Below are 144,179 nucleotides of genomic sequence, written 5' to 3'. Positions count from 1 at the left end.
ACCTAATAACATTAAAAATAACTTCCTAGGGTCATAAAATACTTGGTTTGAATTAACCAAACACCTCAAGCTAAGGCAGCAACTTTCACAACTTTAAGAGGGACTCAATCGACGACCCAAGCTACGGGGCGTCCCCTAATCGACGACACGTCCTACTGGGCGTCCATGACTTCAGAGGATGCTAAATAGGAGGTCTTGACCTACCACAAAGTATGGAATGATTTCCATCGTCGGCGGGGCATAAATGGACCTACGCCCTTTAGACTGCTCCGTCGATTAAGCAGTGTTCGTGGCATCTTTGTCCAAATCTTGGTCCCTTCATCTAGGGCCCCTTGTGGGTCCTAGGTGGGGTCTTTTCCAGACGTTAAACCCCTAAATAAGCCTTCCATGTATTCGTAACATCCCACCTTAGTTTTAAGTGAAACGAACACGTAAAACTCACTCAAACACGACAAGACACAAGAACACTTTCTAAGGCACATCTTCCGAATGTCATGGACGTTTTTAGAAGTTTGACCTCCAAACATATCTTAACTTAACATCACTTCCTAAGGAAATTAAAGTAACTCATTTTAACTTCAAATTAACTCAAGAAACACTCACAAGGATCTAGTTCACCTTACAGTATTGATATCAAAGACAAGCCTAGGTTCAAGAAAAGGGTTTCTAAACAAGTTCATACCAAATAACCTAAGTCTAGTGATGTTAGGGTGTCTAACCTTAAACCTTAAAAGGGTAGAGGTGCTAGTTCCCCAAAAAAGAAGCTTACTTGTGGGAAGTGTGGCAAGAAGCGTTATGATGATTGCCTTAAGGGGACAGATAATTGTTTTGGTTATGGTAAAAGTGGGCACAAAGTTCAAGATTTCCCAAATGTTAAGGGAAAGACAAAAAGAGTTGGAAATCAAGTGGTTCTAATGATGCTCCTAAGAAGAATCACTTTTATGCTCTGCGCTCTAGTGTGAGAAAAAGACTTCTCCCGATGTGGTGACTGACATGTTAAAAGTTTTTTGTATTGATTTATATGCTTTACTTGATCAGGGAACTACATTATCTTTTGTTACTCCCTTTATAGCTAAGAGATTTTAAATTTTTCCCGATATTCTAAAGGAACCTTTCATAGTAACTACCCCTGGTAGGTGAGTCGGTGGTTGCAAAAATGGTGTATAGAAATTATCCTATAATGTTGCCCTACAGAGTTACACATGTTGAAATAGTAGAACTTATATATTTAATTTTTATTTCATATTGGATATGAATTGGTTGCATGTTTTTCCTCTATTGATTGTAGAACGAGGGTGGTGAAATTTAACTTTCAAATGAGACCGTTTTAGAGTGGAAGGGGGGAAATTATATTCCTAAAGATCGTATCATCTCTTGTTTGAAAGTTTGTAGGATGATCTCAAAAGGGTGTTTGTACCATATAGTAAGAGTCAAAGATTTAGACTGTGATATTCCTCCCATTGAGTTAGTCCCCGTAGTTAGGGAATTCCCAGAGGTCTTCCTGGTGATCTTCCCAGTATTCCTCCGAAATGGGAAATTAATTTTTGTATTGACTTCTTGCCGCATACAAATCCCATTTAAATTCCTCCTTATAGTATGGCTCCGGCCGAATTGAAAGAGTTGAAGACTGAACTCAAATATTTAATAGACAATGGTTTCATTCGACCAAGTATTTTTCCATGGGGTTCTCCAATTTTGTTTGTGAAGAAGAAGGATGGTTCCCTTAGAATCTGCATTGATTATCGCCAACTCAATAAAGTCACTATCAAGAACAAGTATCCTCTCCCTCGGATTGAAAACTTGTTTGATCAACTTCAAGGGGCAAGATACTTTTTTAAGATTGACTTGAGGTTGCGGTATCACCAACTTAGGGTGAGAGGTGAGGATATACCAAAAACGGCATTTTGGACTTGCTGTGATCACTATGAGGTTTTAGTAATTATCTTTGATGTCACTAATGCACCGACAACATTGATGGATCTAATGAATAGAGTATTTCGAAGTTACCTAGATTTATTTGTAATTGTCCTCATTGATTACATCTTGGTATATTTAATAAATGAGGGTGAGCATATGTCCCATTTGACGGTGGTGTTACAAGTGCTAAAGGAGAACCAATTATTTTCCAAGTATAGTTAATGTAAATTTTTTTTGAGGTCGGTAGCGTTTCTTAGTTATATCATCTCTAATGAGGGAGTTGAGGTTGATCCATGAAAAACAGAGGCGGTGAAAAATTGGCCTAGACCATTAAATCCAATCGACATTAGGAGTTTCTTGGGTCTAGCAGGTTATTATGGTAGGTTTGTGGATGGTTTTGTGTATGTTGCATCTCCCTTGAATACATTGACCCGAATGAGCAAGAAATCTGAGTGGTCGGAAGCATGTGAGAGAAGTTCCCAAATATTGAGGGATAGGCTTACTTCCGCTCATGTATTCACCCTAACGGAGGGTACAAAGGGTTTTGTGGTATTTTTTATGCATCCTGAGTCGGGTGGGGGTGTGTTCTTATGCAACATGGGAAGGTTATATCCTATGCCTCTAGGAAACATAAGGTACATAAGAGAAATTATCAAACTCATTACCTTAAATTAGCTGGATGGTATTTGTTCTAATGATTTTGAGGCATTACTTGCATGGGGTCCTTGTGGATGTGTATACGGGACATAAAAGTCTTCAACACGTATTTACCCAAAAGGAGTTGAATCTCCGGCAAAGGATATGGTTAGAGTTTTTGAAAGACTATGACATGAGTATTTTCTATCACCCAGGTATAGAAAATGTGGTAGAGGATTATGGTTCGTTCGTCCATGGTAAGTGTGTCGTATGTTGAGGAAGCCAAGAGGAACCTAGTGAAGAATGTTCATAGGTTGGCTTGTTTTGGGGTTCAGATTGAAGATTCTCTTATAAGTGGTGGTGGCACGTCATAACTCTAAGTTGTCTTTGATGGTCTACGTGAAATCCAAACAATAATTTGATCACAAATTGATGAAGTCGAAGGAATCAGTTCTTGGCAAACATATTGAGTCATTCCCTTTGATGGGGGACGGTTTATTGAGGTATCAAGGAAGGTTATGTGTTCCAAATATAGATGGTTTGAGGAGTTGGATTCTTGAGGAAGCTCATAGGTCCCATTAATCCATTCATCCGAGTTCTACAAAGATGTACCATGACCTTAGGAAAGTGTTTTAGTAGGAAAGTTTAAAAAATTACATAGCATAATTGGTTGCTATGTTTCCAAATTGTCAACAAGTAAAGGGCGAACACAAAAATCCGTGAGGTTTGCTTCTACGAAACCCAATTCCTACTTAGAAATGTGAAGACATCAATATGGATTTTGTGGTAGATTTTCCTCGGACACAAAAGGAATATGACTCTATATGGGTTATTAAGGATAGGTTTACCAAGTCTACTTATTTCATTCCCTTCAAGTCTACTTATTTGGTGGAAGATTATGCAAGGATATTCATAGTTGATATTTTACGTCGTCGTGGTATTCCATTATCCATCATATCAGATAGGGGTGCACAATTCACATATAGGTTTTGGAAGTCGTTCCAAGAAGGGTTTGGTACCAAGGTAAAGTTGAGCACCGCTTTTCATCCCCAAACGGATGGTCAAGCAGAGCGTACTATTCAAACCCTTGAGGATATATTTAGAGCTTGTATAATTGATTTCAAGGGAAATTGGAATAAGCATTTACCTTTGGTGGAGTTTGCTTATAACAACACCTACCATTCATCTATACCTATGGGTCCCTATGAAGCCTTGTATGGTAGGACATGTAGATCTCCAATTGGATGGTTTGAAGTGGGTGAGTCTTCACTTCTGGGTCCCAATTTGATTCATAAGACTTTGGAGAAGATTCATATCATAAGGAACCGGTTGCAAACAGCCTATTGTCGGCAAAAGTCATATGAAATTCATAGGAGAAGGGAATTAGAGTTTGAAGAAGGTGATAAAGTGTATTTGAAGATATCGCCAATGAAAGGGGTGGTTAGGTTTGGCAAGAAAGGGAAGTAGAGTGTTTATTATGTGGGTCCCTGTGAAATCTTTCAAAGGGTTGGTAAGGTTGCTGATGAGTTGAAACTCCACAGTGAATTGCCTTCGGTTTTTCCATTTTCCATGTCTCTATGCTAAAGAAGCGTATCAGTGATCCCAAGTGCATTATCCCTATTGAGGTTCTTCAGGTGAAGGATACCCTCTCCTATGATGAGGTTTCAGTTGAGATCCTATATGTTCAAGTAAATAGGTTGAGGAACAAAGAGGTGGCCTCCGTAACAGTATTATGGATAAACCACCTAGTTGAGGGAGCAACATGGGAGGTCGAGGCCGACATTAAGTCCCGTTATAATCATCTCTTTCATAATGAAGATTAGTTGTCATTTATAATAATGAAAATAATAACTAAATATGAAGTTTTTATTATTTTTAGTGAAGTTTTGCAAAAATGTGCATTTTTGGTGCCATTACAGTGAAGTTACAGTGAGATTGTGCATATTGACTTGAAAATTTGCGATTCTTCTTCTTTTGAGTTATGTTATGCATTTTGATATGGCGAGTCTTTATGAAATGATATTGAGCATCTTGGTAACTTATGTTTTTGCATAATTGACTATTATATGATATGTTGAGCTCTTGTTGTTGTGGGAAGAATATTCCGGATAATGTAATGTTCAGCCTTTGGTTTTTGGTAATTGATGTTTTGAGTTGCCTTGTGTAAATGTCATGATTGAAGTTGTAAATCATGTTGTCATGTATTGTTGATTGGTTGTGCTTCTAGTCTTGAGTCTATTCCTTCCTTTCAATGATTTTAGTGTCATTCGGGGACGAATGTTCCTAAGGGGGGACAATGTAACACTTCGAAAATCTAAGACGTGTTCTAGAGTATAACATAAGTTTCAAGAGGTTTATACACTTTTTTAAGGTCTATCTTAATTAATATAAGTCAATCAGGATGTTTAGAAGTCAAAACATCCAAGAACGTCCATTACGTCCGGAAACTATTTCAATGTGGTACTAGCGTGTCTTAGCCTATTTGACTATCTTTTAGGACTGGAAAAATGATGAAAAATTGGTGGAAGGGTGTCTAACATGTATTAGAGTTATTTCATAATCAAAACTTCCTGGCACGACTCCCCAAGGACAAACCAAGGGCCTTGCAAAAGTGACTAAAATTTGTCTATAAATGGTGTCACCAATGAATGCCACAATGAATCGTGGTCCAATCGACGTGGCGTAGATTGATTCCATCAATGGACATTTAGAACGTTTTGCAAAGGGCCTGTTTTTCATAGTCTCTTAACTCATCGACGGATGTGCAGCATGGAGGCGCACAGTGCCTGTCAATGGACACACAATCCTTCTCTCTTCTTTCTCTCTCTAGTTGAAGAACTCCACAGAAGAGAAGGTCAAGGTGGGTTTTAGGGATGAAATTACCAAGGTTTCCCCATCAATATTCATGAATTATAAGGTATAGGATTCCTTTCACCTTTGAGACCTCTTTCCTCAAAGATTTACATCAAATTGATTTCAAAAGTTGAGTTTCAATGTGGGTCTTTTCCAATATCGAAATTGATCTTGTTAATTGATTTGTTTATGACTTATTTTGGATAATATGAATATAGTAAAATGTATTTTAACTCAATTATTGAATTTCTTGGTGGATTGTTCTAGTTGTAGAAGATGACCTATTTCCCTTAACTCTAGATTATGATCTTTAGGTGGATTGTGTAATGTTGGTTCAATTGAATTTGTTATTGGTTGAATTACTTCTAGATGATGATATTGTATAAATTATGAATAAATTAGGGTGAATTATATTTGTATCATGCTTTTTCTTGATTAATTTATCAAGTCTATGACTTTTTCCTAAATTTCTATCTTAAGCTATGAACTAGTAATGAATTGTGATGTAGTGCTTCAAGTAGCCTTGCTATCATGTTGGATATATTGTGTGATGATATTACACACAAAGTGTGAGTTAAGGGCTGATGGTAATACATTGATGATGGATTATGAAGGAGACATAGTAAGTCTTGTGATCCCTATTCTTTACTTCAATTATGGTTAATTGTGATTAAGTGATTATTTTGTATTGAAGTATACCTTATGTTAAGATTTGTAGGGTTGATATGATGTTTATTTAAAATGTGTTGACTATGTGTTTTGAGGTATTGGCTAAGATGTAAATGTTATAAGGATGGTGATGAATTAAAAATATGTCTTATAATGATTTCAATTTATTAATGTGCTAACCTTAATTATATGGATTTGTAATGAACGGACAATACTCATGCAAATTCTTACTGAGATATGATGATGATGTTTATACAATGGATAAACCATATGACCTACATTACGCTATCATGATTAATTAAGGTATTAGATACATTTAAAAAGGAACTCTAGCTTAGCACTGAGTGAACTAGAGTGAGGAGTGTCCTTTCCCACATAGGGAAGGTAGGATCACTAAAGTACTCTTGAGATCTGGGACTATAATGCATGTAGCATAAATATGGTCCGAATTATATCTCCCAGTTCTTGATTTATGTTGCCCCCATAGGAATACTAGCCACTAGATCCACGGAGTTGCTCTGTTCATGTTTTGGTGCTACTTGGAAAGTAGTCTGCCTTCTTTTGGTGTATTGTTTTATGACACTGGATTCAACATTAGCCCATGTGGACTATGTCGTATAAGGCAAGATATTCCCAAAAGGTAAAATGAACTAAAGGATTGAACTCTAACTAAGACGACCTAAGGGGTTTAACTTAGTCTAGGTATGGGTATGGGACTCTACCTATACATTGCACTAGTAAGCATTAAGGGAAGTCTTAGAAGGATGTTCTTATGTATGCGTATGCTTATAAATGTAAATGATATGTATATGATGATCTTACATGTTAAGTACATTATGTAATATTGATTACTCTTATGAACATGTACTTGGTATCTATTGCTAAAGTATGATATTATATACTCTTAATGCTATGTTATGTGAAGTTCGATGTTGGTCATGATTCTTGTTGGGTTTACTTGATTGATTATGTTTATGGGGCTTTACTTGGTCATTGCACTACTTGACTTAATGAGGGTTCATGGATAATTGTCTTGCTTTGTTTATGTTGAAATGTGCTCTTATTCGTGCTTGTGCTATTAAGACTACATCATAGAGTTACTTTTACTATGTTTTCAATTATATGATATGCATGTTGACTTGACTAGACTTTTTATCGTTGGTCTTGTGATGTACATGCCTCTGGCTTAATGACTCTCTCAATTATTAGTATTGTCTTCTTCAATGTGCATAAGGTTTTTAGAAGTAAATTGCATACTTTTACGAATTGTCCCTTTTCTTAGCATTAATTCATGATATTTGTGCATATGGTCTCATGCTTAGTACAAGTGGTGTACTAACCCCATTTTCTCTCTATTACCCAACATTTTAGGTTCAGTTCATTTAAGAGCTTTTGAGTCGAATTTAAAGAAAGCTTGGAATTCTCAGTATTCCAACTGGGTAGGTCCTCACTTTCCGAGGGCAATGCCAATGTAAAGAATATGAAGTTGCGTTAGTTTTAACATTTTTATGTTCTTTCCTTTTTTTTTGAGAACTAAACATTGTCTGACCTATATGTGGTCTTGTTATTTTTTTGTATGGTCTAAGCCCAAATTATTACACTCTTGGTAGATGGTTATGAAATTACACATGCTTCTAAGACTATCTTATATTTTATATATATATGTGCAATAAAAGTAGAAGGCTATGTAATTTTCCTGTACGAACGGTCTATGTATACTCGATATAACTCGGTAAATGTATGCTCGATATAACTATTATATGTATGTAGAGGTCTATGTAAACCTCCATGTAGTTGTAATGAAAAGTTTTTAAAATTTCCGCATTTTTAACCTATGAATGTATGATATAAGATAAGAGCCTAGTCTTAGTCCTCAAAGAGGATGACAACGCCGGTTACATCTAGGGGGTACTTGAAGGATGTGACACTAAACTTTTTAGTACTTATCCAACACTAGGATGTATCCCACATGATGAAAATAGGCAATAATGGACATAGAGTATAATACTCTGAAAGTCTAAAGACTAATCAAGAGCTTAAGATGAGAGTCTAAGTGTTGTAAAACTGTTTTAAGGTCGAATACAATGTATATAATTAATTTAGTAAGTATTAGAGTATAACGTCAAGTAACATCCATGATGTCCCGAAAATAGTTCAAGAGGTTCTAGTGTCCCTTAGCCTATTTGAAAATGTTTTAGGAGTAAAAATTCGATGGAATTTGGATGTATGGTGTATAATACATATTAGAGTTGGTTTATAGTATAATCGTCTGGGTACGATACTTGAGGAGCACCCTTTCATTTTGGCTAAAAATTTTCTAAAACAGTAGCCATCGATGAGGGAAGGCTACGAGGCTTGGTCCAATCGATGGGGCATCGATGACCACCATCGATTGTCACATAGAAATTTTGGCAAAGGGTCCATATTAGACACTCTCTAACCAAAACAACAACTGTATAGGATTGTGGGGATCCTTGCTGTCGACTGACTACGACCCGTAGTTCAAGGTCTCGTAGGTCAGGTTCTCTGTTTATTGCGAAGTTTTAAGATAGTTCTATTTATTACTTAGTTTGTTAGTTAATTAGTTAATGGTTAATTAAGGTCTTATTATGTTAGTTAATGACTTATATAAATCCCCAAAAACTAATTAAACTAACCTAACTCTTATATTTCTCGAAACCTAATTGCTCTTCCTTCTCTCTACTTTCTCTCTCACAAAAAAAGTCCATAAAAGACCAAAATCAATGAAGGTTCTAGGGAAGCAATAAGACTACTTTTCTCCGTCAACATTCAACAATTTACATGGTATGTGATCCTTTCACCTTTGGGATTCCTTTTCCCAAAGGGTTCTTCCAACATTAATTTCAAAAAGATGAGTTTCACCTGGGTTTCTTTCTATTAAAAAATTGACTTTCTAAATTGTAGTGTCTATGGTTTATTTTTGTTATTATACTTATATTATGATGTAATGTGATTCAATTATTATAGTTCTTGATGGGTTAACCTAGTTTGTGGAATATATCACGAAATTGACCCAAGTCCCTAACCCTAGGTTGTGAATTAGTGTTTAATTGAGTTGTAGTGATGTAATAGAATTTATTATTGTGTTAATTATTTTAGATTGGTGTTATTAGACCTATTATTGGATTTAATTTACTTGGTTCATACTAAGACTATGATGATGTCTTGTGAAGGAGATTGGGGTAAGTCTTGTGCACTCAAACCTTTACTTCAATTATGATTACTTGTGTTTAGTGATGAAGTGATATTGAAGTATTCCTTAAGATGAGATTTATTAGGGTTGCAATGATTTTGAATTGAAATGTCTAGATTACGTGATTGTGAGAATATACTTAAGATATAATGATATAAGATTGGTTATGAAGTACCTACGTGCCTTACTATGATATAATGATCTTAATGTGCTAATCTCACATATGACTGTTGTAATGAAAGGTTTTCTCATACAATTCCTATTGATCTATGAATATTACTATATATGGGGTAGACCCTATGAGCTAAAGTAAGTTATGATAATTAATGAAAGACATTTCAAAAGGGACTATAGCTTAGCAACAAGTGAACTAGAAGTGAGGAGTGTCCTTTCCCACATAAGGAAGGTAGGCTCACTATTGTACTCATAAGATTTGGAGACTATAATCATGGAGAAAAAATGGTCCCAACTACGTCTCCTAGTTCTTAGACTATGTTACCCCCATAGGAATACTAGCTAGCGGATCCATATAGATACTATGTTCCTATTTTTGTACTACTTTTGCAAGTAGTTCACCTTCTTTTAGTGTAGGATTCCATGGCATCAGATTCCAAGTTAGTTCATGTGGTCTGTGTTGGTTAATGCAATATGTTCCCGAAAGTAAAACGAAGAAATAAAGTGGACTCTAACTAGGATGACTTGAGGGGTTTGACTTAGTCTATGTAGGGGTATGGGACTCCATCTATATATTGCAGTAGTTGGAGTTGAGAGAATTCTTAAGAGGATGTTCTTATGTTGTAAGCTCTCATAAATGTTTTAAATGTATGTGTAGACTTTATATCTTCATGATACTATGTGATGTGGGTTTCATCTATGAACATGCTATTGGTCTATATTGATAAATATTATGATGATTTCTATTGATGCTATTATGAGATTATTTACATGGTTTTGAAGGAAGGCTTGGATAATTTCTCCAAGTGTGGGTATATCCTCAAATTCCGAGGATGATGCCTTTAGATCACTCTACCTATGTTACATTGCTATAGTCTAAGGACGCTCATTTCACTCATGTTGTTTCAAGATATTGTTGTAAACCCTAAGTGGCACTTTTACATTTGTGTAAGGGGTATGCCCATATTATTCTATTCTGTTTCGATGGTTTAATATGACACATCCCTTTTTATGTCTATATTATGCATGTTGTCTATACTAGGAATAAAAGTATAAGATTATGCAATCTTCTTATACGAAGAGTATGTATACTGGCTATAAATATATTATGTGTAAGCAAGAGGTCTAAGTAAACCTTATGAAGTAAGTGTAGATAAAAAAAGTTTTAAATTTTTCGCACTTTTTAACATATGAAATGTAAGGACGAATGCTAAGAGGTTAGTTTTAGTCTTCTTCGAGGATGACTATACCAATTACTTCTCAAGGGTGCTCCTTCTATTTGAAAAACTTTGTATCAGAGCATGAAGTTTAATATCCCTAGAAACGATGTCTCATTAAACCACGTCTATGTAGATTCGTATTCATAATTGTCAACCGCGCTTCACTTATTAATGAGAGACTATGTTATTCGTAGAAACTCCCTTCTCCTTGTATTCCCATTTCGTGTTTCTAGAGTCTTATTATGTGCTTTCACCTAAACCTTGTACCGTGGTATAAGTATGAATTCTCGAAGAACAGTTTCTAGAAGGGCCGAGGAAAAAATGGCAAATATGGGAGCTCATGACAACCAAGAGTCTCCACAGGACAACCAAGTGACTCCACTTGAAGAAGTTGCTATAGGTGATCATGTTCCGGTTGTTCCTCCACCGATGACCGACAGAGAGATAAGGGCAGCCTTTGTCACTTTAACCCAAGTCATGAACTCTCAAGCTAATCCGTCACTTCATAAGTCCAAGCCATGATGGACCAAATGAATAGGGAGTTTGGACATCAAGAGCCTCAACAACTAACTATATGGCCTCTTGTTTCAGAGATTTTTCCAGAATTAATCCACCTATGTTCTTTGAGTCGAAGACGGATAAGTACCCACAAGATTTTAGTGATGAGGTATATAAGATTCTCTGTGCTATAGGTGTTACCTTAATTGAGAAAGCCGAGTTGACGTCTTATCAACTCTAACATGTGGAACAATCTTGGTACATGTAATGGAGGGATAATAGGGCAGTAAGAGGTGGTCCGGTGACTTGGGATATCTTCAAGAGGAATTTCCTTGATGGGTTCTTTTCTAGAGAGATGAGGAAAGATAAGGTGGAACAACTGTCATCAAGGAGTTACGAGTGTACTTGACTACTCTGTGAAGTTTACTAAGTTGTCTAAGTATGTTCCATCCTTGGTTTCAAACCAAATGGATGAGTTGAGTCGTTTTCCTACGGGGTATCCGATGACTTTATAGAGGAATGTCGTTCAGATATGCGTCATGACAATATGAGTATTTCTGGTCTCATGGTTCATGATCAACAAGTGGAAGAAACTAGGTTAAGGAGGAAGAATAGGGAGTCAAAGAAGGCAAGGCCTTATGAAAGTAGTTGTTACAATCAACACAAGCCTAGGTTAAAAAGAGGTTCTCTAATCAATTTCCTTCCAAATTTTAGAAGGCTCGTGATGCTAGGGTGTCTAACCCTAAATTTCAAAAAGTAAGAGGTACTAGTTCACCAACTAAGAAGCCAACTTGTGGAAATTGTGACATGAAACATAATGGTGATTGCCTTGTTGGGACGGACAATTGCTTTGGGTGTGGAAAGAGTGGAAACAAAGTTAAGGTTTTCCCTAATTTGAAAGGGAAAAACAAAGGAAGTGGGCAATCTCAATCTAGTGTTTCTAATATAGACGCTCCAAACAAGAATCACTTTTATAGTCTTCGCTCTAGGGGTGAACAATAGAGTTCTCTCGATTTGGAGACCGGTAAGTTACAAGTCTAATCTATTGATGTATATGATTTACTTTATTCGGGTACATTATCCTTTTTTACTCCCTTGATTGCTAGGAAGTTTGATGTTTTTCCCGATACCCTAAATGAACCTTTTAATGGTAACTACCCCGGTAGATGAGTTGGTGGTTGCAAAGAGGGTATATAGAAAATGTATTATAATGTTGCCCAATAGAGTTACCCATGTTGAATTTGTAGAACTTGATATGGTTGCATGATTGTTTTGCTTCCACTGGCTTTTGAAAAAGAATTGTCACGTTCAATTTTACAAATGAACCCGTATTACAGTGGCAGGGGGGAAATTCTATTCCTAGAGGTCGTATTATTTAGTTCCTAGAGGCTTGTATGATAATCTCAAAAGGGTGTTAATACCATATTGTAAGAGTAAAAGATTTAGACTCCGAAAATCCTCCCATTGAGTTAGTCCCTGTAGTGAGGAAATTTCTGGATGTCTTTCCTAATGATCTTCCCTGAATCCGTCCCAAACGGGAAATTGATTTTTGCATTGACTTGCTAACGGATACTAAACCCATTTCAATACCTCCATATCGGATGGCTCCAGTTGAATTCAAAGAGTTGAAGGCTAAACTAAAGGAATTACAAGACAAAAGCTTCATTAGACCTAGTATTTGTCCATGGGGTGCACCTCTATTATTTGTAAAGAAGAAGTATGGGTCCCTTAGAATGTTCATTGATAATCGCCAACTCAATAAAGTCACTTTTGAGAACAAGTATCCTCTCCCTCGGATTAACGGTTTTTTTGATCAACTCCAAGGGGTAAGCTACTTTTCTAAGATTGACATGATATCAAGCTATAACTATCTTATGGTGAGAGGAGAGGATATACAAAAAACATCGTATTGGACTAGATATGGCATGTACGAGTTCTTAGTAATATCTATTGGTATCACTAATGCCCCGACGGCATTTATGGATCTCCTGGATAAGGTATTTCAAAGTTACCTAGATTCATTTGTCATTGTCTTCATTGACGAAATATTTGTATATTCGAAAAATGAGAGTGAACACATGGACCATTTAAGTGTGGTATTTCAAATTTTTAAGACTAACTATTTGCCAAGTTTAGAAAATATGAGTTTTGGTTGAGGTAGGTGGGTGTTACCAAGAAATGCCAACGACCTCAACCAAAACTCATATTTTCTATAAATGGAAAATAATTGGTGTTCCTTAAATACTTGTAACACCACCCTTAAATGGTCCATGTGATCCCCCTCATTTTTCGAATATACAATGATATCGTCAATGAAGACTATGAAAAATGAATCTAAGTAACTTCGAAACACCCTATTCATCAGATCCATTAACGCCTACGGGGAATTAGTGAGACGAAGGACATTACTAGGAACTCATACTGACCTATCTAGTCCGAAATGCCATTTTTGGTATATCCTCTCACCTCTCAAGCTATGTTGGTGATACCCCGACCTCAATTCAATCTTAGAAATGTAGCTTGCCTCTTGGAGTTGATCAAACAAGTATTCAATCCGAGGGAGAGGATACTTGTTCTTAATAGTGACTTTATTGAGTTTGCGATAGTCAATACACATTCTAAGGAAACCATCCTTCTTCTTTATAAACAAAACCGGAGCACCCCATTGAGAAATACTAGGTCTAATGAAGCCTTTGTATAGTTAATCTTTGAGTAAGCCCTCAATTCTTTCATCTCGGACGGAGCCATGCGATAAGGAGGAATTGAAATGGGATTAGTATTCTGTTACAAGTCGATACCAAATTCAATTTCCCGTACGAGAGAAATACTGGGAAAATCATTAGGAAAGACCTTTATGAATTCACTCATTACGGGTACCGACTCAATGGGAGGAATTTAAGAATCTTAATCTTGGACTCTTACTATATGGTATAAATACCCTTTAGAAATTATCCTACAACCTTTCAAACAAGAAATGATACGATCTCTAGGAATAGAATTTCCCCCCTTCCACTCTAAAACGGGTTCATTCGCAAAGTTCAACTTCACCACCCTTGTTATACAATCTACAAAGGCAAAGCAAGCATGAAACCTATCCATACCAAATATGACATCAAAATCAAACATATCAAGTTCTACTAGTTCACCATGAGCAACTCTATTGGGAACATTATAGGACAATTTCTATATACCCTTTTTGCAATCACCGACTCACCTACTGGTATAGTAACAATGAAAGGTTCATTTAGAATGTTGAGAAAAATCTCAAACTTATTAGCTATCAAAGGAGTAACAAAAGATAATGTAGCGCCCGGATCAAGTAATGCATATGCATCAATAGAAAAACTTTCAACATACCAGTCACCACATTGGGAGAAGTCTCTTGCTCACCCCTTGAGCGAAGTGCATAAAAATGATTCTTCTTCTGAGCATCGTTAGAACCACTTGCTTGTACACTCTCCTTTCCTTGACCCTTCACATTTGGGAAATCTCGAACTTTGTTCCCACTTTTACCACAACTAAAACAATTATCCCTCCCCTTAAGACAATCACCATAATGCTTATTGCCACACTTTCCACAAGTTGGATTCTTGGTTGGTGAGCTAGTACCTCTACCCTTTTGAAGCTTAGGGTTAGACACCCTATTATCACGAGCCTTAAGAAATTTAGTAGGAACTTGATATGAAGACATCTTTCTAAACCTAGGCTTCTCATGGATATAGAGCTTACCAATTGAAGAACCACCTTCAAATGATCTTTTCCTTTTAGCATATCTAATATTCCTCTTAGCCCTTGTCTCTTCCACTTGGTGGTCATGAACCACAAGATGAGATATGATCATATTATCATGTAGCATTATAAATGACATTCCTCTTGAAGGATATCCGAAACGCCCGTCACAAAATGGTTTATTTCATCACTATGATCCGATATCAAAGAAGGAGCAAGACAAATTAATGAATTTCAAAGACTATTCAAGTACATTGATACCTCTTTGACGAAGGTTGATAAACTCCACCAACTTCGCTTCCCTATTCTCCATAGGAAAGAATCTATGAAGAAAAGCCTTCTTGAAAACCTCCAAAGTCACTGGTCCACCTCTTAAAGGCATATTGCTCTCCATTGGATGTACCATGTTTGGGCCACATCTTTGAGTTAGTATGTGGCTAACTCCGCCTTCTCACTAGTAGTCAACCCCATTGCATAGAGAATATTTTAGATTTGATCAATGAAATCTTGGGGTCTTCCTCAACCTTGGACCCATAGAAAGTAGGGGGATTAATTCTAGTGAAGTTCCTCAAACGGGAGGCCATGGTAGCAACTTGTTGGTATGCTCAGGGTACAATATCCCTATTAGCTTCGGACGTCATGGCTTGATATTGAGTAGTGGCGCTATGTGCCTGAGTAGTAATGACTTGGGACATGTTTAAAAGAGCAGACCTTATGTCACCATCCATGAAAGGAGGAGGATTGAATGGGTCTTTTTCATCATTAACATCTTCTTCTAGAGGACGAACTTGATTGCCTCAGGAGGATCTCCTGCGTTAGTAATGTATTCATCAAGTGTTTGTGCCGCGTTTCTTTGAATATTCATTTCCTATAATCACTATAAAAGGATTATATCCTAAAAGCACATAGAGCAAAAACTTTAGAGGCACGATATTAGACTTCCAAGAAAGTGAGAGTGTGCTAAGCATCACATAGGTTCCTATCCATATGTGTGGAGCTCTTCACAATTATGAATAAAAATCTATATCGACGTTGTTGAGAGAAACATCGACCTCGAGGATATTAAACCTAATGCTCTGATACCAAGATTGTCACAGCCGCGGAGCACCCCCTATACGTAACCGGGGTCGTCATCCTCTTTGAGAACTAATACTAACCTCTTAGCTTACATTATTACATTCATAGGTTAAAAAGACTGATTTTTTTTAAAACTTCTCATTACTTCTACATGGAGTTTTGCATAGACCTCTACATACGCATAATAATTATATCGAGTATGCATAGACCCTTGGTATAGGAAGACTACATAGTGTCTACTTTTATTGCACATAGATATACCGAATATAACATAGTCTTCATTGGAGGTGCCATCTCATAAACAATCCCATAAATAAAAATAATAAGGCCACATATAGGCTATACAATGTTTAGTATTCAAATGAAAAGGAAATAACATAAGAGCCTTAAAACTAAAACAACTTCACTACCTGGATATTGACATTACCCTCGGAAAGTGAGGACCTACCAAACTTGGATGAGTGAGAATTCCAAGTCTTCCTTCTAAGTCATCTCCAAAATCCCTTCAATGACCGGAACCTAAAATATTGTGGAGAAAAGGATAAAATGGGGTTAGTACACCTCTTCTACTAAGTATGAGACCATATGCACAGATATCATGAATCATGCTAAGAAAATTTACAATTCATAAAGTTATGTAATTTACTTTGAAAAGCCTTATGATCATTCAATAAGACCATACCAATCAATAAGACATATTCATTGAGTCCAAAGCATGTATATCACAAGACCAACAACACTAGTCTAGTAAAGTCAATATGCATATTACATAATGAAACACATAATCAAGGCAACTCTATCATCAAGTTATAATAGCAACAAGAATGGATAAGAGTTCATTACAACATAACCAAAGCTAGACAATTACCTATGAACACTCATTAAGTCAACTAGTTCAATGACCATGCAAAGCCCTATAACCTTGCTCAATCAAGTAAACCAACAAGGATCATGACAAACATCCAACTTCACATAGCATTGCATTTTAGAGTACATATCATCATACTTTATAATTAGAGACCAAACAAATATTCATAAGTGAAACCAACCATCATGCAGAGTCATCATTATGTAAGATCAGCATATTCATATCATGTACAATAATTATCATATGCATACATAAGAACATCCTACAAACACTTCCTTCAAGGCTAACTAGAGCAATGTATAGGCAGAGTCCCATACCCCTACCTAGACTAAGTTAAACCCCTTAGGCCATTTTAGTTAAAGTTCATACCTTTAGTTCATTTTTTTACCTTTCGGGGACATATTTCCTTCACCAACATAAATCACATGAGCTAATGTGGAATCGGGTGTCATGAAACCCTACACCGAAGGAAGGTGGACTAGTTGCAAAGGTAGTACCAAAATATGAACATAACAACAAGGTGGATCCACTAGCTAGTATTCCTATGGGGACAACATAGTACAAGATCTAGGAGATATAATTGGGACCCTCATTATGCTACATGGATTATAATCTCCGACCTCAATAGTACATTAGTGATCCTACCTTTCCTATGTGGGAAGGGACACTCCTCACTCTAGTTCACTCGGTGCTAAGCTATAGTTCATTTTAAATGTCTTTAATACCCTTATATATCATCATACTTAATGTAGATCATATGGTCAATCCCTTGTATAATCATCATCATTATAGATCAATAAGAATTGCATGAGTATTGTCCTTTCATTACAATTCATACATGTGAGGTTAGAACATTTACATAGTCACGTCAAACTAAGACACATTGGTAAATCATCACCATCCTTATAAAATTTACAACATAGACAACACCTCACAAAGCATAGTCAAAACATTTCAATTCAACATCACACAAACCATATCAATCTTAACATAAGGCATACTTCAATACAACATCATCACTTAATCACAATTTTTCTTAATTGAAGTAATGAATAGGGATGATAAGACTTACAAAGTCTACGTAATAATATATCATTAACGTCTTACCATAAAACCATAATTCAAACCAATATGGGTGTAATATCATCAAACATCAATAACAAACATAATAACAAGGCCAATTGAAGCACCACATTACAATTCATTACTAGTTCATATCTTAATATAAGAGACTTAGGTCAAGATCATAATCTAAGTAAATTATCCAAAAACTAGAATGATACAACTAAAATTCATCTCAATCTATTCATACATGATACAATAACATAATTTAGTAGTAATTCAATCAATAACAAAGTCAGTTGAACCAATATTACACAATTCATATGAAGATCATAACCTAGGGTTAAGTGGAATCGGACATCTTCTACAAACTAGATCAGTCAATTGAGAAATAACATAATTCAGTTATAATAAATGTTAATATATTCATAATAATACAAATAAATCATGAACAAAGTAATTCATAGAATCAACTTCGAGATTGGAAAAGACCCACTTGAATTCATGTTTTTGAAATCAATTTGATGGAATCCTTTGAGGAAAGAAGTCTCAATGGTGAAAGGAATCCCATACCTTATTGATTGAAGAATATTTATGGAAAAAAAATTACCCTTTACAGCACTTGAACCCACCTCTAGCTTAGTCTTCAATGGGGTTTCTTTGGGAGAGAGAAAGAAAAGAGAAGGAAGAGAATTTGGGTTTGTGAATTATGAGAGCTTAGGTGAATCTAATTAGGATAGGGTCTTTATATAGGTTGTTAATCAACTTAATTATACCTCCCCTAACCCCTAAATTAACCTCATAACTAAGACAACTAATTAAATGATTTAAATCAACATGTGCAACAAAAATAGTGGTCTCACAGAGGAGAGCAAGTCAACGCCTCGTTTGTCAATCTATGGGCCAAGGACCAAGAGTCCTTTTGGTCAGTCATTAAGTTCAGAGACTTTGCAAATATCAACCTTTGACAAATATTCTAAGTGTACATCGGAGGAGGAAATTGATTCCCCATCGATTGACACACGATTCGTTGATGGCAACCGTCTATGGACATTGCCTTTTGGCAGCCTCTTGCCAAATTGCAAAGGTCCTCCTCAAGGGACCTTGGTTAGTCCTTGAGAAGTTTTGCCCAGACGTTTCAAATAAAAATCAACTCTAATACCTGTTATACACCCTTCCACCAATATTCATCATTTTCTGACTCCTAAAACTTTGTCAAATAGGCTAAGGTACGCTAGCACCTTCTTTAACTAGTTTCCGGACGTCATGCACATTCTTTGATGTTTTGGTTCCCAAACGTCCTAAATGAACTATATTATTTAAAATCTAACATAAAACAATGTCTAGACCTTTTGACACATATGTTAGGCTCTAGAACACGTCTTAGACTTTATAAATGTTACGGATCAATCATTGATGGATTTTAAGAAATCGGTTCTTAGTAAGCTTAATAAGTCATTATCCTTTGTAGAGATGGTTTCTTTAGGTATCAATGAATTTTGTGTTTGCCCAAAGTTGATGAATTGTGAAACTGAATTCTTCACAATATCATGCTTCCCGTTATTCCATTCATCCGATTCTACTACGATGTATCATAACCTTAGAGAAGTGTTTGGTGGGAAGGACCAAAAGGGGAAATAGAGGAATGCAAAATGTCCAAACTTTCAATAAGTTAAATCCCAACAGCAAAAGTCGGATGATTTACTCCAAGAAATCGAAGTTCTCACATAACACTCTCAAAAAAACATAGATGAACTAGAGCTTCGTAATTTTTTCTTGAGTTAATTTTGTAATAAAATAAGTTATATTAGTGTCCTTAGGCATTATGTGACGTTTGGTTTAGTGTGGAGGTCAAATTTCCATGAACGCCCATGACGGTCAAAAGATATGTCTTAGAAAGTGTTCATGTGTCTTGATGTATTTTGATGAGTTTTACGTGTCCACTTTGTTTAAAATTGATGTGGTATGTTTCTAAGACCTAGAAGACTATGTTAAGAGGTTTAATGTCCAAGTAATACCCTACTTAGGACACACAAGGGGCCCGAGAGAAGGGCCCAAGACTTGGACCCAAAGCTAGCAAGGCAGTGTCCACCAACAAGACCAATCGACGACCAGTAGTCTAACCAACGGCCCGTCGACTTAACCCGTCGATTGGACCTGTAGGCCTGCACATTTGGAAAGTTCAGGATCAGCCAACAAACAAACATTAACGGACCGTCAATAGACAAACGGTTCGTTGGGTTGTCCCGTGAGTTACATTACCAAAAAGCTGTAGGAATGCTTCCTTGGCTTGGGGTGTTTTTGTAAATTCACCCCAAGTCTTGTAAGGTTTTTGGACTTTATTCTAGGATTTTATTAGTTATTTTAAAGTGTTGAAAACTCTAATACCTCATTTTAGACCTCATTTCCTAAAGCCCAAAACCCCTCTCTCTTCGAATTCTCTCTCAAACTCCATAGAAGCTAGAAGTCAAGAGGGAGCTAGGAGGGTTGTTGGTGGTCAAGTTCTTCATAAAAAACATTGGTTTTTATTATATTTGATATTTGGTATCCATCCTTGGACTCTCTTCCATTCAAGGAGTTCCTTTTAATGAATTTTCAAAAAGGGTTTTCAACCCTAACTTCTTCTATCTTTAACTCTGAATATAGGTCATGCATAAAAACGTTTCTAATGATTCAAAATGATGTTTTTAATGTTCGTTAAAGATTTTGATGCTAAAATTCAATGAAAATATGTCAAAGCTTTTTATCAATTTTTTTCTTAAAGAATGGCTTAAATGAGCATGAGTTGGTAGTCTTCTCGTTTTGGCTTCTTATGGTTGATATGGTTTTTTAGCTAATTCCGTAAGGGCTACATTATGATGAAATGTTGACTGAAATGTTATATGTGATGGAAGCATCGAAAAAGGGTAAGTTGGTTATGTTGTTTAACTTTAATTTAGAAATTCTCTTGAGTGGTATGGTCCACCTTCTTGGTGGCGGTGTTTATTTGAATTGTATGAATGTGAAGTTACTTGTATATTGTGAATGAGGCCATGAAGTCTTGTTATGTGAAGTAATATGATAATGATTTTATTCTTTTTAAATGTGCTTTATGAAGCTATTAGTGTGAAGTAGGCTAAATATTATGCTTAAATTAATTATATGATTATGTCACGCATGTGAAGTATATGATCTGATGAATAAAGGTCTAAGCATATGTGGAAGTTAAATGTAAATGAATTATGCTTACGTTCAAGGTGTGCTCACATGAACACACACACTCACACTTGAATGAATAAAGCTAAGTTAAGTAAAAAGGGGAGTTTTGGGGCGAACACTCTTCGTGAGTTCAGATGAAGTGTTTAGTAGCAGCCTCACACATCCTAAGAGATTTCTAAGCTAGGTTGGAGGATGAATTCCCTTCGTGAGTTGAGATGTGATGTTCACTAGTTATCCTTAACCTATAGTATATAATGTTTAAAATCCGTGGGGAGTTATGCCTAGAACTAAGAGGATAAGAAGAAGGGCTGGTTACACTTCGTGAGTTGAGATGTTGTATTCCAATGTACCTCTTGAGATGAGTACTCCTCGTTAATAGAGACTAAGTTACAAAGTAGAAATCTACTTATCCCTCAAGTATGCACCCACATAGGTGTTGCTGTAGAATGACCTTAGTCTAGGAAAGTAAGGATCGCTCTTCTGATATGGCTTAATGTCAGGATACCATGTCTAGCTCTCATAGTCTATGTCGGTTAAAATAACCCCCACAATAGTAATGAAACTGCTAAGTCTTCTAAAAGAGTGTTCTACTTAGGGTAGTCTTTGTGAGTCTTATATTAATTGAATGAACTAAGAATTCCAAAAGAACTTACTACTTAGGTTAGGTGGTGGTATGGGACACTATCTATCCATTGCACAAATTAGACCTTCAGAAAGGGGAGTCTTGGTGCTAAGCTTCTAAAAGAGTGTACCACTTAGGGTAGGTAATGGAATGGGACGCCATCTACTCATTGTACTAAGTAGACATTCTGAAAGGGAAGTCTTGGTGTCTTATTTACGTGTTTTTCTAATGTCTTGTTATTGAGTGCTGACTTGTTCTCCCGAATGGAGTAAGCTTATAATGGGTAGTCTTAAGGATATTCTTGGTGTGCGTGGAAGGAGGTGTATAGGCATTTCCCTCATGTCTTACCTTGGAGAGTCATAGGATAACCTTGTTTAGGGAAAATCTTAAGGAAATGAGATCACTTCCTCTTGGAAACACCTTGGGAGTTGTGTTTTTTAGAGTCAATTTGGTTCACTGTAATGATAAAATAGTTTACCGTAAATTTTGGGTAGTTCACTGTAAAAAGCCACTTTTTGTTAAAATTATGGAAATCCTTCTGTAAGTATTTAATGATGTTTCTTATCTTGTTTTATTTTTATATTCTTGAGTGATTTACTTAATTGGAATGAAAATGTATTTTTACTAAAATGTCCCTTTTTACGTGTTATTTTGTATGCTATACTTAGTAAATTATTTGTACTAACCCCAAACTTTACTATACTCAATGAGTATAAGTTTAGAAGAGAGAAGAAGTCTAGAAGCCGAAGCTTGGGAAATTTACTCTCTAAGGAATTGGTATGTCCGTGTATATTTGAGGACATAATCTATGTGTCTTAGTTTTGTTATTTTGACTTATTATGTATTTCTTTTAATGTAAAGGGTCGTGTCCCGAAGATATTTTGTCGTGTCTTTAGAATTGACTTGTGATGAAGAAATTCCTTAGTATTTTATGAAAAATATTTCCTTTATAAAGTTATTCATGAAAAGTGTTAATTCCGCACTACTTTTCATGCTTTATGTAATGAACGATAGTTAATGGTCTCTTACAAAACCCCAAATTGACAAGTACGCCCTGACATGACCCAAGTGTTCTCCCTAACTTCTAGGGGATTCTCTCGGGTTGCTACAGACTTGGTATCAGAGCATAATGTTAGGTTAAATAGTTTAGGGTCTAAAAGTCTCACAAGCCATGTCTAGTAGAGTCTTGGTCGTTGGTGTGAGTCACAACTTATCTATGGACATAAGCCTATAAGATGATAGATGTTTCACTTTCTTCTTTATTCTGATGTCATGCCTTAGAGTTGAGTTCTATAAGGTGTCGTATCTCAACCTCTTTGTAATGCTCCAAAATGAACTAAGGTGAACTAGAGCCTCATGGTTGTTTCTTGAGTTAATTGGAAGTTAAAATGAGTTTCTTTAGTGTTCTTAGACAGTGTGTGAATTTTGGTTAAGTTTGAAGGTAAAATGTCCAAGAATGTCCATGACATTTGGAAGGTGTCCTTAGATGGCGCTTGTGTGATTTGATGTGTTTTAAGGAGTTTTACGCGTTCGTTTTGCTTTAAATTTATGTGTGGTGTTCCTAAGACTGATACGACTTAGTTTATGGGTTAAAGTCTTGGAACGACCAAACCTATGACCTATAAAGGGCCCTAGATGAAGGGCCTAAGACATGGACAAACACTACAAAAACAGTGTCCAATCGACGGCCAATCGACAAGGCAGCAGCCCATCGATCTGGTCCGTCATTTGGACAAGAATCTCTGAAAGTTGAGGAGTTGTAGCCCCAAAAAAGGAGACCTCACCTACGGCCCATCCCTTGAAGGACGGACCATTGGTTTGTCCGTCGATGGTGGCTGTCCCAAAAGCTGCAGCGTTGTCTATTTAGTCTTGAGTCTTTTGTAAATTCACCCCAAGTCTTTTATGACCCTAGAACGTCAATTTTAGGGTTTATTAGGTATATTAATGTGTTCTAAACCGTATGACATAATTTTAATACCTCATTTCCTAAAACCCAAAACCCCTCTTGTCACATCCTTGTTTACTTCCAGACGTAATTGGCATCGTCGTCCTTTTGAAGGACTAAGACTACTCTCTTAGTTTCATATCATTGCATTCATAGGTTGAAAGGTGCGTAATATATAGTCATATCGAGTATACATAAACCCTTCATATAGGAGGGTTACATAGCCTTCTACTTTTATTGCATATACATATATGAGAATATGGAATAAAGTCTCAATGATTGTCTCATCTCATACGATCTAAACGAATATCACAATGTGGGCATAGCCCTTACATCAATTCAACAAGACCATACATAGGTCGTACAAAAGTACAATATTCAAATAACAAGGAAAGGAATGATAGAGTCAATAAGCTCATAACAAAATCCAAAGCTAAAGTATGGTATTGCCCTCGAGAGTTGAGGACCTACCCTACTTGGATGAAAGGAGAATCCAAGCCTTCACCAATGACGCCTCCCAAAATTCTTCAACGAGTGGAACCTAAAATGTTTGGGGGAAATGGAAGAAAAATGGGTTTAGTACTCAAGATGTACTAAGTATGAGATCTTATCCACATACATAAGAAAAACATACTAAAAGGGACTGTTAGTTAAATAATGTCATTTACACCTTTAAGAATTTATGCAGAACCAATAATTACGGAAGTGAAATGTATATCAAACGCTCTTGAACCCCATATATCATATACTCTATCACCAAGTAATATCATCACAAGCATGAATAAGAGTAATCACATAAATATAAAAGTAAGGTAACAAATCATAAATTCCAATAGAGTCAACAAGTGCAATGACCAAGTAAAGCCCCATAATCCTAATTAATCAAGTCACCGAACAAGAACTATAATTAGTACCATACTTCACACAACATAACTTTATACATTATAAATTCATATCTTTAGTAATTAAGATCATTAAGACAATTTTCATGTTCATAAGTATCATAATAATCATATAAAAACATTTACATTTCACACCATCCATCTACATAATATTAACTTCGCAAAGCTCCCATCAAGGAAAACTAGTGCAAGGCTTAGGTAGAGTCCCATACCCCTATCTAGGCTAAGTCAATCCCCTAAAGTCACATTAGTTAGTCTATACTTCATTCCTTCATTTTAGTTTTGGGAACACTCGCTTTAACCGATATAGAACACATGAGCTAAATGTGGAATCCGGTGTCATAAGACCTTACACCGTTGGAAGGTTTTGTACCGGCCAAGGTAAAACCAGACATAAACATAGCTTTCTAGGTGGATCCACTAGCTAGTATTCTATCGTGGCAACATAGTTTATGGAGTTTAGGGGACCATGGAAATATCAACTATACACCATATATTGGGTTATGAGGCAATCCACCCCGTGAAGACCGTAATGAACCCTACCTTCCCTACTTGGGAAAGTGACACTCCCTCAACTACAAGATCACTCGGTGCTAATCTAGGTCCCTTTATGTAAATGTCTTTCAGTGTTTATTAACAATAATAACTTAGTTTAAATCATAGGGTCTACCCCTTGTATAGTCCTCAGCATCAATAGCTCAATAGGAATTGTAAGAGTATAAGTCCTTTCATCACAATTCATATAAGTGAGGATAACACTTAAGCAGTTCATAACATATTAAGGCACATTGATAGTTTTCACCATCGTTATAGCACATGCACCTTAATAAACCTTAAAACATAGTCAAGACATTTCAATTCAACATTATACCACCCAATAATCCAAGTATTAGTCGTACTCCAAATAAAATATCATGACTTAACATCAAGTAATAACAATTGGAAGTAAAGATAGAGATTCTAACACATACTAAGTCTTCCTCATAGTCTATCCTCAAGGTCTTACCATCAACCAATTACACAACCCAACTTGGGGAGTAACATCATATCAGAATGATAACCAATAGAATAACAAGGCCAATTGCATCTCTAGAACACAATTCATCTTTATATCACAACTTGAGACAAGGTATATTGGCTAATTTCACATTATAATTCATAACCTAAATCACATCTCAAGAACTAGCATGATAGGCCTATAATTAATCTTAATTTAATCATAATAGCACCGTATGATAGTAATAAATTCAACAACCAACTCAATTGAATGATGACAATACAATATAGGTCAAGATCAGTAACTAGGGTTAGGGATAGAGGATCATATTCTTAAATTTATACCAAACCATCAACAATTACCATAAACAAGTTGAATTACATGTTAATCTACTCAATACAAAACCTAATAATTCATTAACAACTCAATCAATAACTTCAATTTTGTAATTCTATGAAACCCATAAGAAACTGAACTTCTTGAAATCTAGTTTGAAGGAAATCTTTGAGGAAAGGATCTCAAAGGTGAATACAACCCATACCTTAATGATTTTTTAATAACTTGATGGTGATTTTTTCCCTTTCCAGCCCCCCAAATCCTAGTTCTTGCTAGCCTTCAATGGTGAGTTCATGTAGAGAGAGAAACAAGAGAGAAGGAAGAGAGTTTATTTTGAGAGTTTTCGTTAGGTTAATGGGGGTTGAAGGTATTTATAGTGGGACTAAATCAACCTAATTTGTCTTCCTTTAATCCCCAATTAACCCTAAACCACTTAATTAATTAAGTGATTTAATTGAAAACGTGCAGGAATTTACAGACCCCATCGATGAGACTTCGATCGATGGACCGTTGGTCCACCGACGGTCTGTACTGCACATCCATAAGGTCTGTTAGAGACTTGTGCAGGCGGGGATATTCTTTATTTTTCTATGTGTGGGACAATGGTTGTATCGACGCCCTATCGATCCACACACGGACCGTAGCCTGCACCTCTGCACTCCGTCAATGAGTCCAGAGACTGTGCAGGTGAAGGGACCTTCTCCACCAGCCTATGTGTGGGATGATTGTGGCATCGTTTCCCTGTCCATCCACATACGGGCCGTCGTCTGTCCCGTCGATGCACACTGCCAAGCAGTTGGTCCTTGGGGAGTCGTACCCAGACGTTTCAACCATGGAACAAGTCAAACACCTATTAGCTACCTTTCCACCCATTTTCGTACATTTCTAACTCCTATAAGTTAGTCAAAAAGGCTAAGGCACACTAACCCTTTGAACTAACTTCCCGGATGTTTTGAACGTTTTCGTTTTTAAACCTTATAAATGACCTATATTCATTAAAAATGGACTTAAAAATAGTGTTTAGACTTTATGACACCTATGTTAGGCCTTAGAATTAAGCTTGGGTCTTCAATGTATTACATTATCCCCCCCCTTAGGAACATTCGTCCCCGAATTACACTAAAATTCTTTTGAAGGAAAGAATAGACCCAAGACTAGCAGCCCAACCAATCTACAATATCAACTCAACATAAAACGTGTCATATCAACACGAAAAATATCAAAACTCATATTACAACACATAAGGCTCAAAACACTTCATCATGAGGCATTTCCTTCTCACAACACTTATGAGCTCAACATATATTACATGAGTCAATTATCAGAAAATTCAACATAACAACATGATACCTATCATTTCTTGAAGACTCACCATATAAAAATAACAACACAATTCAAAACAAGCAAAAAGCAAAATTTCATGTTTTTAATAGCAACACTATAGTAACTTCACTGTATGTTCTTTCAAAAATGCATAATGTTCAAAGCTTTACCCTAAAATCAAGCAACGACATATCCTTGTCATAATTATATAATTTAAAAGTATGGCTGACCTTAATTCTCAAAAAAGATGAGGGTAACAGGACCCTAAACTAATTTCTCCATAACACTTTCACGAATACAACCTCATTATTCCTTAAATTCTTTACTTGCCTATCAAGAATTTGAACTGGAACTTCCTCATAAGAGAGGTTATCCTTGACACCAAGACCCACAATAAAAAGAATGAACTCGGATCACCGGTACACTTTTTCAACATAGAAACATGGAAAACCGGATGAACTGAAGCCAATTGCTTAGGAAGTTTCAATTCATAGGCAACCTTACCAACCCTTTGCAAGATTTCATAAGGAGACACATAAAGAAGACTCAATTTCCGTTTCTTGCCAAATCTAACCACCCCTTTCGTTGGGGAAATTATAAAATACACCTTATCACCTTTTTTAAACTCCAAGTCCCTTCTCCTACAATCGGCATAATACTTTTGCCGACTACACGCCATTTGCAACCGGTTCAGTATGATATGAACCTTTTCCAAAGTCTTATAAATCAAATTGGGACCATGAAGCGATGGCTCACCCACTTCAAACCATCCAATAGGAGACCTACACTTCATACCATACAAGACTTCATAGGAGCCATGTAAATGGATGTATGAAAACTATTGTTTTAGGCGAACTCCACTAAAGGTAAATGTCTATCCCAACTCCCTTTAAATAAATCATGCATGCTATAAGCATATCTTCAAGGGTTTGTATCGTACGCTCCGCTTGACCATCCATTTGGGGATGAAAAGCGGTGCTCAACTTCGCCGAAGTACCTAACCCTTTTTGGAATGACCTCCAAAATCAAGACGTGAATTGTGCGCCCTGATCCGATATGATAGATAACGGAATCCCATGGAGTCACACAATCTCATCTAGAAAGATTCTTGCATAATCCTCGCCGAATATGAAGACTTGACAGGAATAAAGCGAGCAAATTTAGTCAATCGATCCACAACCATCCATAAGGAATCATAGGACTTTTGGGTCCGAGGCAAACCTACTACAAAGTCCTTATTGATGTCTTACCACTTCCAAGTAGTAATTTCGATCTCTTGTAGTAATCCACCCAACTTCAGATGTTCGGCCTTAACTTGTTTGCAATTCGGACACTTATCGACAAATTCCGCTATGTCTCTTTTTAGACCTTCCCACCAATATATTTTCCTTAGGTGATGGTACATTTTTATCAACCCAATATGAATTGAGTAACGTGACTCATGTTCTTCTTCTAGGATTCGATACATAAACCCTACATCGGGAACACATAATCTCCCTTGGATCCTTAACACACAATCTCCCCCTTAGGAGAATGAGTCATTCAACTTGTCGAGAACTTTTTTCTTTCAACTCCATTTAGCCTAAAGCAAGATGTTGTTTGGACTTCACCTCAATCACTAAAGATGACTCAGAGTTATTATGATCTATGGAACCCCCATCTGGAGAACTCTCCAACCTAAACCCCAACCTAGCCATCCTATGTACTTCCGTTGCTAGGTCCTTTTTGGCTTCATCAAGATGGGATACATTACCCATAGTCATCCGACTTAGGGAATCAACAACTATATTATCCTTGTAGGGGTGATAAAGGACACTCATATCATAATCTTTCAGTAACTCAATCCACCTTCTTTGTATCAGATTAAACTCCTTTTGGGTAAACACATATTGTAGACTCTTCATGATCGATTAAAATATCAACATGAACCCCATACAAGTAATGGATCAAAATTTTCAAAGCAAACACCATGGCCACTAATTCAAGGTCATTAGTGGGGCAATTTCTCTCATGTACCTTTAGTTTCCTAGAAGCATAAGCTATAAATTTTCCATTTTGCATAAGCACACACCCCAAACCCACTCGCAATGCGTCACAATACACCACTAAACCATTTGTACCCTTTAATAAGGTCAACACAGGAGAGGAATTAAGCCTATCTTTATAAAATATAAAGCTCTTTTCACATGCCTATGACCACTCAAACTTTTTACTCTTTAGGGTCAAAGTAGTCAAAAGAGGTGCAATGGACGCGAAACCATCCAAAAACCTCCAATAGTAACTCGATAAACCCAAAAAACTCTTAATGTCAGTCAGAGTCAATGATCTAGACCAATTTTCAATGCTTACGTTTTTATTGGGTCTACCTGAACTCCCTCAATCAAAATCATGTACGCAAGTAAAGACAGCGACCTCAACAAGAACTCACACTTACTATATTTGGCAAACAATTGATGTTCTTTAAGGGTTTGCAATACTACCCTCAAATGACCCATATGATCATCCTCATTATTCGTATATACTAAGATATCGTCAATGAAGACAATGACAAACAAATCTAGGAAATTCGAAATACTCTATTCATTAGGTCCAAAAATTCAACCGGAGCATTAGTGAAACCAAAAGACATGACAAAGAACTCATAATGCCCATACTTAGTCTGAAAGTCCGTCTTTTGTATATCCTCCCCTCTCACCCTAACTTGATTATACCCCGACCTCAGGTCTATATTTGAAAAGTAACTCGCCCCTTGGAGTTTGTCAAATAAGTCATCAATCCGAGGGAGAGGGTAGTTATTATTAATGGTGACCTTGTAGAGTTACCGGTAAGCACTACAGATTCTCAAAGACCCATCCTTCTTTTTTCCTAATAACATTGAAGCACCCCATGGAGATATACTAGGCCTTGTAAAACCTTTTTCAAGTAAAATCTTTGATTTGAGCCTTTTACTACTTCAACTCGGCCGGAGCCATCCGACAAGGAGGGATTGAAATAGGATTTGTTTCCTATAGCAAATCGATACCAAAATCAATTTCATGTTTGGGAGGAATACCAAGAAGGTCATTAGAAAAAACCTTCGGAAATTCACTCACTCCGGGGACCGACTCAATAAGAGTAATTTCAGAATCCAAATCTTGGACTCTTACTATGTGATAGAGACAACCCTTTGAGATCATTTTACATGATTTTATACAAGATATGATGCGACCTCTAGGACTAGAATCTACCCCCTTCCACTCAACAACGGGTTCATTTGGGAAGTTAAACCTCACCACTCTTTTCCTACAATCAATGGATGTGAAACATGCATGAAACCAATCCATACACAATATAATAGAAATATCAAGCATATCGAGTTCTACTAGATCAACATAAGAAACTCTATTGGGCAATGAAATAGGACAATTTTAATAGACTCTTTTAGCAACAGCTGACTCTCCCACCAGAGTAGACACTAGAAAAGGTTCCTGCAAGATATCGGGTAAATTATCAAACATTTTAGCTACTAGAGGTGTAACAAAGGACAAAGTAGCACCGGGATCAAGTAAAGCATACACATCAAGAGTAAAGATTTTTAACATGTCGGTCACCACGTTGGGAGAGGTCTGTTGCTAACCCCTAGAAAAAAGAGCATAAAAGCAGTTCTTGTTTGGAGCCTCACTAGAACCACTTGGCTATCGAACCTTCTCTTGCCCCTTAGCATTAGGACAATCTCTCACCTTGTGCCCGACCTTTCTACAACCATAGCATTTGTCCGACCCAAAGAGGAAAGCACCAAAATGCTTCTTTCCACATTCATTACAAGATGTTTTCTCAATAGACGAACTCCCAATCTTCCCCTTTGGGACTTTCGGCCTAGGGGACTTTTCATCTCTAGCCTTAGGAAATTCGGATGGAACTTGATTTTAATATATCTTCTTGAATCTAGGCTTGTCATAAATATCAAGCCTATTCTTTGTATCTCTACCGTCAAAGAACCTTGCCCTCTTTGTATCCATATCCTTCCTCTTTTCACTAGTCTCCTCCACCCCCCTAGCATGCACCATAAGACAGGATATGTTCATATTGTCATGTAACATCGCCAAATGACATTCTTCTTGTAAGTCATCCTATACATCCGTCACAAATTGACTCATCTCATCTCTAGGATTGGAGACCAAGGAAGGAGCATATTTGGCCCATTGGATGAACTTCAAGGAGTAACCATGAACACTCATACCCCCTTGGCCTAGGTTAATGAATTCCACCACTTTGGCTTCTGTCATCTCTCTGGGGAAAAACCAGTCAAGAAATGCCTTCTTGAAGATCTCCCAAGTCACAGGCCCTCCTCCTAGGGGTCTATTGTATCTCCATTGCACATACCAAGTTTGGGCAACATCCTTGAGTTGGTATGTGGCCAACTCGGCCTTTTCACTTGTAGACACACGCATAGCATAAAGTATCTTCTATACTTGATCAATAAATTCTTGGGTGTCTTCATCAACCTTAGACTTGTAGAAGGTAGGAGGATTCATCCGAGTGAAGTCCCTAAGTCAGGAATCCGTAGTAGAAACTTATTGATGAACCCTAGTTGCAACGTCCCGATTGGCTTGGGAAGTCATAGCTCGGGCTTGAACCGTTAGGTCCTGTGCTTGAGTAGTATGGCTTGGGCCATATGAGCAATAATATCCCTCATATCCGCCTCCGTCATATGTGGAGGGTTAGCCGGGGCTTGATCAACATTATCATTGTCCTCAAGTGGAGGAACTTGCTCATCATAGGGAGAGCTCCCGCATTACTAACTTCCTCCACAAGTCTTTGAGCCGCATTCCTTTGAGCATTCATGCTTCCTATAAGCACAAAAATAGGATTAGATGCAAAAGCACACCATAAGTATCCTCTATTGGCACGATATAAGATTTTCAAAAAAGAGAGAGATTCCTAAGCATCATATAGGTTCCTACTCATAAGTGTGGAAAGCTTCATAATTACGAATACAAACCTACATATACATGGTAGAGAGAGAGGCATAACTCAACGATATTCAACCTCATGCTTCGATACCAATTTTGTCACATCCGAGTTTACCCAGCAGACGTAACTTGCGTTGTCGTACTCTTGAAGGACTAAGACTAGCCTCTTAGTTTCATGAATTCCATTTGTAGGTTGAAAAGTGCGAAAAAATTTATAACTTTTACTATCACTACTTGGAGGTTGACATAGACCTCTACATACATATAATATATATTCATATCGAGTACCCTTTATATATGAAGGAGACATGGCCTTCTATTTTTATTGGACATACATATATAAGTAGATGGAATAAAGTCTCAATAACTGTCTCATCTCATACCATCTAAACGAATATCACAATGTGGGCATAGCCCTTACATCAATTCAACAAGACCATGTATAGGTCGTACAGAAGTACAATATTCATATAACAAGGAATGATAGAGTTAATATGCTCATAACAAAATTCAAAGATAGAGGATGACATTGCCCATGAGAGTTTAGGACCTACCCTATTTGGATGAAAGGAAGAATACAAGCCTTCAACAAGGACGCCTCCCAAAACTCTTCAACGACTGGAACCTAAAATGTTTGGGGAAATGGGAAGAAAAAGGGGGTTTGTACTACACATGTACTAAGTATGAGATCTTATGCACATACACAAGCAAAACATAATAAAAGGGACTTTTAGTTACATCATGCCATTTTACTCCTTTAAGAACTTATGCACAACCAATAGTTAAGGAAGTCAAAATCAATATCAAAAACGCTTGAACCCATAATATCGTATACTCTATCACCAAGTAATATCATCACAAGCATGAATAAGTGTAATTACATAAATATAAAAGTAAGGTAACAAATCATAAATTTTCATAGAGTCAACAAGTGCAATGACCAAGTAAAGCCCCATAACCCTACTTAATCTAGTCACCCAACAAGAACAATAATTAGTATCACACATCACACAATATAACCTTATATATTCATAAATTCATATCTTTTGTAATTAAGACCATTAAGACCATTTTCATGTTCATAAGTATCATAATCATCATATAAAAACATTTGCATTTCACACCATCCATCGACATAATATAAAATTCTCAAAGCTCCCATCAAGGCAAACTAGTGCAAGGCATAGGTAGAGTCCCATACCCTTATCTAGTCTAAGTCAAACCCCTCAAGTCACTTTAGTTAGTCTATATTTCATTCCTTCATTTTAGTTTAGGGAAAACTCGCTTTAACTTACATAGACCACATGAGCTAAATGTGGAATATGGTGTCATAAGACCTTACACCGATGGATGGTGGTCTATCGGCAAAGGTAAAACCTGACATAAACATAGCTTTCTTGGTCGATCCACTAGATAGTATCCTATGGTGGCAACATAGTTAGTAGATCTTGGGGTACCATGGAAATATTAAGTGTACACTCTATATTGGGTCATGAGTATATCCTCCCCATGAAGAACGTAGTGAACCCTACCTTACCTACTTGGGAAAATGTCACTCCCTCACCTACAAGATCACTCGGTGCTTAGCTAGTTCCCTTTATTGAAATGTCTTTGAGTGTTCATTAACAATCGTAACTCAGTTTTAATCATAGCGTCTACCCCTTGTATAATAATCATCATCAATAACTCAATAACAATTGTATGAGTATAAGTCCTTTCATCACAGTTCATATAAGTGAGGTTAGCACTTTAGCATTTCATAACATATGAAGGCACACTGATAGTTTTCACAATCATTATAGAACATAAACCTCAATTAACCTTAAAACGTAGTCAATATATTTCAATTTTAACATCATACCACCTTATAATCCTTGTATAAGGCATACAATTATATAATGTCTTAACAAGAATGTATCAAAATAGAAAGTAAAGATAGATATTCTTAGACTTACCAAGTCTTCCTCATAGTGTATCATCAGGCTCTTACCATGATCCCATAACTTAACCCAACTTGGGGAGTAACATCATCTCACTATGATAACCAATAGAGTAACAAGGCCAATTGCATCTCTATAACACAATTCATCTTTAGATCACAACTTGAGACAAGCTACATAGGCTAATTTTACATTATAAATCATAACCTAAATCACATCTCAATAAATATCATGATAGGCCTATAATTTATCTTAATTTAATCATAATGGCACCATAGGATAGTAATCAAATAACCAACCAACTTAATAGAATGATCATAATACAATATAGGTCAAGATCACTACGTACGGTTAGGGATAGGGGAACATATCCTTCAATTTAGACCGAACCATTAACAATTACCATAAACAAGTTGAATTACAGGTTAATCTACTTAATATAGAACTAATAATTCATCAATAACTCAATCCATAACTTCAATTTTGTAATTGAATGAAACCTATAAGAAACTTAACTTTTTGAATTCTAGTTGAAGGAACGCTTTGAGGAAAGGATATCAAAGGTGAATAGAACCCATACTTTTATGATTTGTCAACAATTTTTATGGTGAATTTGTCCCTTTCAAGCCCCCCAAAACCTAGTTCTTGCTATCTTTCAATAGTGAGTTCATGTAGAGAGAGAAATAAGAGACAAGGAAGAGAGTTTATTTTGAGAGTTGTATTTAGGTTAATGAGGGTTGAGGGTATTTATAGTGGGACTAAATCAACTTAATTAGTCTTCCTTTTATCCCAAATTAGCCCTAAATGACTTAACTAATGAAATGAATTTAATGTAAAACGTGTAGAAATTTGCAGATCCCATTGACGAGACTTCGATCGACAGTCCGCGCTACAAATCTGTAAATTCGTTCAGAGACTGGTACAGGAGGGGCTTTTCTTCGTTTTTCTAAATATGGGATGATGGTGGCATCGACGCCCCGTCGATCCACACACATACCGTAGCCTGCACCTCTGCACTCCGTCAATGAGTCTAGAGACTATGGAGGTGAAGGGACATTCTCCACCAGCCTATGTGTAGGACGACGGTGGCATGGACGCCCCGTCATTCCACACATGGGATGTCATCAGTCCCATCGATGCACACTGCCAAGCAGAGTTGCCTCAAACTGTAGGGGTCCTCCTCAAGGGCCTTTGGTTGGTCCTTGGGGAGTCGTAACCAAACGTTTCAACCATGGATCAAATAAAACATCCATTAGCTACCTTTCTACCCATTTTCGTACATTTATGACTCCTAAAAGTTAGTCAAAAAGGCTAAGGCACACTAACATTCCTTTGAACAAACTTCCCGGACGTTTTGGATGTTTTGGTTCTTAGACCTTATAAATGACCTAGATTCATTAAAAATAGACTTAAAATCAGTGTTTAGACTTTATGACACCTACATTAGGCCTTACAATGAGTCTTGGATTTCAAGGTGTTACACCTCTCCCTTAGAATTCTCTCTCAAATCTCTTCGGAAGATAGAAGTCAAGAAGAACTTGGAGGGCTGGTTGGGACGTGTTCTTCATAAAAAATCAGCAGTTTGTATTTAATTTGAGGTATGGTATCCATCCTTGAACTCTCTTCCATTCAAGGATCCCCGTTCTAAAAGATTTCATTTTTAACCATAGTTTCTTCTATGTTAAAATCTAAGTATAGGTCTTGCATGAAAACGTTTCTAATGACTTAATAATGATGTTTCTAATTTTAATTGATGATTTTAAGGTTAGAACTTCAGGGAAATCATGGTAAAGCTTTTCATCTAATGTGGGCTTACGAAATGGGTTAAATGAGCTTAGTTGTGTAATCTTTGAACATTGGTTTACTTATGTTGTTAGCTACTGCCCTAAGGGCTAATTTCTGATGAATTATTTAATAAAATGATATGGGTGATGGAAGCTTGAATTAAAGGGTAAGTAGGTTATGTTGATTAAGCTCTATTTATAAAATGCTCTTGAGTGGTATGGTCCACCTTCTTGGTGGCGGTGTTTACTTGAATTGTATGAATGTGAAGTCACATGTTTTTTTTATGAGGCCATGAAGGCTTGTTACGTGAAGTAAGATGATAAATATGCCATTCTTTTTAAATGTGTCTTATGAAGTGATTATGCGAAGTATGGTAGGGTGTATGCTTGAATGAAGTTATTCTTGTTAATTGTTTTATGAAGTTTATTATGAGAAGTATGTTAATGATTATGTATAAATGATATATATGATTATGTGAAGTATGTAAGGGGTGTGATTTGATGAATGAAGGTCTAATAATGTATAGAAGTTAAATGTAAATAAAATGAAGAATATGTGCAAGGTGTGCTCACATGTAACAGAGTCACACTTGAATAAATGAATGAATCTAGGCTAAGACATATAGGGGAGTTTTACGGTGAACACTCTTTGTGAGTTGAGATTATGTGTATAGTAGCAACCCCACTACATTCCATGAGCTTTCTATGATAGGTTAGAGGATGAATGCCCTTCGTGAGTTTAGATGTGGTATTCACTACTTATCCCTAACTTATCTTTTAAAATTTTGAGAATCCGTGGGGAACTATGCCTAACACTGAGAGGATATGAAGGAGAGGTGGATAATACTTTGTGAGTTGAGATGTTGTATTCCAATGTACCTCTTGAGATGAATACTCCTTGTTAGTAGAGAATGAGTTACTTAGTAGCAATCTCTTTATCCCTTAACTATGCGCCCACATAGGTGTAGCTATTGGGCATGCCATGTATAAGCTAAGAGAATGACCTCATTCTACTCAAGAGATGATCCCTCATCCGATAGGGGTTAGTATCGAGATTCTATGTTTAGCTCTCATGGTCTATGTCTCATAAGCTAAATCCCACAAAGGTAATGAAAGTACTAAGTCTTATAAAAGAATGTGCTACCTATGTGAATTGAATGAACTAAGTCTTCTAGAACAACGTGCTACTTAGGGTAGATGGTGGTATGGGATGCTAACTATCCATTGCACTAGGTTGGACCTTCTCAAAGGGAAGACTTGGTGCCAAACCTTCTAAAAGAGTGAACTACTAAGGGTAGGTGGTGGTATGGGACACTATCTACTTATTGCACTAAGTAGGCATTCCGAAATTGAAGACTTTGGTGTTTTATTGGGTGTTCTTCTATTGTATTGCTAGTTAGTGAGTGCTTGTTATCCCGAGGTGAACGAAATGAGGATGTCTTGAGGGTCGCTTTGGTGTGTATTGAAGGAGGTATGTGAATACTTTCTTCATGTCTTACCTTAGTGAATTTTAGGATGACCTTCGAAGGGAAACTCCTACGGGAATGATGCTTATTCCTTATTGGCAATACTTTGGAAGTTCACTATCTTTGTAGTCTTTTTAGTTTAATGTAATGTTTGGTCTAGTTTGATATAAATTTTATTAAGTCATTGTAAACTGTTCAAATTCAAGGGAAGATATTAGGATCACAAAGTGGGAGTAGTAGTATGGGATGCTACTCTCACATTGAACTTAATGTTACCTATGAGTACTATTGGATGAGAAACTTATATGAATTTCGTAAGAATGTATGTTTGTTACTTATATAGATGAGAATATGGATTTGATTTCCCTTATGAAGTAAGCCTATGGTTTGTGGTCCTAACGACCCTTTTGGTGTGACTTGAAAAGGGTGTGTGGGCGGTCCCTTCCTGCCTCACTTTAGGGAATCCTAGGATAACTTGGGTTAGGGAAATTTCAAGGGAAAAAGGTTTCACATGACTTGCACTATGAATTCAATTTAATGTCAATTTGAGTTCACTCTGAAGTTTTGGGAACTTACTGTAAAGTGTTCATTTAGTTTAAAAATTATGGAAATACTTTTATAATGTTTAATGATGTTTCTTATGTTATTTTGATTCTAAATTCATGAATGTTTTACTTAGGTGGCATAAAATGTTATTTTACTAAAATGTCTCTTTTTGCATGTTTTTGCATATTCCATACTTAGTACAATATTTGTACTAACCCCATACTTTTCTATACTATAAGTATTTGTTGGAATCTTTTGAAGGTTTGAGCCTGAAGCTTGGGAAAGTTCCTCTCAAAAAAAATTGTGTCCTCAAAAATCTGAGGGCATAATTTCTATCTTATTAGTTTCTTTATGTTATGACTTATTATGTATTTTTCTTTTAATGGAAAGGACCGTTTCCCTAAGATATTATGTCTTGTCTTATGTTTGGCTTGTGACGATAATATTTCATAAGTATTTATGAAAGATTCCCTTTTTATTAATTTGTTCGTGAAAAGTTTTAATTCCGCATTACTTTTCATGACTTATGTAATGAACGATAGTTAAAGGGCTCTTACAAGACCCCAAAGGGACAAGTACGCCCGGTCACGAAACGAGGGTTCTCCCTAACTTCTAGGGGTACTTTTTTGTGACAAAATTGATATCTAAACATAAGGTTATGGGAAATAGTTTAGGCTCTAAAAGCCGTGACATATCCATGGACAAGAGGCTATAGAACGAAAGAGTTTCACTTTCTTCATTACTCTTGAATAATGCAAGAACTTAACTCCATAAGATCTCTCTCTCGTGTTCCCTTGTCTAGTAGTCTTCTAGGTGTGATAGCTTGAAAGTGGAGATGTTTCTATGTATGAGTGAGAGAAATGGTGAGTTTTCACGTTATGATAGTTTTGTGGCTAGATTAGTAGAGGTGAAGGTTATTATTTTTTAAAAAAATTGTTATGTCATTTATGGCTAGGTGTGAATTATGAGATTGGGAGTGTTGTGAAGAGAATGTTTGTGGTGATGTAGTTTTAAGCATGGTAAAAATGATAATGATTGAATAAGGTACCTTTGATATTAAATGAGCTATCTTGTGATTATGTTCAATGATGTTAGAAATGCTTTAAGGTGTAAATTTGAGGAATGTTTAGAGAACGTGGATATTTTATAGAAGTTGAACGCAACTCCCTTTTGTGACTAATGTTACATAGTGTTCTTGTGATTGGTTGATTTTGTGGTGTAGGCTTACACCAAGGAGGAAATGTAGTATGAATGCCTAGTAAGGGAGTTTTGTTACATTATATTGAGTTAATTGATGCTAAGTTAAATGAAGTGATGTTTAAGAGAGTTTGTTTAGGCTTGAATCCAAAAAGGGAAGAGTTATGCTTAACTTGTAAGATTGATACTTAATATTGATGTACATGAGTTTAGGGTAGTGAGAGTTCCTATATTGTGAGAGGCATAATGGTTCTTTGAAGTACAGGACCTTGGAGATGACTTTACCCTAAGTGGGGGAGAATGAATGTTGAGAAAAGTTGCATGTAAGGTACATAGTCAAAGAGAATCCTCAAGGGTCATTAAGTGGGAGTGGTTGTATGGGATTCTACTCTCACATTGCACTTAGTTAAACTTACCAAGTCTCTTTTGATTAAGTTAGTATAGTCTTGTCCATCATACTTTCATGTCGTCTTGTTAAAGATGCTTGAAAGGAGCATTATTGAAATTTTAAGCATGTGACACAGTGAAGTTTTGAGGTCATTGTAAAGGAGTCCGAAATTTTGAGAAAATTGCATTTTTCATGAATTATGGTTTTAATGTGTTATGATATGAGTTTCTATGGTATTATACTTCATATGATAATGTCATCTTGATGAATTGCTCAAAGAATGAAATCTTGAAAAAAAATTTGAACATGTTGGCAGTGAATATAGTAAATGCTCAATGTGAAATTTCTAATTTTTGAAGAAAATTGTTTTGTATTTGGTTGAAGTTTCATTGTGTGCAAAAGTTTTGTATATAAGCATGTTTAAGGTTGGAGAAGGTAGTTCCTCCATTAAAAAAAAAGTTAAAGGTGAGTTTTGAACTTGTGACGTTTTTACTAAAAGTGCTTGTGTTGCTAATTTTTTGAAAGTGTGAGATGATGCTCCTTGCTAGTTGATGCTTTGAGTTTGAGTGATCAGCCTTGATTTTTTTTGTGTTATGTGATTTAAAGTGAATCCTTGTTGCTATTAAGATGATAATGATGTTATTCTTGTTAAATGTGCTTTATGAAGCTATTATGTGATGTAGGCTAGAGAGTATGCTTAAATGAATTATATTATAATGTGAAGCATGTAAAATGTGTGATGTGATGCATGAAGGTCTAAGCATGTATAGAAATTAAATGTAAATTAAATGATGCTTATGTGCAAGGAGTGCTCACATGTACACACACACAAACACTTGAATAAAAAAATGAAGTTAAGTTAAGTCAAAAGCGGAGTTTTTGGTGAACATTCTTCGTGAGTTGAGATGAAGTGTTTAGGAGCAATCTCACTATATCCTTAGAGCTTTTTATGATAGGTTGCAGGATGAATTCCCTTCGTGAGTCGTGATATGGTGTTCATGAGTTATCCTTAACGTATGATATATAATGTTTAAAATCAGTGGGGAGTTATGGCTAGTACCGAGTGGATATGAAGAATGGGTTGTTACAATTCGTGAGTTGAGATTTTTTATTCCAATGTACCTCTGAGATGAGAACGCCTCATTAGTAGAAAATGAGTTATTTAGTAGTATTCTCTTTATCCCTTAACTATGCGCCCGCATAGGTGTAGGCATTGGGTAAGCCGTGTAAAATCTAAGAGAATGACATTACTCTAGGCAAGTGAGGATCCCTCATCAAATAGGTGTTAATGTTGGGATTCAATGTCTAGCTCTCATGGTCTATGCCAATTAAGCTAACCCCTACAAAAGTAATGAAAGTGATAAGTCTTCAAAAAAAGTGTACTCCTTAGGGTATGTAGTGGAATGTGACACTATTTATTCATTGCACTAGGTATGCATTCATAAAGGGGAGTATTGGTGAGTCTTATAAGAATTGAAAGAACTAAGACTTCTAAAAAGAACGTACAACTTAGGGTAGGTAGTGGTATGCGATGCTATCTATCCATAGCAGTAAGTAGACCTTTCGAAAGGGGAGTGTTGTTTCTAAGCCTTCTAAAAGAGTACTACTTAGGGTAGGTGGTGGAATGGGAAGCCATATACTCATTGAACTAAGTAGGAAATCCGAAAGAGAAGTCTTGGTGTGTTATTTGAGTGTGCTTCTGTGTCTTGCTATTGAGTGGTGACTTGTTCTCCTGAGTGGAATAAGCCTATAGTGGGTAGTTTTAAGGATCTCCTTTGTGTGCATTGAGGGAGACATATGGGATTTTCCCTCATGTGTTACCTTGGAGAGTCTTAGGATAACCTTGGTTAGGGAAACTTATATGGAAATGAGTTCACTTACTATTTGCAATACCATGGGAGTTCACTATTTTGGTGTCAATTTGGTTCACTGTAATCATAAAATAGTTTACTAAAAATTTTGGGTGGTTCACTGTAAAGTGCCTCTTCTTGTTAAAATTATGGAAATCCTTCTATAAGTGTTAAATGGTATTTCATATGTTGTTTTACTTCTATATTCTTTAGTCATTTAATTAGTTGGCATGAAAATGTGTTTTTACTAAAATGTCCCTTTTTGCGTGTTTTTGCATATGTCATACTTAGTACATTATTTGTACTAACCCCATACTTCTCTATACTCTATATGTATTTCATTGGAAGCAAGAAGAAGTCTAGAATGCAAAGCTTGGGAAATCTACTCTCTAAAGATTTAGTATGTCCTCATATATTCAAGGATATAGTCTATGTTTCTTAGTTTTGTAATTAAGACTTATTATGTATTTCTTTTAATGTAAAGGGCCGTGTCCTTAAGATATTACTTCGTGTCTTTAAAATTGACTTGAGACTATTAAAATTCCTTAGTATTTTATAAAAAATATTTCCTTTATTAAATTATTCGTGAAAAATTATAATTTCGCACTACTTTTCATGTCTTATGTAATGAACGATAGATAAAGGGCCTGTACAAGAACCCAAAGGGTCAAGTACGCCCTGTCATGAACCACGGATTCTCCTTAACTTCTAGGGGGTGCTTTCGGGCACAAACGTATCATGATTCTGTATACTTTGTTGTGGATAGGTTGAAAAAATCCACTCTTTTCATTCCCGTCGAGTCCACATACTCAGCAGAAGATTACGCAAGGATCTTCATAAATGAGATTGTCTGCCACCATGGAATTTCATTATGCATCATATCTGATAGGGGTACAAAATTCATATATAGGTTTTGGAGGTAACTCCAAAAAAGGTTGGGTACAAAGATGAAGATAAGCACCGCTTTTCATCCCAAACGGATGGTCAGGCGGACCATACTATTCAAAACCTTGAAGATATGCTTAGAGCTTATACAATCGACTTGAAGGGAAACAAAGATAGACATTTGCGTTTGGTTGAATTTTCATACAACAATAGTTACCAGTCATCAATATCTATGCCTCCTTTTGAGGCCTTGTATGGGAGGCGATGTAGGTCTCCAATTGGATGGTTTGAAGTGGGTGAGTCTTCACTCTTGGGTCCCGAATTCATATATAAGTCTTTGGAGAATGTTCAAATGATAAGCAACCGGTTGAAAATATCCTACAACCAACAAAAGTCTTAAGCCAACCATAGTAGAAGGGATTTAGAATTTGAAGAGTGGGATAAAGTGTATCTAAAAATTTCACCCATGAAGGGAGTGGTGAGATTTACCTAGAAAAGGATGTTGAGACATTGTTATGTGGGCCTTTATGAATTTTGGCAAAGGTTTTTCAAGGTTGCATATGAGTTGAGATTACCTAGTGTATTGACTTCGGTTCATATGGTGTTTCATGTCTCCATGCTTAAGAAGTTCATCGGTGATCCCTTATCCATTCTTCTTTGTAATACCTTGAAAATTACTTTGGTGAAGATAGAGCCTAATATTTTTTTCAGGAGTGTCTAAGGTCTTAAATTTTGTGTATAATATGGTATTGAGGCAGTGTGTAGAGTATTAGGTGATTTAGAAGTCAAATGTCAAAGGATGACCAAGACGTTCGACGACTAAGTGACCTATGTGCCTCATGTGTGAATATGTGCCGATATGTGTTTTTCAAGATTAAATTAGGTTCTTATATGAGTTATCATAGTGTTTATAGGTGGTGTGTCAAGTTTCATGAAGTTTGGAGGTCAAACATCCATGACGTTCGAAAGGATTGCCTTGAAACGACCTTGTGTGTCTATGCATGTTTCATCGAATTTTACGTGTTTATTTTGGATGATATTTATTTGAGAGGTGCTAAATTGTATAGTAATATATTTTGGGTGGAAGCATCCGGGTAAAAGTCCCCAAGTACCATCCAAGGGTCCTTGAGGAAGGACCTTCCCTTGAGCCAAAGGTTATCTTAGACCAGCCTAATCGACAGCCAATAGCCTGGTTGACGCCCCGTCGATTGAGGGCGTGGGTCAAGACTTAGGCGTGGTAGAGTAAGAATCCAATGACCAGCCTCAGTCAAAAAAACAGACCAACAAGATGTTTCGTTGGTTGGGAAACGGTTCATCGTTTGGAGTTGTCTGTGAAGATGTCTTCCTACGCAGCTTACTATAATTTCAAGGGGTGAATTGGTAAATTCACCCCACGTCCAAATAACAGAAGGAATGGTTACTAAGGGGTTTTTTAGGTATTTTAAGTGGGTTTGTATGTCCTGAATACATAGATGAATTCATTATTCCAAATAGAAACCCCAAAGCCTTATAGAATTCTTTAAAGTCAAAAATCAGGGAAGAGCTTGGATTGATGATTTTGGGTGATGTTTTAAATAAATCTTAATCAATTGCGTGGATTAATATCATTTTTGTATGGATTTTGATCATTGAAACTAAATTCATCAATGAGCCAATCTTCAAAGTGATTTTCAAAGACTTCACAAAAGATGATTTTTCTAAATTTAAATCTATCAATGGGTTCATGCATTAAAGTTTGTAAATCATTTATGTTGATTGAATTGATTTTATTTAGATTATTTTAATTCAATTAACCTATGAACCCATATATTTGAGGAACCCTTGTTTTTTGACTACTCTATGGGTTAGGTGATATTGACTAAACGCTTTTGAATCCTAGTGTAGATTTCTATGGGCTATTGATTGATGTATGAAATTTATTGAATTTATGTATAGGTTGTCTTATATTGATAAATCTAGATTGAATTTACCTAGATTCACTGAGTATTATGGTTTTTATATTGAATTGATTTTCATGGTATGGGTAAGGGCCTTATGGAATTTAAATGGAGGATTTAGCTATGGATTGAACTGTTGAGAATGGGTTGGTGGTACACTGCCTAATTCTTATTAGTTTATGTAATATAACTATTGAATTATGTTGTAATTTGTATGGTCTACTTATGCTGCTATGTGATTGATGTGGCCTCGTCCGCGTTACTCTATGTATTTTGATGATCATTTGCTTGTGGCAATTACTTGAAGTATTATGATTATTTGTGTAGTGATTTATGTGAAGTATCAGTATATCTATCTACATATGATTAAGTAAAAGTATGTGTTCTTCAATTGATGTTGTTAGGTGATCATGTTAGACTCTTACTATGTCCTTAGGTGTGTAGTCTTAGAGTTGATGAAGCATGATTATTCCTACTTGACTATATGATTCTATAATAATTATATTGATAATGTTATAGTATTGGATAGGGTGACCTAAAGATGATGTTGGTTATATCTGTGTGCTTCTAGAATTATATGCTAAATGTGCTGAAGTAAAGTATGTTGTGTCTTGTCTTAGTAGACTTGTGTCCCTTACTTCATACATGTATGAATGTGAATATGAGATGTCTTGACTTAGGATGCTAAAGCCTCTTAGTATTGTATGTATGAATGATATGAGACCTCGAATGATTCTAAGAAGGTCAGTTATGTGGAACCTTGAAACTAGTGGTAAGGTTATGAACTTTCAAGTCGAAAATCACACTGGTGTCCTTCATGTAATGAATGATGGAATTATGGTTGGTTGGCTGGAACAACATCATATCATCCTTAGGAAAGTCATTAAGAGCTATCTTTTCGCCATTGTAAGGCAGCCCAAGGGGACCTGTTCGGTAGGGTGAATGTTATTGGGTTCTGAACTTGATATGGAACCCCTTTGTATGACCATTTAATGTAAATAACTTTATTAAGAACAAAGGCTAGCATCGAGTGAGTATGGTGTTGGACGTCCCTCTAGCTAAGAACGATACTGAAGTACAAAGTGTGCCCTTCATATTCCTTAACAATGTTCCTATATGGGATTTGTCTATGTTCTACCATTAGCAAGAAGAACACCCTCCATCGGAGTACGTCACAACTCCATATTCCTTTTTTTACTTGTACGGTCTATGTCGGTTATTCCCTATTCTCATCATATGGTATACCAACTTGCATTAGAAGAGTTCTATGATGTTTAAGTGGTGATATGGGACGCTGTCTAGGCATTGTACAATAGGCTGTGAAGATGTTCGTGGGAGTCTCTAGGTCTTTTCCAAGACCATTACTTGAATGTCTTTTATGTAACAAATGAGTCTTAAGTGAACTAAGGAATGTAATGACATAAGTAAGAAAGCACATTAAATGAATAAATACTTACTAGAGTAGTTAAGGGTTGTCTAGTTAAGGTATGAATGGGGCATAGGAATGGTCACTTCATATCTTACCTAGATAAGTCTTAAGAATGACTCTGTCACGCCTCAAATCCCAATAAGACGGAAAGGAACCCGATGCCCTAAGGGCCCAAGAGAATTAACCTGTAACTTGTTCTTACTATGTATATACCTATAACAATCGTTGCAAGTTCATATAAGAAGCAGCGATACAGAAAAACATAAGTAGACCCAAAAAGTTATATACAAGACTTGGCTATTGAGGCCACAACTCTTTAAGAAACCACATAGCCATGTACGTACGTCTACAAAGCCTTTAAAAAGTTAGAAGACGTAGGGTAGGATGGGACAGAGCCCACCTTACCCTTAACTACAATACATTGCCAAAATGAATTTACCAAGGACTCAGTAAAGCTCCGAATCAACCCGGAGATCACCAAAAGTACCAGAGTGTACTGTGATCCAACTGAGAAGGTCTACTAGCTGGAGTACCTGTTCCTGCAACATAAAATGCACCGTCCTCCATGAGGGACGTCATTAAAAAGAATGTACTGAATATGTACGGTCAGCATATGTAATATGAGGGCTCAAATGAAATTAAGTACCAACATATTAGCGCATAGATCAGGAAAGAAGACCACCTTTATTTACACATCTAAGATCATGTAAGTTACATTCTTTTTTTTTACTTTTCTATACGTTATAATCTTTGTAGGGCATGTGATACAAGTGACTACCTGACCAGTGGTAGAAGAGGATGACCCATCCGAGGCATTTAACCCCTGCGATGCGGTCCTCATAATTACACAATTTTTGGGATCGACCCATTCTAAGATTTCGCCGCTGAGCTGCCACCCTTCTATACGAATAGGGATTGATCCATGCTAGGCTTTCGCCCATAAGATCAGCCCTGATGTATCTGTCACATCCCGAAACAACACACTAGAAGATATGGCATTCTCGGATTGCAACCGGCATGCTTGACCTCTTGGAGGTCTTTTACAAGACCATCCGTATCGTTCATCACATATACAAGTATGAAAAGTAGTGCGGAATTAAAACTCTAGACATGAATATCTTAAAACATATTTACATATAAAATCATAGAAGTTCTAAGTCTCAACATATGACATCTTTAGACTCAAGAATACTTGGGACACGGTCCATACAATACGAATATAAGAAGTACGTAGTCTATTCAATACTTTGAAATAAGAGACATATATACATATATATGCCCTCGAGTCGATTGAGGACATACTTCGCTTCATTTGAACAACTCTACAATCCAAGATTTCCACCTTTCACCTACACCTTTAGATATAAACAAATGTATGGAGTTAGTACAAACACTGGTACTAAGTACAACTTTATGCATAAAATAAAGTAAAACATACATTTTTATAACAAACATAATAGTTTAATTTAAACGTCATATCATATCATAATAATAACATTTAACAACTTAGAAATACATACGAAATCACTTAGCGAATTTATCACATTTTTAGGGGCCTCATTACAGTAATGTTTTCATAGCTTCACTTTAGACACCTTTTAGCATGCAATCCTCGCACTAAAAGTTATCCCAGAACTCGCTTAAGTATGACAAAGAGATAATGCCCATACATTCTCTTAGGAATACATAAATGATCCTCAAGAGAACCTATAACGAGATAAACACACACTTACAAGACACCAAACACATAAACATTACACTCTCCTTTTAAAGGCTATCAAAAGACTTAATTGTAAATCAAGAAGATAACATCCATGGTTGAACTCTTAAAGTTTACCTAAATAATCCTTATGACTACCTAAGGCTTAGATTATATCTACAAAATCAACCATCTTCCGTAACTAGAGTCATTCTTAAGACTTATCTATCTAAGATACGAAGTGACCATTCCTATGCCACATTTATACATTAACTAGAAAACCCTTAACTACTCTATATAAGTACTTATTCATCTAACATGCTTTCTTAACTTAAGCCATTACATTCATTAGTTCATCTAAGACTCATTCATCACATAAGAGACATTCGATTAATGGTTCTTGCAAAACCTAGACACTAACTAAAACCTTCAAATCCTATTTTGGAATGTCTAGATAGAGTCCCATACCACCACCTAAACTCGTAGAACTTCTCTAATTCTAGTACGTATCCCACATGATTAGAAAAGAAAATAACATACATAGACCATGATAGATATAAATGAAATGCGGAGTACTAACCTACTCCTATAATGGTGTTCTACTTGCCAAGGGTAGAACTAGGACACATCCCATGTAAGCACACAGTTAAGGAATATGAAGGGATTTTATGCACTCTAGTCTAATTCTCAAGTAGAGTTACATTGTACTCTAGTCTCCTTCTCAAGTATAGATACTTCCCATGACATAACCACTCGGTGCTTTCCTTTGTTCTCATAGAGGAATTGACACTAAACGATCACATGAAGAGGTTTACTTATCTAATTCATAACCCAATCACATTCACCCTACCAAAGAGGTCCACTAGGTCTACCTTTCAATGGCGATTAAGATAGATCATTATGACTATCCTAAGGATGATATGATGTCGTTCCAGCCAACCAACCCTTAAGTTCATCATCCTTCACATGAAGGATACCGTTACGACTCTTCGACTTCAAATTCATAACTAACCTTTTCCACGTACATGTCCTTCTTAACATCATCTAAGGTCTCGCATATCATTCATTCATACACGACAAGGGTGCACTATGCCAACCTAGTCAATACATCTCTTATTAAAATATCATTCATACGTGTATCAAGTAAGGGACCCAAGTGTACCAAAACAAGACACAACATTCTTGATTTTATCACATATAGCATATCATTCTTTTAAGCATTTATGAATGACCCTTATCATCTTTATGTCATTCTATACATTACTATATCATCATTAATATAACCATCACAAATCGTATAGTCAAGTAGGAACAGTGATGCATTACCCTCTAAGACTACACATATAAGCACATAGTCATAGTCTTACATGATCTCCAAACATACATAAAAATAACGCATACTTTCACATTACTTCACATATATACATATGCTGATACTTCACATAAATCAACTACACAAATCATCATAACACTTCAAGTAGTGGCGACAAGGCTATGATCATCATATTACTTAAAGTAACGCGGACAAGGCCACATCATTTGTAAGTAAGGCACATAGAACCGCCTCCATAAGTGGATCATACCAATCACAACATAATTGAAGTCCAATTACCATAAAATAAAGAGAATGGGGTCAGCGTAACACCACTCCATCCTCAACACTTTAGTCCAATGCTAAATCATCCAATTTAATATCATAAGGTTCAATACAATTATAATGATACTCAATTAAACTAGGTTAATTCACTACATATTCATCAATATAATACAACATAGATATCAGTTAAATGTGATTATCACATTATTCAATAGCCCATAGAAAACAACATTAGAATTCAAAAGCATTCGATCATTATCACTTAAGACATAACATAGTAAAAAGCTAGGGTTCATCATTTTCATGGGTTCATAGGTTCATTAATTTAAAATCATCGAATTAACTATAATGAAATCAATATATAAAGCTTTAAAACCTTCAATGCAAGAACCCAGGGATAGATAATGAAATTGGAGAATTCCTCTTTGAAAATATTATAAAACTTCGTTGAAAGTTGGGCTCCTTGTCGAATAGAGTTTCAAGTATAAAAAACCATACATTATAATTGCTAATACACTAATTTTATAAAAAATCTCCACTGATTTCTCCAATACAAGACCTTCCTTGAGTTTTGGCTCTAATGAAGTTCTAGAAAATTTCTAAGGGAATTTGGGTTTTGATTTTGAACAATGAAATCTTATAAGTGTTAAAGACTTATAAACACATATAAGATACCCAATAGACTCCTAAGTAACCGACCTTTCTCTTATTTGTATGTCGGGTGAATTTACAACTTCACCCCTTAAACTTAACAGTAAGCAGCACAAAGACAGTCTTCACAGATGGAAGACCATCGACGACCCGTCCCTTGACCAACGGACCGTCCTGTTGGTGTGTGGTTTGGGACATAGGCTTGTCTTTGGCTCCTCCTTCCCCATGCCTAAGTATACACCAACAGACCTTCAGCTACGGGGCGTCGACTGACCCATTGGGCGTCAATTGCCTCCGTAGGTTGGGCAGTCTTGGCCACCAACATGGGTCCTTCCTCAAGGAACCTTGCATGGTCCTTGAGGATATTTGCCCTAACGTTTCCAACGCAAATATATTTGTATACGAGGTTACGACCTCTCACATGAAATTAATCAAAAACCAACACGTATAACACGACGAAACATACATAGACACAAAAAGGTCATTTCAAGGCAAACCTTTTTAACATCATGGACGTTCTTGGACATTTGACCCCCAAACATTAAGACTCATGACACACTGCCTATATACACCATTATAAATCATTTAAGACCTCATTAACTAATAAAATACATATATATGCATATAACCACATATGAGGCACAAAGGTTACTTAATCATCGAACGTCTTGGTCGTCCCTTGATGTTTCACTTCAAAATAACCGAAAACTCTAGAAACTTCCTCAATAACACATTATAGACATTTTTAGGAAGTTATGCCATCCTGAAAAACATATTAGGCTCTAGATTCACGTAATTTTTTATTGAGGTATTACAATCTCCCCCACTTAGACAACATTCTTCCTCGAAATACACCTTGCCACTCTCCGAACATTTCCAAGAACATAGAAAACAGATCATGACCATACCATATACAACATTATACAATAGAAACATCGAAGAAAACTTCAATTTCACATAATCATGAGCATCACAACACAACAAGATACTAGCGTAAATTTTCTAATTCATTATGCTATAAAACTCACATGCTTCATTCGAAATAGTAAAAACTCATTTTATATTCAATATCATTCTCATATACATCAGTTCTAACCACATTACAACAATTTTATACCAAAGAATGAATTAGTCAATTTTTTCAAATATTTTACATTGAGTAGGCTATTGCTATAGTGAATTTTTCAACATTTTTTACAAATGCAACTTTTAGGCAATTCATGATGGAAACAGGCTACAATGCAATGTAAAACAACATAAAAACATCTTACAACATGATCATAGCTTTATAAAATGCACAATGCAAGGAATAAATAAAATTCAATTTCAACAAGACCCCTAAACACAATGCAACATGCAACAAACATCTATGACTCTCTACTCTCAAGCTTGAGTTGAATAGAAGAGATGAAACAATAAATTAAGACTCTTTTACTCACCACACTACCCCACTTATCTTGAACTCATAATACTAAAAAAGGAACTATTACTCCTATACTTTAACTTTCCCTCCTCTAACGGGGAAAGTACTTTCCAAGAAAAGCTTCCTTAAATTATTCCTACTCAGCAGGACCCGACTAAACCAACCTATTGCTTATACGTTGTGTATACCACACTTGAGCAACATCTTTCAATTGATACAAATACAACTCCACCTTCTCGATAGAGCTCACTCCCAGAGGATGATCTATCTTGTACACCTCATAAATAAAATCTTGGGGATCCTCTCCAACCTTAGAGCAAAAAAGATAGGAGGAGTCATTCGCATAAAGTCTGTCAACCTAGATGTCATAGTGCTCTCAACAATATTAATCCTAGGCACCACACTCAAATTCGCTTGAGTAGTCACGGATGGAGATAAAGAAAGCAAAGTATGTCTAATATCTCTATTACTCAACACCGGGTGAACCACCGGAACTTCATAACCTCCTTCCACAATATGGACTTTATCACCTTGGGGAGCCACTTGAGCATCTTGAGGAACTTGGTGAACTCGCTCAACTTGAGGAGGAATATCCTTATGCACATCCCTCTACTCATTTCTCTTACCCTGTGTCCTCCTCGTATTAATCTTCCTAGGCACACAAGGAAAAACCATAAGAAAAGAGTTCTCATAAATTTTAATATACGACAAAACATACGAGTAGAAATGAAGGGAAACTCTATCGTTCTATACCCTCTCGCCATACATGTGTCGCGACTTACACCGATGGTCAAGACTCTACTAGACATATCTTTATGAGACTTTTTGATTTCTAACACTACTTTCATAAACCCATTCTCTAATACCAAGCTTGTCACATCCCGAAACCACACCCTTGAAGATATGGCATTCTTTGAATTCAATGGGCTTACTTGACCTCTCGGGATCTTGTACAAGCCCTTCTGAATCGGTCATCACATATATGAATATGAAAAGTAGTGCAGAGTTAAAACTTTTCACACGAATATCTTTAAAACATCTTTTCATATAAAATAATAGAAATGTTAAGTCTCAACATATACCATCCTTAGACTCAAGAACACTTTGGACATGCGCTATACAATACGAATATAAGAAATATATAGTCTATTACAATACTTTGAAATAAAAGACATATATATATATATATATATATATATATATATATATATATATATATATATATGCCCTTGAGACAATTGAAGACATACTTCACTTCACCTGAACGACTCTAGATTCAAGCTTTCCTTCACGATCCTTCTCACCTTTAACCTACACCTTTAGAGATAAACAAATGTGTGGAGTTAGTATTAAAAGTTTTACTAAGTATAGCTTTATGCATAAAATCATGTGAAACAAATATTTTTATTAGAAACATGCTCTTTTAATTTAAAACACATTATCAAATCATAAATAACATTTAACAACTTACAAAAGCATACAAAATCACTTAGACCATTTGTCACATTTTTAGGGGCCACATTACAGTAACCCACTTCAGTGTATAGTGAACCCATTCACTGTGACAATGAATTTTTATTAGCTTCATTTTAGACACCTTCTAGCATGTAATCCTCCCACTAATAGCTATCCTAAGACTCACTTAAGTAAGAAAAAGAGAGACCTCTCATACAACCTCTCTAGGCACACCTAAATGATCCTCAAGACCACTTATAATGAGATCAACACACACTTACAGGACACCAAACACATAAACATTACATTCTCCTCCCAAAGTCTATCAAAATACTTACTTAAGTAAATCAAGAAGATAACGTCCATGGTTAAACTCTTCAAGGATACCTAAATAATCGTTAAAACTACCTAAGGCTTAGATTATATCTACAAAATCAACCATCTTCCCTAACTAGAATCACTCTTAAGACTTATCTAGGTAAGATACGAAGTGACCATTCCTATACCCCTTCACACCTTAACTACTCTAGATAATTATTTATTCAGTTAACATGCTGCCTTAAATTAAGACATTACATCCATTAGTTCATTTAAGACTCATTAATCACATAAGAGACATTCATGTAATGGTAATGAACAAGACCTAGGGACTCCAACTAACACCTTCAAAGCCTATTTTTGCATTGTCTAGATAGTGTGCCATACCACCACCAAACATCATAGAACTTCCCTATTGCTAGTAAGTATCCCACATGATGAGAATAGGCAATAACCGACATAGACCATGATATCTAGACATGGAATCTGGAGTTCTAACCTACTCCGGTAAGGGTATTATACTTGCCAAGGGTAGAACTAGGATACATCCCATGTAGGCACATGGCTATGGAATATGAAGAGATTTTATGCACTATAGTGTCATTCTCAAGTAGATCTACATTGTACTCTAGTTGGCTTCTCTAGTAGAGCTACTTTCTATGACATAATCAAACGGTGCTAGCCTTTATTCTCACAGAGTAATTAACAATAAAGGATTACATGAAGATTTTTCCTTATCTAGTTCATAACCCAATCATATTCACACTACCTAAGAGGTCCACTAGGGCTACGTTTCAATGACGACTAATATCTCTCATTATGACATTCCTAAGATTATATGATGTCGTTCCATCCAATCAACCCTAATTCCATCATCCTTTATATGAAGGATACTATTACGACTCTTTGACTTCAAATTCATAACATAACATTTTCCACGTTCTTAACATCATCTAAGGTATCACATGTCATTCATTCATACATGACAAGGGTGCACTATTCCTACCTACTCAACTCATCTCGTATTCAAATATAATTCATACATACATCAACTAAGGGATCCAACCTTAACAAAATAAGACAGAATATTCTTGACTTTATCACATATAGCATATCATTCTTTTAAACAGTTAGGAATGACCATTATCAGCTTTATGTCATCCTAATCATTACTATATCATCATCAATATAATCATTACAAATCATATAGTACAGTAGGAATAGTGATGCATCAACATCTAAGACTACACATATAAGCACATAGTCATAGTCTAACATGATCTACTAACATACATAGAAAAAACACATATTTTAACATTACTTTTCATTTATATAGATATGCTCATACTTTACATAAATCAACTACAAAAATCATTAGTTCAATTAGTGCCGCAAATACCATGATCATAATATTACTTAAAGTAACACCAACAAGACCACATCAATTGTAAGTAAGGAACATAGCACAACCACCATAAGTGAATCATTACAATAAAAACATAATTGAAGTCTAATTATCATTAAATGAAGAGAATTAGGGTAGTGTACCACCACTCCATCCTAAACACTTCAATCCAATGCTAAAGCATCCAATTCAATATCATAAGGCCCTTACCCATGGCCATAACCAATAATTCAATACAATTATAATGATACTCAACGAAACTAGGTAATTCATATTGATCAATATAATACATCCTAGATATTAATTCACTGTAATTATCACATTATTCAATAGCCAATAGAAAACTACATTAAAATTCATAAGCATTAGATGAATATCACTTAACCGATAACTTCTTCAAAAACTAGGGTTCATCAATTTCATGGATTCATAGGTTATTTGAGTGAAATAATATACTTAACTAAAATACAATCCATATATAATGATTTAAAACCTTTAATGCAAGAACCTATGGATAGATCATCAAATTGGACAATTCATATTTGAAAACTTTAGAAAACTTCGTTGAAAGTCTGGATCCTTGATGAAAAGAGTTTCAAGGAACAAAATTCATAACTTATTAATGCTAATACAATAATTTGATGAAGAATATCCACTCAATTTTCTAATCCAATACCTTCCTTATGTTTTTGCTCCAATGGAGTTCTAGAGAGTTTCTAATGGAAATTGACTTTTGATTTTGAAGAATGAAATTTTCGAAGGGTTGAATACTTATACACATGTAATACAAAAATCCACCTAAGTAACCTCCCTTTAACATATTTTGATGTTGTGTTAATTTACAACTTCAACTCTTGAACTTAATAGTAAGCTCCGCTGAGACATTTTTCACAGATGGAAGACCATCGACTACCCGTCCCTTGACCAACGGACCGTCCTGTTGTTCTGTGGTTTTACTGAGGCTTGTCTTTTGCTCCTCCTTCACCACGCCTAAGTATCCACCAACATCCCCTCACCTACGGGGTGTCGACTTACACACTGGCCGTCAATTGCCTCCGCAGGTTGGGCTATCTAGGGCAGTCTTGGCCACTAACACGGGTCCTTCCTCAAGGACCCTTGGATGGTCCTTGGGGATGTTGTTCGGGACTTTTCCAAACAAAATATGTTCGAATACGAGTTTAGGAGATCTCATATAAATATTATCTAAATTGAACAATAAAACTCGATGAAACATACATAGACACAAAAGGTCGTTCCAAGGCAAACCTTTCGAATGTCATGGACGTTTGACCTTCAAACATCACGAAACATGACACAATGACTATATACACCATAATAACTCATTTAAGACATCATTTACTCATAAAACACATGTATATGCATATAACCACATATGAGGCACATAGATGACTTAGTTGTCGAACGTCTTAGTTGTCCCTTGATGTTTCACTTTCAAATAACCTAAATCTCTAGACACGGACTTAATACCACATTATACACCAGTTTAGGACCTTAAAAAATCAGAACAAACATATTCGGCTCTAGCTTCACCGAAGTCCTTTTCGAGGTATTACAATCTCCCCCACTTTGACAACATTCATCCTCAAATGACAATTTGCCACTCTCCGAACATTTCAAAGAATTGAGATTCAACTTAGCAGATCATGAACATATCATATAACACATTATTTAATACAAACTTCTAAGAAAACATCAATTTCACATAATTATGAGCATATTAACAACAACAAACTAGAGTAAATTCTATATTTCATTAAGCTATAAAACTCAGATGCTTTATTCCAATTAGTAAAAACTCATTTTATATTTAATTTCAGGCTCATATATATCAATTCTAACCACATTTAAACAAATTTAGACCAAATAAGGAATAAGAAAATTTTCTCAAAAATATTACATTGAGTAGGCAATTTCTACAGTGAATTTTTCAACATTTTTCAAAAATACAACTTTTAGGCAATTCATGATGGAAACATGCTACTATGCAATCTGAAACCACATAAGAACATCTTGAAACATGATCATAACATCATAAAAATGCACATATCAAGGAATCAATGAAATTCAATTTTAACAAGATTCCTAAACAAAATGCAACATACAACATACTTCTATGACTTTTTACTCTCATGTTTGAGTTGAATAGAATAGATGAAACAATCAATTAAGACTCTTTTACTCACCATACACCCCCACTTTTATGGAACTCATAATACTAAAAAATGAAATATTACGTACCAACATCATCATCATCATCATCATCCGGCTTTGATCCTCTTGTCCAGAGTGCATAGAAACGAGCCTTTGCCTTTGGAATATCTTTTTTTAGAAATTAGAAGCAACATGCATACCCTCTCTTCCTGTAGACGCATTGGTAGGACAATCTCTCACCTTATGATTATCCTTCCCACAACCAAAGCAACCACTAGTACCGGCTAAACACTTCCTATAGTGCCTTTTTCCACAAGTGACACATGTAGGCTTTTCATTTTTAGAAGCACCTCCTCTCCAAAAATTTACCTTAGCACTCCTAGGTTCTTCTTGGTTCTTCTTGAATTTGAGCCCTCTTTTTGAACCTAGTTTGATCTTGGTCACTAGAAATCCTTTTCAAGTTTCTAGACATCCTATTAAGTTAGGACTCTTCAATTGACTGGGCATATATAATTTGTCTAGCTAGGGTCATATCATCATGTAGCATGGTCGTACGACATTCTTTCCTCAGTAGATCGGCGACATCCATCACGAATCTACTCATGTCATCCCTCGGAATAGCCACAAAGGATGGAGCATATTTGGACAACATAGTGAGCTTCAAAGAGTATTCCTCAACACTCATGTTGCCTTGCTTGAGATTGATAAACTCCTCTACTTTATCAACCCTTCTCTCACGGGGAAAGTACTTTCCAATAAAAGCTTCCTTAAATTCTTCCCACTCAATAGGACCTGACTCAAATGGTCTATTGACTTTCCATTATGTATACCACACTTGAGAAACATCTTTCAATTGATACGAAGCCAACTCCGCTTTCTCCTTGTAATTTACTCCCATAGCATGCACTATTTTATACACCTCCTCAATAAGCCCTTAGGGATTCTATCCCACCTTGAAGACAAGAAAGATAAGAGGATTCATCTTCACAATGTCTCTAAACCTAGATGTCATAGTGCTCTCCATGATATTCATCCTAGCTACCATACTCAAATTAACTTGAGTAGTCACTGCTCAGGCTAAAGCATGCAAAGCCTCTCTAATATCTCTATTACTTAACTCCGGGTGAACGACCGTAACATCATACTTCCTTCCACAATAGGAACTTGATCAACTTGGGGAAGCACTTGAGCACCTTGAGTAACTTTCTCAAATCGCTCAACTTGAGGTGGAATCTCTTCATGCACATCATTCTCCTCAACTCTCCTAGCCGGTGTCCTCCTTGTGTTCATCTTCATACAAACACAAGGAAAAACCGTAAGAAAAGAGTACTCATAACTTTTAATCTACGGCAAGAAAAAGGAGGAGAAAGAAGGAAAGCTCTATCGTCCTGTAGCCTCTCGCCCATAGATTTGTCTCGACTTATACCGATGGTATAGACTCTACTTGACATGGCTTTATGAGACTTTTTGATTCCTAAGACTACTTTCCTAAACCTATGCTCCGATAACAAGCTTGTCACATCCGAAAACCACACCGTAGAAGATATGGCATTCTCGGAATGCAATCAGCATACTTGACCTCTCGGAGTTCTTATACAAGGCCATCATATCGTTTATTTCATATACAAGTATGAAAAGTAGTGCGGAATTAAAAATTTTCACACGTATATCTTAAAATGCTTTTTCATATAAAATCATAGAAATTCTAAGTCTCAACATATGTCATCCTTAGACTCAAGAATACTTAGGACACGACCCATACAATAAGAATATAAGAAATACATAGTCTATTACAATACTTTGAAATAAAAGACTCCCCCACACACAACAGACACACACAAACAAAAATATTTACATATACATATATATGTGTGTGTGTGTGTGTGTGTGTGCCCTTGAGTATATTGAGGACATACTTCACTTTGATTGAACGACGCTAGATTCAACACTTTCCTTCACGATCTTTCTCACCTTTCAAATACACCTTTACAGATAAACAAATGTATGGAGTTATTACAAACACTTGTCCTATGTATGACTTTATGCATAAAATCATGTAAAATGGACATTTTTATTAGAAACATGCTCTTTTAATTTAAACTGCATATCATATCATAAGAATAACATTTAACAACTTCGAAAGACGTACGAAATCACTTAGACCATTTATCACATTTTTAGGGGCCACATTATAGTAACCCACTTCACTGTACAGTAAACCCCTTAACTGTTAGAGTGAACCCCTTCAGTGTTACAGTGATGTTTTCTTAGACTCACATTAGACACCTTCCATCATGCAAACCTCCTACTAAAAGATAATTTAAGACTCACTTAACTAAGTCAAAGAGATACCACCCATACAACCTCTCTAGGGAAACCTATATGATCCTCAAGACCAACTATAATGAGATCAACACACACTTACAAGACACCAAACACATAAAATTTACATTCTCCTTCCAAAGTCTATCAAAAAACTTACTTAAGTAAATCAAGTAGATAACGTCCATGTTTGAACTCTTCAATATTACCTATATAATCCTTAAGACTACCTTCAGCTTAGATTATGTCTACAAAATGAACCATCTTCCCTAATTAGAGTCATTCTTTAGACTTATCTAGGTAAGATACGAAGTTACCATTCCTATTCCCCCTTCACACCTTAACTAATGTAGATAAGTATTTATTCATTTAACATGCTTTATTAACTTAGGTCTTTACATTCATTAGTTCATTTTGGACTGATTCATCACGTAAGAGACATTCAAGTAATGGTCTTGGACAAGACCTAGGGACTCTAACTAACACCTTCAAAGCGTATTATACAATGCCTATATAGGGTGTCATACCACCACATAAATCTCATTGAACTTCTCTAATGATAGTAAGTATCCCACATGATGTGAATTGGCAATAACCGACATAGACCATGATAGCTAGATATGGAATCTGGAAGTCTAACCAACTCCGATAAGGGTGTTCTACTTGACAAGGGTAGAACTAGGACAAATCCAATGTAGGCAAATCGATAAGGAATATGAAGGACTTTTATGCACTCTACTCTCATTTTCAAGTAGATATACATTGTACTCTAGTCTCCTTCTCAAGTAGAGCTACTTCCGATGATATAATCACTCAGAGCTAGCCTATGTTCTCATAGAGTAATTAAATTTAAAGAATCACATAAAAAGGTTTCCTTATCTAAGTCATAACTCAATCACATTCTCCCTAACAAAGAGGTCCACTAGGGCTACCTTTCAATGACGACTAAGATAGCTCATTATCACTTCCCTAAGGATTATATGATGTTGTTCCAGCAAATCAACTCTAATTCCATCATCCTTTACATGAAGGATACCATTATTACTCTTCAACTTCAAATTTATAACATAACCTTTTCCACGTACATGACCTTCTTAATTAACATAATCTAAGATCTCATATATCATTCATTCATATATGACAAGGATTCACTATGTCACGACCTGAAAGTACCCCCTAGAATTTAGGAGGAAAACTCATTTCTTGACCGGGCGTACTTGACCCTTTGGGGTCTCGTACAAGCCCTTTAACTAGTATTCATAACATAAGACATGAAAAGTAGTGGGGAATTAAAAATTTTCACGAATAATTTAATAAAAAGGAAGTCTTTCATAAATACTTATGAAATCTCATCGTCACAAGCCAAACTTAAGATACGAAATATAATATTTTAGGGACACTACCCTCTACGTTGAAATCAAACGCATAATAAGTCTAAATAATAAAACTAGGAAACAATAGACTATGTCCTCGAATATATGAGGACATACCAATTCTTGAGATAGTGAATTTCCCCAGCTTCGCCTTCGAATCTTCCAAAAAGACTTCAACCTATACTTATAAGGTATAGAAAAGTATGGGGTTAGTACAAATAATGTACTAAGTATGGCCTATGCAAAAACATGCAAAAGGGGACATTTTAGTAAAACAACATTTCACGCAATTTAAGTAAAATATTCAAGAATATAGAAAAAAAACATCATAAGGAACATCATTTAACACTTAGATAAAAGATTCCATAATTTTAAACCAAAAGGGACCATTTACAGTAACTTCCAAATCTTTAAAATAAACTCCAATCAATATTACTGTGAACAAATTTGAACATTAACAATGAATTATTTAAGGCACTCACAATTAATTACCCTATCCTAAATGAGTTAACTTCCAAGGCCAACCGAAAGACAAAGTGAACTCATTTTCCGTAAGAGTTTCCATACCTAGGGATTATCCTAAGACTAACTAAGCTAAGACATGAAGGAAGTATGCATATGCCTTCTTCAAATCACATCAAATCAATCCTCAAGACTACCCCTTCGGCTTACTCAGCTCGGGAGAAACAAGCCCCTCAATTAACGGCAAGACATTAAAAGACACCCAACAAACCATCAAAGTCTTCGCTTTCGGACTGACTACTTAGTGCAATGAGTAGATAGAGTCCCATACCACCACCTACCCTATGTAGTATGGTTTGGCACCAAGTCTTCCCTTTCAGAAGGTCCTACCTAGTGCAATGAGAAGATAGCGTCCCATACCACCACCTACCCTAAGTACATTCTTTTAGAAGACTTAGTACAATAAATTCTTTTGTGAGGGTTAGGTTAACTTACATAGACCATGAAAGCTAGACATGGAATCCCGACATTAGCTCCTATCGGTTGAGGGATCCTCACTTGCCTAGAGTAAGGTCATTCTTTTTAGCTTTTACATGCCTTTCCCAATGGCTACACCTATGAGGGTGCACAGTTAATGGATAAGGAGATTGCTACTATGTACTCATTCTCTACTAACGGGAGTACTCATCTCAAGAGGTACATTGGAATACAACATCCCAACTCACGAAGTGTAACCACATCTTCATCATATCCTCTCTGTGCTATACATAACCCTCACGGATTCTGAACACTTTAAACTATAGGTTAATGATATCTATTGAACAACAGATCTCAACTCACGAAGGGCATTCATCTTCAAACCTATCTTACAAAGATCTTAGGATGTAGTAAGGGTGCTACTAAACACTTCATCTCAACTCAAGAAGAGTGTCCACCTAAAAACTCCTATATATACTCAATTTAACTTCATGCATTCATTTTAGTGTGTGTGTGTGTACTTATGAGCACATCTTTCAATAAGCATCATTCAACTAACATTAGCTTGTACACATTGTTTAGAGCTGCATTCATCAATTTACATACTTTACATGCTTCACAAAGTCATATATTTTACAAGGTACAATCTAAGCCAAACATGCTATTCAACTTCCCAAAACACAAGAAAAGACTCATCTTCAATATTAGTTCATTTCATATACTAGGCCTTCAAAGACACACTCACAAAACATTCTAAGTAATATAAAGTTCATAAAATAAACACCGCCACCAAGAAGGTGGACCACACAACTCAAAAGCAATTCATAATAAGAACTATACAATATAGGCAACTCACCATTTAACCAAGCCATCATCAACTATAATCAATTTCTCAATATCTCATCATAATAATTCCCTTAGGAAAGTAGCTAAGCCAAAACAACAACATAAGAAAACAAAAGTTCATACCTTTCCCAAACATGCTCATTTAACCTATTTCTTAAGGTAAATGTTTAAAATATGCATACACATGAGTTTATTAGGTTTTTAACATGAAAATCATCAATTCATACAAGAATAAGAATATTCAAATCATTAGAACACTTTTACAAGAAAACCCATGCTTAAAATCAAAGATGGAAGGAAATACAGTTTGAAAACCCTTTTTGATATCTTTTGGAAATGACTCCTCGATTGGAAGAGGGTTCAAGGATGTCTACCATACCTCAAAGAGAAGGAAACACCCTAATGTTTTATGAATAAAACGTCCAATACAGCCCCTTCTTTCCCTCCTCGAGTCTTAGCTCCAATGGTGAATTTGAGAGAGTTTTGTTTAGAGAGGGAGTGTGAATATTTGAAGTGAGGGGTCTTTTCTAGGTCTAGGGCTTAAAACTAAGCTAATTTAACTTAAAAACACAAAAATATTGACCTAGGTTTATAAAATACATGGGGTGAATTTATATAAAACACCCCAAGTGGGCAGCAGGTTGAACAAGTTTTTGGAGTGGCCAATCGACCACCCAAGCTACTAGGCATCGATAAGTCGACGACCCGTGCTACTGGGCATCGATGGCATCAGAGAATAGTTTCATGGGAGGGATGATTTTCCCATAAATTATCAGACGAAGCCACTCACTTGAGGGGGCTTTGTTTGGCGTACGCCTAGTAGACTGCTCCGTCGTTTGGGTAGTGTTCTAGGCAGTCTTGTCCAATTTATGGCCCCTTCATCTAGGGCCTCTTGTGGATCCTAGAGGGGGTTGTGCCCACTCGTTAAACCTCTAAACTAAGTCTCCTATGTCTTAGGAGGATCCCACCTTAGTTTCAAGGAAAACAAACACGTAAAACTTACTCAAACACAAAAAGACGCAAGAAACCTTTTTAAGGCACACCTTCTGAACGTCATGGACGTTCTTGAGCGTTTGACCTCCAAACATAGCCAAACATCACAGGCTTCCTAAGAGACTAATATAACTCATTTTAGCTTAAATTAACTCAAGAAACAACAATGAGACTCTAGTTCACCGTAGTTTGTTTTGGGCCGTTACATTCTCCCCCACTTAGAATAACATTCGTCCTCGAATGGCAGTAAAACATCAAGAACAACAAGGAATCTCTTAGAATAACATAATAAATTAAAATCAAGGATCAAACACTCAAAATCAAATCATCAACTAGCAAGGAGCATCAGTTCACACTTTCAAACACTTAACAATATAGGCGACTATTGTAAACTTCAACTTAACCTTCTCCTAAGGAGGATCTACCTTATCCAACATTAGACATGCTCATATACAATACTTTTGCACAATTTGTAAATTCAATTCAAGGAAAACAAATTTCTTTTCAAGAATCAAATGTTTCACAGTGAGGTTCACTGTGCTTACTGTTAAACATACAAATGTTTTCAAAAATTCAATCCTTAAACAATTTATCAAGATAAAATGATCATATGAACTATAAAACAACAAAAACTCATTTTATAAAATAAAAACAACAATCATAAAGAGTTAAGACTTACTAAGATCATTAACTCCGGACATGTTATTCTTCTTAGCTCCCATCTCATAGGAAGGGTTCTTTTTTGGAGCATTAGGATCTAGCGAAGCATGATTGACCTCTTTCCATATTGCTTTGATGTTGGGGCAATCCCTCATCTTCCGGCCCTTATTACCACATGAAAAACAACCATCCGTTCCGGCAAGACGCCTACCCACATGTTGCTTTCCACAAGTAGGGCACCTACTCCTCTCAAAAGAATATCCATCACCTTAGGAATTTTTGTTTGGATCCCTATTCTTGTTTCCCATGGAAGAATATTTGTGATAGAACCTCTTCTTAGGATTTTGGTGACTAGAATAAACCGACCTAAGCGTCTTACCCTCTCTCCTTATCTCCCTAATTTTGGACTCCTCAATTTGTTGTGCATAGACTATGAGCCTAGACATATCCATGTCATTAAGAAGCATTGTCGTACGACACTCCTTCTCCCCCAAGCTAGACACTCCCATCAAAAATTTGTTCATCATAGACCTAGGGTTGGATACCATGGTTGGGGCATACTTAGAGAGTTGGGTGAATTTGAGAGAGTTCTCTTGCACACTCATTCCACCTTGATGAAGGTTCATGAATTCAACCATCTTCTTCTCCCATGACTCTAGGGGAAAGAGCCTATCTAGAAAGCCTCTTGCAATTCTTCCCAATCAATCTGACCTCTCTCTAAGGGTCTCTCAATCCTTCATTTCTCAAACAACACTTGAGCCACATCATTGAGCTTGTACTTCGCTTTCTCCCTAGGGGTCACACCCATATGATTTACTACTTTCAAAACCTCATCTATGGAACCTTGTGGATCTTCATCCACTTTAGTGCCATGGAAAGTGGGAGGGTTCCTCCTCATGAAATCACGAAATCTAGAAGAGGGAGTACTAGTATTTGGTTGGGGTCCAACTTGTCATAACTGGAATCTAGACCCTAGACAAGGCCGGTGTCGTTGACCTCTCACAGGTCGCAGACAAGACTACATACGTCATCCTTACTTGATCTAGGTTAATTTTAGCGAAAAATTTGAGCTTTTTGTTTCGTAACACGCATGTAAGTAATTCTACTTAAATTCATATAGGTTCACCATCAACCATCTAACATTAAGGACATCAAATTAAAGAAATACTTCTATACTGCACTAAGTGTATACGTGCAAAAATGGCACCAATACAATGTATGAAATAAAAAGGGAAAGAAACGCTAGTGGAACATACTCCACTAGCTCAATCCTATAACTAAACTAGAATATAATGGTCAAGCGTCCTCGAATGCATGAGGGCCTACCAAGTCTGGATGAATGCTCCACGTCCGAATAGCTTCAACGTGGATCTGTAAGCTCTAATGTAGAGTTGTATCGGATTAGTACACAGTTGTACTAAGTATGGGTATATGCAAGAACACCCAAAATACATGAATGAGTAAGAATAGCTCTTTCCTAACAATATGATTTATGGAAAGTCAAGTCAGTGGATTACCAAATTGGAATTAGAAAAGTAAGGGGACTACCAAATTCTAATTAGGATAGTATGGGGACATGCAAAATTTGATTCAGGAAAGACAGGGGACTTGTGAAATTTGGTTTAGGAAAGTCATGCCATGAGAGTAACATGCATCATCATACGTATCATATTGTACACAACACATAACATCTTACACATAGCACATAACATATTGCATATAGCACATAACATATTTCATATCGTTCGTTCATATGTTATGAGACGTTGGAATCATGGACTTGACATTTAGACTTCCCCATTATGAGGGCTAAACATATGGGACCTCAACTAGGGAGCCTCCTTTAGCAAACACAGAGTCTACTTCATTCATTCATACGTACTTCATTTCACTCATTCAAAATCTAGTGTAAACACTATCAATACCTAGGATGTAGTTTAAGCTCTCATTGGTTTGATGTGCAATGATCAAGAAAAACCTAATGCCATTACATGAGTCTAGATCAACTCTTGATTATCGTATCCTAAAACCTTTTGTATCGTTCATTTCATTATGCTAATCATTTGAGGCTGCCCTCATCATTCTTTGGGAACTTTAACCTTAACCGACATAGATCATGTTAGAATAATTAAATCCAGTGTGTCATCCCCATACCAAAAAGAGGTGGAATAATCGGCCAAGGTGAACAAAAATATGATAGCGTATATAAGGAATTTACTAGATCCTTGTATTGACAGCGCAGGTTCAAAGATTAGGAGATATAAGGAGAACCATACCCCGCATGCCGGACAGTCTCATCTCATGAGAGATACGTGAACCTCCGCCCTTCCCGAAAGAAGACATCACCGCTCATAGATAGCCAACCGATGCTCAGTATTAAGTTACCTTACATTCAACTCATACGTCATTGAAGCTTGCTTCTAGTATAAGGACATTATACCTCAATAGATTATTTCTGATCTCATCATTAATGTTAAGTATACATTAGTCTCAATACTTTCGTTAGAGTGTTCATAGAGACTAATCTCTTCTTTAACTTTACACTCTCATACGTGAGTACGTTTTTTGTAACATTTACTTAGGCTCATTTGAGATTGCTCTCATATTTCACATTAGCCTCTTATTATGTTGTCACCACATTCATTAGCTTTAGCATATTTGCTCTTCATAATTACTCATCCCTTCTAACATAAATGTTCAGTTCATCACATGCCAATGCACTTGGCCATTTAGTATTTTTCACACTCTTACTTGAACCTTCTAGGCTTTCATCATTTCGTTACATACATCTTAGATTAACTTACTTTACACGTATGCTAGACTTATGGGTCTATACATACAAGCCATGAGGCTTCTATCATAGTTCGTTTAAGTGGTTCATATTTTCCTAAAATTATGTGGTACAAGGCTTATGAATCTTGTAATTATGACAAGACTTCGATTTCGATCTATGTAGGCAACATTATTTTTGAACATTTATTCATGTATCGACTTATGTATCAATACAGAATTTGGGAATGCGAACCCGATTTTGAATCCCTTGGACAACATTTACATTTTTAATTTATTTTTGTTTGATCCACACAGCTTGGGGACCAAAGATCGAGCCCCAACGCCTTCATTTCATTTTCCCTTGATATCTCTCTTTATTTTCGTTCATTGGACTGAGAGGATGTAGGATCGAACCACCACAACCTCATTATCTTTTATTTTCCTGTTTCTTTAAACAAATTTTTGTTTTGACAAAGATGGTGTGGGATCGAACCCATAGAGCCTCATTTCCTTTTCTCCTTAATTTCCTTTATTTTGTCGTGTGGTTGTGGTTTCGATTCCCACATGCCTCAATATTTTTTTTATTTTAATTCTCTCTAATGTTCGACAGAGGGGTTGTGGGTTCGAGCCACACACACCTCATTCTTAATTTTTTTTTCATTTTCGGTCAAGTCACACAGGTTCAAATCTCACATGCCACATTCTTTTTAACACACTTTATTTCAATGATTTTTAACATGGTTAGCTCACGGGTTCGATCCTCGGTGATCTCACTTATATTTCTTTATTTTACATAGCTTATTAAACAACTTTACTTTTCTAAAATTAATCAACATGGTGCTGGACATTTGAGTTACATTTTTCAGCTTCTTTTCATCAATATTTTTAGTTAATTCTTAGGGCATTTCGTGAATCATTTAGCTAATAGTTTTACACTCAGATTAGCCATATTATACTTCATATAAACATCACGATTTATAACAGTTTGTGCACGTAAAATACAACCTTAAAACATGTCATTCCATGCTCCAATCCGTGTCCAAGAGCCACGACAACACACACTTTGCACACATACTTATCATATAGTCTTGGAAAAACATAGTCTAATAGTCACTTAAATCCAAACACACATACATGAACATGATCATCACGAAACCACATTACATCCCTAATTTCTACAAGAAAACATATCCAACCTATGAATGACTTGGAGCTAGTGACAGAGACATGCAACGAGGAACAACCCTAGTTTTCGGAATAGATTCAACTGAGTCCTAAGGGTCTCTGGGGAAAGGGACTAAGAGCAAGAAAACCCATAACTTATTTTGAAATTCAAACCTTGAATATTCTACACAAATACCTCCTCCAAACACAAGTAAAATTCCGAAAGCTTCAACACCAAACTTCGACGGAAAAATCCATCGCTTTTGCCTAACGTTTTTGGTTATGTTTTGAAATTTTTTTTAACGTGAATGGTCTTCATGTGTGAAGAACTTTTAGTTTCTGATAATCTCTTGTGCTTAGGCAGAGAGAACGTGAAAAGAAAGAGGATATTGACATGAGAGGAATAGTTAAACGTGAAAAGTTATTTTGGCTTAGGTAAAGACTTGGTCAAACTAGAACTCTTTCAATCCTTAAAAAAATTGATTATCCTTTTTCTTAAATCAGCTAATAAATATTAATTAATTACATAATTTACCAATTTAAATAAAAAAATTTAAATCATCGCTCCCACTTAGGTTCGAACCCGGGTGCAGCAAGATTAATTTCGGCTCTCAATCCCTAAAATTCCCCTACACCTTATCAATTAAATAATTAATTACATATTTAGGGTAATTACGATACTACCCTTAGCCTAGAAAAAGACCATTTTACCCCTTGACCCTCCAAACTTAAGATTTTCCCTTTTTAAGTCCGAAAAAGACTCATTCGGGTAAATCTTCACATTTTGGATCTTTACATGGTTGGAACCAACCTTTCCTAGCTCAACTAACTCCCCAAGTTAGTTTTCTTGGTTGTCACAATGGTTCAGAGGTCAGGTTCTACGCGCATGAATCCGTGTGAACCCGGTCAAATCGTAGGAATTCTAAACACACTAAACATTACTTAGCACATTTATTTTTTACAGTTTTTACATTATCCCTCCCTTAGGAACATTCGTCCTCGAATGACACTTCTTACAATCTAGGACAACGCGAGTCATATCATAACCACTATGTACAGTCAAGCAATAGCAACAAAGAATGGAGAGATAAGGAAATTTTGACTTAAGCATAGGAAATTTAACCTCAAGGACTTAAAAGATGTGGATAGCGGGATCTCATATTATCCTCGGCCTCCAATGTAGCACCCTCTATAAGATGGTTCCTCCAGAATACTTTCACTATTTAAATCTCTTTGTTTCTCAGCCGCTTGACCTATCTGTCTGAGATCTCAACAGGTACCTTCTCATAGGACAAGTCATCATTGACCCCCAAACCTTCAACAGGTAGAATCGATGTTGGATCACCTAGGCACTTCTTTAAAATAGAGACATGAAAGGCTAGATGAACAGAAGCTAGCTCCGCAAGTAATGCCAACTCATAGGCCACCTCACCCACATATTGTATGATCTCATATGGCCCAATATACCTCGGACTCAACTTGTGCTTGCTGCCAAGCCTCATCAACCCCTTCATAGGTGATAGCATCAAATAGACCTGGTCACCAACATAAAACTCTAAGGGCCATTTTCTATTGTCTGCGTAAGACTTCTCCCGACTGTAAGTAATAGCCAACCTGTCCCTAATCACCCTGACCTTCTGTGATGCCTCATGAATGATGTCTGGACCAAAAATGGATGACTTTTAAACCTTGAACGACCCAACTTAAAACCTACACCACCTACCATACAGTTCCTGAAATAGTACCATCCCAATGCTGGACTGATAGCTGTTATTATACGAGAACTCTATCAAAGACAGATGGTCGTCCTAACTACCCTGAAGTCAATCATACACGCCCTTAACATGTCTTCCAATGTCTGAATGGTGTGTCCGCCTGCCCATTTGATTGAGGATGAAAGGCAATACTAAGCTTCATCTGTGTGCCTAAGCTCTTCTAGAAGGATCTCTAGAAATGTGAAGTTAAATGAGCTCCTCTATCAGAAATGATAGACAAAGGAATTCCATGCCATCTCACAATCTCATCGATGTAGAGGTTCGCATTATCCTCGGCTCTGTAAGTAGACTTGATAGGGATAAAGTGGGCAGACTTAGTCATCCTGTCCACAATAACCCATATGGAGTCATGCTGTCTCTTAGTCTTCGGAAGATCAAACATGAAGTCCATATTAATGTCCTCCCATTTCAATGTCGGAACCTCAATAATCTAAGTAAGACCGCAAGGCTTAAGATATTCTGCATAAACCTATTCACATTTAGGAAACTTGGCGACATATTCTGCAATGTCCTTCTTCATGCCATCCAACTAATAGATCTGCTTAAGATCATAATACATCTTGGTTGAACCTACATGTATAGAATATCTGGAACCATGGACCTCTGCAATGATCCTGGTCCACAAATCATCCTCATGTGGTACACACAGCCTATCCTGGTACCTAAGTATGCCGTCATCTCCAAAAGCACAAGACTAGTTCATCTTAACAAACACTGAGTCTTTCAGCTCCATTAACGCGGGATCAAGATGCTGAACCTTCTGGACTTCAACTAATATAGAGTAAACTAACCGCACACCCTGTCTAACCAGTCTGTGCATATCTTTCACAAACTCTTTCTTCTCATCCTCAACGTGGGATGTACTTTCCATGATCATCCTACTCAAAGCATCAACTACAACATTAGCCTTACCTGGATGGTAGTGGATATTCATGTCATAGTCCTTCAACAGCTCCAACCACCTCCGCTGACGTACATTCAAGTCCCTCTGTGTGAACACATATTGTAGACTTTTGTGGTCTGTGAACACATCTACATGCACTCCATACAAGTAGTGCCTCCACATTTAAGTGCAAACAGCACAGCTGCAAACTCTAGGTCATGAGTGGGATTATTCTTTTCATGAACCTTGAGCTGTCTGGATGAATAAGCTATCACCTTACCACCCTGCATAAGAACACACCCTAAACCAACCCTATAAGCATCACAATAAATAGTGTAATGCTCACCACACTTGGCAGTCTTGTCCAATTCTTTGACCCTTCATCTAGGGACTCTTGTGGGTCCTAGGTGGGGTCGTTCCTAGACTTTAAACCTCTAAACTAATTCATCTAGGTCTTAGGAATATCCCACCTAAGTTTCAAGGAAAACGATTACATAAAACTTACTCAAAGACAACACAATGCAAAAACACTTTCTAAGGCTCACCTTCTGAACGTCATGGACGTTCTTGGGCGTTTGACCTCAAAACTTAACCAAACATCACACACTACCTAAGAACACTGATATAAACCATTTAAGCTTAAAATTAACTAAAGAAACAACCACAAGGCTCGAGTTCACCATAGTTTATTTGGGGGCGTTACACACTTTGCCTACCTAGTCAAGACATCTCGTATTCAAATATTATTCATACATGTATCAAGTAGGGACCCATGTCTACCAAAACAAGACACAAAATTCTTGACTTTATCACGTATATCATATCATTCTTCTAAGCACTTAGGAATGACCCTTATCATCTTTATTTTATCCTATATATTACTATATCATCATTAATATAACCATAACACCTCATATATTCAAGTAGAAAAAATCATGCATCAATATCTAAGACAACACATATAAGGACATAGTCATTGTCTAACATGATCTCCTATAATACATGGACTGAACACATACTTTCACATTACTTCATATGTAGATAGATATGTTAAGACTTCACATAAACGAACAATAGAAATCATCAAAACAGTGCAAGTAGTGCCGACAAGGCCATGATTATAATATTACTTAAAGTAACGCCGATAAGGACACATCAATTGTATGTAAGGCACATAGCACCACCACCATTACTGGACCAATTTAGTATCATATGGCCCTTACCCATGACAATAACCAATAATTCAATACAATTATAACGGTACTCAATGAACCTAGGTTAATTCACTACATATTCATAAATCTAATACAACCTAGATATCAATTAAATATAATTATCACATTATTGAATAGCCCATAGAAAACTACATTAGAATCCATAAGCATTATATAAATATCCATTAACCCATAAAATAGTCAAAAACTAGTTTTCATCAATTTCATGGGTTCATAGGTTAAATGAGATAAAATTATCTAATTAAATACAATTCAGTCAATATATAATTCCTTAAATCCTTTAATGTAAGAACTCATGGATAGATTATGAAATTGGACAATTAATCGTTGAAAAGTTTAGATAAGTTTTTTGAAAGTTGGGCTCCTTGATGAATAGAGTTTTAAGGATCAAAAACCATACATTATTAAGGTTAATCCACCAATTTGATGAAGAATTTCCACTCAATTTTCAAATTTAAGCCCTTCCTTGAGTTTTTGCTCCAATGGAGTTTTAGAAAAATTTTAAGGGAATTTGGGTTTTGATTTTGAAGAATGAAATCTTCTAAGAGATAAGGACTTATAAATACATTTAAAATACCCCAAAGACCCATAAGTAACCGCCCTTGAACTTAACACTAAGCTGCACAAAGATAGTCTTCATAGATGGAAAAACATCGACGACCCGTCCCTTGACCAACGGACCATGCCGTTGGTGCGTGGTTTGGGAATGAGGCTTATCTTTGGACCCTCCTCCCCCCCGCCTAAGTATCAACCAACGGACCCTAACCTACAGGGTGTCGACTGACCCATTGGGTATTTATTACCTCCGTAGGTTGGGCTTCTTGGGCAGTCTTGGCCACCAACATGGGTCCTTCCTCAAGGACCCTTGTATTGTCCTTTGGGATGTTATCCGGACATTTCAAACCCAAATATGTTCCTATACAAGTTGAGGACCTCTCACATGAATTTCATCAAAAAGGAACACGTAAAACTCGACGAAACATACATAGACACAAAAGATAGTTTCAAGGTAAACGTTTTGAACGTCATAGACATTCTTAGAAGTTTGACCTCCAAACTTCATGAAATTTGACAGACTCACTATATACCTAATAATAACTAATTTAAGACCTCATTAACTCATAAAACGCACATATATGCATATAACAACATATGAGGCACGTAGGTGACTTAGTTGTTGAACGTCTTGGTCGTCCCTTGACTTTTCACTTACAAAATAACCTAAAACTCTAGACAGGGCGTCAATACAACACCGTAGACAATTTTAGGACCTTATACCATCATGAAAAACATATTATGCTATATATTCACTTAAGTCATGTTTGAGGTATTATAATACTAGTTTGGATCGACCCATTCTAGGATTTCGCCCGTGGACTACCACCCATAATTATACAGATTTCTTCACTTAGATTCTTTAACATTTGATATTGTTGTTTATCAGCTCATAAATCTTTTGGTACTTTTATTTGAATAATCGTAACTCTTTTGAGATGTTATTTTGGTGGCCATAATCATTTTGGAGATATGGAAGTACGGACCTGCAATAGAAGACATGAAAATAATACATCAAGACAATAACAATGGCATAAGGAGCTATCTAACATTAACACATTACTTTAAGAGATTAACTACACAATTGACTTCAAACAACAAAGGAGAGGATTCACTAGACTTGCTTTTTCAAATACCATTTCTATATCAGCATATGTCGGATAATTGCACAAGTATAAAATAGTGATAATATAATGAAGTAGTTCTATGCACTACGGAGAGAGGCAAATATTGCCAATTATTTTGAGATAGTATTCTACCATTATGCTTCCTTTTCTAGGAAAAGAACTTATGAGATTCACTTCATTGATATTAATTACAAGTATCAGATTTCATGCAGAAGGGATATAGAATAAAAGCCTTACATACCTTATCCTCTGACCGATATAACTATCACGATTCAGCCTCCCTTTTTTGGTTTTGAATTTACAATTTAAGTCTTGGTAAACTAAAAGTAGCAACTATCGCACTGTGAGACGAGAACAATAGCTAACTTTGACAAATAACGAGCCCATACAACCCTTTAAATAATTCTATCACCACACCTTCATTCTCTGTCCAACACATACATTATATATCTTTTCCCCAAGTACAACATAGTTGCGCCAACAATAATACACATCGAACAGCCCCAAATATTCTTTATCATACAACAAATTATTGAACTCACCACCCCCCTTGAGTTCTTCATGACTATACTTACATAATGAAGACAACAATGGTGCAATCAACTTACCTCAATTACTGGAACTTCTCCTTATAACTTTAATTCTTATAGAACTTCAACTTACCTTCACACTTAAACCAAACAAGAAGAAAAGGGTCTCTTAATAACTAAGGAAGTGAGCATTAGATTCTTGAAATTTTCTGCTTTTGAATTGATACTTGAGCATGAATAAAATGTTTTTCTAATCATCCATGGGAGAATTAAGAAAAATCCAAGTGTTTTCACTCACCTTGGTTTGCAGATATGAGTGTTTCTTGAAAAACCCTAAAAAAACAAAAAACTGTTCTTTTTACCTTGAACAGAAAAAAGAGAGGGAGAGAGCTCGAGATAATTCTCAATTTTACGTGTTAAAATGAATGAAAAATATCTTCTCATATTTTACGTGTTAAAATGAATGAAAAATATCTTCTCATATTTGATATATATGGAGCTTTATTTACCATAGAAATATCGTCTACAATCTCCTTTTTTTGGGGTCCATTTTCATCCACTAATTGGTCAAGTAGGTGATGCACCTACTTATTCACATCAAGCAGCTCAAAAGATCAAACTAGGTGATGCACCTAGTTGTTTTGACATTGGCTTTATCGATATTGGGCCTTGGCAGATTTGTGTGTTGGGATTTATTTCATTTTTTATTTTCTTTTTATAGGTTTGGGCTTCAAGTGAGCCCATTACAATAATCCTAAATCTGGCCGATCAAACTTGTGACCTTTAACAATATCCATATAGATCAAGTAGGTGATGCAGCAGCTAGCTTAATAAATCCAAGCAAACAGCTCAATTATTATTCCATTTTCTAATATTACATCCTTTTTCTTCAACTTAGAACTTAACTTTAAGATTTAAGCTCAATTACCACCTTACTATCTCTAGCTGAAATATTTTCGGCGGAGAAAACACGCTGAAACGTGCATGGCATGATACATCACTTTCCGGATGGGTTAAACCAACACTAATCATATGAGAAACATGGACCCTCACATATACATTAAGGCTAGTATTACAAGAATAGAAAAAGTATATGCGTAAGACAGGCTGTTAAAGATTCTAGTCAGGATAGCTGATTGATTATGTATTCATGAACCAAACTTAAGTAGTCTTAATGATTACTTAGGTAATCTAGGAGAGGTCAAGAATGAACATTCTCTTCTTGATTTACTTGAGTGTTTCTTTTGATAATCTTTGAAAGCGAGAATGTCATAGTATGTATAGGTTATTTTATAAGGAAAGAATGATCAAATCCTAGATAATCTATAGGATGTCTTTAGTGTGTGTGAAAGCGATTGTATGGGTGGTCGTTTCACAACTCACTCAAGTGAAACTTAGAATCACCTTTGGTAAAATGATCTCATGTTTATGTGTTTGTGATATTATAAGTGTATGTATCTCACTATAGGTGGTCTTAAAGGATAATTCAGATGTGCCTGGAAAGGGTGTACGGGCGGTATTTCTTTGTCTTACTTGAGTTAGTCTTAGGATAGCTTTTAGTAAAAAGATTACATGCTAGAAAGTATCCCTTCTGAAGTTGAGAAACTTGTTATAACAGTGGAAAGTAGTGCACTGTAATTTGACATAGTTTACTGTAATTGTATTAAAAATGTGATAAATTTTGTATGTGATCTCTTATGTATTTAAAAGATGTGAAATGTTGTAATTATTCTTATATTATGATAGTTAAATTAAAAGATGCATATTTCCAATAAATGTCAATTTTAATGATTTTATGCATTATGCCATACTTAATACATGTGTTTGTACTAATTCCATGCTTTTATCTATATCTAAAGTGATTCATAGGTTAAGGTGATTTAAGGAGCTAAGCTTGGATTAGAGAAATGTATATGAAAATTGAAGTATGTCCTCATTTAACTTTAAGACTTATATGTCTTTTATTTCGTATTATTCAAGTATTGTAATAGACTAAGTAATTCTATGTTTGTATTGTATGGGTCGTGTCCTAAATATAATTGTGTATAAGATGTGATGAAATGAGTCTTACTATTTCCTATAAGTTTTATATGAAAGATATTTTTAAACAGTTGTAGAATGTTGTGAAAAGTTTTAATTCTTTGCACTACTTTTCAGATGTTATTATGTGATGAACGATACGAAAGGGCTTGTACAAGACCTCCGAGAGGTCATGTACGGCGGTTGCTCTCCGAGAGTGCCATCTCTTCTAGGGTGTGATCTTGGGATGTGACAAGCATTGTATCAGAGAATAGGTTATTAATATGGTCTTAGGAATTAAAAAAGTCTCATCAAGTTACGTCTAGTAGAGTCTTGACCATCAGTGTGAGTCGCGACACATCTATAGGCGAGAGGGTGTAGGATGATAGAGTTTCCATTATTATATACTCTTATGCCATGCAGTAGGGTAAAAGTTATAACTACTCTTTTTTTTATGGTTTTCCTTGTGTTTATAGTAAGATGAATACTACAAGGATGGACGCTAAAAGGTTGGAGGAGGGAAAGGAGCATGAGGAGATTCCTCCTCAAGATGAGGAAGTTGAGAAAGTTCCTCAAATTTCTAGGGATGATCAAGTCCATATTGGAGGTCAAGGTAATGAGGTTCCTGTGGTTTCCATGGACATGACTAATAGGGAGATTAGTGAGGCCTTGATTACTTTAGCCAAAGATTTGACTACCCTTGTAAATATGGGTATGGAACCTAGAGTGAATGTTGTGGAGAGCGGTATGACATCTAGATTGAGCGACATTGTGAGGATGAACCCTCCTATCTTTGTTGTCTCTAAGGTGAGAGAGGATCCCCAATAGTTTCTAGATTGTGTGTTCAAGGTGTTGAGTGCAATGGGGGTGACTTCTAGGGAGAGGGCGGAGTTAGCTTCATATAAATTAAGGGATGTTTCTTAAGTGTGGTACACTAAATGGAAATATAATAGGTCGGTTGAGTCGGGTCCTATTTAGTAGGAAGAGTTTAAGAAAGCTTTTCTAGGAAAGTACTTTCCCCGTGAGAGGAGGTAGCTGAAGCTAGAGGAGTTTATCGATATCAAGCAAGGAAATATTAATGTTGAGGATTAATCTTTGAAGTTCTGTAGGTTGTCAAGGTTTGATTCTTCCTTGGTGTCTAACCCTAGGGATGAGATGAGTAGGTTTGTGAAGGGTGTTGCCAACCTAGTGAAAGAGGAATGTCATACGGCTATGCTACATGATAATATGACGCTAGCTAGACTCATGGTGTATGATCAATCTATTAAGGAGTCTAAACTTGGTAAGATTGCTAGAAACTTGAAGAAGAGTGGTTCTAGTGATGAAAGTCAACCTAGGTCCAAGAAGATGGCTCAAACTCCAGAAGAACCTAGGGGTTCTAAGGTGAAATTTGAGAAAGAGATGGTTCTTAAAATGGCAAGCCTACTTGTGCTACTTGTGGAAAGAGGCAGTATAGGAAATGTCTATTGGGTACCAGGAGTTGCTTTGTATGTGGTAAAGAAGGACACAAAGTGAGGGATTTTCCTAATATTTCTTCTAAAGGAAAAGAGGGTAAAGAAGTTGCTCCTAATTTTGCAAAAGATGATGTCACAAAGGGGAAGGCTCGTTTCTATGCACTCTGGGCAAGAGGATCAAAGAAGAATGAGGGTGATGATGATGATGGTAAGTTATTGTATTTATTTAGTGATATGAGTTCCTTCTAAGTGTGGGAGTATGGTTAGTAGTTGGGTTAGAAAGTCATAGAAGTATATTGTATGTGCATGATGTTTAGAATTCTTGTTAAAATTGAATTTCATTTTTTTCTTGCATTGTTTATTTTATGAAGGTATGATTATGTTGTAAAAAGTGTTTACATTGTTAATCTTGCATAAATTTATATCATGAATTTCCTAAAAGTTGAATTTTTGGATTTTTGAAGCATGATCACTGCAGCTTTGGCAGTTCACTGTATGTTTCAAAAATTGACAAATTCATTCTTTGGTTAAAATTTTTTATGATGTGGTTTGAACTGATGTATATGATCATGATATTGAATATAAAATGAGTTTGTGCTATTTAAAACGAAGGATGTGAGTCTTATTGCATGATGAGTTTTAGATTTGTTTCAAACTTCTTGTTGTGTTATGATTCTCTTGATTATTTGAGATTCTTGTTTTTTTAGATGATTGTATTGTATATGGTGTTATATTGTATGGTTATGAGCTTCTAATTGAATCTCTATTCTTGGAAGTGTTTGTAGAGTGGCAATGTCATTCGAGGATGAATGTTGTCCAAGTGGGGGAGATTGTAATACCTCAAAAGTGACTTAGGTGAAGCTAAAGCCTAACATGTTTGTAATGACTGTCTAAGGTCCTAAATTTGGTCTATAATGTGGTATTGAGGCAGTGAGTAGAGTATTAGGGGATTTGGAAGTGAAACGTCAAGGGACGACTAAGACGTTCGACGATTAAGTCACCTATGTGTCTCATGTCTGGTTATGTACCTATAAGTGTTTTTCATGATTTAATGAGGTTCTTATATGAGTTAATATAGTGTTTATAGGAAGTGTGTCAAGTTTCATGATGTTTTTAGGTCAAACGTCCAAGAACGTCAATGACGTTCAAAAGGTTTGCCATTGAAACGACCTTGTCTATCTATGCGTCTTTCGCCATGTTTTACGCATTTGGTTTTGATGTAATTGATGTGAGAGGTCCTAAACCTGTATGAGAACATATTTAGGGTGAAAACTTCCTGCCAGAAGTCCACAAGGACCATCCAAGGGTCCTTGATGATGGACCTTGCCTTGAGCCAAAGGCTGTCTTACACCAGCCCAATCGACTGACGGAATCGATGGAAAGTATCATAGTCGACACCCCGACGATTGAGGTTTTAGGTCAACACTTAGACGTATCATGTCAAGCATCCAATGACTAGCTTTAGTCTCAATCCATGGACCAAAAGATGGTCTGTTGGTTAGGAAACGGGCTGTCATTTGGAGTCGCTTGTGAAGTTGTCTTCCTGAGCAGGTTACTGTAATACTAAAGGGTGAATTGGTAAATTCACCCTACGTCCCAATAAGAGAAGGGGTGGTTAATTAGGGGTATTTTAGGTATTTTAAATGGATTTATAAGTCCTAAATACCTAGATGAATTAATTATTCCAAATGAAAACCCCAAAGTCCTGAACAATTCTCAATAACTCCATTGAAGCCAAAACTGAAGGAAGAGCTCGGATCTAATATTTTGGTGATTTTTTCATCAAATCTTCATCAATTTCGTGGATTAACATCATTGAGTTACGATTTTTTATCATTGAAACTCTATTCATAAAGGAGCCAATCTTCAAAGTGATTTTCAAAGACTTTTGATTACATGAATTTTCTAAATTTAAATATATCAGAGGGTTCTTACATTAAATGTTTTAAATAATTGAATATTGATTGAATTGTTTTTAATTATATTAATTTAATCCCATCAAACTAGGAACCCTTGCAATTGATGATCCCTACCCTAGTTTTTTCACTACTTTATGGGTTAGTGATATTTACTTAATGCTTATGAATTCAAGTGTAGATTTCTATGGGCTATTAATTTAAATAACAATTGTATTGAATTGCTGTCTAGGTTGTCATAGATAGATAAATCTATATTAAATTGACCTAGATTCGTTGATTATTATGGTTTTTATATTGAATTAATGTTCACGGCCATGGTAAAGGCCTTATAATAATATTATATTGGGTGAAATGGGTATGGATTGAAGTGTTGAGAATGAATTGATGGTACTCTGCCCTAATTTCATTATTTTATGTAATGAAACGCTTTAATTATGTTATGATTGGTATGGTCCACTTATGGTGGCGGTGCTTTGTGATTGATGTGGCCTCGGCGGCCTTACTTAATGCATTATGATGATCATGGTCTTGTCGAGAATTACTTGAAAGTATTATGATGATTTGTGTAGTGATTTATCTGAATTATGAGAATATCGATCTACATCTAATTAAGTGAAAGTATGTGTTCTTCTATTGATGTTGTTACGTGATCATGTTAGACTATGACAATGTCTTTAGGTGTGTAGTGTTAGAGTTGATGCATGATTATTCCTACTTGACTATATAAGTCTATAATAGTTATATTTTTGATGTTATAGTAGTGGATAGGGTGACCTAAAGATGATGTTGGTTATGTCTATGTCCTTCTAGAATGATATGCTAAATGTGTTAAAGTAAAGTATGTTGTGTATTGTCTTGGTGGACTTGTGTCCCTTACTTGATACATATATGGATGTGAATATGAGATGTCTTGACTTGGGATGCTAAAGCCTCTTAGTCTTGTATGTATCAATGATATGAGACCTTGAATGATTCTATGAAGGTTATTTATGTTGAACCTTGAACATAGTGGTAAGGTTATGAACCTTGAAATCAAAAGTCGTAATGGTATCCTTCATGTAATGAATGATGAACTTAAGTTTGGTTTGCTTGAACGACATGATATCATACTTAGGAAACTCATTAAGAACTATATTTTCTCCTTTGTAAGGCATCCCTATGGGACCTCTTTGGTTCGGTGAATGTAATTGGGTTATGAACTTGATTTGGAATCCCTTTGTATGAACATTTAATGTAAATTACTCTATGAGAACAAAGGTTATTACCAAGTGAGTATTGTTTGGGAACTAGCTCTAGCGAAGAACGAGACTAGATTACAAAGTAAGACCTTCATATTCCTTGACAATGTGACTACATGGGATGTGTATTAGTTCTACCATTGGCAAGTAGAACACCCTCCATCGGTGTAGGTTACAACTCCGGATTCCTTGTTCTTTTTACCTTGGTCTATATAAATTATTGCCTATTCTCATCATATGGGATACCTACTAGCATTAGAAGAGTTCAATGAAGTTTAGGTGGTTGTATGGGACGCTATCTAGACATTTCACAATAGGCATTGATGATGTTAGTTATAGTTCCAAGGTCTTTTCCAAGACCATTACTTAAATGACCTTTATGTAAGGAATGAGTCTTAAATGAACTAAGGAATGTAATAACATAAGTTAGAAAGCATGTTAAATTAAATAAGTACTTATGTAGAGTAGTTATGGGTTGTCAAGTTAAGAGGATCTCATGTTTATGTGGTTGATGTATTCTAAGTGTGTATATCTCACTATAGGTGGTCTAAGGATCATTTAGGTGTTCCTTGAGAGGGTGTATGGGCTGTCTCTCTTTTTATTACTTAAGTGAGTCTTAGGATAGTTTTAGTGAGAAGATTGCATGCAAGAAAGTATCCCTTCTGAAGTTGAGAAACTTCACAATAACAGTGGAAAGTAGTGCAATGTAATTTTACATAGTTTACGATAATGGTATTAAAAATGTGATAAATATTGTATGTGATCTCTTACGTATTTATAAGACTTGAAATGTTTTTATTATGCCTATATTAGGACAGTTCAATCAAAAGATGCATATTTCCAATAAATGTTCATTTTCCGGATTTTTATGCATTATGCTATGCTTAGTACATGTGTTTCTACTAATTCCATGTTTTTTATCTAACTCTAAAGTGATTTGTACGTGAAGGTGATTTTGGGAGCTAATCATAGAATTGAGGATTGTTCAATCAAGTTGAAGTATGTCCTCATTTTACTCGAGGGCATAGATGTCTTTGATTTTTTATCATTGAAATATAACAATAGACTAAGTAATTCTATATTCATATTGTATGGGTTGTGTCCAAGTAGTCTTTTGTTTAAGATTTGATTAAATGAGACTTAGTATTTCACATGAGTTTTGTACGAAAGATATTCTTAAAGACATAGAATGTTGTGAAATGTTTTAATTGCGCAGTACTTTTCATAAGATTATATGCGATGAACGATACGGAAGGGCTTGTACAAGACCTCCGAGAGGTCAAGTATGCCGGTTTCACTACGAGAGTGCCTTATCTTATAGGGTGTGATCTTTTAATTTGACATTCTTTTTGAAGGTTTTAGTGTAGAAGAGAACCTCTCCTATGAGGAGGTTCCGGTTGAAATCGTTGATAGACAAGTAGAGAAGTTGAGGAAAAAGGAGGTGGCTTAAGTAAAGGTGTTATGGAAGAAGCACCTAGTTGAGGGATCAACATGGGAGGTCGAGGTCGACATGAAGATCATGTTACCTCAGCTATTTTTTATTAATGTTAGTCGTTCTTATTTATAGTGAATATAATGAGTTTACTTTAAGTTTATTTTATTTTGATAAAATTTAAAGATATATGCATTATTATAGTGAATAAGCGTTCCTAAAAAAATGAAACTTATTTGAAAAATGCTCTTTGTTTTGATTTGCACCTAATTTTGTGTACATGGTATGTTGTTGCCTCTATGAAAAGATATTAAGCATATTTGATGTTTTTAGTGTTGGCATAATTAACTCGTTAATAATATGTGAGCTCAAGTTGTTGTGAGAAGGAAATTCCTCATGTTGTGATTTTGAGTCTTAGGTGTAGTAATTGAAGTTGTAAATTTCTATATGTAAAGGATATGTTGAGTTGTAACTCATGTTGTTATATGTTGTTGTTCGTTGGACTGCCCCGCTTGATTTTCCTTTGAGAGATTTTTAGTGTCATTTGTGGATTAATGTTCATAAGGGGAAATAATGTAATACTTCGAAAGTCTAAAGCCTAATCTAGATCTTAGCATAAGATTCTAAGGGTTGTAACACTATTTTAAGTCCTAATAAAATGCATATAATTTATTTAGGAAGTATTAGAGTCAAAACGTCAAGAAACGTTTATGACGCCCGAAAATTAGTTCAAGACCTAGTAGTGTGCCTTAGCCTATTCGACAATGTTTTAGGGGTCAGAATTTGATGGAATTTAGTAGTATGGTGTCTTATACGTATTAGAGTTAGTTTATTGTCGAAATGTCCGGTTTACGACTCCCCAAAGACCAACAAAAGGATCCTTGAGGAGGACCCTTGCTTTTTGGCTAAAAGTTGTCTAAGACAATAGCCATCGACGAGAGGCAGGCTAGGAGGCGTGGTCCAATCAACAGCGCGTCGATGGCGACCATCGATCTACACTTATTCATTTTGGAAAAGGTTCCATTTAGGACTCACTTTGACCAAAACGACAATTGTACAGTACGGTAGGGGTCCTGGTCGTCGATTGATCTACGACCCGTTGATCGGGGTGTCGTAGCGTCACATCCGGGTTTACCCCATGGACGTAACCGGTGTCGTCGTCTTTTTTAAGGACTATGAATATCCTCTTAGCTTATGTCATTACATTCATAGGTTTAAAATTGCGGAGAAATTTAAAACTTTTATTTTCTCTAGTTGGAGGTTTATATAGAACTCTACATACACATAATACATATTCATATCGAGTATACATAGACCTTTCATATAGGAAGGTTACATAGACTTCTACTTTTATTGCGCATATATATAAAAATATAGAAATAGTTTAAAATGTTGTCTTATCTCATACCATCTAAACGAATGTCACAATTTGGGCATAGCCCTTACATCAATTCAACGAGACAATGTATAGGTCATACGAAAGTACAATATTCAAATAACAAGGAAAGGAATGATAGAGTCAATAAGCTCATAAAAAAGTCAAAATCTAGAAGATGGCATTGACCTAGAAAGTTCAGGACCTACCCTACTTGGATGAAAGGAGAAATCCAAGCCTTCAACGATATCGCCTTCCAAATTCTTAATGACCGCAACCTAAAATGCTTGGGACAAGGGAAGAAAATTGGGTTAGTACTCTACATGTACTAAGGATGAGATCTTATGCACATACATAAGCAAAACATGCTAAAACAAACTTTTTATCAAAAGATGCCAATTTACCCCTTTTTGGTGCTTAATGCAGAGTCAAGTAAGTCACATTAATCAACCAAAAATACTGACTACCTCAACAAGTAACACTTATCCCCACACACATAGAATCATGATTTACTATAACCCTAACATCAACGAATAGTATCACAAGAATGAATAAGGTTAAACATATCAAAATAAGCAAGAAGACTACTCAAAAGTACTTATCAATTTAACACGTGCAATGACAAAGAAAACCCCCATAACCTTACTCAATCAAGTATCCTCAAACAAGAAATCATGACTAATGTCCATGGCATTTAGGCTTACATTTAATCTTATATTATCATTATAATCCAAGGCATATTCATAAATGAACAAATCAATATATAGTATCAACAATAGGACATGGTTATCATGTATATACACATCATATATTATCATAACATAAACATGTAAGAACCTCCTCCTAAGACATCCCTCAAGACTAACTTTTGCAATATCTAGGTAGAGTCCCATACCCCTAACTAAACTAAGCTAGACCCCTTAGCTTATCCAAGTTAGAGTTCAAGTCCTTTAATTCGTTTTACCTTTTGGGAATATCTTTCCCTAGCCGAAAAAGACCACATGAGCTAGTGTGGAATCCGGTGTCATAAAACCCTACACCGAAAGAAGGCGGACTACTTGCCAAAGTAGTACAAAAACATAAAACATAGCAACTACGTGGATGCACTATCTAGTATTCCTATGGGGGCAACATAGTTCAAGAACTAGGAGATTTAGTTGGGACCCTCTTTATGCGCCATGCATTATGATCTCCACTCTCAAGAGTGATGTAGTGCTCCTACCTTCCCTATGTGGGAAGGGACATTTCTCTATCTAGTTCACTCGATTCTATGCTAGAGTCCATTTTTGAAATTTCTTTAAGCCTTTAATTATAAATAATAACATAGTTTAGACCTTAGGGTCTACCCCTTGTATAATCATCACCATCAATAGCTCAATAAGAATTGTATGAGTATAAGTCCTTTCATCACAATTCCTATAAGTAACATCACAATTCCTATAAGTGAGGTTTACACATTAGCATTCCATAACATATTAAGGCACATTTATAGTTTACACCATCCTTATACCACAAACACCTTAATCAACCTCACAACATAGTAAAGACATTTCAATTCAAAATCATAACACCCTATAATACTAGTATAAGGCATACTCCAATGTAATATCATGGCTTAACTACAATTAATCACAATTGGAAGTAAAGATGCAGATTCTAAGACTAACCAAGTCTTCCTCATAGTATATCGTAAAGGTCTTACCATAAAACTGTAACTCAACCCACCTTGTGGAGTAATATCATAGCACAATGATAACCAATAGAATAACAAGGCCAATAGCATCTTTATAACACAATTCATCTTTAGATCACAACTTGAGACAAGATACATAGTCTTATTTCATTTATAATTCATAACCTAAATTACATCTCAAGAACTAGCATGATAGGCCTATAATTCATATTAATCAACCATAATAGAACCATAGGATAGTAATCTAATCAACATCCTACTCAATTGAATGATAACAATAAAATATAGATCAAGATCACTACATAGGGTTAAGGATAGAGGATCATATTCTTTAATTGGAACAACCCATCAACAATTTTCATAAACAAGTTGAATTCCATGTAAATCTACTCAATATAACAATAAGAATTCATTTAAAACTCAATCCAATACTTATATTTAGTAATTGAATGAAACCCATAAAAAATTCAACTTTTTGAAATATTTTTTGAAGGAAACCTTTGAAGAAAGGATCTCAAAGGTGAATATAACCCATACTTTAATGTTTCCCAACAATTTTATGAAGAATCCACCCTTAACCAGCACCCAAACCCTAGTTATTGCTAGCCTTGAATCATGAGTTCATGTAGAGAGAGAAATAAGACAAAACGAAGAGAGTTTATTTTGAGAGTTGTCTTTAGGTTAATGAGGATTAAGGGTATTTATAAAGAGTCTTCATTATTTTTATAATTTTCGTTTTAATCACTAACTAATCCCTAAGCCACTTGATTAATCAAAAAAAATCATTTAAAATTTATCAGTGAAATTCGACCCTCACTGATAACACCCCGTCGATTGTCCGTTGGTGGGTAGACAGACAAGCCCCACTCCTTCCTACACTTCCGTCGTCTCTATAAGAGAGTTTGCTAGCGAGGGATGCCTCAAATTTTTCTAAGTATGGGGTGACGGTGGCCTCGATGCCCCTTCGAGCCCATGACGCCTCGTCAAACCCTTCCGTCGCATGTAACAGGAGCTAGGTAAAAGTGTGCCTTCACAAATCTTTCTAAGTATGGGACGACCATGGACTCGATGCCCCGTCAAGCCACTTATAGATCATCGTCTGCCCCATAGATGCACTGTGCCAGGCAGTGCTGCATCAAGCTGCAGGGGTCCTCCTCAAGCGCCCTGGTTGGTCCTTGGGGACTCGTACTCAGACATTTCAATCATGAAACAACTCAAACACCCATTAGCTAAGTTTCCACCTATTTTTCGTATATTTATGACTCCTAAAAGTTAGTAGAAAGGCTAAGGCACACTAAAATCTCTTGGGACCAACTTCCTAGATGTTTTTGGACGTTTTTGTTCTTAAACCTTATAAATGACATATATTCATTAAATAGGACTTAGAAACAGTGTTTAGACTTTATGACTCCTATGTAGGCGTTACCATGAGTCTTGATTTGCAAGGTGTTACATTATCCCCCCTCTTAGAACATTTGTCCCTGAATGACACTACAACTCTTTTAAGGGAAGGAATAGACCCAAGACTAGCAGTCTAACAAATCAACAATATCCATTTAACAAAAATCATGTAACTTCAACAAGGTAAATATCAAAACGTATATTAACATACCTAAGGCTCAAAACACTTCATCATGAGGCATTTTCTTTCTAACAACAGTTATGAGCTCAACATACATCATATGAGTCAATTTGCACCAAGTTAAACTTAACAACATTATAGCTATTATTTCATGACGACTGTCACAATAGGAATCTAGACCCCAGACGAAACCAGCGTCGTTGACCTCTAAGAGGTCGCAGATAATCCTACATACGTCATTCTTACTTCATCTAGGTTAATTTTAGAGGAAATTTTGAAACTTTTTTGTTCCTAACATGCTTACTAAACATTCTATTATATATATAATAATTCACAATCAACCATCTAACATTAAGATCATCAAATGAAAGAAATAGTTCATAGTTGCATTAAATGTGTACTTGCCCAAACGTCACCAATACAAAGTCTGAAATTAAATGGGAAATGAAAAACTAGTGGAACATGCTCTACTAGCTAAAGACTACATCTAAGCTAGATACTAACTGTAGATATCCTCGAAAGCATGAGGAACTACCAAGTCTGGATGAAACCTCCACGTCCGGATAGCTGCAACGTCAACTTGTAACCTCCAGCATCCACCTATGCGTGCACCTAAAAATATAGAGTTGTATGGGATTATTACACACTTGTACTAAGTATTGGTATATGCAAGCACAAACAAAGGACACACATGAGAAAGAATAGCTCTTTCCTAACAACATATTTTATGGAATGTCAAGTCAGTGGACTTTCCAGATTTGAATTTAGAACGTCCGGCCATGAGTGTAACATGCATTATCAAACGTATCATTTTGCAAACAACACATAACATATTTCACATAGCACACATAATAATTCATATAACACATAACATTGTTCATATCATTCATTCGTATGCCAAGAGACCTTGGAATTATGAACATGACATTAAGACTTCCAAAAAATGAGGACTCAACATATGGGACCCTAACTAGGGAGTCTGCTTTAGCAAACACAGAGTCTGCTTCATTCGTTCATACGTACTTCATTTCATTTCTTTCATGGGCTAGTGTAAACACAAGCTATGCCTAAGATATAGTTTAAGACTTTCAATGGGTTCGTTGTGCAATGACCAAGAATAACCTAATGTCATTACTTGAATCTAACTCACTTCTTGATTATTCTATCCTAACACCTTTAGTATCATTCGTTTTATTATGTGCATCATTTGAGTCAGGCCTCATTCATTCGTTGGGAACTTTAACTTTAAGCGACATAGATCATGTGAGAATCGTGACATCCAGTGTCATGAAACCCCACATTGAAAAAAGGTGGAATCACCGGCTAAAGTGACCCAAAACATGCTAGCGTACATGGGAATTGAACCTTGCCAGATCCCTATATTTGATGTATAGGTTTAAAGACTAGGATATATAAGGAGACCCATACAAGGCATGCCAAACAGTCTCATCTCATGAGAGTTACGTGAACCTCCGCCCTTCTCTAAAGAAGGCATCACCGCTCATAGCTAGTCTTTAGGTTCTCAGTATAAAGTTCCGTTACATTCAACTCATACGTCATGGAAGCTGGCTTCTAGTATGAGGACATCATAGCTCAATACATGATTTCTTATCTCATCATTAATATTAAGTTTGTTAATCTCAATACTTTCATTAGAGTGTTCATATATACTGGTCTCTTCATTAACTTTACACTGTCATAGGTGAGTACGTTTTTGGTAACATTTACTTATGCTCATTTGAGAGTGCTCTATCTTTTATATTAGCCTCATTTCATGTTGTCACCACCTTCATAAACATTAGCACATTTGCTCTTCATAATTACTCCCCTCTTTTTACGTGAATGTTCATTTCATCATATGCCAATGCACTTGGCCATTTGTGTGTTTCACACTCTTACTTAACCCTTCTAGGGATTCATCGTTTCGTTGTTCATTTCATCATTTCATTGTTCATTTCATCATATTCCAATGCACTTTGCCATTTTGTGTATCTTACACTCGTATGTAACCCTTCTAGGGTTTCATCATTTCATTACATACATCTTAGGTTCACTTGTTTTTAATCGTATGCTAGACGTATGGGTCTATATATACAAACAATGTGGCTTCATTCATAGTTTGTTAAGTGACTCCTATCTTCCTATGTTATGTGTTACAAGACTTATGTATCTTCTATCTATGCCAAGATTTCGATTTCGATCTAAGTAGGTGACATTATTCTTGAACGTTTAATTCACGTATGATTTATTTATCAATAAGGAAATTTGGGCAAGCGAACCCAAGTTCGAACCCCTTTGACAATACTTACATTTTTCCTTGACTTTATTTTTAGTCTTTATTACGTTGGGACCCTAGATCGCGCCCCAACATCACCATTCTATCTCTATTTTTCTCCTTTGATTCTCCTCTTATTTGGCCGAAGGGTTGTGTGATCGAATCCCCACAACCCTTTTTATTTTTCCTTTAGAAATTTTAATTCCTCTTGTCCATTTTCGCATAGACCATGAGGTTGTGGGATCAAACCCCCACAACCTCTCTTGAATTATTCTTTAATTCGCTCGGGACTATAAGGTTGTGGGTTCGAACCCCCACGACCTCCTTATTTTATTTTTATTTAAAGTTTGACTTAGCTATGTATTGGATGTGAGGTTTTGGGATCGAGCCCCCACAACCTCACTTAATTTTTTTTTATTTCTCCCTTTTTCCTTTACAACCTTGAGGTCGTGGGTTCGATTCCCACGCCTCACACTTTGTTTCTTTTATTTTTCTTTCCTTCCATTCGATGCCTGGAGGTCGTGGGTTCGATTCCCACTCCTCCCATTTTATTTTATAAATTTTTTGCGCTCTACGCTTTCAGCCAGTATCGCCCATTTCGATCCACCCTTACCCCATATCTTTCCTTGCAAATTTAAGGCATCACATGGATGAGGTCACAATTTCGAATCCTGCTGCCCTCGTCCCTTTTAAAACAAATTATATTTCCAGATTACTCCTCTATACTTTATTCTAAACGAAACTTGTTGTTTTTTCATGAAAATTTGTCTTTTTCTTACCTTATTTTAACCAATATTTTCACTTGAAAACTTAGGAAAAGTCATGGATCATTTAACACCTTTTTTGGGTAGATTTCAGGGATTCGTTTAACACATTCTTAGCGGTGTAGATTAATTGTTTTATTAGCTGCAACTTCCCACTTAAAATCAGTCACATACAACTCATATGAACATCACGAATTACACATTTTATGAAAGGTAATTTCAGCCATCAAATTAACCATTTTAAGACTTCAAAACAGATAACAACAACACCAAACATTACATATTGCACCACATCATTTTCGGTTGACATCATTGAACATGCTTGCTATTTCCAAACACAAAATCACAAAGAATATCACATTTCACACTTATCTACAAGAAACCATACCAACAACATGATTTCTAATCTAATTTAGATTGAAATCCTATGGAGACTAGGGACAAGGAGTTCAACATTCAAGGGGACAACCCTAGTTTCATACGTTTGAATTTTGTAGAATGAAATTTATCTTGGAGAAAGTAATCCAAGAGATCAAACCTATACCTTTTTTACGTTAAAATCTTAAATTTCTGCCCGAACCAAGAACACGCCTAAACCTCCTCAATATCAGCTCCACTCGAATGACAACCTCTGTTAGCCTTGTGTGCGATTAATGTTTGTTTTCTGGTGACTTGGTGTGACTTTTTCAAGTGTGAAGAACTTGGATTATTTTTATGCTTTTGAATCTTCTTTTTGCAGAGAAATTTCGTGTGAAAGAGGAAGAGAGATTGATCGTGTGAATGGAGAGATAAACTTGAGAGAGTATAGGGTTATATTAGGCTTAGGAGTCTAGTTTAGGACTTAGTCAAATAAGGTTTGCTTAATTATTAAAAATTTGATTTTTATTTTATTTTAAATAATCTAATGAATAATAATTATTAATTAATTATATTAATTCAATAGCTTAAATAAAAATCACATTAATTCCTTGCTTCCACCTAGGTTTTAACCAGGGTGAAGCAAGACTTCACTTCAAGATCTCAATTTCGGCTCTATCTCCCCAAATGGCCCCTCCACCTTATCAATTAAATAATTAATTATATAATATGTGTAAGTACGATATTACCCTTAGCCTGGAAAAAGACCATTTTACTCCTAGACCCTCCAAACCTAAGATTTCCTATTTTTAAGTCTCGTAAAGACTCCTTCGAGTAAATCTTCGTATTCGAGAGCCCTAAATGGTTGGACCCAACCTTTCCTAGCTTAACTAACTCCCCAAGTTAGTTCGCTTGGATGTAGCAAGCGTTCCGAAGTCTGGTTCTATGCGCATCAATCTGTGTGAACCCTGGTCAAATCATAGGCATTCTTGACAAATTAAGTATCACTTAGTATATCCATTTTAAGGGTTGTTACAACGACTCACCATATAAAAATGCACAACATAACTCAAAGCAAGAAAAAAGCAAAATTTCAAGTTTTTAATAGCAATACTACAATGACTTCACTGTAAAACTTACTGTGAGGGTTTCAAAAATGCCATTTTTGCAATACTTCACCCAAAAATCAAGAAACACAAATCTTTGTCGTGTTTATAAAATTAAAAAGAATGGCTAACCTTAATTCACAAAAAGATGAGGATAATGGGACTGTATATAGTCCTCAACCTCTCCATGTAGCACCCTCAACTAATTGATTTTTCCATAACACTTTTACGGATACTACCTCATTATTCCTCTACTTCTTAACTTGCCTATGAAGAAGTTGAATAGAGCTTCCTCATAAGAGAGGTTATCCTTAACACCAAGACCCTCAATAGTAAGAATGGACTCGGGATCACCTATACCTTTTTTCAACATAGAGACATGGAAAACCAGATGAACCGAAGCTAATTAACTAGGTAGTTTTAATTCATAGGCAACCTTACCAACCCTTTTCAAGATTTCATAGGGATCCACATAACGAGGAATCAATTTCCCTTTGTTGCAAAAACCTAACCACCCCTTTCATTGGTGAAATTTTTAAATACACTTCATCACCTTCTTCAAACTCCAAATCCCTTCTCCTATTTTCGGCATAAGACTTTTGTCGACTATAGGTTGTTTGCAACCGGTTCCTTATGATATGGACCTTTTCAGAAGTCGTATAAATCAACTAAGGACCAAGAATTTATGGCTAACCCACTTAAAACCATCCAATAGGATACCTACACCTCCTAACATACAGGTCTTCCAAGGGAGCCATGGAAATGGATGAATGAAAACTGTTGTTGTAGGCAAACTCCACTAAAGGTAAATGCATATCCCAACTCCCTTTATAACAATAATGCAATATATAAGCATCTCTTAAAGGGTTTCTATCATACTCTATACTTGACCATCCATTTGGAGATGAAAAGCGGTCCTCAAGTTAACCGTAGTACCTAACCCTTTTTGAAACGACCTCCAAAATCTAGATGTGAATTGTGCGCCCCGATACGATATGATGGATAACAGAATGCCATGGAGGCAGAAAATCTCATCTAGGAAGATTATTGTATAATCTTCTCTCGAATATGAAGACTTGATGGGGATAAAGCGAGGGGATTTAGTCAATCGATCCACAACCACCCATATGGAATCATTGGACTTTTTGGTCCAGGGTAAACCTAGTACAAAGTTCATATTGATGTCTTCCCACTTCCAAGTTAGAATTTTGATATGTTGTTGTAAGCCACCCAACTTTAGGTGTTCGCCTTATACTTGTTTGCTATTCGGACACTTAGCGACATATTCCGTTATGTCCCTTTTTAGACCTTCCCACTAATATAAATCCCTTAGTTCATGGTATATTTTTGTCGATAGCAAATAAATTGAGTAGAGGGACCCATGTGCTTCTTCTAAAATCCAAACCCTTAACCCATCTACATCGGGAACACATAAAATCTCCCTTGGTACATTAACACACCATCCCCCATAGGGGGAATGATTCATTAAACTTCGCAAAAACTGATTCTTTCAACTCCATCAAGGATAAGTCAAGGTGTTGTTTTGACATCAACTCAAGCGCTAAAGATGAATCATAGCTAAGACGAACTAAGGCACCCCCATCCGGAGCACTCTCCAACCTCACCCCCAACCTAGCCAACCTAGGCACTTCCCTTGCTAGGTCATTTTTAGCTTCATCAAAATGGAATACCCTACCAATTATCATCCGACTTAGGATATCCACAACTACATTATCCATGTCGGGGTGATAAAGGACACTGATATCATAATCTTTCAACAACTCAAGAAAATTTATTTTGGTAGGAGATTTAACTCTTTTTGGGTAAACACATATTGGAGACTCTTATCATTGTTAAAACATCCACATGAACCCCATACAAATAATGCGTCCAAATTTTAAAAGAAAACACCACGACCGCTAATTCAACATCATGGGTGGGGTGATTCCTCTCATGTACCTTTAGTCATCATGATGCATTGCATATGCACACACCCCAAACCCACTCGAGATGCATCACAATACACCACAAAATCCTTTCCGTTCGGCACATCCTCCCAACTCACCTTGAGTTGATGATACCCTAATCTCAAGTCTATCTTTAAAAAGTAACTATGCCCTTGGATTTGGTCAAATAAGTCATCGATCCGAGGGAGAGGACACTTATTCTTAATGGTGACCTTGTTGAGTTGGCGGTAGTCAATACACATTCTCAAAGACCCATGCTTTTTTTTGACAAATAACACTGGAGCACACCGTGGAGATATACTAGGCCTTATAAAGCCTTTGTCAAACAAATCATTGGGTTGAGCCTTGAACTCTTTAAATTCGGCCGGATCCAGCCTATATGTAGGGATTGAAATGGGATTTTTGTCCGGTAGAAAATCAATACCAAAATCAATTTCCCATTCGGGAGGAATAGCGAGTAGGTTATCAGGAAAAACCTCTGGAAATTCATTCACTACAGGGACCGACTCAATAGGAGAAATTTTGGAATCCAAATCTTGGACTCTTACAGTGTGATACGGACAACCCTTTGAGATCATTTTACATGCTTTTAGACATGATATGATGCGACCTCTAGATTTAGAATTTCACCCCTTCCATTCAACAATGGTTCATTTGGGAAGTTAAACCTCACCACTCTTTTCCAACAATCAATGGATTCAATAAATGCATGCAACCAATCCATACCTAATATAACATAAAAATCAAGCATATCGAGTTGTACTAGAACAACATAAGAAAATCTATTGGAAAATGAAATAGAACAATTTCAATATACTCTTTTAGCAACAACTGACTCTCCCACCGGAGTAGACACTAGAAAAGGATCATGCAAAATATCGGGTAAAACATCAAAGTTTGTAGCTACTAGTGGTGTAACAAAGGACAAAGTAGCACCCGAATCAAGTAAAGCATAAACATAAAGAGTAAAATTTTTAACATACCGGTCACCAAATCGGGAGAGGTTTCTTCCTCACCCCTAGAACGATAGCATAGAAGCGGTTCTTCTTTGGAGTATCACTAGAACCAATTGTTTGAGATTTTCCACTACCCTTGTCATGACTCTTCAAGTTTTAACAAACTCTCATTTTGTGACCATTATTGCCACAACTAAACCAATTATTCTCCCCTTAAGGCACTCACCATAACTCTTGTTACCATACTTTCTACAAGTTGCCTTCTCCTTTGGTGATTTAGAACCTCTTCCGTTCTTAAATTTAGGGTTACACACACGATCACCACCAGCTCTTGGGAATTTGGTACAGACTTGATTTGAATCCGACTTCTTAAATTTAGGCTTATCTTGTATCTAAAACCTATTTCTTTTGGAGCCTCGACCAAATGACCTAGACTTCTTAGCATCTCTACTTTTTCCCTTAGATCATGCCTCCTCAACCCTTTTTGCATAAACCAAAAGACGGAAAACATTCATGTTTTCATGTAGCATGGAAGATTGGCACTCCTCTTGTAAGTCCTCCGACACCCCCGTCATAAAATGTCTCATTTGGTCTCTTCGGAGACTAAAGAAGGAGCATATTTGGACAACTTAACAAATTCAAAAGAGTATTCATGAACACTCTTCCCTCCTTGGCGAAGATTGATGAACTACGTCACTTTCTCCTCCCTCATATCTCTAGGGAAGAATAGATCTACAAAAGCCGCCTTAAAGATCTACCAAGTTACCGGACCACCCCTCAATGACCTATTGTCCCTCCATTGCACATACCAAGTTTGAGACACATACTTGAGTTGATATTAGGCCAACTCTACCTTCTCACTTGAAGTCACCCCCATTGCATATATCACTTGGTAGACCTTATAAAGGAATTGTTGGTGGTCTTCATACACCATAGACCCATAGAAAGTAGGAGGGTTCATCCCAGTGAAGTCCCTTAGACGGGAAGCCATAGTAGTGACTTGTTGATGAAGATGAGGAGCAACATCCCGATTGGCTTGAGCCGTCACAGCTTGGTCTTGAACCATTGCGGCTTTCGTTTGGGTAGTCATAGCTTGGGCCATTTGAGCAAGAATATCCCTCAACTCCGCCTACGTCATAGGTGGAGGGTTAGGAAGGGCTTGATCAACATTAGCTTTTTCCTCAAGTGGAAGAACATGCTCATCATGGGGAGGAGCTCCCGTATTAGCAACTTCCTCCTCAAGTCTTCGAGCCGCATTCATTCGAGTGTTCATGCTTCCTATAAGAACAATTGTATGATTCAATGCAAAAGCACACCAAAATTATACCCTATTGGCACGATATAAGATTTCAGAAAAAGAGAGTGATTCCTAAGCATCATATAGTTTCCTACTCATAAGTCTGGCGCGCTTCACAAATATGAATAGAAACCTATATAGACGTGGTAGAGAGACATAACTCAACGGTATTCAATCTCATTCTCTGATACAAACTTTCTCACATCCTGGTTTACCACATAGACGTTATTGGCATCGTCTTCATTTTTAAGGACTATGACTAGCCTCTTAGCTCATGTGATTACATTCATAGGTTGAAAATACGGAGAAATTTAAAACTTTTATTTTCTCTACTTGGAGGTTTACATAGACCTCTATATACACATAATATATATTCATATCGAGTATATACAGAGCCTTCATATAGGAAAGTTACATAGCCTTCTACTATTAATGCACATATATATAAAAATCTAGAAATAGTCTCAATGAATGTCTCATCTTATACCATCTAAATGAATGTCACAATATGGGCATAGCCCTTACATCAATTCTACAAGACCATGTATAGATCATACGAAAGTACATCATTAAAATAACAAGGAAAGGAATGAGAGAGTCAATAAGATCATAACAATGTCCAAACCTAGACGATGGCATTGCCCTCGAAAGTGGAGGACCTATCCTACTTGGATGAAAGGAGGAATCCAAGCCTTCAATGATATCTCCTTCCAAAAACTTCAACGACCGGAACCTAAAATGTTTGGAACAAGGGATAAAAATGGATTAGTAGTCTACATGTACTAAGTATGAGATCTTATGCACATACACAAGCAAAACATACTAAAAGGAACTTTTTAAAAAAACATGCCATTGTACACCTTTTTGGGGGTTAACGCAAAGTCAAGTAAGTCACATTAATCAACCAAACATACTTACTATCTCAACAAATAACTCTTATCCCAAAACACCTAGAATCATGATTTACTACAACCCTAACATGAAGGAATAATATCACAAGACTGAATAAGATTTTAACATATCATATTAAGCAAGACAACTACTCACAAATCCTTATCAAGTCAACAAGTGCAATGACCAAGCAAAGCCCCATAACCTTACTAAATCAAGTATCCTCAACAACAAAACATGACTAATGTCCAACTTTACATATCATAGCATTTAGGCTTACATTTCATCTTACATTATCATTATTATCTAAAGCATATTCATAAATTAACGGATCAAAATAGAGTATCAATAATATGACATGGTCATCATAGATATATATACATCATATATTATCATAACATAAACATATAACAACCTCCTCTTAAGACTCCCCTCAAAACAAACTTGTAGAATGTCTAGGTAGTGTTCCATACCCCTACCTAAACTAAGATAGACCCTTAGGTTATCCAAGTTAGAGTTCAAGTCCTTCAATTCGTTTTACCTTTAGGGAACATATTTCCCAAACTAACGTAAACCACATGAGCTAGTATGGAATCCGGTGTCATAAAACCCTACACTGAAAGAAGGCGGACTACTTTACAAGGTAGTACCAAAACATAAAAAATAGCAACTATGTGGATCCACTAGCTAGTATTCCTATGGGGGAAACATAGTTCAAGAACTAGGAGATTTAGTTGGGACACTCTTCATGCGCCATGCATTATGATCTCCAATCTCAAAATTGATGAAGTGCTCCTACCTTCCCTATGTGGGAATGGACACTTCTCTATCTAGTTCACTCGTTGCTAAGCTAGAGTCACTTTTTGGAATGTCTTTAAACCTTTAATTATCAATACAAACTTAATTTAGGCCATAGGGTGTACCCCTTATATAATCATCATCATCAATAGCTCAATAAGAATTGTATGAGTATAAGTCCTTTCATCAAAATTCATATAAGTGAGGTTAACACATAAGCGTTTCATAACATATTAAGTCACATTGATAGATTTCACCATCCTTATACCACATACACCTTAATCAACCTCACAACATAGTCAAGACATTTCAATTCAACATCATACCACCCTATAATCTTAGTATAAGGCATACTCCAATGTAATATCATGGCTTATAAATAATTAATCACAATTGGAAGTAAAGATAGAGATTCTAAGACTTACCAAGTTTTCCTCATAGTCTATCATAAAGGTCTTACAGTCAACTAATAACTCAATCCAACTTGGGGAGTAACATCATAGCACAATGATAACCAATAGAATAACAAGGCCAATACCATCTCTATAAGACAATTAATTTATAGATCACAACTTGAGACAAGATTCATAGGCTAATTTCACATTATAATTCATAAACTAAATTACATCACAAGAACTTGCATGATAGGCCTATAATTCATCTTAATTCAACTATAATCACACCATAGGATGGTAATCTAATCAACAACCTTCTCAATCGGATGATAACAATACAAAATAGGTCAAGATCACTACCTATGGTTAGGGATAGAGGATCATATTCTTCAATTAGAACAACCCATCAAAAATAATCATAAACAAGTTCAGTTACATGTAAATATACTCAATATAACCCTAAGAAATCATTAACAACTCAATCCATAACTTCAATTTTGTCATTGAATAGTGAGCTATATCACTGTTATAATGAAGTACTTTAACTTCACATAGAGCAATTTCTAGCATGTAATTCTCTCACTAAAAGATATCCTAAAACTCACTTTAGTAAGACAAAGAGAGACCTCTTATACACCCTCTCTAGGCACACCTGAATGATCCTGAAGACCACCTAATAAGGTACACACACTTACAATATATCAACCACATAAACATGAGATCTTCTTAACAAAGGTGGTTATAAGGTTCACTTGAGTGTGTTGCGAAGCGACCACCCATACTATCCCTTTCAGACACACTTAGGAGATCCTATAGATTCCTATGCCTCCTTCAGACCTTAACTAGACAACCCTTAACTACTCTACATAAGTACTTATTCAGTTAACATGCTTTCTTAACTTAAGTCATTCCATTCATTAGTCCATGTAAGAGACATTCATCACGTAAAGGACATTCAAGTTATGGTCTTAGAGAAAACCAAAGGACTCTCACTAACATCATGAAAGCCTATTGTTATATGTCTACTTAGCGTCCCATACCACCAACTAAACCTCATAGAACTTTTCTAATGCTACTAGGTATCCCATATGATAAGAATATTCAATAATCTACATAGACCATGGTATCTAAACATGGAATCAAGAATTGTGACCTACTCATATAGGGGGTATTCTACTTGCCAATGGTAGAAGTTGGACACATCCAATGTAGGCCCATGGTTAATGAATATGAAGGGCTTACTTTCTACTCTAGCCTCAACCTTTAACAAGAGCTACTTCCCTTACCATACTCATTTAGTGATAGACTTTGTTCCTATAGAGTAAATTACATTAAAGGATCCCATGAAGAGGTTCCATATCTAGTTCATAACTAAATTAAATTAACCCTACAAAATAGGTCCCCTAGGGATGCCTTACAGTGGCGACAAGATAGCTCTTAATGACTTTCCTAAGGATAATATGTTGTCGTTCCAGCCAACCATTCTCAAGTAGATAATTAATTACAAGAAGGATACCATTACGACTTTCTACGTCAGTGTTCATAACCTTACCACTAGGTTGAAGGTTTCACATAATGACCCTCATAACATCGTTCAAGGTCACATGTCATTTATGCATACAAGACTAAAGTCCTTATAATGCTAAGTCAAGACATCTCTTATTCACATTCATACATGTATGAAGTAAGGGACACAAGTCTACAAATGCAAAAGGCAACGTATTTCACTTTATCAAATATAGCATATCATTATAAAAGAACATACGAATAACCATTATCATCTTTAGGTCACCCTATCCACTACTATAAAATTATAAATATAACCATCATAGACTCATATAGTAAAGTAGGAATAATCATGCATCAATTGTAAGACTACACACAAAAGGACATAGTCATAGTCATACATGATCACCTTATATCAATAGAAAAGCACATACTTTCACATTAATCACATGTAGAGAGACTTGATCATACTTTACGCAATTCACTATAGAAATCATCCTAGTATATAAAGTAGTTTTATTACAAGGACATGATCATCATAATACATAAAGTAACGCCTACAAGGGCACATCAATTGAAAGTAAAGCACATAGCACCACCACCATAAGTGGACCATACCAATCACAACATAATCCATGAGCTAATTAACATAAAATTAATATACTTAGGGAAGCGTAGCAACAAAAAATAAATGAAATTATGGAATCGAACCACCAATCCATTCTCAACATTTCATTCCAAAGCTAAATCATCCAATTCAATACCATAAGACCCTTACCCATGGCCTTGAACTCAATTCAATAAAAAACTATAATACTCAGTGAATCTAGGTCAATTCAATATCAATTTATCAATATAATACAAACTATACGTCAATTTAATACAATTCTTACATCATTCAATAGCCCATAGAAAACTACACTAGAATTTATAGGCATTAATACATTATCACATAACCCATAAAGTAGTAAAAAACTAGGGTTCATGAATTACATGGGTTCATAGTTTAATTGAGTTAAAATCATAAAATTTACAACAACTCAATCAATATACAATGCTTAAATACATTTAATGGAAGAACACATGTATAGATCATAAAATTGGACAAGTTCATATTTGAAAACAATAGAAATCTCTTTGAATTTTTGGCTCCTTGATGAAAAGATTTTAAAGGATAAAAGAAAATACCTCAATAGTGTTAATACACGAAATTGGTGGAGAATCACCACTCTAATCTCCAATCCAAGCTATTCCTTGAGTTTTGGATTCAATGGAGTTCTAGAGAATTTCTATGATATTTTGGGTTTTGATTTTGAAGAATGAGTTCATCTAGGTATTTTGGACTTATAAACCTACTTAAAATACCTAAAATACCAATAAGTACCCACCCGTTCTGTTAATTTAACGTTACCAATTCACCCTTGCATTTACTAAGAACCTGCGCAGGAACACAACCCTCATAAACGACTGCCCATCGACGGGGCGTTAGTCCACAAACGAACCGTCCTGTCCTCTGTCGATAGGTCCATAGCCTTGAAAATGGTAGATTATATCCTTAGTCTAATTACCCATTGACTTCCTCCACCCACAGGTCATCGACAAGGCACGAACCAACGTTTTCCATCAAAAGGTGGGCTGCCTTGGGCAGTTTTGGCCAACAACATTGGTCCTTCCTCAAGGACCCTTGGATTGTCCTTGGGGATGTTTTCACGGACTTTTCAAACTTGTATAAGTTAGTATATGAGTTGAGAACCTCCCATATCAATTTCATCCATAGCTAACATGTAAAACTCGATAAAACATGCCAAGACACACAAGGTCTTTTAAAGGCAAAGCTTCCGAATGTAATTGATGTTCTTGGACGTTTGACCTCCAAACATCATGAAACAAGACATACTGCATATAAAAACTATAATAACTTATATAAGGACCTCATTAAGTCATGTAGGACACATAAACACATAAAATAACATATGTGGCAAATCAGTGACTTAGTCGTCGAATGTCTTGATCGTCCCTTGATGTTTGATTTCCAATGCACCTAAATCTTTAGATAATAACTCAATACCACATTATAAGCCATTTTAGTACCTTATATTCTCATGAAATACATGTTAGGCTCTAGCTTCACCTATGTCATTTTTGAGGTATTACAATCTCCCCCATTTGGACAACATTCATCCTCATATGACACTTGCCACTCTACGAACACTTCCAAGAATAGAGACTCGTCTTAAAAGCTTATGGACATACAATCTAATACCTTATACAATAAAAAAATCTAGAAGAACATGAATTTTAGGCAATCAAGAGAATCACAACACAACAAGAAACTAGAATAAATTCTACCACTCTTCATGCCACAAAACTCACGTCCTTCATTCTAAATTGCAAAAACTCATTTTATATTTATTATCATGATCATACACATCAGTTATAACCACATTACAACAATGTTCAACCAAAGAATGAATCAGTCAATTTTTGCAAAATCTCACACTGAGAAGACAATTCATGATCATACACATCAATTATCATGCTAAAGTGATCATGCTTCAAAATCTAAAAATGCAACTCTTAGGCAATTCATGTTGGAAATATTCTAATATGAAAGATAAATAATATAAACACATGATACAAAATAACCATAAATTCATAAAATACACAATGCACGAAATCATTTAAATTCAATTTCGACAAGACTTCTAAACAATATGCACAAGCAACAAGCTTCTATGACCTTTTAGCCCATCTATCAACTATATTTCCCCACTTATAAGGAACTCATATCACATAAAAAGTGAAAAACAATAACTTAACAGCCTTCTCATCATCATCCAGCTTTGCTCCTCTTGCCAGGAGTGCATAGAAATGAGCCTACGCCTTTGGAGCATCATCTTTCGAAACATTGGAAACAACTTGCTTACCATCTCTAGTAGGACAACAACTCACTTTGTGTAAATATTTTCCACCTCAAAAGTTCCTCCCGGTACCATTTAGACACTCAACATAATGTTTCTTTCCACAAGTAGCACAAGTAGGCTTGCCATTTTGACAACCACCTCCTTTATCGAATTTCACCTTACCACCCCAATGTTCTTCTTGAGTTCAAGCCGTGTTTTTGGACATAGGTTGACTTTGATCACTCTTCTTTATGTTTCTATCAATCCTACTCCTCAATTGATTGAGCATACAATATGAGTCTAGAAAAGTTCATATCATCATGTAACATGGTCGTACGACATTCTTCTTTCACTAGATTAGCGATCCTAGTGACAAAACTACTCATATCATCCCTAGTGTAAGACACAAAGGATGGGGAAAATCTAGTCAACCTAGAGAACTTCAAAGATTACTCACACCTAAAACCAGAAGAAAGAAAATACCTAGCGCCCCGGTCCCTCCATTTTGCGCCCACATGTTTGAATTTGAGGGTAAAGAGCTCGCTTGTTATACGGGATCCGACGCATCCAACCCTACCTGTGGTAGCTTACGAGTTTACGTCCATCCCTGGTCGGGTACTATTTCCTTTCAATTTCTCCCTTGTAGACGTTACCCGAATTCGCATTTAAATCTTATTCTTCCAATTCTAATCCCGAAAAATCCGTCAATAAATGACGAACTATGTCTTTTGGCCAAGCCCAGGGATTGACAAATCTATTGTGGCGGTCTATCTTTTTCTGGGTGAGCTGCGGAGCACTTCAACTAGTACCGATTGATGGGAAAGAAACATATGTGGATTATTATATTTCATTATTTATTGGCATATTTAGGAATCCAAGAGAGGCTCAATTTGCTTGCTGGAGATTGAAAAACTCCTCTACCTTCACCTCCCTCATCTCACGGGAAAAGTACTTTCCCTGAAGAGGTTCCTTAAATTCCTCCTACACAATAAGACCCGAATCAACCGATCTATTATCTTTACATAGAGTGTAACACACCTGACCAACCTCCCTTAATTCGTACGACGCTAATTCCGCCTTCTCCCTAGAAGTCACCCCCATGAATCTCAACACCTTGTACACACAATCTAGGAACTCCTAGGGATCCTCTCCCACCTTAGAGACAACAACTATAGGAGGATTCATCCTCACAAAATATCTCAATCTAAATGTCATTGTTGTCTCCACAACATTCACTATAGGTACACCCATATTCACAATAGGTAGTCAAAGCTCGGGCCAAAGTAAGTAAAGCCTTTCTAATTTATCCATTAGTCATTTCCGGGGGAACCACCGGAACCTTATTACCTGGACCTTCAGTAGGGACTTCATCACCTTGAGCACCTTAAGGAACTTGCTCAACTTGAGGAGGAATCTCCACATTCTCCCTTCCCTCTTCCAACCTTTTAACGGCCATCCATCTAGTCTTCATTTTTGTATAAACGCAAGTAAAACCAATAGACAATAGTACTCATATCTTTTACTCTACGGCACAACGTAGGAGTAGAAAATAAGGGAAGCTATATCGTCCTATAACCTCTCGCCCACAGATGTGTCGCGACTCACACAGATAGTCAAGACTCTACTTGACTTGGCTTTATGAGAGTTTTTTATTCCTAAGACAACTTTCATAACCTATGCTCTGTTATAAGTCTTGTCACATCTCGAAACCACACCATAGAATATAGGTCCAATATAAAATTGTGGCACGGTGTACTTGGCCTCTCGGAGGTCTTGTACAATCCCTTCTCTATTGTTAATTGCATACAAACATATGAAAAGTAGTGGGGAATTAAAACTTTTCACACGAATATCCTAAAACATATTTCATATAAAATATGTAGGAAATACTAAGTCTCATTTCATCAAATCTTAGACACGAGAATACATGGGACACGGACTATGCAATACTAATATAGAAATACTTAGTCTCAATACTTTGATAAGAGAAATAAAAGATATATATGCCCTCGAGTCAAATGAGGACCTTCTTTAACTTTCTTGAACGATCTTGATATCAAAACTTAGCTCCCAAAAGCACATTCACCTATGACTAACTTTTGAGATAGATAAAAGCATGGAATTAGCACAAACACATGTACTATGTATGACATAATGCATAAAAATCTTGAAAATTGACATTTCTTGGAAATATGCATATTTTGATTTAAATATCATAATATAAGCATAAGAAAAACATTTAACACCTTCGAAATAGATAAGAGATCACATAAACATTTTATCACATTTTTAAGCATCATTTTACAGTTAGATGTATCACTGTTACAGTGAATTCCTCACTGTTACTGTGAAGTCCTTTAACTTCACATAGGTAATTTTCTAGCATGTAATTCCCTCACTATAGTTATCCTAAGACTCACTTAAGTAAGACAAAGAGTGACCTCCCATACACCCTCTCTAGGAACACCTAAATTATCCTCTTACCGAAGGTTGTCCTAAGGTTCACTTGAGTGAGTTGAGAAGCGACCGCCCATACAATCCCTTTAACACATACTTAAGAGATGGTATAGATTACCTAGGATAAGATCATTCTCACTTAATACACAAACAGACATATAACATGACATTCTCCCTTCCAAAAGTTATCAAAAGACTTACTCAAGTAAATAAAGAAGAGAATGTCCATGCTTGATCTCTCTAACATTACTAATATAATCCTTAAGACTACCTAAGTTTTGATCATGTCTACTTAATACCCCAACTTTTCCTAACTAGAGTCATTCATGACTTATCTAGGTAAGATACGAAGTGACCATTCGTATGTCCCCTTCACACCATAACTAGACAACCCTTAACTACTCCATATAAATACTTATTTGTTTAACATGGTTTCTTACCTTAAGTCATTAAATTCATTAGTTCATCTAAGATCCATTCATCACATAAAGGAAATTCAAGTAATGGTCTTTGAGAAGACCTGGAGACTCTCACTAACTTCTTGAAAGCTATTGTGCAATGTCTATATAGCGTCCCATACAACCACCTAAACTTTATAGAAAATCTCTTATGCTATTAGGTATCCCATATGATGAGAATAGGCAATAAACGACATAGACCATTGTAGTTAAACATAGAATCAAGAGTTGTAACCTACTCGGAGGGAGGGTGTTCTACTTGCCAATGGTAGAACTTTGACATATATTGTGTAGGCATATGGTTAAGGAGAATGAAGGGCTTATTTTGTTCTCTAGCCTCACCCTTTAACTAGAGGTACTTCCATTGCCATACCCACTCGGTGCTATCCTTGTTCCTCTAAGACCCCAAAAATGACATAGGTGAAACTTGAGACTGACATGGTTGTCGTTATGGTCTAAGATTATAAAATGTTTTTTTAATTTGGGTTTGAGGTAGTGTCAAATATTTTAGGTTCTTTGGAAGTTAAACGTCAAGGGATGACCAAGACGTTCGACGACTAAGTGACCTATGTGCCTCATATGTGGTTTTATGTGTTTATATGTGATTCATGAGGTTATTAGGTACTTAAACGAGTTATTATAGCTTATATAGGTAGTTATTCAAGTTTTATGAAGTTTGGAGGTTAAATGTCCAAGTATTTCGATGACGTTTGGAAGGATTGCCTTGAAATGACCTTGTGTGTCTATGTATGTTTCATCGAGTTTTACGTGTTCGTTTTAGATGAAACTTATGTGGTCGGTCCTAAACTCATATACGATCATATTTGGGTGGAAACGTATGGGTACGACTCCATGTAGGACACGCAAGGGGCCCTAAAAAAGGACCCCAACATTGGAGTTCAACACTGCCAGGCAATGGTAATCGACGACCCAAATGACGGTCTGTCGACAAGGAAACGGCCCGTCGATAGATCATGTCGATTGATCCAGTTTTTCTGCAGGTCGGGGAGTTGCAGGTTCAACCCACGAGACACCCATCGATGGGACGTGGGTGAGACCACGGACCGTCGATGCATCCGTCGATGGGTCTGCCTGTTTTCTGCCGGCTTTCTATTAACTTGAGAGGTGAAGTTATAAATTTACCCAAAGTCTTATTATGTGTGAGGATGGTTGTTTTGAGTGTTTATGGGTATTTTAGGAGTATATAAGTCATTAAACTCTCATTTATAACCCTAACACTTGAATCAAAACATATTCCCTCCAAAAGTTTCTCCATAAACCTCCATGTCAGTTCAAAGTGAAGATGTAGCTTGAAGATGGGTCATTAATGGATTTTCTTCTTCAATTAGCTTTTGATTCTTCAAAAATGTATTGAAGTTCTTCATTTAAAGCTTTATATCACCTTAGACACAATTTTGAAAGATAATTTTCAAAGATATCAAAAAGATGAAAAAGTCCAATTTCTACTCGAAGTCTTGGGTTCTTGCACAAATTGTTTCCAAACGTTTATATATGATAAAATTGATGTATAATTGACGTTTCCCAATGAAATTCTCCATGAACCCTTGACCTTCACAAATCTCTCCATTTGACTAAAATATGGGTTAAGTGATCATGCTTTGATATTCATGGATTCATGTGTAGATTGTTATGGATTTTTGAATCATATATAGATTATGGTTAATTGGTTTATAGGATGTTAAAATTTGATCAATTAAGTATTGAATATTCTTAGATCTATTGAATTTTAGACTAATTGAATTGATATTGACTTAATGTTTATGATTCCTAATCTAATTTTCTATGGGCTATCTAATGATGCTATAGTATATTCAATTGATATTATGTTGTATTAGATTGATAAGTATGTAATGCATCGACCTAGTTTCATTGATTATTGATATATTGTATTGAATGGTTAGTTATGGCCTTGGGTAAGGGCCTTCTGATATTGAATTGGATGATTTTGCTTCGGAATCAAAGTGGTATGACGGAGTGGAGGTATGTTGCGCTAATTCCTTTTATTTTATATTAATTAAACTTCAATTATATTGTGATTGGTATGATCCACTTATGGTGGAGGTTCTATGTAAATTGATGTGGCCTTGTCGGAGTTACTTTATGCAATATGATGATAATGGCCTTGTCGGCACTACTGGAAGTATTATGATGATTGGGTTAGTTGATTTATGTGAAGTATGAGCATTTCTATCTACATGTGAAGTAATGTGAAATTATGTGTTCTTTCTATGTATGTTAGGAGATCATGTATACAATGACTATGTTCTTATGTGGGTAGTCTTAGATGTTGATACATGATTGTTCCTATTTTACTATATGAGTTGTGATGGTTATATTTCTGATTATATGATAATGTAGGATGACATAAATACGATAAGGGTCATTACTAAGTGCCTTAAAGAATGATATACTATATGTGATAAGGTGAAAGAATATTGTGTCTTATGTGGTACACTAGTGTCCCTTACTTTATACATGTATGAATGATATGTGAATATGAGATGTATTGACTAGGTAGTCTTAGTGAACCCTTGTCATATATGAATGAAAGACATCTGTGACTTAGAGGATGTTAAGAATGTCATGTACGTGGAAAAGGTTTTGTCATGAATGTTGAAGTTGAGANAGGTAGTCTTAGTGAACCCTTGTCATATATGAATGAAAGACATCTGTGACCTTAGAGGATGTTAAGAATGTCATGTACGTGGAAAAGGTTTTGTCATGAATGTTGAAGTTGAGAGTCGTAATAGTATCCTTCATGTAAAGGAATGTTGGATTTAGGATTGATTGGCTGGAACGACATTATATCATCCTTAGGAAAGTCATATTGAGATATCTTTGTCGACATTAAAGGGTAGCCCTAGTGGACCTCTTTGGTAGGGTGAATGTGATTGGGTTATGAACTAGATAAGGAACCCTCTTTATGTGATTCTTCAATGTCAATTACTCTATGAGAACCAAGGCTAGCACCGACTGATTATTTAAAGGGAAGTAGTTTCACTTGAGAATAAGACTAGAGTACAATGTACCTCTACATGAGAATGAGACTACAGTGCATAAAAGCTCTTCATATTCCTTAACCATGTGCCTACATAGGATGTGTCCTATTTCAACCTTGGCAAGTAGAACACCCTCATCGGAGTAGGTTAGAACTCTAGATTCCATGTCTAGCTATGATGGTCTATGTTGGTTATTGCCTATTCTCATTTTGTGTGATATTTAGTAGCATTAGAGAAGTTCAATGATGTTTTGTTAGTGGTATGGGAAACTATCTTGACATTGCAAAATAGGCTTTGAAGGTGCTTGTTAGAGTTCCTAGGTCTTGTCTAAGACCATTACTTGAATGTCTTTTATGTGATGTATGAGTCTTAATGATATAATGACCTAAGTTATGATGTATGTAACTGGAATAAGTACCTATCTAGAGTAGTTAAGGGTTGTCTAGTTAGGGTGTGAAGGGGGAATAGAATGGTCAGTTCGCATTTTACCTAGATGAGTCTTAAAAATGATTATAGTCAGGGAATATGTTTATTATGTGGACATGATCCAAAAAAATAAGTATTAAGGATTAATTAGGTATTCTTGAAGAGGTCAATCATGGAAGTTATCTTGTTCGTCTTCTCAAGTAAGTATTTTGATACCCTTTTATGAGGAAATGTCATATCATCATCATATTGGTGTAATGAGTGAGTAGGATTCTATCTTAGGTAGTCTATAGGATCTCCTAAGTGTGTGTGTAAGGGATTGTATGGGCGGTCGATTCACATTTCACTCAAGTGAGATATAGAAGTACCTTTGGTTGGAGACTCACATTTTTTATGTTGATATCTTGTAAATATATATGTGACTCATCATAAGTAGTCTTGAGGATCATTTAGGCATGCTTAGAGAGATTGTATGGGAGGTCTCTTTTTGTGTGATATAAGTGAGTCTTAGGGTAGATTTAAGTGAGAAATATTACATGCTAGACGATGTCTAAGGTGAAGTAGAAGAACTTCACTATACAGTGAAGTGAGATCACTGGAAAGTGTTCTTAAAATGTGACGTTTTGCTTAAATGACTTCTTATGTGTTTTCTATGTTGTTAAATGTTATTCTTATGATTAAATTATGATGTTTTAATCTAAATTCATGAAGGGCATATTGTTAACTAAATGTCCCTTTTTCACGGTTATTGCATGTCTTCCAGACTTAGTTCATGTACTGCTAACCCCTTCTATTTCCTTTATGACAAATGTGTAGGGAATTTGAAGTCTTGATGTGCCATGGAGGATGGATAGGTTTCTAAGGCTTGAATATGAAGTATTGGTGAGTTCTCATCGATTCGAGGGAAATATCCACTTGTCCCTTATGTCATAGGCTATATTTTATTGTCTTGTATGGGGTTAGTCCCAAGTGTTGTATACTCTAAAGTTTAGATTGTTCAAGTAGATGTTGTAAATATGTAATGTTTTAAATAATAATCTTCCGCTTGTGTAATGTTTATGAAAGAGTTCTTTGTGTGTGAAGAATTATTTAAATTCTTACTCATTTGAGAAATTTTATTATGCAATTAATTATACGCGGGTCTTAGATGAGACTTCTTGAAGCCTCATTTGTCTTGTGACGACACAAGGATACCATAACTTATAGGGTGTACTTGCAGGACTTGATAGTTCCCATAGAGTAATCTACATTAAAAGATCACATGAAGAGGTTCCATATCTAGTTCATAAACCAATCACAGTCACCCTACCAAAGAGGTCCCCTAGGGATGCCTTACAATGTCGACAAAATAGATCTTAATGACTTTTGTAAGGATGATATGATATTCCATCCAACCAATGTCAAGTCCATCATTCATTACCAGAAGGATACCATTACGACTTTCGACTTCAATTTCATAACCTTACCATTAGACTGAACGTTTCACATAAAGACCCTCTTAACATCATTCAAGGTCACATGTCATTCATACATACAATACTAAGAGGTTTTATCATCCTAAGTGAAGACATCTCTTATTCACATTCCTACATATATCAAGTAATGGACACAAGTCTACCAACACAAGACACACCATACTTCACTTTATCACATATAGCATATCATTCTAGAAGCACATAGGAATAACCATTATTATCTTTAGGTCGCCCTATTCACTACTATAACATTATCAATATAACAATCATAGACTCATATAGTAATGTGGGAATAATCATGCATCAACTCTATGACTACACACACAAGGACATAGTGATACTCTGACATGATCACCTAATATCAATAGAAGAACAAATACTTTCACATTAATCACATGTAGAGAGATATGATAATACTTCACACAAATCACTACACAAATCATCCTATTATATCAAGTAGTTTGCAGTCAAAGACATGATCATCATAAAACATAAAGTCACGCCGGCGAGGCCGCATCATCTCCAAGTAACGAACATTGCGCCGCCACCATAAGTGTATAGCACCAATCACAACATAATTAATGAGCTAATTAATATAATAAAGAGAATTAGGGCGGCGTACCATCAATCCATTCTCAACACTTAAGGTCATCCAATTCAATACCATACGGCCCTTACCTATGTCTATGAACATCAATTCAATACAAAAACTATAATACTCAACGAATCAAGGTCAATTCAATATATATATTTCAATATAAGAAAACCTATACATCAATTGAATACAATTCATACATCATTCAATAGCTCATAGAAAGCTACTCTACAATTCATAAGCATTAATACATTATCACTTAACCAATTATGTAGTCAAAAACTAGGGTTCATCAATTACATGGGTTCATAGGTTGATTGAGTGAAAACCATCAAATTTAACAACAATTAATTCAATATACAATGCTCAAAAACCTTTAATTCAAGAACCCATGGATAGATCATAAAATTGGACAAGTTAAACATTGAAAACTTTAGAAATCTCTTTGAATTTTGGGCTACTTGATGAATAGAGTTTCAAGGATCAAAAACCATATCTTAATGTGGTTAATCCACGAAATTGATGGAGAATCACCACTAAAATCTCCAATCCAAGCTTTTCCTTGTGTTTTGCGTTCAATAGAGTTCTAGAGAATTTCTAAGATATTTTGGCATCGAATGAGTTCATCTAGGTATTTAGGACTTATAAACATACTTAAAATAACAAAAATACCCTGAGTAAATTTACTTTTTACCATTGCATTTACAGTAAACACGTGCAGGAACATAGCCGTCACAGAAGACTGCCCATCGATGGGCCGTTAGTCCACAAATCGACGCCCTACTCCTACAGGGTGTCGACAAGACCACGAGCCGTCGTTTCCCATCAATAGGTGGGACTGCCTCGGGAAGTTATTGCCACCAATATTGGTCCTCCCTAAAGGACCGTTGGATGTACCTTGCGGATGTTTGCCCAGATGTTTCCAACATAAATATGTTTGTATACATCTTTAGAACTTCCTGCATCAATTTCACCAAAAACAAACACGTAAAACTCGATGAAACATGCCAAGACACACAAGGTCGTTTCAGGGCAAACCATTCAAACGTCATAGACATTCTTGGATGTTTGACCTCAAACATTATGAAACTAGAAAAAAGGCCTGTAAAACAATAATAACTCATACAAGGACCACATTATCTAATTAAACACACATAAACAAAAAACAAAACATATGAGGCACATAGGTGACTTATTCGTCGAACGTGTTTGTCGTCCCTTGACGTTTGACTTCCAATGAACCTAAATATTAAGACACTGCCTCAATACCACCTTATAAACCATTTTAGGACCTTAAACCCTCGTGAAACAAATGTTAGTCTCTAGCTTCACCTAATTCATTTTCAAAGTATTAAAAACACCATAAGTTGACCATTCCAATCATAATCACAATAAAGAGAGTTAGGACAACATACCACCAATCAACTCTCACAGCTTAAATCCTTAGCCAATTAAACTAACATAATACCCAAAGGCCCTTACTAATGGTCATGATTACCAATTCGATGCAATAATCATAATATACAATGAATTAAAGGCAATTCAACATGAATATAATCTAAGACAGCCTACACAGGATTCTAACATAATTCTTCCATAATTGAATAGTCCAAATCACACTATGCAACAATTCAATAGTATAGAGAAATGATCACTTCAGCCATTAAAAAGTCAAAAATAGGAGTGCATGGGTTCAGAGAGTTTTAGGGTTAAAATCAAAAAATTAATAACAATTCAATCATAGTACAATGTTTTAAAAAAATTTATGCCAGAACCCATGCGTAGATGTTAAATTAGAAGGAATCATATTTTGATCATTTTTAAAAAATCATTGAAATTGAATCCTTGAAGAAAGAGGATTCAAGGATGAAAAATCATACCTTAATTGTGATTAAATGCCATGAAATTGAGGGAGAAAAAATTGTAAAATCTGTCTTCTTCCTCTGAGCTCCCAAGCTTCAACAATGAAGGTTTTGGAGTGAACAATGGAGAGGTTTTGTTTTAAGTTGAGGGTTTTGCCTTAATTGGTATTTTAGGGGTATATAAAGACTAAATAACCGTAAATAAGTCATTCCCAAACTACCCAAAAGACCCTTACTTATTAGACACTTTAACCAATTCTATTTTGACTTAAAAATGACGCAACCGAATGTAGGAGTGTACTGCGTGTCGCAGATTTATTTTCATATCTTGTTTCTGAGAAATTTTGAGTAAGAAAAGTTTGTGAAAGACCCACGTTGTAAGATTTTTGACAATTTAGTGTAAGCTGCGTGATACTAAGCCACTACCAGATCTTGGGTGGCGCAGCAGCTTCGCAGTTTCATGTTTGGTTCCTCTCTGGGGACCCTTAGGCTGGTCCCCTGGTCCTTGTTGTCGGACTTTTTTTTAAACTGGTATGAACCATCGATATTCAATTTCACCCTGAAACTATCCCATAAAACATCATTACAAAACACTACGACACACTAGGTAAACTTTTACTAGTTTCTAACGTCATGGACATTTGACCTCTAAAGGCTTCCAGACGTTATAAACTGCATACAAAAACCATTTTAAACAATTTATGACTTTAAAACTTCATGACACACATGTTATGCTCTAGTTTGACCTAGATCATTTTTAGGGATATTACACTCTCCCCCACTTGGACAACATTCGTACTCGAATGACACTTGCTACTCTTTTGGCACTTTCAAGAGATAAGAAACTACAGACTATCATAAAAAAACCATACCACACAATATACAAATACACATATATAGGTGAACAATCAACTCCACATAATTACGAGACTAAAACACAACAACAAGATACAAACTACATCTAAAACTTGTCATGCAATAAGACTCACATTCTTTGTTTCGTATTGGAGGAACTTCCTTCTCCACACATAATCATGATAATATGCATCAGTTCTATGCAAATTATAACCTATTTTATTCCATGAAAGACAATTTAGTCAAATCTTGAAAATCTATACAGTGAGCACCAAATTCTTTACTGTGAAACATGCTCAAAATTCAAAAAATGCAACTCTTAAGAAATTCATGATGGCAGCATGACAATACGAGATATAAACCATATAAAATCATATTAAAACACAAAATAACTTAACAAAATGCAAAATGTAAGCAATAAATGAAATTTAATTAAAACAAGACTCCTAAACAAAATGCAACATCCAACATGCTATTATGACATTCTATATCTCAAGCTTGAATAGAACAGAAGAGAATACACAACAATCTATAATCCAACTACTCACCATACTCCCCCACTTAGAGGAACCCATAACAACTAAAGAGAGATATTGAAACCTACGGGCATGATAACCCAAACTTGCTCCATTAGCTTGGAGATAATAGAAACGATTCCTCTTTGGTGAACCACCATCTGGAGCATAAGGATTAACTTGCTTGAACTATCTTCCTCTAGCCGCAATAGTAGGACAATCTCTAACCTTGTGATCATCCTTACTACACCAAAGCATCCGGTAGTACCGACTAGATACTTCCCAAAGTGATTCTTCCCACAAGTAACACAATTATGCTTAACAATTTGGAACCACCACCTCTCTTATAGTTGGCCTTAGGAGCACTAGATCCATTTTGAATTTGAGACCTCTTATTAAAATTAGATTGAACATGCTCATCAGTTCTTCCCCTCTTAGAATATCTACTTCTCCTCCAATGTTTAGACTCTTCAATGGCTTGCGCATGAACCATAAACCTAGAAAGAGTCATGTCACCATGGAGCATAGCTGAACGACCCTCTTTCTTCAAAATATCCAAAAAACCGATCAAGGATGGAGTATACTTAGACAATTGGATAAACTTTAAGGAATACTCCTCAACACATGTTACCTTTCCTAAGGTTTATAAACTCCTCAATCTTAACCTCCCTCATCTCACGGGGAAAGTTCCTTTCTAAGAATGCTTCCTTAAACTCTTCCCACTCTAATGGACGCTATTAAAATAACCTACTATCCTTCCATTGAGTGAACAAAACTTGAGCAACGTATTTCAATTGGTAGGAATCTAACTCCGCCTTCTCCGTAGAAGTCACTCCCATTGCATGCACTATCTTATAAACTTCATTAAAAAATGCTTTGGGGATCCTCTCCGACCTTAGAACCAATAGCGATAGGAGGATTCATCCTCACAAAGTCCCTCGTTCTTGAGGTCATATTACCCGCCATAACATTAACTCTAGGCCTAATGTCTCTACTCACTTGTGTAGTCATAGCTCGGGCTAGAGTAATGATTGCCTCTTTAATCTCTCCATTAGCCATTACCGTGGGAATAAACGAAACCTCACTACCTCTACCTACAATAGGGACTTGATCACCGCGAGGAGGAACTTGAGTATGTTGGTGAAAATGTTGCACTTGCTCAACTTGCTTACCTCGGGGAGGAACTCTCCCAATCACCACTCCCTCATAAACCCTCCTAGACGGTCTTGTTCTCGTATTAATCTCCTAGAAACATAAGACAAAACATTAATAAAGGACGCTTCTAACTTAAAATTGTATGGCACGACATAAGAGTAGAGAAGAAGAGAAACTCTATCGTCCTATATCCTCTCGCTCATTGTTGTGTCGCGACTCACACCAACGAACAAGACTATGCTAGATGTGGATTTTTGAGAGTTTTTGATTCCTAAGTAAGACTATATAACCAATTCTCTGATACTATGTTTGTAATGACCCGAGAGTACCCCCTAGAAAATAGAGAATTCTCAAATTGGAAGACGGCGTACCAGCACTTTTACATCCATCATTGCATACACGTATGAAAAGTACTACATAATTAAACGTTTTGCACGAAATAGTAATACTTCAAAATATCTCTTTTATATAAAAACATTATGAAAGGCTATGTCTCAAAGTCTCCATCTAAGACACACGAATATATTGGGAAACTGGCCATACTTCCATGTATAGAAAATAACTAAGTCTATGACAGTACTTTCAATCATGAAATCTAAGTATCATGATGTCCTCGAATCTAGTGAGGACATACAAACTTTTGCATGAATTAAATTCTAATCAAAGCTTCACTTTGAGACTCCACTCAAATTCCACCTACACCTTTAGTAATAAATAAAATATGGAATTTAAACATTGTATATACTATGAATGGCATAATGCATAAAATAATGATAAAGGACATTTGTATAAAACATGTTCTTATGAGTAAAACTTCATATCATAAGTATGAGAATCACGTATAACACGAACACCACATATATTACACAAGTTAACTTCCACACACATGAGAATGAGACCCGCTTTCGAAAGGGGATTCTAATGATCATTTTAGTGAGTTATGAAGCGATCGCCCATATATTCCCTCCACCAAGACCAAAGAGATCCTTTAGATTATATAAGATAAAATTATTCCCATTTCATTAATTAAACACTCTACCTAGAATTACTGTAAGACTTACCTAAGTAGACATGAAGAGACAACCCATATAGTCTTTTGAAGCCTACTTAAGCAATTCTTAAAACCACACTAGTTAAGTACCTTTTCATTAACATACGTCATTATTTACATTAGAACTTTTAAGATACATTCACCAATTAAGGACTTTAACATAATGGTCTTGGTGAAGACCTACGGACTCACATACTAACATCTTCAAAGTTTTGTCGTACAATATCTAGATAGCGTCCCATTCAACTACTTAAACTTTGTAGTACTTATCAAACTCTAGATATATCTCACATGATGAGAATAGGCAATAAGCTACATAAACCATACTAGCAAGGCATGGCATCTGGATTTTACAAACTCATAATATCTTTGTCATACAAACTCATAATACCATTACAAAAAATGGGTCCGCTAAGGCTGCAACTCAAGTTCCATAAGGATAGCTCATTCTTAACCTTCTTTTTTTAGAAGGTTCCACGTATTAGTCATGCTTAGAAGGGAACCATCTTAGGTCTACCGGTCCTAGACTTTCATTCAACATTCATTCATACATAAAAAAGATAAAGGTGCATAAGCTTACTATTTCAATATGCTCATACACATATTGTCCATGTATCAAGTAAGGGACATCGGTCTACCAAAGAAAGAAATACTTCCCTGTCATCTTATCACATATAGCAAAACATTCAAGAAACACATAGAGACAACTAAGTATACTTGCTAGTCATTCTACTCACTTGTAAATAATCATTAATGTAAACCATCACAAGCCTAATATAAGTCATCAAGAAGCATAACATTATCAACTCATTCACATAAAGATTCCACTATAGCGTACTAGTGACACCTATCATCAAATAAGAGAACTCATGTCTTAATATGCATAACACATAAAGTATCAAAACCTTCCTCTTACTGACATAATCTAGTTATAACATGATAATATCATTATAAATGAAGTAATGTAGACGAGGTCATATAGTTCACAAGTATAGAACATAAGCATCACCATTGTAAGTGGACCATTTCAATCATAGTCACAATTCAAGACCTGTATAACAAAATATGAAGAGAGTTACGGCAGCATTCCACCAATCCACTCTCACAACTTCAATTCATTGCCAATTTAACAAACACAATGCCTAAACGCCCTTACCAATGACCATGATCACCAATTCGATCCAATAATCATAATGTACAATGAATTCAAGGTAATTCAATATGAATTTATCAATATAAGACAATCTACACGTGATTCTAACATAATTCATCCATAATTCAATAGCACAAATCAAACTACACAACAATTCAATAATATAGGGACATGATAACTTAACCCATAAAATACTCAAAACTCGGAGTGCTTGGTTTGCATGGGTTCATAGAGTTTTAAGGTTAATATCATAAAATTAACATCAATTAAATCAAAACAGAATGTTTTAAAACATTTTATGCAAGAACCCATCGCTAGATGTTAATTTAGAAGGAATCATATTTTGATAATCTTTGAAAAATCATTGGAATTGACTCCATGAAGAAAGAGGTTTCAAGGATGAAAAACCATACCTTAATTGTGGTTTAAAACACAAGAAATTGAGGGTGAAAAGCTTGTAAAATATTTCTTCTTCCTTGGAGCTCTCAAGTTTCAACAAGGGAGATTTTTGAGAGAACAAAGAAGAGGTTTTGTTTCGAGTTGAGGGTTTTTCTTTTATTGGTGAGTTAGGGGTGTAAAAGGACTCAATGATTGTCAATAATTCATCCCCAAATTACCCAAAAAGATCCCTGCACTTATTAAACAATTTAACAAATTCAAATTTGACTTAAAAACGATGCAACGAAATATGGGAGTTTACTGCGTGTCCCAGAGGCATTTTAAAATCTTGTTATGGGAAGATTTTAAGACAAAATGGTTTGTGAAATGCCCGCATTGCAGGGAAAGATATTTTCCCATTCGGTTCCAGCTGCGCCACGCGCAACCACTGCCTGATATTGGCTGGCGCAACAGCTTGGATGTCCCATGTTTTGGTCCTCTTTGGGAACCCTTAGGCTGGTCCCCAAGGCGTCATTCTCAGACATTTAGACCCTTTACATGTGTGTTTATGTGTAAGAACCATATATACTCAATTTTAACCTCAAACAATCCCCCAAAACATCACCACAAAACACTACAACACACTAGTTCAACTACGACTAGTTTCCGAACATCTTCAACGTTTGACCTCAAAACATTTACAAACTTTATATACTTCCTAAAAACACTATTTTTAACAATTTTCGGATGTTAAAACTTCATTACACACATGTTAGGATCTAGTTTTAATTAGCTCATTTTTATGGATGGTACCGTCTCCCCCACTTGGACAACATTCGTCCTCGAATGACACTTGTTACTCTTTAGACACTTTAAAGAGATTAAAACTCAGGACTATAAAAGCATAACCATACCACACTATTTACAAATACACATATATAGTTAGAACAATAAACTCCACATAATTAAGAGACTCAAACACAACAAGAAGAAAGAAACTAGATTAGAAACTTTTCATGCAATAAGACTCATTTTATTCATTTCGTATAAGAGGAACTTCCTTCACTTGCACATAATCATAATCATATACATCAGTTCTATTAAAATTATAACCTTTTTTTTTTTCATGAAAGCACAATCTTGTAAAATTTCCATAATCTTTACAATTAGCACCAAATTCTTTACTATGAAACATACTCAAATTTCCAAAAATGCATTTCTTAAGAAATTTATGATGGAAGCATGACAATACAATAGAAACCAGATAAAATCATACTAAAACACAATATAACTTCATAAAATGGACAATGCAAGGAATAAATTACATTCAATTTCAACAAGAGCCATAAACAAAATGCAACATGCTACTATGACACTCTATAGCTCAAGCTTGAATAGAATATAAGAGAAGATACCACAATCTACAATACAACTACTCACCATACTCCCTCACTTATAAGGAACACGTAACAACTAAAGATAGAAAGTAAAACTTACCGGCATAATAACCAGAATTTGCTCCCTTAGCTTTAATAGCATAGAAACGATTCGTCTTTGGTGCACCACCATCAAGAGCGTTAGGAGGAACTTGGTTGGCCTCATTTCCTCTAGCCGCAATAGTAGGACAATATCTCATCTTGTCATTATCCTTACAGCATCAAAAGAATCCACTAGTATTGGCTAGACATTTCCAAAAGTGATTCTTCCCACATGTAACACAAGTAGGCTTTACCATTTGGGAACCACAACCTCTCTCATACTTAGTTGTAGGTGCACTAGAACTATTTTAAATTGGAGCCCTTTTTTAAACGTAGGTTGAACTTGCTCATCGGTTTTTCCCCTCTTAGCATATCTACTTCTCCTCCCATGTTTAGACTATTGAATTGATTGAGCATACACCATAAATCTAGATAGAGTCATTAAACCATGTAGCAAAGACGTACGACACTCTTTCTTCACAATATCTAAAACACCGGCCAACAACTTATTCATCTCATTCCTATGGTTAGACACAAAGGATGGAGCATAAGTAGACAATAGGATAAACTTTAAGGAATACTCCTCAGCACTCATGTCACCTTGAATAAGATTTATAAACTCCTTAATATTAAACTCCATCTTTTCACAGTGAAAGTACCTTTCTAAGAATGCTATCTTAAAATCTTCAAACTCTAGGGGACAAGTTCAACCGGCCTACTATCCTTCCATTGAGTGAGCCAAACTTGAGAAACGTCTTTCAATTAGCACAAAGATAATTCCACCTTCTCCCTAGAAGTCACTCTTATACACGTCATCCAAGAAGTCTTATGATCCTCTCGAACCTTAGAACCATGAAAAATAGGAGAATTCATCCTCACAAAGACCCTCAATATTGAGGTCATAGTAATCTCCTTTGCATTCACTCTAGGCCTAATGCCTCTATTCACTTGGGTACTCATTGCTCGGGCTAGAGTAAGGAGATCCTCTCTAATCTCCCCATTAGACATAATTTGGGGAACCACCAGAACCTCATTACCTCCACTCACAATAGGGACTTGATCACCTTGCGGAGGAAATTGAGGACCCTGGGGAACTTGTTCCACATTCTCAACTCCAGGAGGAACTCCCCCATCACCACCTTCTCATCAACACTCCTAGACAGTTTCCTTCTCGTATTCATCCCCAATAAACATAAGAGAAAAAATTAAGAAACGACACTGATAACTTTTAACTCTACGACACAACAAGAGTAGAGAAGAAAGGAAAATCTATCATCCTATAGCCTCTCGCTCAGGGTTGTGTCCTGACTCACACCAATGAACAAGACTCTACTAGATGTGGCTTTTTGAGACTTTTAAATTTCTATGTACTACTTTATAACCTATGCTCTTATACCATGTTTGTAACGACCCGAGAGTACCACCTAGAAGTTACGGTATTCTCGAATCGTAACACGACGTATTTGACCTCTCAAAGATCTTGTACAAGCCCTTTCACATCCTTTGTTGCATACACATATGAAAATTAGTGTGGAATTAAAACTTTTGACACGAAATAGTAATACTTCAAAATATCTCTTTTATAGAAAAAAATAAAGTAAGGCTAAGTCTCAAAGACGCCATCTGAGACACAAGAATATATTGGGACACTACCCATACTTCAACGCAAAGAAAATAGTTGAGTCTATTACTATACTTTCAATAAGGAAATATAAACATTATTATGCCCTAGAATCTAGTGAGGAAAAACAAACTCTGGCTTGAATGAAATGCTATTCCAAGCGTTACTTCAAGACTCTTCTCAAATTCCACCTACACCTTTAGACATAGATAAAATATATGGAATTAGTACTTTGAATGTACTAAGTATGGCATAATACATAAAATCGTGATAAAAGTACATTTGTATAAAACATGATCTTTTGAGAAAAGCTTCATATAATAAGTTTAAAAATCACATAATACACTAACCCACATAAATTCACAAGTTCACTTCAAAACACATAATCATGAGACTATCCTACCAAAGGTGATTCTAAGGCTTATTTGAGTTATTTATAAGACACCAAATAAATCCTTTATAATACCTATGATAATAAAATTCCCATATAATTAATTAAACTCCCTACCTAGAATTACTCTAAGACTTACCTAAGTAAGACATGAAGAGACCGACCATACTCTAGGTAATTACCTTTTCAATAACATACCTTTACTTAAGTCATTATGTCCATTAGACATTTTAAGATACATTGAGCAATTAAGGACTTTCACATAATGGTCATTGAGGAGAACTAGGGACTCACATACTAACACCTTTAAAGCCTAATCGTGCAATGACTTTATAGCATCCCATTCAACTACCTGAACTTTTATGTACTTTTCCAACACTAGCATGTATCCCACATGATTAGAATAGGCCATAACCGACATAGACCATATTATCTAGGCATGGAAATGTGGAGTCTACCCTACTATGATGGAATGTGTTTGTCACGACCAGAATTCTGGTATCTGCATCGCAACCGGCGTTGTTGAACTCTTAGAGGTCGCAGACAAGCCTCATCTTGTATTCATCACATTCATCTAGATAAATTTGCGAAAAATTTAAAACACTTTATATGTATGAAGTATACATAGACTTCATATAATTATTAACTATAGACATCATATACTATGCTCAACATAAGAGAACAACCATCTAACATAAAGAATCAATTCGAAATTCAAGATTAATATATCATAAATAGTTTTCCAAACATGGACTTATCAAAATGCTTGGAAATGAAGGTGCAAAAGAAACTCTAGGGATAACATCCACTAGCTATGTATAAAACTAAGGATAGACTAAATCTATAGCATCCATGAAATCATGAGGACCTACCAAATGGTTTGGAGTAACGCTAAAGTCCAAATTGCTGCAAGTGTCGTCAACCTGTCCTCTGACCTGCACCTATAAAAATAGTAAATAGTATGGGGTTAGTACATGACTTGTACTAAGTATGGGTGTATGTACACAGACATATAAAGCTATGCACGATCAATGAAAGATCTTCCTAAACGACATGCTATTTTTGGAAAGTCTAGTCACTAGCCTTTCTTAATTCATTGGTTGTGAATTGTGGTATGAATATGATGTATTATAATGCATTCAAAGCAAACAACTCATTTCTTTATGATTATAATATATTAATATCATCAACGTAATTTTCGAACAACTCAGGCGAAGATTTGAGATTTTGATCCTCTTAGGCCGAGAGCTCCTCTTTTTATTTTAATGCATTCAAAGCAAACAACTCATTTTCAATATGATTATAATATATTAATATCATCAACATAATTTTAGAACAACTCAGGCGAATATTTGAGATTTTGATCCACTTAGGTCGAGAGCTCCTCTTTGTACAAATAGATTATTTTTCAGTCTTTTTCTTCTTCTTGTTGTGTAGTTCAATTATTCCTTTGGTCCTATGTTTTACATACTAGTGCAATGATTCAATGTAGTCCCATACCCACAATAAAACGATCTAAGTAATCCAAGGACTAAGGAATGATTTCCCTACCTTATAGTGTGTCATTCTTTACACTATATATTCATTACCTTTCATAAGAAATTCTCTACATGCCATTGATTTCATTACTTTCATGTTTTATATATTATACATTTCATATACATGAGACTTTGGAATAGTTGATGTAGCATAAGAATCTCAAGTGAGTGCCCAACATATGGAACCTCAACCCAAGGGCCTTCTTTAGCAAACACAAAGTATGCTTCATTCATTAATTTTTACTTGACATTATTCATTTCATTCATTTGTAGGCTGATGTAAACACAATCTATACCTAGGATAAATTTTAAGACTCTCATCGGGATCATGAAGTGAATGACCAAGAATGACCTAATGTCATTATCTGAATCTGATTTCACTTCTTGATTATCTTGCACAAATACTTTTTGTATCGTTCATTTCATTATCTTCCATAAATTTAGGAACTACAACCTTAACCGACATAGATCATGTGAGAATCATGAAATATAGTGTCTACCCCACACTGAAAAAGGTGGAATCACCGGCCAAAGTGACCCAAAGCATGCTAGCATACATGGGAATTGAACCCGCCAGATCCCTATGTTGACAGTATAGGTTCGAAGAATAGGAGATATAGAGAGAACCATACCCGGCATGCCAGATAGTCTCATGTCATGAGAGTTACGTGAACCTCCGCCCTTGCCGAAAGAAGGCATCACCGCTCATAGCTAGCCTATCGGTGCTCAGTATAAAGTTCCATGTCATTCAACTCATACGTCATGGAAGCTAGCTTCTAGTATGAGGAAATCAAAGCTCAATAGAACATTTCTCATCTCATTATTAGTATTAAGTATACATTTGTCTCAATACTTTAATTCGAGTGTAGATAGAGATTGGTCTCTTCATTAGCTTTACACTCTCATAGGTGAGTACGTTTTTGTAACATTAACTTAGGCTCATTTGAGATTGCTCTAATCTTTCACATTAGCCTCTTATCATATTGTCATCACATTTATTATCATTAGCACATTTGCTTTTCACAATTACTCATTCCTTTTACGTGAATGTTCATTTCATCAGAAAATGAGTTGTTTGCTTTGAATGCATTAAAACACATCTTAATTACTAAAATAACCCTAAGTTGTTAGGACTATAACTAACCTTTTGGAAAATACTAGGTTAGGTACTAGGTTGTCTCTTGAACTAGGACTAGATTAGTTTCAACCCGGTTTTGGTCCTAGGTTGTCGGGTGCACTAATGGGTCCAATTCGATTAGTCCTAGGTTAGTTAGATATTTTGGTAAGTAGGTTAGAGTCTAAAATTTGTTAGGAAGTTATTTCCCACATGGAGTGGTCCCTTATGCACGTTTTTGTCCCCTTAACTACTCTAATCGAATTCGGTTAGGGTGGTCCCATCCTTTGGTGCTTCTTCACATGTCTTGCACATGTGCTTGCACATGGGTTGGTTGTAATTTCATAAATAACTATTAATTTATGGTTCCTTTGGGAATGTTTACTTATTGTACCAAGGACCCTCAATATGTCCTTGGGCACTGCTTAATTTACACGATCATTTTAAATGGTCATGTGGAATGAATGATATTAGGCTTGACAATTGGATGCCTAGTACTTTGTGTGAAACTATTCATAACGGATTTTCTTTTATCTAAGGGTCTTCATTGCAGGTACGTTTATTGAACATCAATCATGTATTGGGGTATGACGACCCACAAAGTATATTTCTTATTTGTATATAGAAAATTGGCTTATATCCCTTAGCTAATTTTTCTATACTATGCCCAATATTTCTCAATATTGGGCATTGGGGTGCAGATGTACCCCTAATAGCCTATCCTAAAGGCATAGTGGCTTTTCATTAGACAAATGATTTTCCAGACTGTTACATTATCCCCCCCCCCTTATGAACATTCGTCCCCGAATGACACTTACACATCATATAAACAAAGAGGGTGATTTTCGAAAGTTACATTATCACGCTTAATCTTTTCTCCTTTGTTAATATCTTATTCACACACATTTGGATTATGCATACCATTAAAGATTATCTTAAGCTTCATAATTGAGATTGAGGAATTTCCTTCTCAATGACACTTAACTTAATGAACATCACAAATCATGCAACACAAAAAACATGCCTATGCTACACAACAACAACAACAAAAAATGCAAGATAACTACTTTTTAACTCACATAGTTCTATTATAAGGCATATGATTAGGGACTTACCTCACCAAATCCACTAAAACACCAAATATTTCTTATTCATATACAGAAAATTGGCTAATATCCCTTAGCCAATTTTTTTATACTATGCCCAATATTTCTCAATATTGGGCATTGGGGTGCCTATGTACCCCTAACTATCCTCAGGGCATACTAGCTTTTCATTAGACATATGATTTTCAAGAATGTTACAGTGTTCTACTTGCCAAGGGTAGAACTAGGATACAACCCATGTAGGCAAATGGTTAAGGAATATCGTAGGTTTTATGAACTATAGTCTCCTACTCAAGAAGAATAAATTGCACTATAGTATCCTTCTCAAGTAAAGCTACAACAATTAACATATTAACTCGGTGCTAGCCTTTGACTTCATATAGTATGTTCATTTATCTAAAGATATATGAGGAGGTACCATCTCTTTCTACTACCATCTCATAATACCCATACCAAGAATGGGTCCACTAGGGCTGCCACTCAAGGTCTTTAAGCATAGCTCATTCTTCACCTTCTTTTTATTTAGAAGGTTCCTATTAATCATGCGTAGAATGGCACCATCTTAGGTCTACTTTTCCTAGACTTTCATTCAACAGTAATTCATACACATACAAAACAAAGGTGCATAAGCCAACTAAGTCAAGATGTTCATCCACATATTCTTCATGTTTCAAGCAAGGGACATAGGTCTACCAATGAAAGAAACACTTAATTATTATCTTAGCACATATAGCATAACATTAAAGAATCACATAGAGACAACAAAGTATAACTGCTAGTCATTCTACTCACTTCTATGGAATCATCAATATAAACAATCACAAGACTCATTTAAGTCATCAAGAAGCATCATACTTTAGTATAAGGTCATTCACATAAAGACTTCCCTATAGCCTACTAGTGACACCTATCATCAACTATAGAACTCATGCGTATACTTCACATAACAATAAGTCATAACGACCTTCCTATTACTCACATAATCAAGTTGCAACATTATTATATCAAAATCCTTTAAGTAATGCCGACGAGGCAACATAATTCACAAGTATAGCGGTAAGCACCGCAACCATAAGCGGACCATTCAAATAATAGTCACAAATCAAGACCTATTTTACATAATATAAAGAGATTTAGGGCAGCATTCCACCAATCCACTCTCACAACTACAATCCGTAGCACATTCAACCAACACCATACCCAAAGTCCCATACAAAAGTTCATGATCACCAATTCAATCCAATAATCATAATGTAAAACGATTTCCATGTAATCCAATATAAATTCATCAATATAAGACAACCTACAAATGATTCTAACATAATTCTTCCATATTTCAATAGCCCAAAAAAAACTAACACAAGAATTCAATAGTACAAAGACATGATCACTTCAACCATAAAATAGTTAAAACTAGTAGTGCATGGTTTGCATGGGTTCATAGAGTTTTAAGGTCAAAATCATAAAATTAACATTAATTCAGTCATAATACAATGTTTGAAAATATTTAATGCAAGAACCCATGGCTAGAAGTAAATTAGAAGGATTTTATTGATCTTTGAAAAATCATTGGAATTGACTCCCTAAAGAAAGCGGATTCAAGGATGAAAACACATACCTTAATTGTGATGAAAAACCCAAAAAAATTAGGGAGAAAAACATGTAAAATTTGTCTTCTTCCTTGGAGCTACATAGCTTCAACGATTGAGGTTTTGGAGAGAACAATAGAGAGGTTTTGTTTTGAGTTGAGGGTTTTTCCTTGATTGGGGAGTTTAGGGGTGTAAAAAGACTCAATAACAATAAAAAATTCATCCCCAAACTACCCAAAGTAACCCTGCACTTATTAGACAAATTAACTTATTCATATCTGACTTAAAAATGACGCGACCAAATCTGGGAGTTCACTGTGCATCACTTAGGCATTTTCAAATCTTGTTTTTGAAAAGTGGTATGACGGAGTGGAGGTATGTTGCGCTAATTCCTTTTATTTTATATTAATTAAACTTCAATTATATTGTGATTGGTATGATCCACTTATTGTGGAGGTGCTATGTAAATTGATGTGGCCTTGTCGGAGTTACTTTATGCAATATGATGATCATGGCCTTGTCGGCACTACTGGAAGTATTATGATGATTGGGTTAGTTGATTTATGTGAAGTATGATCATTTCTATCCACATGTGAAGTTATGTGAAATTATGTGTTCTTTCTATGTATGTTAGGAGATCATGTAGACAATGACTATGTTCTTATAAGGGTAGTCTTAGATGTTGATACATGATTGTTCCTATTTTACTATATGAGTTGTGATGGTTATATTTATGATTATATGATAATGTAGGATGACATAAATACGATAAGGGTCATTACTAAGTGCCTTAAAGAATGATATACTATATGTGATAAGGTGAAAGAATATTGTGTCTTATGTGGTACACTAGTGTCCCTTACTTGATACATGTATGAATGATATGTGAATATGAGATGTATTGACTAGGTAGTCTTAGTGAACCCTTGTCATATATGAATGAAAGACATCTGTGACCTTAGAGGATGTTAAGAATGTCATGTACGTGGAAAAGGTTTTGTCATGAATGTTGAAGTTGAGAGTCGTAATAGTATCCTTCATGTAAAGGAATGTTGGATTTAGGATTGATTGGCTGGAACGACATTATATCATCCTTAGGAAAGTCATATTGAGATATCTTTGTCGACATTAAAGGGTAGCCCTAGTGGACCTCTTTGGTAGGGTGAATGTGATTGGGTTATGAACTAGATAAGGAACCCTCTTTATGTGATTCTTCAATGTCAATTACTCTATGAGAACCAAGGCTAGCACCGACTGATTATTTAAAGGGAAGTAGTTTCACTTGAGAATAAGACTAGAGTACAATGTACCTCTACATGAGAATGAGACTACAGTGCATAAAAGCTCTTCATATTCCTTAACCATGTGCCTACATAGGATGTGTCCTATTTCAACCTTGGCAAGTAGAACACCCTCATCGGAGTAGGTTAGAACTCTAGATTCCATGTCTAGCTATGATGGTCTATGTTGGTTATTGCCTATTCTCATTTTGTGTGATATTTAGTAGCATTAGAGAAGTTCAATGATGTTTTGTTAGTGGTATGGGAAACTATCTTGACATTGCAAAATTGGGTTATGAACTAGATAAGGAACCCTCTTTATGTGATTCTTCAATGTCAATTACTCTATGATAACCAAGGCTAGCACCGACTGATTATTTAAAGGGAAGTAGTTTCACTTGAGAATGAGACTAGAGTACAATGTACCTCTACTAGAGAATGAGACTACAGTGCATAAAAGCTCTTCATATTCCTTAACCATGTGCCTACATAGGATGTGTCCTATTTCAACCTTGGCAAGTAGAACACCCTCATTGGAGTAGGTTAGAACTCTAGATTCCATGTCTAGCTATGATGGTCTATGTTGGTTATTGCCTATTCTCATCTTGTGTGATATTTACTAGCATTAGAGAAGTTCAATGATGTTTTGTTAGTGGTATGGGAAACTATCTTGACATTGCAAAATAGGCTTTGAAGGTGCTTGTTAGAGTTCCTAGGTCTTGTCTAAGACCATTACTTGAATGTCTTTTATGTGATGTATGAGTCTTAATGATATAATGACCTAAGTTATGATGTATGTAACTGGAATAAGTACCTATCTAGAGTAGTTAAGGGTTGTCTAGTTAGGGTGTGAAGGGGGAATAGGAATGGTCACTTCGCATTTTACCTAGATGAGTCTTAAAAATGATTACAGACAGGGAATATGTTTATTATGTGGACATGATCCAAAAAATAAGTATTAAGGATTAATTAGGTATTCTTGAAGAGGTCAATCATGGAAGTTATCTTGTTGGTCTACTCAAGTAAGTATTTTGATACCCTTTTATGAGGTAATGTAATATCGTCATCATATTGGTGTAATGAGTGAGTAGGATTCTATCTTAGGTAGTCTATAGGATCTCCTAAGTGAGTGTGTATGGGATTGTATGGGCGGTCGATTCACATTTCACTCAAGTGAGATATAGAAGTACCTTTGGTGGGAGACTCACATTTTTTATGTTGATATCTTGTAAATATGTATGTGACTCAGCATAAGTAGTCTTGAGGATCATTTAGGATTGCTTAGAGAGATTGTATGGGAGGTCTCTTTTTGTGTGATATAAGTGAGTCTTAGGGTAGATTTAAGTGAGAAATATTACATGCTAGACGATGTCTAAAGTGAAGTAGAAGAACTTCACTATACAGTGAAGTGAGATCACTGGAAAGTGTTCTTAAAATGTGACGTGTTGCTTAAATGACTTCTTATGTGTTTTATATGTTGTTAAATGTTATTCTTATGATTAAATTATGATTTTTTAATCTAAATTCATGAAGGGCATATTGTTAACTGAATGTCCCTTTTTCATGGTTTTTGCATGTCTTCCATACTTAGTTCATGTACTGCTAACCCCTTCTATTTCCTTTATGACAAATGTGTAGAGAATTTGAAGTCTTGATGTGCCATGGAGGATGGATAGGTTTCTAAGGCTTGAATATGAAGTATTGGTGAGTCCTCATCGATTCGAGGGAAATATCCACTTGTCCCTTATGTCATAGGCTATATTTTATTGTCTTGTATGGGATTAGTCCCAAGTGTTGTATACTCTAAAGTTTAGATTGTTCAAGTAGATGTTGTAAAGATGTAATGTTTTAAATAATAGTCTTCCGCTTGTGTAATGTTTATGAAAGAGTTCTTTGTGTGTGAAGAAATATTTAAATTCTTACTCATTTGAGAAATTTTATTATGCAATTAATTATACGGGAGTCTTAGATGAGACTTCTTGAAGCCTCATTTGTCCTGTGACGACACAAGGATACCATAACTTATAGGGTGTACTTGCAGGCCTTGATAGTTTCCATAGAGCAATCTACATTAAAAGATCACATGAAGAGGTTCCATATCTAGTTCATAAACCAATCACAGTCACCCTACCAAAGAGGTCCCCTAGGGATTCCTTACAATGTTGACAAGATAGATCTTAATGACTTTCGTAAGGATGATATGATATTCCATCCAACCAATGTCAAGTCCATCATTCATTACCAGAAGGATACCATTACGACTTTCGACTTCAATTTCATAACCTTCGCATTAGACTGAACGTTTCACATAAAGACCCTCTTAACATCATTCAAGGTCACATGTCATTCATACATACAATACTAAGAGGATTTATCATCCTAAGCGAAGACATCTCTTATTCACATTCCTACATATATCAAGTAATGGACACAAGTCTACCAACACAAGACACACCATACTTCACTTTATCACATATAGCATATCATTCTAGAAGCACATAGGAATAACCATTATTATCTTTAGGTCGCCCTATTCACTACTATAACATTATCAATATAACAATCATAGACTCATATAGTAAAGTGGGAATAATCATGCATCAACTCTATGACTACACACACAAGGACATAGTGATAGTCTAACATGATCACCTAATATCAATAGAAGAACAAATACTTTCACATTAATCACATGTAGAGAGATATGATAATACTTCACACAAATCACTCACAAATCATCCTATTATATCAAGTAGTTTGCAGTCAAAGACATGATCATCATAATACATAAAGTAACGCCGGCGAGGCCACATCAACTGGAAGTAACGAACATTGCGCCGCCACCATAAGTGTATAGCACCAATCACAACATAATTCAAGAGCTAATTAATATAATAAAGAGAATTAGGGCGGCGTACCACCAATCCATTCTCAACACTTAAATCCAAAGCTAAATCATCCAATTCAATACCATAAGGCCCTTACCTATGTCTATGAACATCAATTCAATACAAAAACTATAATACTCAACGAATCAAGGTCAATTTAATATATATTTTTCAATATAAGAAAACCTATACATCAATTGAATACAATTCATACATCATTCAATAGCTCATAGAAAGCTACTCTACAATTCATAAGCATTAATACATTATCACTTAACCAATTAAGTAGTCAAAAACTAGGGTTCATCAAATACACGGGTTCATAGATTGATTGAGTGAAAACCATCAAATTTAACAACAATTTATTCAATATACAATGCTCAAAAACCTTTAATTTAAGAACCCATGGATAGATCATAAAATTGGACAAGTTAAACATTGAAAACTTTAGAAATCTCTTTGAATTTTGGGCTACTTGATGAATAGAGTTTCAAGGATCAAAAACCATATCTTAATGTAGTTAATCCACGAAATTGATGGAGAATCACCACTAAAATCTCCAATCCAAGCTTTTCCTTGTGTTTTGCGTTCAATAGAGTTCTAGAGAATTTCTAAGATATTTTGGCATCGAATGAGTTCATCTAGGTATTTAGGACTTATAAACATACTTAAAATAACAAAAATACCCTGAGTAAATTTACCTTTTACCATTGCATTTACAGTAAACACGTGCAGGAACATAGCCGTCACAGACGACTGCCCATCGATGGGCTGTTAGTCCACAAATCGACGCCCTACTCCTACGGGGTGTCGACAAGACCACGAGCCGTCGTTTCCCATCAATAGGTGGGACTGCCTCGGGAAGTTATTGCCACCAATATTGGTCCTCCCTAAAGGACCGTTGGATATTCCTTGCGGATGTTTGCCCAGATGTTTCCAACATAAATATGTTTGTATACATCTTTAGAACTTCCTGCATCAATTTCACCGAAAACAAACACGTAAAACTCGATGAAACATGCCAAGACACACAAGGTCGTTTCAGGACAAACCATTCAAACGTCATAGACATTCTTGGATGTTTGACCTCCAAACATCATGAAACTAGAAAAAAGGCCTGTAAAACTATAATAACTCATACAAGGACCTCATTAACTCATTAAGCACACATAAACAAAAAACAAAACATATGAGGCACATAGGTGACTTATTCGTCGAACGTGTTTGTCGTCCCTTGACGTTTGACTTCCAATGAACCTAAATCTTAAGACACTGCCTCAATACCACCTTATAAACCATTTTAGGACCTTAAACCGTCGTGAAACAAATGTTAGTCTCTAGCTTCACCTAATTCATTTTAAAAGTATTAAAAACACCATAAGTTGACCATTCCAATCATAATCACAATAAAGAGAGTTAGGACAACATACCACCAATCCACTCTCACAACTTAAATCCTTAGCCAATTAAACTAACATAATACCCAAAGGCCCTTACTAATGGTCATGATTACCAATTCGATGCAATAATCATAATATACAATGAATTCAATGTAATTCAACATGAATATAATCTAAGACAACCTACACAGGATTCTAACATAATTCTTCCATAATTGAATAGCCCAAATCACACTATGCAACAATTCAATAGTATAGAGAAATGATCACTTCAGCCATAAAAAAGTCAAAAATAGGAGTGCATGGGTTCAGAGAGTTTTAGGGTTAAAATCAAAAAATTAATAACAATTCAATCATAATACAATGTTTAAAAAAAATTTATGCCAAAACCCATGCGTAGATGTTAAATTAGAAGGAATCATATTTTGATCATTTTTAAAAAATCATTGAAATTGAATCCTTGAAGAAAGAGGATTCAAGGATGAAAAATCATACCTTAATTGTGATTAAAATGCCATGAAATTGAGGGAGAAAAAATTGTAAAATCTGTCTTCTTCCTCAGAGCTCCCAAGCTTCAACAATGAATGTTTTGGAGTGAACAATGGAGAGGTTTTGTTTTAAGTTGAGGTTTTTGCCTTAATTGGTATTTTAGGGGTATATAAACACTAAATAACCATAAATAAGTCATTCCCAAACTACCCAAAAGACCCTTACTTATTAGACACTTTAACCAATTCTATTTTGACTTAAAAATGACGCAACCGAATGTAGGAGTGTACAGCGTGTCGCAGATTAATTTTCATATCTTGTTTGTAGAAAATTTTGAGTAAGAAAAGTTTGTGAAAGACCCACGTTGTAAGATTTTTGACAATTTTGTGTAAGCTGCGTGATACGAAGCCACTACCAGATCTTGGGTGGCGCAGCAGCTTGGCAGTTTCATGTTTGGTTCCTCTTTGGGGACCCTTAGGCTGGTCCCCTGGTCCTTGTTGTCGGACTTTTTTTAAACTGGTATGAACCATCGATATTCAATTTCACCCTGAAACTATCCCATAAAACATCATTACAAAACACTGTGACACACTAGGTCAACTTTGACTAGTTTCTGAACGTCCTGGACATTTGACCTCTAAAGGCTTCCAGACGTTATAATCTGCATACAAAAACCATTTTAAACAATTTATTACTTTAAAACTTCATGACACACACGTTATGCTCTAGTTTGACCTAGATCATTTTTAGGGATATTACACTCTCCCCCACTTGGACAACATTCGTACTCGAATGACACTTGCTACTCTTTAGGCACTTTCAAGAGATAAGAAACTATAGACTATCATAAAAAAACCATACCACACAATATACAAATACACATATATAGGTGAACAATCAACTCCACATAATTACGAGACTAAAACACAACAACAAGATACAAACTACATCTAAAACTTGTCATGCAGTAAGACTCACATTCTTTGTTTCGTATAGGAGGAACTTCCTTCTCCACACATAATCATGATAATATGCATCAGTTCTATGCAAATTATAACCTATTTCATTCCATGAAAGAACAATTTAGTCAAATCTTGAAAATCTATACAGTGAGCACCAAATTCTTTACGGTGAAACATGCTCAAATTTCAAAAAATGCAACTCTTAAGCAATTTATGATGGAAGCATGACAATACGAGATATAAACCATATAAAATCATATTAAAACACAACATAACTTATTAAAATGCACAATGTAAGCAATAAATGAAATTTAATTAAAACAAGACTCCTAAACAAAATGCAACATCCAACATGCTATTATGACATTCTATATCTCAAGCTTGAATAGAACAGAAGAGAATACACAACAATCTATAATCCAACTACTCACCATACTCCCCCACTTAGAGGAACCCATAAAAACTAGAGAGAGATATTGAAACCTACGGGCATGATAACCCAAACTTGCTCCCTTAGCTTGGAGAGAATAGAAACGATTCCTCTTTTGTGAACCACCATCTGGAGCATAAGGATTAACTTGCTTGAACTCTCTTCCTCTAGCCGCAATAGTAGGACAATCTCTAACCTTGTGATCATCCTTACTACACCAGAGCATCCGCTAGTACCGACAAGATACTTCCCAAAGTGATTCTTCCCACAAGTAACACAATTATGCTTAACAATTTGGAACCACCACCTCTCTTATAGTTGGCCTTAGGAGCACTAGATCCATTTTGAATTTGAGACCTCTTATTAAAATTAGATTGAACATGCTCATCAGTTCTTCCCCTCTTAGAATATCTACTTCTCCTCCAATGTTTAGACTCTTCAATGGCTTGCGCATGAACCATAAACCTAGAAAGAGTCATGTCACCATGGAGCATAGCTGAACTACCCTCTTTCTTCAAAATATCCAAAACACCGATCAAGGATGGAGTATACTTAGACAATTGGATAAACTTTAAGGAATACTCCTCAACACATGTTACCTTTCCTAAGGTTTATAAACTCCTCAATCTTAACCTCCCTCATCTCACGGGGAAAGTGCCTTTCTAAGAATGCTTCCTTAAACTCTTACCACTCTAATGGACGCTATTAAAATAACCTACTATCCTTCCATTTAGTGAACAAAACTTGAGCAACGTATTTCAATTGGTAGGAATCTAACTCCGCCTTCTCCGTAGAAGTCACTCCCATTGCATGCACTATCTTATACACTTCATTAAAGAATGCTTTGGGGATCCTCTCCGACCTTAGAACCAAGAGCGATAGGAGGATCCATCCTCACAAACTCCCTCGTTCTTGAGGTCATATTACCTTCCGTAACATTAACTCTAGGCCTAATGTCTCTACTCACTTGTGTAGTCATAGCTCGGGCTAGAGTAATAATTGCCTCTTTAATCTCTCCATTAGCCATTACCGTGGGAATAAACGAAACCTCACTACCTCTACCTACAATAGGGACTTGATCACCGCGAGGAGGAACTTGAGTATGTTGGTGAAAATGTTGCACTTGCTCAACTTGGTTACCACGGGGAGGAACTCTCCCAGTCACCACTCCCTCATAAACCCTCCTAGACGGTCTTGTTCTCGTATTAATCTCCTAGAAACATAAGACAAAACATTAATAAAGGACGCTTATAACTTAAAACTGTACGGCACGACATAAGAGTAGAGAAGAAGAGAAACTCTATCGTCCTATATCCTCTCGCTCATTGTTGTGTCGCGACTCACACCAACGAACAAGACTATGCTAGATGTGGATTTTTGAGAGTTTTCGATTCCTAAGTAAGACTTTATAACCAATGCTCTGATACTATGTTTGTATTGATCCGAGAGTACCCCCTAGAAAATAGAGAATTCTCAAATTGGAACACGGCGTACCAGCACTTTTACATCCATCATTGCGTACACGTATGAAAAGTACTACATAATTAAACGTTTTGCACGAAATAGTAATACTTCAAAATATCTCTTTTATATAGAAACATTATGAAAGGTTATGTCTCAAAGTCTCCATCTAAGACACACGAATATATTGGGAAACTGGCCATACTTCAATGTATAGAAAATAACTAAGTCTATTACAGTACTTTCAATCATGAAATCTAAGTATCATGATGTCCTCGAATCTAGTGAGGACATACAAATTTTTGCATGAATTAAATTCTAATCAAAGCTTCACTTTGAGACTCCACTCAAATTCCACCTACACCTTTAGTGATAAATAAAATATGGAATTTAAACATTGTATATACTATGTATGGCATAATGCATAAAATCATGATAAAGGACATTTATATAAAACATGTTCTTATGAATAAAACTTCATATCATAAGTATGAGAATCACGTATAACACGAACACCACATATATTACACAAGTTAACTTCCAAACACATAAGAATGAGACCCGCTTACGAAAGGGGATTCTAATGATCATTTTAGTGAGTTATGAAGCGATCGCCCATATATTCCCTCCACCAAGACCAAAGAGATCCTGTAGATTATATAAGATAAAAATATTCCCATTTCATTAATTAAACACTCTACCTAGAATTACTAAAAGACTTACCTAAGTAGACATGAAGAGACCACCCATATAGACTTTTGAAGCCTACTTAAACAATTCTTAAAACCACACTAGTTAAGTACGTTTTCATTAATATACGTCATAATTTACATTAGAACTTTTAAGATACATTCACCAATTAAGGACTTTAACATAATGGTCTTGGAGAAGACCTACGGACTCACATACTAACATCTTCAAAGTTTAGTCGTACAATATCTAGATAGCGTCCCATTCAACTACTTAAACATTGTAGTACTTATCAAACTCTAGATATATCTCACATGATGAGAATAGGCAATAAGCTACATAGACCATACTAGCAAGGCATGGCATCTGGATATTACAAACTCATAATATCTTTGTCATACAAACTCATAATACCATTACAAAAAATGGGTCCGCTAAGGCTGCAACTCAAGTTCCATAAGGATAGCTCATTCTTAACCTTCTTTTTTTAGAAGGCTCCACGTATTAGTCATGCTTAGAAGAGAACCATCTTAGGTCTACCGGTCCTAGACTTTCATTCAACATTCATTCATACATAAAAAAGATAAAGGTGCATAAGCTTACTATTTCAATATGCTCATACACATATTGTCCATGTATCAAGCAAGGGACATCGGTCTACCAAAGAAAGAAATACTTCCCTATCATCTTATCACATATAACATAACATTCAAGAAACACATAGAGACAACTAAGTATACTTGCTAGTCATTCTACTCACTTGTATATAATCATCAATGTAAACCATCACAAGCCTAATATAAGTCATCAAGAAGCATAACATTATCAACTCATTCACATAAAGACTCCACTATAGCGTACTAGTGACACCTATCATCAAATAAGAGAACTCATGTCTTAATATACATAACACATAAAGTATCAAAACCTTCCTCTTACTCACATAATCTAGGTATAACATGATAATATCATTATAAATGAAGTAATGTAGACGAGGTCATATAGTTCACAAGTATAGCACATAAGCATCACCATTGTAAGTGGACCATTTCAATCATAATCACAATTCAAGACCTGTATAACAAAATATAAAGAGAGTTACGGCAGCATTCCACCAATCCACTCTCACAACTTCAATTCATTGCCAATTTAACCAACACAATGCCTAAACGCCCTTACCAATGACCATGATCACCAATTCGATCCAATAATCATAATGTACAATGAATTCAAGGTAATTCAATATGAATTTATCAATATAAGACAATCTACACGTGATTCTAACATAATTCATCCATAATTCAATAGCACAAATCAAACTACACAACAATTCAATAATATAGGGACATGATAACTTAACCCATAAAATAGTCAAAACTCGGAGTGCTTGGTTTGCATGGGTTCATAGAGTTTTAAGGTTAATATCATAAAATTAACATCAATTAAATCAAAACACAATGTTTTAAAACATTTTATGCAAGAACCCATCGCTAGATGTTAATTTAGAAGGAATCATATTTTGATAATCTTTGAAAAATCATTGGAATTGACTCCATGAAGAAAGAGGTTTCAAGGATGAAAAACCATGCCTTAATTGTGGTTAAAAACCCACGAAATTGAGGGTGAAAAGCTTGTAAAATATTTCTTCTTCCTTGGAGCTCTCAAGTTTCAACAAGGGAGATTATTGAGAGAACAAAGAAGAGGTTTTGTTTCGAGTTGAGGGTTTTTATTTTATTGGTGAGTTAGGGGTGTAAAAGGACTCAATGATTGTCAATAATTCATCCCCAAATTACCCAAAAAGATCCCTGCACTTATTAAACAATTTAACAAATTCAAATTTGACTTAAAAACGATGCAACGAAATATGGGAGTTTACTGCGTGTCGCAGAGGCATTTTAAAATCTTGTTATTGGAAGATTTTGAGACAAAATGGTTTGTGAAATGCCCGCATTGCAGGGAAAGATATTTTCCCATTCGGTTCCAGCTGCGCGACGCGCAACCACTGCCTGATATTGGCTGGCGCAACAGCTTGGATGTCCCATGTTTTGGTCCTCTTTGGGAACCCTTAGGCTGGTCCCCAAGGCGTCATTCTCAGACATTTAGACCCTTTACATGTGTGTTTATGTGTAAGAACCATATATACTCAATTTTAACGTCAAACAATCCCCCAAAACATCACCACAAAACACTACAACACACTAGTTCAACTACGACTAGTTTCCGAACGTCTTCAACATTTGACCTCAAAACATTTACAAACTTTATATACTTCCTAAAAACACTATTTTTAACAATTTTAGGATGTTAAAACTTCATTACACACATGTTAGGATCTAGTTTTAATTAGCTCATTTCTATGGATGGTACCGTCTCCCCCACTTGGACAACATTCGTCCTCGAATGACACTTGTTACTCTTTAGACACTTTAAAGAGATAAAAACTCAGGACTATAAAAGCATAACCATACCACACTATTTACAAATACACATATATAGTTAGAACAATAAACTCCACATAATTAAGAGACTCAAACACAACAAGAAGAAAGAAACTAGATCAGAAACATTTCATGCAATAAGACTCATTTTATTCATTTCGTATAAGAGGAACTTCCTTCACCTGCACATAATCATAATCATATACATCAGTTCTATTAAAATTATAACCTATTTTTTTTTCATGAAAGCACAATCTTGTCAAATTTCCATAATCTTTACATTTAGCACCAAATTCTTTACTATGAAACATACTCAAATTTCCAAAAATGCATTTCTTAAGAAATTTATGATGGAAGCATGACAATACAATAGAAACCAGATAAAATCATACTAAAACACCATATAACTTCATAAAATGGACAATGCAAGGAATAAATTACATTCAATTTCAACAAGAGCCATAAACAAAATGCAACATGCTACTATGACACTCTATATCTCAAGCTTGAATAGAATATAAGAGAAGATACCACAATCTACAATACAACTACTCACCATACTCCCTCACTTATAAGGAACACGTAACAACTAAAGACAGAAAGTAAAACTTACCGGCATAATAACCAGAATTTGCTCCCTTAGCTTTAATAGCATAGAAACGATTCGTCTTTGGTGCACCACCATCCAGAGCGTTAGTAGGAACTTGGTTGGCCTCATTTCCTCTAGCCGCAATAGTAGGACAATATCTCATCTTGTCATTATCCTTACAGCATCAAAAGAATCCACTAGTATTGGCTAGACATTTCCAAAAGTGATTCTTCCCACATGTAACACAAGTAGGCTTTACCATTTGGGAACCACAACCTCTCTCATACTTAGTTGTAGGTGCACTAGAACTATTTTAAATTGGAGCCCTTTTTTAAACGTAGGTTGAACTTGGTCATCGGTTCTTCCCCTCTTAGCATATCTACTTCTCCTCCCATGTTTAGACTATTGAATTGATTGAGCATACACCATAAATCTAGATAGAGTCATTAAACCATGTAGCAAAGACGTACGACACTCTTTCTTCACAATATCTAAAACACCGGCCAACAACTTATTCATCTCATTCCTATGGTTAGACACAAAGGATGGAGCATAAGTAGACAATAGGATAAACTTTAAGGAATACTCCTCAGCACTCATGTCACCTTGAATAAGATTTATAAACTCCTTAATATTAAACTCCATCTTTTCACAGTGAAAGTACCTTTCTAAGAATGCTATCTTAAAATCTTCAAACTCTAGGGGACAAGTTCAACCGGCCTACTATCCTTCCATTGAGTGAGCCAAACTTGAGAAACGTCTTTCAATTAGCACAAAGATAATTCCACCTTCTCCCTAGAAGTCACTCTTATACACGTCATCCAAGAAGTCTTATGATCCTCTCGAACCTTAGAACCATGAAAAATAGGAGAATTCATCCTCACAAAGACCCTCAATATTGAGGTCATAGTAATCTCCTTTGCATTCACTCTAGGCCTAATGCCTCTATTCACTTGGGTACTCATTGCTCGGGCTAGAGTAAGGAGATCCTCTCTAATCTCCCCATTAGACATAATTTGGGGAACCACCAGAACCTCATTACCTCCACTCACAATAGGGACTTGATCACCTTGCGGAGGAAATTGAGGACCCTGGGGAACTTGTTCCACATTCTCAACTCCAGGAGGAACTCCCCCATCACCACCTTCTCATCAACACTCCTAGACAGTTTCCTTCTCGTATTCATCCCCAATAAACATAAGAGAAAAAATTAAGAAACGACACTGATAACTTTTAACTCTACGACACAACAAGAGTAGAGAAGAAAGGAAAATCTATCATCCTATAGCCTCTCGCTCAGGGTTGTGTCCTGACTCACACCAATGAACAAGACTCTACTAGATGTGGCTTTTTGAGACTTTTAAATTTCTATGTACTACTTTATAACCTATGCTCTTATACCATGTTTGTAACGACCCGAGAGTACCACCTAGAAGTTACGGTATTCTCGAATCGTAACACGACGTATTTGACCTCTCAAAGATCTTGTACAAGCCCTTTCACATCCTTTGTTGCATACACATATGAAAATTAGTGTGGAATTAAAACTTTTGACACGAAATAGTAATACTTCAAAATATCTCTTTTATAGAAAAAAATAAAGTAAGGCTAAGTCTCAAAGACGCCATCTGAGACACAAGAATATATTGGGACACTACCCATACTTCAACGCAAAGAAAATAGTTGAGTCTATTACTATACTTTCAATAAGGAAATATAAACATTATTATGCCCTAGAATCTAGTGAGGAAAAACAAACTCTGGCTTGAATGAAATGCTATTCCAAGCGTTACTTCAAGACTCTTCTCAAATTCCACCTACACCTTTAGACATAGATAAAATATATGGAATTAGTACTTTGAATGTACTAAGTATGGCATAATACATAAAATCGTGATAAAAGTACATTTGTATAAAACATGATCTTTTGAGAAAAGCTTCATATAATAAGTTTAAAAATCACATAATACACTAACCCACATAAATTCACAAGTTCACTTCAAAACACATAATCATGAGACTATCCTACCAAAGGTGATTCTAAGGCTTATTTGAGTTATTTATAAGACACCAAATAAATCCTTTATAATACCTATGATAATAAAATTCCCATATAATTAATTAAACTCCCTACCTAGAATTACTCTAAGACTTACCTAAGTAAGACATGAAGAGACCGACCATACTCTAGGTAATTACCTTTTCAATAACATACCTTTACTTAAGTCATTATGTCCATTAGACATTTTAAGATACATTGAGCAATTAAGGACTTTCACATAATGGTCATTGAGGAGAACTAGGGACTCACATACTAACACCTTTAAAGCCTAATCGTGCAATGACTTTATAGCATCCCATTCAACTACCTGAACTTTTATGTACTTTTCCAACACTAGCATGTATCCCACATGATTAGAATAGGCCATAACCGACATAGACCATATTATCTAGGCATGGAAATGTGGAGTCTACCCTACTATGATGGAATGTGTTTGTCACGACCAGAATTCTGGTATCTGCATCGCAACCGGCGTTGTTGAACTCTTAGAGGTCGCAGACAAGCCTCATCTTGTATTCATCACATTCATCTAGATAAATTTGCGAAAAATTTAAAACACTTTATATGTATGAAGTATACATAGACTTCATATAATTATTAACTATACACATCATATACTATGCTCAACATAAGAGAACAACCATCTAACATAAAGAATCAATTCGAAATTCAAGATTAATATATCATAAATAGTTTTCCAAACATGGACTTATCACAATGCTTGGAAATGAAGGTGCAAAAGAAACTCTAGAAATAACATCCACTAGCTATGTAAAACTAAGGCTAGACTAAATCTATAGCATCCATGAAATCATGAGGACCTACCAAATGGTTTGGAGTAACGGTAAAGTCCAAACTGCTGCAAGTGTCGTCAACCTGTCCTCTGACCTGCACCTATAAAAATAGTAAATAGTATGGGGTTAGTACATGACTTGTACTAAGTATGGGTGTATGTACACAGACATATAAAGCTATGCATGATCAATGAAAGATCTTCCTAAACGACATGCTATTTTTCGAAAGTCTAGTCACTAGCCTTTCTTAATTCATTGGTTGTGAATTGTGGTATGAATATGATGTATTATAATGCATTCAAAGCAAACAACTCATTTCTTTATGATTATAATATATTAATATCATCAACGTAATTTTAGAACAACTCAGGCGAAGATTTGAGATTTTGATCCTCTTTGGCCGAGAGCTCCTCTTTTTATTTTAATGCATTCAAAGCAAACAACTCATTTTCAATATGATTATAATATATTAATATCATCAACATAATTTTAGAACAACTCAGGCGAATATTTGAGATTTTGATCCTCTTAGGTCGAGAGCTCCTCTTTGTACACATAGATTATTTTTCAGTCTTTTTCTTCTTCTTGTTGTGTAGTTCAATTATTCCTTTGGTCCTATGTTTTACATACTAGTGCAATGATTCAATGTAGTCCCATACCCACAATAAATCGATCTAAGTAATCCAAGGACTAAGGAATGATTTCCCTACCTTATAGTGTGTCATTCTTTACACTATATATTCATTACCTTTCATAAGAAATTCTCTACATGCCATTGATTTCATTACTTTCATGTTTTATATATTATACATTTCATATACATGAGACTTTGGAATAGTTGATGTAGCATAACAGATCTCAAGTGAGTGCCCAACATATGGAACCTCAACCCAAGGGCCTTCTTTAGCAAACACAAAGTATGCTTCATTCATTATACCTAGGATAAATTTTAAGACTCTCATCGGGATCATGAAGTGAATGACCAAGAATGACCTAATGTCATTATCTGAATCTGATTTCACCTATTGATTGTCTTGCACAAATACTTTTTGTATCGTTCATTTCATTATCTTCCATAAATTTAGGAACTACAACCTTAACCGACATAGATCATGTGAGCATCATGAAATATAGTGTCTACCCCACACTGAAAGAGGTGGAATCACCGGCCAAAGTGACCCAAAGCATGCCAGCATACATGGGAATTGAACCCGCCAGATCCCTATATTGACAGTATAGGTTCGAAGAATAGGAGATATAGAGAGAACCATACCCGGCATGCCAGATAGTCTCATGTCATAAGAGTTACGTGAACCTCCGCCCTTGCCGAAAGAAGGCCTCACCGCTCATAGATAGCCTATCGGTGCTCAGTATAATGTTCCATGTCATTCAACTCATACGTCATGGAAGCTAGCTTCTAGTATGAGGAAATCATAGCTCAATAGAACATTTCTCATCTCATTATTAGTATTAAGTATACATTTGTCTCAATACTTTAATTCGAGTGTACATAGAGATTGGTCTCTTCATTAGCTTTACACTCTCATAAGTGAGTACGTTTTGGTAACATTAACTTAGGCTCATTTGAGATTGCTTTCATCTTTCACATTAGCCTCTTATCATATTGTCATCACATTTATTATCATTAGCACATTTGCTTTTCACAATTACTCATTCCTTTTACGTGAATGTTCATTTCATCATAAAATGAGTTGTTTGCTTTGAATGCATTAAAACACATCTTAATTACTAAAATAACTCTAAGTTGTTAGGACTATAACTAACCTTTTGGAAAATACGAGGTTAGGTACTAGGTTGTCTCTTGAACTAGGACTAGATTAGTTTCAACGCGGTTTTGGTCCTAGGTTGTCGGGTGCACTAATGGGTCCAATTCGATTAGTCCTAGGTTAGTTAGATATTTTGGTAAGTAGGCTAGAGTCTAAAATTTGTTAGGAAGTTAGTCCCCACATGGAGTGGTCCCTTATGCACGTTTTTGTCCCCTTAACTACTCTAATCGAATTCGGTTAGGGTGGTCCCATCCTTTGGTGCTTCTTCACATGTCTTGCACATGTGCTTGCACATGGGTTGGTTGTAATTTCCTAAATAACTATTAATTTATGGTTCCTTTGGGAATGTTTACTTATTGTACCAAGGACCCTCAATATGTCCTTGGGCACTGCTTAATTTACACGATCATTTTAAATGGTCATTTGGAATGAATGATATTAGGCTTGACAATTGGATGCCTAGTACTTTGTGTGAAACTATTCATAACGGATTTTCTTTTATCTAAGGGTCTTCATTGCAGGTACGTTTATTGAACATCAATCATGTATTGGGGTATGACGACCCACAAAGTATATTTCTTATTTGTATATAGAAAATTGGCTAATATCCCTTAGCTAATTTTTCTATACTATGCCCAATATTTCTCATTATTGGGCATTGGGGTGCAGATGTACCCCTAATAGCCTATCCTAAAGCCATAGTGGCTTTTCATTAGACATATGATTTTCCAGACTGTTACATTATCAACCCCTTAGGAACATTCGTCCCCGAATGACACTTACACATCATTTAAACAAAGAGGGTGATTTTCAAAAGTTACATTATCACGCTTAATCTTTTCTCCTTTGTTAATATCTTATTCACACACATTTGGATTATGCATACCATTAAAGATTATCTTAAGCTTCATAATTGAGATTGAGGAATTTCCTTCTCAATGACACTTAACTTAATGAACATCACAAATCATGCAACACAAAAAACATGCCTATGCTAAACAACAACAACAACAAAAAATGCAAGATAACTTCTTTTTAACTCACATAGTTCTATTATAAGGCATATGATTAGGGACTTACCACACCGAATCCACTAAAACACCAAATATTTCTTATTCGTATACAGAAAATTGGCTAATATCCCTTTGCCAATTTTTTTATACTATGCCCAATATTTCTCAATATTGGGAATTGGGGTGCCTATGTACCCCTAACTATCCTCAGGGCATACTGGCTT

This window comes from Solanum pennellii, chromosome 9, assembly GCF_001406875.1.
Source record: "Solanum pennellii chromosome 9, SPENNV200".
Lineage (NCBI taxonomy): Eukaryota > Viridiplantae > Streptophyta > Magnoliopsida > Solanales > Solanaceae > Solanum > Solanum pennellii.
This window is presented reverse-complemented; position numbering follows the sequence as displayed.